This window comes from Spinacia oleracea, chromosome 3 (assembly GCF_020520425.1).
Source record: "Spinacia oleracea cultivar Varoflay chromosome 3, BTI_SOV_V1, whole genome shotgun sequence".
Classification (NCBI taxonomy): domain Eukaryota; kingdom Viridiplantae; phylum Streptophyta; class Magnoliopsida; order Caryophyllales; family Amaranthaceae; genus Spinacia; species Spinacia oleracea.
In genome coordinates, this window is record NC_079489.1 from 87,684,749 (window position 1) to 87,828,927 (window position 144,179).

At 38.4% G+C, this 144,179-nt stretch overlaps 4 protein-coding genes and 1 long non-coding RNA gene across 6 annotated transcripts; 3 read left to right on the forward strand and 2 right to left on the reverse strand.

Annotated features, from left to right (window-relative positions):
* Positions 1 to 6,219: 6,219 nt before the first annotated feature.
* On the forward strand, positions 6,220 to 7,050 carry LOC130469837 (uncharacterized). Its single transcript, XM_056839343.1, has 4 exons — positions 6,220 to 6,247; positions 6,460 to 6,521; positions 6,635 to 6,718; positions 6,760 to 7,050. Exons 1-4 carry the CDS (start codon positions 6,220 to 6,222, stop codon positions 7,048 to 7,050), a joined length of 465 nt encoding a protein of 154 aa, XP_056695321.1.
* A 10,582-nt stretch (positions 7,051 to 17,632) lies between these two features.
* Positions 17,633 to 72,215, reverse strand: LOC110777561 (uncharacterized). 2 transcript variants are annotated; one of them, XR_008929540.1, is made up of 6 exons: positions 71,925 to 72,215; positions 31,014 to 31,101; positions 30,405 to 30,498; positions 19,409 to 19,592; positions 18,162 to 18,254; positions 17,633 to 17,963 (listed from the first exon to the last, which is right to left on the reverse strand). It is a non-coding gene; the product is annotated as an uncharacterized lncRNA (long non-coding RNA). The 2 variants fall into 2 exon arrangements; XR_008929541.1 differs by lacking the exon at positions 71,925 to 72,215 and adding an exon at positions 31,486 to 31,552.
* Positions 72,216 to 81,603: 9,388 nt separating this feature from the next.
* On the forward strand, positions 81,604 to 83,286 carry LOC130469838 (U4/U6 small nuclear ribonucleoprotein PRP4-like protein). Its single transcript, XM_056839344.1, has 5 exons — positions 81,604 to 81,714; positions 81,811 to 81,924; positions 82,093 to 82,629; positions 82,714 to 82,911; positions 83,000 to 83,286. Exons 1-5 carry the CDS (start codon positions 81,604 to 81,606, stop codon positions 83,108 to 83,110), a joined length of 1,071 nt encoding a protein of 356 aa, XP_056695322.1. The 3' UTR covers positions 83,111 to 83,286.
* A 16,399-nt stretch (positions 83,287 to 99,685) lies between these two features.
* LOC110779771 (uncharacterized) lies at positions 99,686 to 104,569 on the reverse strand. The gene is made up of 8 exons (XM_056839345.1): positions 104,291 to 104,569; positions 102,488 to 102,607; positions 102,313 to 102,421; positions 101,886 to 101,938; positions 101,667 to 101,787; positions 101,188 to 101,537; positions 100,676 to 100,853; positions 99,686 to 100,100 (listed from the first exon to the last, which is right to left on the reverse strand). The coding sequence occupies exons 1-7, from the start codon at positions 104,567 to 104,569 to the stop codon at positions 100,725 to 100,727; spliced, it is 1,161 nt and encodes a 386-aa protein (XP_056695323.1). The 3' UTR covers positions 99,686 to 100,100; positions 100,676 to 100,724.
* Positions 104,570 to 133,883: 29,314 nt separating this feature from the next.
* Positions 133,884 to 136,952, forward strand: LOC110774810 (uncharacterized). Its single transcript, XM_056839346.1, has 5 exons — positions 133,884 to 135,008; positions 135,065 to 135,427; positions 135,504 to 135,905; positions 136,026 to 136,501; positions 136,646 to 136,952. Exons 1-5 carry the CDS (start codon positions 133,884 to 133,886, stop codon positions 136,950 to 136,952), a joined length of 2,673 nt encoding a protein of 890 aa, XP_056695324.1.
* The last annotated feature ends 7,227 nt before the right edge of the window (positions 136,953 to 144,179 follow it).

Sequence of the window (144,179 nt, forward strand, 5' to 3'; positions counted from 1 at the left end):
ATCTAGCTTCTCTAGGTGTCCTAGGTTTGCGTACTTTGAAAGCAACATCTTAATCCCAAAGTACACAACTAAAAATTCTTACTAAAGTGTTCCAAAACAAAGTAAGTTCGTGGAGCCATACAATTTCAATGCACACATACATGCTAAATCATGAATCATAATGCAATTAATAACATAAAGCAACATAAAACATGATTACACTTAAGGCATAGGCATACAATTAAAACTTAACACTTAGCATTTAATCACATGCACACTCATATTAAATGCATACTTAATGTAGATATACCCTTCTTAATCTAACCTTTCTCACTTAGGAATAAGAACAATTTTCAAAATTAATTAAATAAATAACTTCAAATATACGCGAAATTATTAAAATTAAAATCGAAAATTAAAAGTAATTAATCGAATAATTTAATTAATTAATCCGATTATTTTCCGAAAAAAATAAATAAATAAATAATTCGAAAAAAAATATATATATATATATATATATATATATTTTTTTTTTTTTGAAAATTCCGGAAAATCCGAATAATTTTTTTTTCTTTTTGAAATTAAATTCGACTTTGTTCGAATTTAATAAATCTGAAAAAATATTAAAATAAAATCGATAAATTTTCAAATAACATAAAATGATTGGTATTTGACTTTTTCGAAATATTGAGTACTCAAAATAGCATTTTGACTTTAGGAGGACAATTTTCAAAAATCCTAAAGTTCCGCAAATCGTAGTTTAAGGATTTACCACCTTACACTATTAGTTAATGCAAAGCAGCTCTTAAACTAAAGCTCTGCAAATACTACTTTATAGTATTACTTACTACAAAGAAGAACTGAAACTAAACTCTAGTATACCACTTTGTAACACCCTAATAATTCTTTGTTTTTTATAAAATATTTTCCAACTTAAAACAAAGGAATTACCAAGATATTACAGCCACCGTGATAACGGCTACGGCTATTTACCAGAATTACGCAGCGGAAATAAACTAACTTTCAAAATGTATTAAATAGTTAATGGTCATCTAACAAACTTGGAACCATTAAGGCCCAAAACCAAAGCATTAAATAGTTTAAAACTCATTAACTACAATTTAAGTAATAATAGTAGTCATGACTAGAAATAAAAATAGAGTTTATAAATACGGAAGATGAAATAGTCACTCGTCACTATTCCCATGAACTTCTCCCGCAAATTATCTCTATCAACTTGCTTATTGAAATCTACTCCCCAACAATGCAAGTGCAAAGATGGATCATCATAGGGTCATTAAGGCAAAGGCCATGACCGAAAGACATGAAGCACGAAGTCAGCAAAAGCTGAGTACGAACAAGCTAGAATAACATTCTATCCTAACATGCTTCACTCGAACAATAAAGATAATCCACATGCAAAAGCTATTAAAGTAAATAAACTAATCATGAAGACATACTCAAGACTTGACACGACTCTTAACTCATTGATTAATAAGAATTAGCTTCGAACGGGTAAAATATAATAACAAAAACCCACTGAGGGAAACAAAACCACTGAGGGAAACTTAGGGTGTTGGGAGCCCACCAAACACCAAATAATATAGAGTCGGGTCATACCGACGGAATTCCTGCGCGTTTAATAAGCGAATAACCAAAAGAATGAAACAATGTCTTGTATCATTCAAGGAGTATGAGTTTCTCTGACACAACTCCCCTCATTTTTCATACTCAAGGTATATACGTTCCAAGAGTTTTGAAGCTCATTCGGGTTGCACTTTACGTTATTTAGTATATTAAGTTCAAGACTCAACCCAAAGACATAACTCACAAGTAATTCAACAATTACACACATGAATACTTAAACAATGACTCTTCATTTTAATCGTTTATGACTTGTGATCAAACATAGGACTCAAGTGAATTTATTCCATAATTCCATCTCAAAACACTGTTGAGACGACCCATCATTGTTCTTCCTAACATGCGGGATGTGCCCTTAGCATGATTAGTCCTTAGTTCAATTCACACAAACTCTTTAAATGTATTCTACACTTGCGGTAGAATAAACGATGCACTGAGGCAATATAATAAACAATGCACCTAGGCAATAATTCAATAGGCTCATTGTATGCTAGACATCCCGTACAATAGCATAATCATAATAACTTGCATGCGCAACACTCATACATGCATATTAATTTGAACAACATGCTTGACATAATTCAACGATTATAAAAGTCCATAACATGATAGTTCAATAGAATCTATAAAGCATTAATTAATCCATAACATGCTCATTCACATAGATTCAATAACAATTCTCACATGCTTGTACACACATCAAACATGAATTCACAACACCTAAGTTCACATGATTCACAATCAATATACTTCATAAAGTCCTCATGGGATAGGTGGTCACCCTAGTCTTGTACGTACCTGGAATACCTAAGTATGGGGGCCATTGTGCGAATCACGACTCACTAGAAATCAACTCCTATAAACACAAAGGAGAAACTTAATTATTATTCATGTTTACTAAATTTCCAGTAACTATTTAAGAATCTAAAACCTTTGGTTTATTTAGAAATTAATCGTTATTCGTTAATTTAATAGTCTCAAATAGTCAACTCAAGTCCTAGCATAAAATCATTGACTTTTGACCTCAAAAATCATTAAAAATCAACATTTAAGCTTTATAATAAATCTGAAAATTTAAGTTGATTCCCATAATTTAAATCGTCATTAAATTATGTGAATCAATCGCTTGAACAATCGAAATTAAAATCCTACTAATAGGTCATTAATAAAATCATGTTTTGACCTTAAAAATCGACACTTTAATTAACCCTTAAATCTAAAAATCGTAATTCTTTTGAATTAAAATCAATCTCATCAATTCAAATACGAAATATTAAAACACGGTGTTCATAACCAATTTCATCAATTTAAATAATCCAAATAATTAAATAATCGCAATTAAATAATTAAAACAATTTAAAACTGAAATTTGAAAAGTTTAAAAGTATACGATTTGATTATCAACAACAACAACACACACACACACACATGAAAGTTGTGGTGCGTGTGTGTCCTTGGCGCAACGCATCAACACATGAGCACAACACGAGCACAACAGCCGCACGAGCAAGCAACAACGCAGGCGGGGGCTGCGCGCTGCGTGTGCGAGGCTTGTGGGCGCTGGGCGAGAGGGGCGACGAGGGAGTGCGGGCACAGGCAGCAGCAGCGAGCACAGCTTGTGCGCTGGGCTGCGGGCTGCGAGGGCGAGGCACGCGAAGGCGAGAGAGAGCGAGGGTGTGCACGTGAGGCGCGGGGCAGCACTCGGCTGGGCAGGCACACGAGCGAGGCACACTCGTGCCTTGGGGCCGAAGGAAAGGGCGGCAGAAAAAGAGAGGAGAAAGAGAGATAGAGAGAAATTTCTGAAAATTATGTGGGGATTTAATGAAGGGCAGGGGGTATTTATAGGTTCTCATCCTTTCATGGGTTAGGTTTTAGGGTTTAAGGTTAGGCTTTCTTACGGGCTTAATTAATATTAATTCCTTGCAAGCCTTATTGGGTTTGATCATGAAATTTGACTGGGCTTAGATTAAATTAAATTCGTTTTCAAAATATGATCCAACAATTCCCGGTTAAATAAATTCGTTGAATTTATTTAATAAAAATCCGGTTTTCGTAAATAATTAATAATTAAACTATTTAAAAATAAAATACATTTAATTCCTATTAAAAATGCACTTAAATTCATAAAAATCCTTATAAATATAATAAAAATATATTTATATTTTACGAAAAATACGAGGTATTACAACTTCAATGCTTTAGTTGTTCTTATTATATTATGAGAGATGGGTAATATAGGAAAGGGCATATAGGATAGAATTATATGTGCATTAGTAGCTAGTTAATTCGTTAATTCTAGCACAAGGAGATAATTATTATGTGCTTGTGTTAAATGTTTAAGTGTCGCATTTAAATGTGCGTAAGAGAGATGGTTTGATTTCACTGAACTTATTGTGTCATTGAATTTTGATTATTGTTTGGTTGGGAAATCGTTAGTAAGACCTTAAGATGTTTCTTTCAGGAATAAAATGTTTTTTCCAAGTACACCAACATAGGATCCCTTGAGAAGATCGACGAAGAGACCACACGTCTTTTCGTGAAGAAAGTTGTGTTTGGATGTGAGTATTTTGCTAAGATACAAAACCAACCCATCTTAATGAGAGAAGACACCATAAAATCCACTATTGTTCATTGCTTACCTAACAAAATTTCATACATAGAGCTCAAAGATAGGTTTAAAGACATGCATTTTGAGGATGGAACGCCAAATTTAGCCAAGTATGGGACTAGGGATGGTAGGTGGAGATACGACTCAGAGCTTATGACCACCATTATTGAGGCAGTAGAAAGTGGTTTCAAGGAGGGTAAAGACATAGGGAGTCATGCTTGGGACTCATTCATGGAAGAACCTATGAGAGTTGGTGTAAATAATGATCTAGAGGAAAATGATGTACCCATTGAGGATGAGAATGTAGAGGTTGAGGTAGAAAACCCTAACCCAGAGGCCCATGAGCCTACCATTGAGATCTCTAGTGATTCAGATGTGGAGCCTGGAGGTGATGGTGAGGTGGCAAGTGAGCCTCATCAAGATGAAGACATGAAAGAAGACTCAGACCCGGAGGAAGAATTCGACGAATATTGAAGATCTAGATTTCACTCCACAAGTTTCCAAGGAAAGAACAGATAGGCAAGATGCCTTAAACATTTGAAGTTGTAATAGTTAATTAGTTCTTTTATGTTTTAAAGAATAAGTAGAATATCTACAACAGTTTAAAGTTAAAGCAATAAGAGTTTAAGTTATTCTTTATTCTTTTCAAGGATGTAATAAACCTCTATAGAGTTAGCAATAAAAGTTAAAGCATTCATTTCCAATTTGAGAATTCCATAATTCGCCCAATAGTAGTTTATGTTTATATCATAGAACCTTTATTTTATTTTGAGGACAAGTGCGTTATTATGGTTTAGAAATTGTTATTAACACTCTTTTGGAGGAATAAAAGTTAGATTATTGATTATCCAAAGGATCAAGAGTTCATTTTGGGACGCGAAGGGGAATATTTTCTTCTTTTATTTTACCTTATTATTCGTGATGATTGAATTTTTATTTCATTGTTCCCCAATTGAATTCCTTTACGTGAATATCGTTCATGAATGATCGAGGAGATTACCTCGGAATAATTGTTGCACATTTGTAAATGATTGTTGCACATTCGTAAATGATTGTTTGATTTACGTGAATTATGTCTGTTGAGGTGATATTACGTGGTATAGGATACTATTAAGTGATGATTTAAAACTAAAGTAGATTATATTACTTTCAAGCCGCGCTCTAGGATGACCAACAATAATGACTTAGCTGCTGTTATTCGCCTCTTGGCGGAAAAGATGACCCTACCTTTTTAGAGAACTGGGTTGGAGAGTTTGAGAAATTGTTTGGGGCTGTGAACTGTGCTCAAAACATGAGAGTGGGTCAAGTTGTCATGTACTTGAAAGATGAAGTTGATTTATGGTGGAGAGAGAGTAGAGCTAGGCTTAGTGCTGCTAAGAGATTAAATTAGGATTCATTTGTTACTGCCTTAAGGGGAAAGTTTTACCCTACCTTTTATGAGAAAACAAAAAGCACAGTAATTCATAAACCGTAGGATGGGGAATACGACCATCGCTGAATATTATAGCAAATTATAGCCCTGTCGAGGTTTGCACCTAAGGTAGTAGCCATAGAGGAGCTAAAGGCTCAGAGGTTTGAGCAAGGGTTGACCGATGAGATCCAGCTGGGATTAGGTGGGGAAACCTTTACATCTTTAGATATTGTGTATGGGAGAGCTGCTCATATTTATGGCCTGCAGTGCAGAAGGGACAAAAAAAATGTTGTTGGGAAGAAAAAAAAGGAGTTTAATGCTGAAGAAAACCAAGGGAATTTTAAGAGGAATATGAATGAGAATAGGAATGGGAATAGAAATGAAAATTTTCAAGGAAGGAACAATAAGGGGCACAACAATAGGAACCAATCTGAGAGAGTGTATCACTGTTAGATGTGCAGTAACAACCATCCTGGTAGAAACTGCAAGGGAGAATTTGTGACCTGCAACTATTGTCAGAAAAGGGGGCATAGGGAGTATGAGTGCTTCACTAAGCAGAAAAAGGAACAAAATAACAATGGGAGTGGTAACCAAGGGAAGTCATGGTATAACCAATCCGGAAATCAGAGTTCGAAGCCTGTAGGGTCGCAAAACAGCCAGGGAAACCACAATAAGTCTTACAATGAGAACAACAACCATAATAAGGGTCCAGGTAAACTGTTCGTGATGACTAGAAATGAAGCTGAACATTCTGTAGATGTAGTTCATGGTACTTTTTCTATTAACTCCGTGCTACTTAAAACGTTGTTTGATTCAGGGGTAACTCATTCTTTTGTTCCGTCATCTGTTGTTAAGAGTCTGAATTTAGTAGATTTTGAGGTGATTGATTTACCTGTTAGTATACCTACTGGTGTAACCATAAGGTGTACCAAGTTGTTTAAGAACTTGCCTTTGAAGATAAAATATTGCATTTTCCTTCTAATTTTATAAAGTTTAATCTGAGGGACCTAGATGTAATTTCGGGGATGGACTGGCTAAGTTTGTACAAGGATAAGGTAGAATGTGAAATTCAGAAAGTAAGTTTAAGGAACCATATTGGAAGGTTGACCTCATATAGACGTTTCGAGAAATCCAAGAACCTTTAGTTATTTCTGTAATGCAAGTGAGGAAGTTAATGAAAAAGGAGTGTGCACTATTTTTCGGTTGTGTTCTAGATGTGAGTAAAGAAGTCAGAATAAAGATCGAGGATATTCCAATTGTAAATGAATTCATGGATGTGTTTCCTAGTAAGATTGCAGGTATGCCACATGCTAGAGCCGTTGAGTCCCCTATAGACTTAGTTCCTAGAACGACACCTATATCTAAAGCATCGCATAGAATGACATCTCCTGAAATAAAAGAATTGTAGGCATAGTTGCAAGAGTTGTTCGGTAAGGGTTATTTTAGTCCTAATGCATCACCGTGGGGAGAACATGTGTAGTATGTAAGAAGAAATATGGCAGTATGAGATTGTGTATCGATTTTAGTGCTAAACAATGTAACCAACAAGAACAAGTACCCTTTGCCTAGGATAGATGACCTATTTGATCAATTGAATGGGGCGAGTGTGTTCTCGAAAATTGATTTGTGTTCGAAGCAGAGGCGGAGACAGGGGGCGGGTAGGGGCGGCTGATGAGTGACATTTATGTCCCTCATAGGGTAGTAATTTAGGCATTATTTGATTCGTTTTTATTATGTTTTTAGCATTTTTAGCCTTTTTTCTACTTGATTTCTTATTTTAATTATTGATAGCTTAGTTTAGCGTTTTTAGCTATTTTTGTTAGTTCTTAGATCTTAATTTCGTAATTTATTTATTTTATAATTTTATAGTCTAATTATGTTAGTTTCCGTTATTATTTTTCTATATTATTTCTATTAAATTTTGTTTAGTTGTTATTATTATTATTATTATTATTATTATTATGGCGAACCCGATCCTGCTGAAAATGTGGGCAGCTGCCCGTGCCCCAATGTCTTGAGCCCTGGAGTACGCCTGGACCCGCTTCAGCAAAGAAACAGCCCCTTTCTCTAATTCCCCAAAAGAAGAGAAGGAAAAAGGGAAGAAACCGTAACCCAAAGCCCTACAACGTGCCCCATACTTATTCTGCTTCCGCTGCGCTGCAACCGCCACAACCCGACCCGGAACGAAGCCTGACAACCCAGATTGCGTCATAGGGGAAGACCCAGTCAAGTCAACACACACATCCAGACCACCATCCCATGAGTAAAGCAGTATATCTGCAGGACGAAGAGCTCCATCACTCTCACTAGCCAGCCCAACATCAACCTCCTTGCGAGCAGAAATCCCCGACCGATAGCAAATATCCAAAAGGGTATCACGAACAACATTATGACGATGTTTGATACCCACAATCCCAGCACAAGACACGGCATGATCCCCATAAATGTCCCCGTCGAAAACCCGAGAGCAAGCAGAACACGGCGTCGAATCAGAGAACAACGGAATACCCAACCGATAGCAAAGAACCGAACGATAAGTCTTACCGTTCATAGTCTGGCCTAACCCCGAGATGGGGACTGCCCGCAACCAAGCTGAGGAGTGATCCCCCTGCTGAGATTTCCATAGGGCAACAAAACGTGAAGATAAGGAGTAGGCGGATTCCGCATCAGCAATAACCTTCGTGAAATATATGTCTGCCAATTTCTTCATGAGTCTGGGGGCAGCGATCTCACTAGGGCTACGCATAAGGTCGGTCTCCACGGTCCTGTTGAAAAGACCAAGAGCATCATCAAAGGCCGGTCCCGGACCTTCAACACCTGAAAGCCGAAGAAGCGAATCCTGCAAACCAGAAGACTGCAAACGGGATGCAAGAAAAGCATAATGCCGAACATCACCAGCTGAATAAACACCCAATCCTCCATAAGAATAAGGCAAGGTGGCAAGGCGCCATTGCCAGTCACCGAACCCAGGTCCCGAAGCAACCACGATGCGCTCTAAAGAAGCCCGCAGAGCCACATCAAAAGATAATTGGGCCGCTTCGAAAAGATGAGGCGGACAAGTGCGCATAGCAAAGTAGAGTTTAGAAACTCCAGTACACGCACGAAGAAGCAACAACTCACACTGGGGATCATTAAGCTTGGCTACAGCATCCATCAACACAACAGTCTTCGACACACGCTGCGAAACAACCTCCTTACAAAAAGAAGAATCCGTACTGACTGGGCCACCAAGCAACTTAACACCAAGCTCAGGACGAGCAATATCCGCAGGAAAGACACCCTCTAGACGACAGCGCGGGTCCTCCGAAGGCCAGAAAACCTCCGTCTTCTCAACATTAACATGAAGACCTAAACGAGGCCCCTCCTCCAAAATCAACTCCAAGACCTGCCCAACCACCAAAGTGTCACCAACAATAGTGCCATCGTCCAAGTACCATGCCTGAAGAGATAGATCAAATGAGTCTCGAATTCGACACACCAATGGATGTAGAACCAGAGAAAAAAGCAAAGGGCCGAGAGGATCCCCTTGCTGCACACCCTGACAAGACCACAAGGTATGCTCCCCATAATACAGCCGCGCTGGAGAAGAGTAGCAGAATTCAACCCAACGCGAAAGAGCAGGACAATGGAGCCGAACCTCACGCAACAAAGCCGATCGATCAACTAAATTGAAAGCATTCTGAAAATCCACCAATAACATAGATAGGCCAACATCGGCCCCACGAGCCTCAACCAACCGATTGACAGCATGGAGAATGGCCTCACCACCTGCTGGAACCCCAACTCCAAACTGCAGACCTCCAAAGTAGTTTCCTAAACGCGGACCAATCAAAGCAGCCCCGACCTTAGAAACAAGGCGCCTCCAAATAGTACCCACCGCAATAGGCCGAATACCCCCACCAGGCTTAACCAATGGCGTAAGAGGAGCACTAGCAATGTATCCTCCAAGCTCAGCGGGACACTTCCCAGCAAGAAAGAGATTAACTACCTGAGTGATAGCATCCACCAACTCATCAGAAACAGCTACAGCAGCACCACCCAAGCAATCCAAAAGGTGCTGAGCACGCAAGCCATCTCTACCGCACGAAGTACCACGCGGAAAGCCCATAATCTGCTCCAAAACAACAGCGGAGGAAGCAGAAAGGTGATGATCAACAGGGATATCCGGTAAGGTAGGGACCGGAACGGAAGGGTGCTTTGCTTGTAAATCTGCAAGAGTAGCATCATCGTAAGGGGCAAGACCTGAGGAAGAAAGAACCCTAACGGCAGCAGTGTAGTGACCGTCAGAAATCTTTCTCTTGCATTGCTTAATATTACGCTCCGCCAAATCATGGTCATCGTCAACATCCAATAGAGAGGGAGACACGCTAGCCAATGTGTCTATGACAAGTTGCTCAGAACCGCCAGGCACACCCCAAGAACGAATAGCAGAGGTGATACACTCCTCCTGTTGCCGCCGCCTAACACCGGAGGAACACTCACGATTATTTCGAGGAGAAAAAGTCTTGAGGACACAAAGAGGTAACACGAGCAACTGAACCCAACAAGCGATGTCATCTGGTCTGCAAATCACCTTATCAAGCGCCCCTTTCAGAACTCGCGCAAAACCCAAACGACATTTGGGAGGGATGGATTTCACAGAACGCAACCGCTTAGACCATAAAGTGTCCAGAAGAGCAACATCAAAAGAAAAATATTGTTCTCGAGGCGCATCAGAAGTAGACAGCTCGGAAGCAGGAGCTTGAGGTTTTTGAATACCGTAGAGAGTAAAACGAATAATACCATCCCCAGAATTAGGTGGGTCCACAAAAACCGTACTAGAACCACTGCCATGCCGACACCTAATACGATGAGTATGCGTCTTGAAACAATCTCCACATAACCAAATTCCCATACGACGAAAGGTAACCTCAGCCGAAGTAAAAACCTGCAAATTGGTAGTAAGGGACTGACGGGTTACATCCCGCACATCAGAGCAACAATGACGATCCCGTAAGTGAGTGATCAGAGAACTCCTTACCAAACCACGCCCACCGCCATCCTGGCACCCGCTAAGACCCACAAAAGGGCAATGAAACTTCTCCACGGAAGCCTCCATATCAAAGCAACTCAACAGAAAGCCCAGAATTGCCAACACACCACAGCCAAAGCCACCAACACACCACACCCACCCTAAACACCAACACACCAACACACCACAACCACACTAAACACCACCGAAAGCCAGAAACACCACGCCACAAACAACGTCACAAACACTGCCAAAAACACTCACGAGCAACACAAAATGCCTCCTCCGTACACCAACAACTCCGACCACTCAAACTCCGAACACCGACCTTCGTACACTAACAAATTCCCACAACCAACAATACACACAACCAACAAACACCGCACACCAACTGAACGACGCTGATCGGACAGCCACTCGAACACAACAACGCACACCGGTGAAAGACAGCGACAAACCACTGACGAACACCACTGAACACCACTGAACACCACTGAACGGCGCACAACACCCACACAAACCCCTTGTCCACGTAACGGCCACTGACCTGATGAGAGCTCCGCCAGAAAAATGTAACCCACGTGGAACAGCCTGAAAACCCACGTCAAAATGCTCCCAAAACAGCCGCAATTCACGCCTGAAAACCGATCGAACCTCGCCTGAAAACCGAACACCGAATACAACCCTGAAACTGGACAAAACAAACGCCCAAAATACCGCTGAAACTGCACTGCTTGCCGACCAAAACAGCCCTGGAACCCGCCTGAAATGAACCCGACAACTGCAAGCCGCCTGAAAAACCCGAGACACCTGCAACCCGCCGCCGACCTGCCTGAGACCCTCCTTGACCCCGCCGGAGAGATGAACTTCCGTGCAAAAAGCCCTAATCCCTAATCGCCCATTATTGAGAGAAAAACGTATTATTATTATTATTATTATTATTATTATTATTATTATTATTATTATTATTATTTATTGTTATTAGGTTTTATTGTTTTATTTTTATTTATTTTTTATTTTCCGATTTCCACCCTTATCTTTCTCTTAATGTGTAGGTAATGCTCGGAGTATCAAGGTGCGAGTTTTAAAAGGCCGGTTTATAGTAATACTTGGTCAAGAAAGGGACGCCTTATCCTACACCGCACACTTTAAGCTACACCACACCAAGCAAATGCCATTTCCTCCCCTGCTCCAGCCTGCAACCACCTTCATATCCCAACTACTCTCTCATGCCACCTCACTCCTACACCAACAACTACACCAACACCGTCATCATCTCAGCCCACCACACTGCCACCATCCTCGCAACAACAACAACAACAACAACCGCAAGCAACAACAACAGCAAGCAACAACAACAATATCAAAAATCGCAGCCAAGAACAGAGCAAAAACAGAGTAAACAGGTTCGACCGAACCTGTAACGGAGTTCGACCGAACCAAAAATTTAGAGTTCCTGACAAGGCCGGGTCCGGCCTAACCTCCATTGAGTTCGCCCAAACCAGAACGAAGTCCGACCGAACCTTCATTGAGTCCGACCGAACATTTGAGCGCGAATTTGGGTACGGAATTAATGAAATTCGATGGCCACGATTCGATTTGAGATTGAAGGCTGCGATGATTGATGATGTTGAGCAACGTTCTTGAACCGTGTGATTGAATTGGATGACGATGATGGACGATGGATGATGGATGATTTGCGGTGATCGATGGCCGTTGATGAGGGATGATGATGAGGTGAGGAGCAGTGCATCAAAGACGAAAGGAAGAGGAGGGGAGCATAAACGGAAGAAGACAAAAGAGGAAGGAAAGAGGAGGAAGAAAAAGACGAAAAGAGTGAAGGAAGAAGGGGGCTGACCTTCCGTTTTTATTTTTGGTTTCCTTTGAATTTTGTTTTTTATTTATTTATTTTGGTTTAACTTTTTCTTCTTTCCTTTTTTTTTTATTTTTTTCTTTTCCATTTATTTTTCCTCCATTAATTTGTTTTTAAAAAGTAGTTTTAGATTTTCTTTTTCTTCTCTTTTTCTCTTCTCTTTTTTTATTATTTACTTTTCTTCTTTATTAGCCTAATATAAATAGAAAATTTCGTACCATTTTGACAATGAAAATAATTAGGTTTAGTTTTCTCTCATTTTTTTAGGGTTTTCATTAGTTTAGTTTAGAGTGAGGAAAATCAATGAAAAATTATTTGTTGTCTTGAAAAGATGGGAGAAAATATATGAATTGGTGAAAGAGCTAAAAGTTAGGCCCTGTTCTTTAGAGCTGAACTGAACTGAACTGAACTGAACTGAACAGAACTTAATAAATAATAAATAATAAATGATAAATGATAAATAATAAATGATAAATGATAAATGATAAATGATAAATGATAAATGATAAATAATAAATAATAAATAATAAATAATAAATAATAAATAATAAATAATAAATAATAAATAATAAATAATAAATAATAAAGAATAAAGAATAAAGAATAAATAATAAATAATAAATAATAAAGAATAAATAATAAAGAATAAATAATAAGTAATAAATAATAAATAATAAATAATAAATAATAAATAATAAATAATAAATAATAATAATAAATAATAAATAATAAATAATAAATAACAAATAATAAATAATAAATAATAAATAACAAATAATAAATAATAAATAATAAATAATAAATAATAAATAATAAATAATAAATAATAAATAATAAATAATAAATAATAATAATAAATAATAAATAATAAATAATAAATAATAAATAATAAATAATAAATAATAAATAATAAATAATAAATAATAAATAATAAATAATAATAATAATAAATAATAAATAATAATAATAGATAATAATAATAATAGATAATAATAATAGATAATAGATAATAGATAATAAATAATAAATAATAGATAATAGATAATAAATAATAGATAATAGATAATAAATAATAGATAATAGATAATAGATAATAAATAATAAATAATAGATAATAAATAATAAATAATAAATAATAAATAATAAATAATAAATAATAAATAATAAATAATAATAATAAATAATAAATAATAAATAATAAATAATAAATAATAAATATAAATAATAAATAATAAATAATAAATATAAATAATAAATAATAAATAATAAATAATAAATAATAAATAATAATAAATAATAAATAATAAATAATAAATAATAAATAATAAATAATAAATAATAAATAATAATAATAAATAATAATAATAAATAATAAATAATAATAATAAATAATAAATAATAAATAATAAATAATAAATAATAAATAATAAATAATAATATAAATAATAAATAATAAATAATAAATAATAAATAATAAATAATAAATAATAAATAATAAATAATAAATAATAAATAATAATAATAAATAATAAATAATAAATAATAAATAATAAATAATAAATAATAAATAATAAATAATAAATAATAAATAATAAATAATAAATAATAAATAATAAATAATAAATAATAAATAATAAATAATAAATAATAAATAATAAATAATACTACCTCCGTTTCAGAAAGTTCTTTACACTTTGGAAAATGTGTCCAAAGTATAAAAACTTTGACCGTAAATTCTCACCATTGTACACATCAAAACGTTACATGTAAGAGCTTGTTAGATTGACTTCGAAATGTATTTTCAGAATATCAAATTTTTATAACTTTTTCACATACGAAATTGGATATATTAGTAGTTAAATATTGCATTGGAGTCCGTGCAAATAGTAACTGTAAAGATCTTTTTGAAACGGAGGTAGTAAATAATAAATAATAAATAAAAAATAATAAATAATAAATAATAATAATAAATAATAAATAATAAATAATAAATAATAAATAATAATAATAAATAATAAATAATAAATAATAAATAATAAATAATAAATAATAAATAATAAATAATAAATAATAAATAATAATAAATAATAAATAATAAATAATAAATAATAAATAATAAATAATAAATAATAAATAATAAATAATAAATAATAAATAATAAATAATAAATAATAAATAATAAATAATAAATAATAAATAATAAATAATAATATAAATAATAAATAATAAATAATAAATAATAAATAATAATAATAATAATAAATAATAAATAATAAATAATAAATAATAAATAATAAATAATAAATAATAATAATAAATAATAAATAATAAATAATAAATAATAAATAATAAATAATAAATAATAAATAATAAATAATAATAATAAATAATAAATAATAAATAATAAATAATAAATAATAAATAATAAATAATAAATAATAAATAATAAATAATAAATAATAAATAATAAATAATAAATAATAAATAATAATAAATAATAAATAATAAATATAAATAATAAATAATAAAAATAAATAATAAATAATAAATAATAATAATAAATAATAAATAATAATAATAATAATAAATAATAAATAATAATAAATAATAAATAATAAATAATAAATAATAAATAATAAATAATAAATAATAAATAATAAATAATAAATAATAAATAATAAATAATAAATAATAATAATAATAATAAATAATAAATAATAAATAATAATAATAAATAATAAATAATAAATAATAAATAATAAATAATAAATAATAAATAATAAATAATAATAAATAATAAATAATAAATAATAAATAATAAATAATAAATAATAAATAATAAATAATAATAATAAATAATAAATAATAAATGATAAATGATAAATAATAAATAATAAATAATAAATAATAAATAATAAGTAATAAATAATAAAAAATAAGTAATAAATAATAAGTAATAAGTAATAAGTAACAAAAATAAATAATAAATAATAATAATAATTAATAATTAATAAATAATAGTTAATAAATAATAATTAATAAATAATAGTTAATAAATAATAATTAATAAATAATAAAAAATAATTAATAATAAAAAATGTTAACTAATAACTAATAAATAATTATTAATTAATAACTAAATAACTATATAATAAATAATAATAATAATAATCAGTAATGATTACTCAATAATTACAATAAAATATAAAAATAAATAATAATAATAATCATAATTCATATTTAATAATAATTCATATTTATTAACTAATAATTAAATAATTAATAAATAATAATCCGTAACTAATTAATAAATAATAATAAATTATATTAATTATTAATAAATAATAAATAATTAGTTATAAATAATAATAATAATAAGTAATATAGTAATATAAATATAAATATAAATATTAATATAAATAATAAATAATATAATAATATCAATATAAATAATAAGTAATACAATAATATAAATAATAATATAAGTAATAATAATAATAATAATAATAATAATAATATATAATTATTATTATTATTAAATTAAATTGAATTGAATTAAACTAAATTAAAATGAACTGAACTTAATGCTCCTGAACTGAACTGAACTGAACTGAACTGAATTGAATGCTCCTGAACTGAACTGAACTGAACTGAACTGAACTGCCAAATAAGTCCCGAAACTGAAATTAAGCCAAAAAGAACAGGGCCTTAAGCTCAAAAGTTATACATGCATGAAAGGTGTAATGAGGTTCGGTAAAAAGGAAAAGTTGAGAAGAAGGAGTTTCTATAGATCCTGCTAAGATTCAAGCTATGAGTGAGTGACCTACTCCAAAGAACGTATCTGATATCTGAAGTTTCCTAGGCCTAGCTGACTATTATAGGAGGTTTGCGAGAGACTTTTCGAAGATAGCAAGACCAATGACCAATATATCTAATGAAAAAGGAATCAAAATTTGAGTAAAGTGAGAAATGTGTGAAAACTTTCAAGATTTTAAAAGAGCGATTAACCTCCGCACCGTGTTGTGTCAGTTGAAACCTTATGAGACTAATTACCCTGCCCATGATCTAGAGCTAGCTGCTATTGTATTCTCTTTGAAGATTTGGAGAAATTACCTTATGGGGCAACTTGTAAGATCCTTAACGACCATAATAGTCTGAAATTTTGGCAAAAAGGTCCAATTGAATCTTGGGGACAATGTTGAAAATGAGTACTGCTTTCCACCCTGCAACTGATAGTCACATTGAGAGGACTAACCAAACAATGGTAGCTATGTTGAGAGCATGTGTTATTGACTTTAAGGGTAGTTGGGAAAACCATCTAGATGTGATTGAATTTTCGTGCAACAATAGTTATCATGTGAGCATTAAGATGGCACATTTTGAGGCATTGTTTGAAAAGAAGTGCAGAAGCCCCACTTGCTTGAATGATTTTAGCAAAAATATAGTATTCGGGGCAGTATTCGTTGAATGAAAAATACCCAAAGTTATTCCCTGAGATGAGTTACGAGGGCGTAACTCGTTTTCTTTAAGGGGGGTAGAATGCAATAGAAATTCGCGCTTTTTACCTATTTTTATGGTATTTTTATGCTTATTCACTACTACAAAAATAGCCTAAGAAACCGGGCAAAACAAGGCAAAGAAACCTCACTTTATACGGTGCCTAGGTAGTAGGTCTCTTAGCATAAGAGACTGGAGTTTTGGCCTGGTTTCTTTGATTTATCTAAGAAACCGATTTTGGCAGAAAACTGGTTTCTTAGATCATTTCCTGTGAATTTAAATACAAAGAAAAAGAGATCGAATTGAGGAAATATGCGGTTCCTTTGATTTTTTTTAAAGAGACTGTATTTTAAGATATACGGTTTCTTTGATGCTCCTCTATTATAAACGTGCAATCTAAGAAACCAGATTTATTAAATATCTGGCTTTTTTGATTTTTTTTTTTATTATTAATTTTTAAATGGCTGGTACAACCAATAAATTAGTGACACATAATATATTTTCAAATTACATGGTACCTATTAGATTCCATCCAATATCCAAATTGGTTCAATTTAATGGTAAAAATCCATTAACTCTATATTATATATATGCATAAAAATACTCCAAACCGACCAATGTACCTTCTTGTTCTCCAAACCAATAAATTAAATAAAACTAGTGTAATATATAACATTCTCCAAACTCCAATCACAAGCTTAAATCCAAAAGAATACTTCAAATGTATGAACTTGCTATGAGATTCGCAAAACATTTGTTAGAAAGTGTCAATATGCACTAGCTACAAAGATCATTCATGATCAACGTCCAAAATATCATTTTCTTCATCTTCACCAATCTATCATTGAAAACTTGTTTTTGCTTGAAAAATATGTAACCAAAGTATCCCGTGTCTCGTCAATCATCGCTTGAGAATAAGTGGCAGGAACTTGAGGAAATACTGCATACAAGACATAAAAACGATTAGAATAGGTATATGTTAAAGGATATAAAGCCGAATGGAAGTTGAAATTTGTTATGGTGTCTAGAACTGTTTTTTATTGGATTTGTTATCTGCCCTAATAAAAAATCTGCTTTAAAGTTGAAGCGGAATGGAGAAACAACCACCTTCACTATTAAACAAGACAACCCAACTCACCATGATCATAACGCTCTCATGGAAGAACCATTTGGAAGCAAAGACCCAAAATATATCATAAAAGAACGCACAACTGAGAAGAACTGTGCCAACCTGTCAGAATTAACAAGTTGCTGTGAATTAGCATAGATAACAGACCAAAAATAGTAGATTAATGGCATAAAAGAGAGATTAAGGGAGGAAGAAAGATGATTAGTGGAGAACAAGTAAGGAGATGACTTATTAACGCTAATCAAGTGACTAATCACCAATTACAGCCTTGCTAATCTTTCGAGAGGAATAGAATTCTCCCAAGCTACAAACTTCTGATTACTTTCCATAATACTCAACATACTCTCCCCCTCTAATAAGCTCTCTATATGTAGTATTTCTTCCGTAACTAACCCGCTAACTTATTCCCCAAGACAACTATAGTCCCGTACTAACTTATAAGGATACTTCCTAAAGAACCACTCTCCTTAATAATGATTTGTAGCAGAAGTATACAGTTATAAACAGCTAGCAGATGGCAAACAACAAGATTGTGACTCTTGTCTAACTTAAAGGTTCTTACAACAGTTTCAGTAAACTTCAACCTGTTCTTGCTCTCATTAAAATTTCAGCTGTAATCAAAGATGAGACGTATATGTACTTATTTATCCATTAGGCGTCTCACTAGTTGGAGGACTCAAAACCAGTAATAAGCTAACAAAGATCAACTGTTCCACAAAGCAAGAACCCGGAACAACAACCTGACTACATCAATTTAGTTTTGCGTCTCATTTTGTTTTTGCAGGGGAATTTTGATGTAGGGTTGGAAACATCAACGGATGGAATTTAACTGTCAATGGAAAGGACCATGCTTATTCACTGGTTTTTTAATATACAAAAAATGACCCTATTCGGCCATATTGGATTTCAGGATTTATACTCTTGTTTCTTGGTTGCATATTGGATTGCAAGTAACTCCGTTGTAGTATAAAGGTGGTTAAACTTCAATGTGTTGCAGCATTTAACTGTATTTGTTTCTAAGTAATTTTGCAGATATTACATATTTAAGCACATGGGGAATATTTTAAATACCAAGACCAATCTCGGGATCTATCAAATAAGTCTTCAAGACATTTCTCGACAATGGACTAAAGATCATACATGTGATGAGATTCACTAATTGACCAACAAATTCAGACAATGGCTGAATGCTCAGCATAAGAGAGACGCAAAATAAGACAAAAAACTTTAAAATTAAAGTATGAGAGATGAAGTACCTCAGTAGCATAGACCTGCCAGCACAAAACACTGCTAGACCAGCACCAGCAGCACCACCAGCAGCAGATGAATGAGATGAGTTGGTAGCAGGAACAGAGGAGAGTACAATAGGTAGAGGCTATGCAACTTATAGGGTAGTTTCTCTGGGATGACCTGCTAATTAGCTAGAGCTGGAATCTTAGTCTGAAAATAAATGAACATGGATTAAGGACTACGGAGTAGTAAAGTAATATGAAGTATAAAGAATATTACAAGAAAACTCCTGTGAGTCTGATAAGGTTTTCTAGCCATCACAGAATAAGATCCAAATTACAATGCTACAAAGACGTTGTACTGATCCTCGGACTCAAAAACAACAGAGAAAATGCAGACTTTACGGTAAACAATGTGCATTGGCCTGTAACATGTTCACTCTACTGGTAACTTCTAACACCAGAAGTAACGGCATGGATCTGTAATCTTTAAACTTGCTGCAAGAAACTTGTACACACGGGATAACACATTAAAAGCTGCACTATATGTAACCTGTATATTTACTTCAGTTTTCTAACCGCTTTGATATCCAGTCTAAATTCTAGACTAGGCTTTTAATGAAGACACCAGACATATGTGTTAGGTTATGATACATATGACAATTCATAAATCATGCGGAAAAACCATTTAGCCAGGAATACATATTATTTACACATAATCATATAGCATAGTTTAGATGCATACTCTTTGTTGCGTGCCTTCCCTAGCTGCGCCCGAACCGAACAAGAACAAGTCTTTAGGACTCCAAGTGTCGTCCCTCCGTAGATAGTCCACAGCACGTCCGGATCCGCCTTAAGATTGACCAACTAGAATCGCCCTTAAGGTACTAAAGATTTTCGGCACTTATAGTCAAGAAATGTGTCTGAATTTTCTCTCAAAAACTCACTTTGAATACTTGAATAATCTCTGAAAATATGTGACCCTAGGCACCTATTTATAGAGTTATGGAAAGGGTTTTGGAATCCTATTAGGATACTAATTTATTTAATTATAACCCTACTAGGACTCTAATTAAATAATCATTATCTAATAGTTTTAGGATTTAATCACACTTCTAATCCTGATTGCTTCAGGATTCCCGCACAAGCATTGCACGAGCAACGTACACCCGCGCAAGCCTTGCGGCCCACGCTAGGCGCACAGCGCTCGACCCACTGCTGTGCTCCCGCGCGCGCGCCCAAGGCCTTGGCTGGGCCTGGCCTTGCGCTGGGCCTGGTCGAGGCTTGGCGTGTGATGGTGCGCGTTGGCTCGCTGGGCGACGGCCTGGCTTCGTGCTGGGCCTTCGTCTAGCGGGCCTCGTCCGATGCTAATTCGTACGATACGCTTCCGATTAAATTCCCGATTCCGGAATTCATTTCCGATACGAACAATATTTAATATTTCCGATTCCGGAATCAATTTCCGTTTCGAACAAATATTTAATATTTCCGTTTCCGGAATTATTTTCCGATTCCGATAATATTTCCGATTCTGACAATATTTCCGTTTCCGGCAATATTTCCGATTCTGGCAATATTTCCATTTCCGATAATATTTTCCGATACGTACGATGTTTCCGTTTCCGGCAACATCTACGACTTGGATAATATTTATATTTCCGATACGATCCATATTTCCGTTTCCGGCAATATCATCGTTTCCGGAGTATTCATTTCTTGCCTGTGACGATCTCAGCTCCCACTGAAACCAAGATCCGTCGATTCCGAATATCCATAGATGGAGTATTTAATGCCATTAAATACTTGATCCGTTTACGTACTATTTGTGTGACCCTACGGGTTCAGTCAAGAGTAAGCTGTGGATTAATATCATTAATTCCACTTGAACTGAAGCGGCCTCTAGCTAGGCATTCAGCTCACTTGATCTCACTGAATTATCAACTTGTTAATTAATACTGAACCGCATTTATTAGACTTAACATAGAATGCATACTTGGACCAAGGGCATTATTTCCTTCAGTCTCCCACTTGTCCTTAGGGACAAGTGTGCATTTCCTAATTCCTTTGTCGCTCGATGCTTGCTCTTGATCATAAGGTAAGCGTTGTCATCCTTATTATGTCCAGAGGTGTTTCTCGGTTTCAGAGTTCAACTGATCAAATAAACAGATAATCATAGCCTATGATTCATCCGAGCACGGCCATGCATTTCACAGTTTCTAGCTCTCCGAGTGGCCTTGTACAACTTTTAAGCATCTCATCCCGATTTATGGGAGGACAATCCCAATCTTGCGATCTTGAGATTAGACTTCGTTTGATAGGTGATTACCTGAGCGTTGCCTTTATAGCCTCCTTTTACGGTGCGACGGTTGGTCAACGTCAAAGCAACCAGTTCTCAAACAAGTAATCTCAAATCACTCAGGTATTGAGGATTTAGTGTCTAATAATTTTAATGAAATTTACTTATGACAGATTTTCATCTCTTACAGTAAAGTTTCATAGGTCTTGTCCGATACTAGTCTTCCCAAAGTAAGTATCTATGCAAATGATTATGACATTGCCATGTCCACATAGTTCAAGAAACAGAACTACTAGTCATTTTGCATTCTAATCGTCTAACGTTTTCTATGCGTCCAATTTTATAGAAAACTCCGACCAGGGACCATTTTCAACCTTTGACATTCAAGTTCACTTGATAGACATTTCTTAGTCACAGGACTGGTCCTGACAGTCTATCTTGAATATATCGTCAAATTGAAGGGACTCATCATTTAATACTAAACCAAGATTAAATGGAATATGAAAATTCATTTCATATATGATAAATGTTCAACCCCAATGTTTTACCACCATGGGCCTCAAACCCATCTTCTAAAACAGTTCATGGAATTCAAAGCTATGCTTGATTTCCAGTGCTACAACGTGAGTGTTGCTTCTCACTTGTTGCATAGGTTTAGTTATCACGCTTTGCCAATCTTAACATCATTTTCATCGAATGTTCTTCGAGATATGATGATAAGAACTTTTGAGTGTGTTTATTTTGTGATCTATTCCTTCTAGCTACAAGAGTAGTTCTGCGCATTTTGCAATGAAGAACCATCAAGTCAGAAGACATATGATCTACCCAAGTTCGGTGAAGAACTCTTTAACATAAACAAACAACCCTGTTTTATTGCTTCTTAGGCAATGAGTACTTTTACTTCAACTGTTTAGGTTGCTAGTGATGCTTTGTTTGGATTTACTTATCCAAGCAGTTCACAGATATGTGGAAGACTTTCCAGTTGTATCTTAGAACATAGAAATTAATATTTAATTTCCCACGCAACAACTCATGGTCTCCAATCCATGTTGCCATTTCAAAACACGATGCTCTATAGCTCGTCCTTATCAATGGTTAACTCCAAAGGGATCTTGCTTGATCCTTTGCCAGTGTTTATGCATGTAGCATCAAAGTTTTAGCATATCTTTATTTCCTTGAATCAAGAACTATTCCTATGTACCTTTTCAAGTACCATAAGTATTCTTGATCTCAATCTAGTTGATCTTCACTTAGATCAATAGAGATTGGTATATGTTCGTCATGCCCAAAGTCATACGATACATTTTTGGCGATCCTCATATTATATCATACATGATAAATTCTTTTGCAGAATAATTACCAATTGAATTCTATTCATGTAACTTTAGCTTATCTAGTTTCAGTAGATACTAAATTCAGCTAAATTCTTTGACATATAATATAAGTTAAGAATCTAATTTAGACTCTTTGATGTTTAACTTAGTAAATGCTTATACATAGTTCAAACATCCTTTACTTAGATTTATTCACATGGGTCGAATATCTCCAATGGAGACTTTCGTGTTTGATTTAGTAAATGCCATTACTTAATCCAAAACAATATCATAAGATCTTTGTAAATAGATCTTAATACCCAGTATGTACTAAGTTCCGCCATGGTCCATCATTGATGAATAATCTCAAATCTAAGTCATTAGCATTTGAATGTTATTTCTCAATAGAGAGATATGTGTGTGATACACATAGGACCAATTAAGTTTTACGTACTCCCACTAAACTTCTTATATGTCTATAAGAATCCTGTATATTTTATGAAACTAAAATGCTTATTAGCTTCACTTAAAATACAGTTCCAATTCCCAATTGCTTGCTTAAATCTGTACTTAGATTTTATAAGCTAGCTTTCCTTTTCAAGCATTTATTTGGATCCACAAATTCTATGACATACCATGTACATATTATATTCCAACATTTGATTGAGGAATACGTTTTGTCATCCAATTGCCATATGTACCAATATGCAATCATTGCTTGAATTATAGACTTAAGCATTACGATTTTGCATGAGGTTTCAACACAATCCATGCCATGAATTTGCTTTTAACCTTTAGCAACTAATCTAGCTTTGTGTGTAAACACAATTCCATGTTTGATGGTTTTTATCCTTAAAACAAACTTGCAACCAATAGGTGTGAAACTATTCTTGCAAATCAACAAAATTTCAATTTTGTCATCAAAACACTGAGTATGTTTTATGGCCTTTAACCAATTAAACATATAGTCTATATATGGCCTCTAACCATTTTAGGGAATCTGGGTTTCGTCATAGCTTTCTTACAAGTCACTTCTTTTAGTTTGACTGCAAGTTGTAGGTTTCTTTACTATCTAATAGAAGAATTGCATAGTTTCAGTGACTTGAATTCTATGCCTACTTGGGTATAGAACATCAAACAATAGAATATCAACAGGCACTTTGAGAGTCCTTTGAATATTCTATTCTCCTTGAAGCACTTGTAAAGTCTTCTAAGAGATGTCTATTCTTAAAAAGCCACTTCTAAAGTCCTTAAAGAATACGTGTTCGGATTTTCTAAAGAACTTCGAAAAGCCTCCAGATTGTCCGTTTATGTTTGTTGTTCGCCTCGAAGACTTTCGAGGTCTATTTTCTCCCACTTGTCATTTTGGAAACGAATCTCCAAAAGGACATTATTTCGAGCAAACAAACATTATGTTCTCAAAAATTCGTGGTAGAAACAATACCCTTGTGTCTCATTTGAATAAATCACAATGAAACATATATCTATACTTGGGCCTTAGTTTGTCGAATGACAAACACTAAGCTCCCACTGAGTCTTGCAACTCTTCTAGATATATTTTATGAAAAGTTATTCTGAAATTACTTTTCAATAGCTTTGACGAATTTGGTTTAGTTTGGTGGTAGTTGAGCATTTTGTTTTAGAAATTATAGGAAAAGTCTTTATGATTCATCATTGATCGAATCAAGTACTAATTGACTTCGATCATTCCAACGTAGATATTCCATATCTTATGGAGCTAGATTGTGAAATTACAACACACAATCATTGATGATCATATTTGGTCTCAAGTAATCATCAACATGATCTAACCTAGATCTTTATGATTTCTTGCCAAGTGGATTTTATACTTCTGAATCTTGGAACTACCCAAACAGATTCAACTTATATCACATTTGAGTCAATAAACCTATATTCACTCAAATCCATGTGAAATAATAAAGTCATAAAATCTTTCTTTAGCTTTGAACTCTATCGTCTAGGCGTTCTAACAATAGTTCATATCTTTTGTTACTTTCAACAAGTAAGACTAGCTTGTCTTAAGTTGATCTAGAAATCAACCAACTTTCAAAAGTCCATTACAATAGAGCTTGTGAATGTTAACTTGTTGATATGGTCTAAGCAACAATGCCAAAGATTAGTGGAACTCAAATCAAGGGGTTGATTTGAACCTAGTAAAGTTTTTATTTAAAGAGTTGTTTGTTTTAATCAAGCATATTGACTCAAACCGTAAATGACCATTTCATTCAAATAAACAAACAAACATTGTTTTTGTTTTTCTTGAATGTGAGTCTTTCTGTGTTTGAAAACAGAAATTTAGGTATGTTGATTATGGAACAAAATAGCCATTAAGTTCCAGCCTTTGAAAGGACTTAAAACAAACTAGATTACCCTACAACTAATGTAGCATTGCCATGCTTCATTTCCCACTTGTAGGTCATTAGTGTATCCTAGCTTCTATTGTTTGAGTTATTACCGAAGTAAGAACCTCAAGCGGTATATGATACCAAGGAAGTTTGATTGCTAGGTTACTTCTCTTTAAACATAAACTTATAGGTAGAAACGGAATCGTAAATTCCTTTCATATGTTCCTTTGTTTTCCTATTTCTTGTACCCTTTCTCATAGTCTTAAGAATTGAATTCTTTAGTGTTTGACTTTTATACTTTGTTAGACATGTCCAATGTCACCAACAAGGTTCTTTCCATTTAATTTATGTTGAACATTCTGTTTCAACTAGATGATCTTACCAGAAGCTTCTAAAGTTCTTTAAGCATCGATCTATTCGAATGTCTAGGGACTAGACTCATTCGAGAATTAAATGGACAAAGATATTAGGTTGTTAACCATTGGTAAAGCTGAGCGTTTTAAGCTCAATGCTTTATAATCTCAAAACTACATTGTATTTTGAATTCACAAGCACCAATTGGTTTGCCATTCGATTTTGATATTCGAAAACAACCATAAAAGTCGCTAAAAGAAACGTACATTTTAAATTGCTCACTTTCTCATTTCCGTGAATCGTTCTTGGATTCACTACCAATCGAGGAAATTTACTGTTACCTTTCTAAAAGGATTTATTGCAGTGCAAGATATTTAATTATAAACAATAATTAAAACATACATTGAAGCATGCAAAGTCTAAACATTTATCATGAATAATAACTTGAAAATCAAAGCAATCATGCAATTTCAACAAGTTATTAGCATTTTATTCGAATTTATTGTTCCGGCAGGTGTGAATAAAATGATTCCAAGATCCTAAAATCATTGAAGAACTAAGCACAGTTTGTCGACTTAATCCTAAAACATCTTAGGTAAGCAAAAGCCTTTTGCTAATAGTCTAGAAACTATTCTTGGTTGATAGGTACGTCTAAGAACTTATTAGGTAAACCTATCGATTTTGCCACGACATAAAAGGACTCCTTACTTATATCGTTGAGTTTTACCAAAACTAACATGTACTCACAATTATTTGTGTACCTTGCCCCTTTAGGACCAATAAGTAACACCTCGCTGAGCGAAAACTATTACTAGATTGATGTAAAGGATATCCAAGCAAGTGTATATTTTGGCATGGCACCTTTTAACTCAATTTTTAAGTTTGGAACTTAAGGCTCTTACTATGTTGGTTAGATTTTAAGTGAACTAAAATCCTTAATCATGCAACATAATCAAGCCACAATCTCATGCATAATTAAGACATATTTAAAGCAATAAATAACTTAAAGCATGCATAAGATAAATGTGATCTAGTATGGCCCGACTTCATCTTGAAGCTTTAACTTCAAAGTCCGTCTTGAAAATCTCCGTGGGAGGCACTATTTTCTTCAAATAGGATAAGCTATAATTAAAACTAATTACAACTATTTGATGGTACGCAGACCATATTTGAATTGAAAAACAACTTTGGTACTTTTAGACCAATTACATTCAAATTAATGGTTCGCAGACCATATTTTCTATCCTATTTGGGCCATACTAGTCACTTCATAACCTGCAAAACAGTACATATACAATATATACCATTCATCCATTCATTATCATGAATGGCCCACATAGCTGGTTAGTATAACATATTATGCATCACGTAAACATTTGCAGCAATTAATCAAGGGCACCAATAATCTACCAATTATTCAGTCCTTATTAATTCTAATCAAGTTGTTTTAACCTTAAGGATTTGTAGACCTAATCAAGAGTTTATGACTAAAAGCGCTCCCACTTAAACCAATAAATTCATATGCTTTACTAATTTTAAACATAAAAATGTATTTCAAGTCTAACCGGAAACATACAAATTTAATTAAAATTTAAAGCTCATATAAATTTATAATTGAATCCAAAAGTTTAATTTAATTTCAGTCGTATTTAAATTAATTCATGATTTTAATTTTAGTAAAATAATTAGAATAAATAAAATTTATTATAATTACAATATTCAAAATTAAAATCCAAGAAAATAATTTAAATTATTAATTTTAAAATTAATTAAAATTACGTGAACTGAAAATTTCAAATTAAACATTCAAAACGATCTAATCGTAATGCAAACACCCTACGCATCGCACGCCCATGGGCCACATGCACACAGCCATCGCTGGCCATGTGCGCGCAGCCCATGCGCTCGTCGCATAGCTACTGCATCTTCCATCGCAAGCCATCGCACAAGTGGTGCTCACTGCGCGCGCGCCAGCGCTCGATGCACGCGAGCCATCGCTCGCTGTGCGCGCTCGCCAGCGCTCGCTGCGCGCGCTCCAGCGCTCGATGCACGCGAGCCATCGCTCGCTGTGCGCGAGCATTTGCTTGCTGCGCGCGATCAGCGCTGGGCGCAGCGCTCGTGGCACGCGAGCTTGCGCTCGCTGCGCGCGAGGCTGCGCGCGCTTGCGCGAGGCAGTGCGCGTTGTGGCGCAGCTCGCTTGCTGCCCACACGCGACTTCCATGCCTTGCCTTCGCCCATGCCCATTCATCCATAGCTCGTGGCCCACGACACAAGCCAGGGCTGCTGCCTTGTGCTCGTGCACCATGCCCCTGCTCATTGCATTCGTGCCGCACGGGCGACGAGCTCCCTTGCTCGTCGTCGCATGCCCGCACTATACAACACCCCTTAAGGGTAACACGAAGCGTCCATTGCTTTGTGCGTGCAAGTTATATGAACGAATCGCATAAAAATTTAAAATTTATATTTAAAATTAATGACAAATTAATAAATAATATTAATTTCATAATTTTAGGGCGAAAAATCGAAAATTTATTATTCAATTGATTTCCGATTATCATGGATTCAAGCCTAGGTCATAAAAATTTAAAATTTATCATAAATTTACAATTTTTATGGTGGTTTTTAATCATAGGTTTCTAATTAAATTATAATTAATTATGAAAATCAAATTAATTCTAAATTATTCTAATTTTCAACAAATTAATCATAATTACAAATTAGATTGCATAATTGACAAGGCTAGGCATTCAAACTTGTTAAACATATACAGTAGGTTAATAAAAAATTCAAGATTTATCAACAAGAATCGCAAATATTTAATTTAACATCTTAAATTTACGAAATTTTGCATTCGAAAAACTAAAACCTTCGAAAAGTCATAGTTAGGCTTCGAATTTGAGAATTCTGGGTTCGGCAGAAAAGTACTTTTTTTGTCAAAATTTTAGAATGCCTTTTACATGCGGAATTGACACAAAAATCACTCGATTTGGATGAGTAACGAAGAAACTGCCGAAAAACTGCGTACGTATAATTAAATAAACGCAATTTGCAATTAATTAACAATTACGAAAATTAATCACCCCTTTTAATTCTTGCAAATTCGTAATATTTAACCATGTTCATGCAATTTAGATTATGAAAATAATAAGAGGCTCGTGATACCACTGTAAGTTATGATACATATGACAATTCATAAATCATGCGGAAAAACCATTTAGCCAGGAATACATATTATTTACACATAATCATATAGCATAGTTTAGATGCATACTCTTTGTTGCGTGCCTTCCCTAGCTGCGCCCGAACCGAACAAGAACAAGTCTTTAGGACTCCAAGTGTCGTCCCTCCGTAGATAGTCCACAGCACGTCCGGATCCGCCTTAAGATTGACCAACTAGAATCGCCCTTAAGGTACTAAAGATTTTCGGCACTTATAGTCAAGAAATGTGTCTGAATTTTCTCTCAAAAACTCACTTTGAATACTTGAATAATCTCTGAAAATATGTGACCATAGGCACCTATTTATAGAGTTATGGAAAGGGTTTTGGAATCCTATTAGGATACTAATTTATTTAATTATAACCCTACTAGGACTCTAATTAAATAATCATTATCTAATAGTTTTAGGATTTAATCACACTTCGAATCCTGATTGCTTCAGGATTCCCGCACAAGCATTGCACGAGCACCGTACACCCGCGCAAGCCTTGCGGCCCACGCTAGGCGCATAGCGCTCGGCCCACTGCTGTGCTCCCGCGCGCGCGCCCAAGGCCTTGGCTGGGCCTGGCCTTGCGCTGGGCCTGGTCGAGGCTTGGCGTGTGATGGTGCGCGTTGGCTCGCTGGGCGACGGCCTGGCTTCGTGCTGGGCCTTCGTCTAGCGGGCCTCGTCCGATGCTAATTCGTACGACACGCTTCCGATTAAATTCCCGATTCCGGAATTCATTTCCGATACGAACAATATTTAATATTTTCGATTCCGGAATCAATTTCCGTTTCGAACAAATATTTAATATTTCCGTTTCCGGAATTATTTTCCGATTCCGATAATATTTCCGATTCTGACAATATTTCCGTTTCCGGCAATATTTCCGATTCTGGCAATATTTCCATTTCCGATAATATTTTCCGATACGTACCATGTTTCCGTTTCCGGCAACATCTACGACTTGGATAATATTTATATTTCCGATACGATCCATATTTCCGTTTCCGGCAATATCATCGTTTCCGGAGTATTCATTTCTTGCCTGTGACGATCTCAGCTCCCACTGAAACCAAGATCCGTCGATTCCGAATATCCATAGATGGAGTATTTAATGCCATTAAATACTTGATCCGTTTACGTACTATTTGTGTGACCCTACGGGTTCAGTCAAGAGTAAGCTGTGGATTAATATCATTAATTCCACTTGAACTGAAGCGGCCTCTAGCTAGGCATTCAGCTCACTTGATCTCACTGAATTATCAACTTGTTAATTAATACTGAACCGCATTTATTAGACTTAACATAGAATGCATACTTGGACCAAGGGCATTATTTCCTTCAATATGGTAGTAATCTGCATATTGGCTGAAGTCATCCATATAAACTCTCCACTTATATTTTCTGTCTAACAGTCATTTAAGGCATAAAAGAAACAAATAAGTGCCAGTAAAAAAAGACTAAGTGAATGTTGCTAAGCCACAGAAACATACCTTGAAAGTGCCACATTAATCTGCACCAGCTACTTTCGTTTCCTCAGTCCTTGAAAGTAATGACAAGTAACCACAAGGCACCTATCAGTAGATACTACAATAACAAACAAAAATTCATGTTATTCAAACAGCCTGACACACGAAGATCAATCATACACAGATTAAGATATGTCGCAAACCTGTAATAATATAAAACTAGTGAAAACATTGCCAGTTCAAGCTCAACCAAGATACACTTCACATGACATAAAGCAGACAAAACAACTTCAATAACTTGCTAATATAACTCTCATGAAACTGAGCGCAATTAAAGATCAATCATTCAGTGTCAAACAATTCAACGATTGAAGTATTTATAATCATTTAGTTCATAGGCACGTAGCAGCTCAGTCAATCATTATGTACATAAGAACAAATTAAAGAAACCGGACATCGATTTCATTCCTTTAAGAGGTACCAACTCCAAAAGAATCTTGCAGTAAAATGCAATTTAATTAGAAGAAGCAGAATAAAACTAAAGCTAATACACAAAACAACAAAGTAATCAATCCAAAAAATTTACCCAAATAAGAAGATTGATAAACAATGAGCCAGAATATAAGTGTAAACCTTTAAGGGGATCCTGCTCAAATAACACACACCCCTTGTATCCGCCTTTTGAGCTTCCTTCATCAAAATCTAGAACCAGATCAGACGCCTACATAAAATTAACCAAATTAATCCACATTTCCAAAAAATATAGAACTGCATTATATTCCATGGTATCAATACAAGTAGAAAATTACAATTTGTTTAGTACATAGCTTAAAGTTACAAGAAACAACGATAGACAAGAACTTAACTCAATAATAATCGAATCATATATGATATATGTATGCCAGTGTACAAAATTTCATCTCTCAGAGGCAATTCACCAAAGAAATTGAAGTAAAAAACCGGGTAAGATGTCGGCAATTTTTGGTTGTTATTTAACAAATTAGAATCTATAAAACTTAAAACTTCAAATTACTATCATTTACAAGCCTACAAGCCAAAGATTATATTTGTAGTTTAATCAAGAGCAAACAAAAACAATTCAAACCTTAAGATTGATACAGAGAACTCTGTACAATTCATATTTCAGGTATATGTTGAAACTAGGAAGAAAGAGATAATCCAGAACACAAAATGGGCAATGATTGAAGGGAAGATGGATACAAGTACCAACTTAAGTAATTACACAGATGAGAATACTGGTGTAGACACCTACTGTGAGGGGATCGAAAAAGCGCGAGGCTAATGCGTGACCTCGTCCCTCGTGGGTGTGACGATTCTTTTTATTCAATCAAGTGTAATTGGATTTCCTGTGAGTATACACCCAATTGACTAGTAATATAGGAGTCGCCATTCAGTTTTTAACGACAATGAGAAAAACTGACAAAACCCGGTTATCGTGACATAAAGGGAGTGCAATTATGTTTGACCACGACGGCCGTAGGTTCCCTTATGATCCCTGGTGTGGGGATCTCTCAACATACACCCGCAAGGTAGAGATTGAGGGTTCGGGGGACTGTAACTACCGAGAGGAGTACTTCGCTCGTCGATAACTCCAGAGGCAGGATATCCTTACTAGCTCAGCATAAATAATTGAAGGGACATGCGTTAACTATTAAACTAATCTGAGTTGATTTTAGCAATATGCAACATATAATACTAGATCGATCGCGATTATCTGATTTAGATTGCATTAAGGGACCTAGCATGATAATCCTGTTAGGTTATGATATATATGATATTACATAAATCATGCGGAAACAACCATTAACCCAGGAATACATATTTTACACATAATCATATAGCATAATTTAGATGCATACTCTTTGTTGCGTGCCTTCCCTAGCTGCGCCCGAACCGAACAAGAACAAGTCTTTAGGACTCCAAGTGTCGTCCCTCCGTAGATAGTCCACAGCACGTCCGGATCCGCCTTAAGATTGACCAACTAGAATCGCCCTTAAGGTACTAGAATTTTCGGCACTATTGAGCAAGGAATGTGGCTGAATTTTTCTCTCAAAACTCACTTTGAATACTTGAATTAATCTCTTAAAATATGTGACCCTAGGCACGTATTTATAGAGTTATGGAAAGGGAATTGTAATCCTAGTAGGACACGAATTAATTAAACTTAGAATCCTACAAGAACTCTATTTAATTAATTTATCTTTTTAGGAATAGGAATTTAATCATATACTAACTCTAATAGTTTTAGGAATCATGCATGAACACAAACTCACACACACACACGGCAGCCACAAGGGCCGCCTATGCGCGTGCGTGCGAGCAGCAGCCCACGCAGCGAGGCCCACGCAGCCGTGGCCTTGGCGCGCGCTGGGCCTGCCTTGCGGTAGGCCTGGGCGCTGCCTTGGCTGGGCTTGTGGCGCGCGTTTGGCTTGCTGGGCGATGGCCCGACTTCGTGCTGGGCCTTCGTCCGGCAGGCCTCGTCCGATGCTAATTCGTACGATACGCTTCCGATTAAATTCCCGGTTCCGGAATTCATTTCCGATACGAACAATATTTAATATTTCCGATTCCGGAATCAATTTCCGTTTCGAACAAATATTTAATATTTCCGTTTCCGGAATTATTTTCCGATTCCGATAATATTTCCGATTCTGAGAATATTTCCGTTTCCGGCAATATTTCCGATTCTGGCAATATTTCCATTTCCGATAATATTTTCCGATACGTACCATGTTTCCATTTCCGGCAACATCTACGACTTGGATAATATTTATATTTCCGATACGATCCATATTTCCGTTTCCGGCAATATCATCGTTTCCGGAGTATTCATTTCTTGCTTGTGAAGATCTCAGCTCCCACTGAAACCAAGATCCGTCGATTCCGAATATCCATAGATAGAGTATCTAATGCCATTAAATACTTGATCCGTTTACGTACTATTTGTGTGACCCTACGGGTTCAGTCAAGAGTAAGCTGTGGATTAATATCATTAATTCCACTTGAACTGAAGCGGCCTCTAGCTAGGCATTCAGCTCACTTGATCTCACTGAATTATTAACTTGTTAATTAATACTGAACCGCATTTATTAGACTTAACATAGAATGCATACTTGGACCAAGGGCATTATTTCCTTCAGTCTCCCACTTGTCCTTAGGGACAAGTGTGCATTTCCTAATTCCTTTGTCGCTCGATGCTTGCTCTTGAACATAAGGTAAGAGTTGTCATCCTTATTATGTCCAGAGGTGTTCCTCGGTTTCAGAGTTCAACTGATCAAATAAACAGATAATCATAGCCTATGATTCATCCGAGCACGACCATGCATTTCACAGTTTCTAGCTCTCCGAGTGGCCTTGTACAACTTTTAAGCATCTCATCCCGATTTATGGGAGGACAATCCCAATCTTGCGATCTTGAGATTAGACTTCGTTTGATAGGTGATTACCTGAGCGTTGCCTTTATAGCCTCCTTTTACGGTGCGACGGTTGGTCAACGTCAAAGCAACCAGTTCTCAAACAAGTAATCTCAAATCACTCAGGTATTGAGGATTTAGTGTCTAATAATTTAATGAAATTTACTTATGACAGACTTTCATCTCTTACAGTAAAGTTTCATAGGTCTTGTTCGATACTAGTCTTCCCAAAGTAAGTATCTATGCAAATGGTTATGACATTGCCATGTCCACATAGTTCAAGAAACAGAACTACTAGTCATCTTGCATTCTAATCGTCTAACGTTTTCTATGCGTCCAATTTTATAGAAAACTCCGACTAGGGACCATTTTCAACCTTTGACATTCAAGTTCACTTGATAGACATTTCTTAGTCACAGGACTAGTCCTGACAGTCTATCTTGAATATATCGTCAAATTGAAGGGACTCATCATTTAATAAACCACAAATTAAATGGAAAAATGAATTCTTTTCATTTATTGTGAATGATTAACCAATAATGTTTTACAAAGATTTAAACTCTAAAACTTTAAAACATTAAACAGAGACATCAAAGCCATTCTCCAATATGCTTGATTCCCATAGCTGCAGTGTGCGAGTTGTGCTTCGCCTGCGGCAGAGGTTTAGTTAATGGATCTGATATGTTGTCATCAGTTCCAATTTTGCTTATCTCGACTTCTTTTCTTTCAACGAACCCTCGTAGAAGGTGAAATCTACGAAGTACATGCTTGACTCTCTGGTGGTGTCTAGGCTCTTTTGCCTGTGCAATAGCTCCGTTATTGTCACAATACAGGGCTATTGGTCCTTTAATGGAGGGGACTACACCAAGTTCACCTATGAACTTCCTTAGCCATATAGCTTCCTTTGCTGCTTCATGTGCAGCAATGTACTCCGCTTCAGTTGTAGAATCCGCAATGGTGCTTTGCTTAGCACTTTTCCAGCTTACTGCTCCTCCGTTGAGGCAGAAGACAAACCCAGACTGTGATCTGAAATCATCTTTGTCGGTTTGGAAACTTGCGTCCGTATAGCCTTTAACAATTAATTCATCATCTCCACCATAGACCAGGAAGTCATCTTTGTGCCTTTTCAGGTACTTCAGAATGTTCTTGGCAGCAGTCCAATGCGCCTCTCCTGGGTCTGACTGGTATCTGCTCGTAGCACTCAGTGCGTACGCAACATCCGGGCGTGTACATATCATAGCATACATTATTGAACCAATCAATGATGCATATGGAATCCCATTCATTCGTCTACGCTCATCAAGTGTTTTTGGGCACTGAGTCTTGCTTAGAGTCATTCCATGAGACATGGGTAGGTAGCCTCGCTTGGAGTCTGCCATCTTGAACCTATCAAGCACCTTATTGATATAAGTGCTTTGACTAAGTCCAATCATCTTTTTAGATCTATCTCTGTAAATCTTGATGCCCAATATGTACTGTGCTTCTCCTAGATCCTTCATCGAAAAACATTTCCCAAGCCAAATCTTGACAGAGTTCAACATAGGAATGTCATTTCCGATAAGTAATATGTCATCGACATATAATACTAGGAAAGCAATTTTGCTCCCACTGACCTTCTTGTATACACAAGATTCGTCTGCGTTCTTGATGAAACCAAAGTCACTGACTGCTTCATCAAAACGTATATTCCAGCTCCTGGATGCCTGCTTCAATCCGTAGATTGATTTCTTTAGCTTGCATACCTTTTTAGCATTCTTTGGATCCTCAAAACCTTCAGGCTGTGTCATAAACACAGTTTCTGTTAAAACGCCGTTTAAGAAAGCAGTTTTGACATCCATCTGCCATATTTCGTAATCGTAATATGCAGCGATTGCTAACATTATCCGAATAGACTTTAGCATTGCAACTGGTGAAAAGGTTTCATCGTAATCCACACCGTGGACTTGCCTGTAACCTTTTGCTACCAATCTAGCTTTGAAAACTTCAAGTTTCCTATCCTTGTCCTTTTTCAGTTTGAAAACCCATTTGCTTCCAATGGCTTGGTAGCCATCTGGCAAATCGACCAAATCCCATAATTGGTTTTCAGACATGGAGTCTAATTCAGATTGCATGGCTTCTTGCCATTGCTTGGAGCTAGGGCTCGTCATAGCTTGTTTGTAAGTCGCAGGTTCATCACTTTCAAGTAATAGAACGTCATAGCTCTCGTTCGTCAAAATACCTAAGTACCTTTCCGGTTGAGATCTATATCTTTGCGATCTACGCGGGGTAACATTTCTAGATTGACCATGATTCTCACCAGATTCTTCTAAAGATCTCTGAGTTTCATCCTGAATGTCATCTTGAGCATTCTCTAGAGTTTGTTGTTCGACTCGAATTTCTTCGAGGTCTACTTTTCTCCCACTTGTCATTTTGGAAATGTGATCTTTCTCCAAAAAGACACCATCTCGAGCAACAAACACTTTGTTCTCAGATGTATTGTAGAAGTAATACCCCTTTGTTTCCTTTGGATAGCCCACAAGGATACATTTGTCAGATTTTGGATGAAGTTTGTCTGAAATTAATCGTTTGACGTATACTTCACATCCCCAAATCTTAAGAAAAGACACATTTGGAGGCTTTCCAAACCATAATTCGTATGGAGTCTTTTCGACAGCTTTAGACGGAGCTCTATTTATAGTGAGTGCAGCTGTATTTAGTGCATGTCCCCAAAATTCTAATGGAAGTTCGGCCTGACCCATCATTGACCTGACCATGTCTAGCAAGGTTCTGTTCCTCCGTTCCGACACACCGTTCCATTGTGGTGTTCCAGGAGGAGTCAATTCTGATAGAATTCCACATTCTTTCAGATGGTCATCAAATTCATAGCTCAGATATTCACCGCCTCTATCAGTCCGCAGTGCCTTAAGCTTCTTGCCTAATTGATTCTCTACTTCACTCTGAAATTCCTTGAATTTGTCAAAGGATTCAGACTTATGCTTCATTAGGTAGACATAACCATACCTACTGAAGTCATCAGTGAAAGTGATAAAGTAGCTGAAACCACCTCTAACATTTGTACTCATTGGTCCACATACATCCGTATGGATTAAACCCAATAGTTCATTTGCTCTTTCTCCAACTTTAGAGAAAGGTTGCTTTGTCATTTTGCCAAGTAAACATGATTCGCATTTACCATAATCCTCTAAGTCAAATGGTTCTAGAATTCCTTCCTTTTGAAGTCTTTCTAAGCGTTTCAAGTTTATATGGCCTAATCGACAATGCCACAGATAGGTGAGATCTGAATCATCCTTTTTGGCCTTTTTGGTATTTATGTTATATACTTGTTTGTCGTGATCTAATAAATAAAGTCCATTGACTAATCTAGCAGATCCATAAAACATCTCTTTAAAATAAAACGAACAACTATTGTCTTTTATTAAAAAGGAAAATCCCTTAGCATCTAAGCAAGAAACTGAAATGATGTTTTTAGTAAGACTTGGAACATGGAAACAATCTTCCAGTTCCAAAACTAGCCCGGAGGGCAACGACAAATAGTAAGTTCCTACAGCTAATGCAGCAATCCGTGCTCCATTTCCCACTCGTAGGTCGACTTCACCCTTGCTTAACTTTCTACTTCTTCTTAGTCCCTGTGGATTGGAACATAAGTGTGAGCCACAACCTGTATCTAATACCCAAGAAGTTGAATTAGCAAGTATGCAGTCTATAACGAAAATACCTGAAGATGGAACGACTGTTCCGTTCTTCTGATCTTCCTTTAGCTTTGGACATTCTCTTTTGTAATGGCCTATTCCATCACAATAAAGACAGCTTGATGTGGACTTGTCCTGCTTTGATTTAGCATTGCCCTTGGACTTTCCACCTTTCTTGAACGGTCTCCTTCTAGCCTTGAGTAAATCTTTGGCTTCACAGTCCAGTATTATTTCAGCCTTTCTGACAAGGTGAACAAATTCTGCAACTGTTTCTTCTCTTGGTTCACTTAGGTATAGTTGCTTGAAGCGACCAAACCCACTGTGTAGTGAATTGAGCAAGATAGAGACTTCCATCCTTTCGCTTATTGGTGTTCCTAGTAGACTTAGGCGATCAAAGTATGAACGCATAAGATCCACATGGAACCTTAGTGGGACGCCTACCCTCTGTTTTGTGCGAAGGAGCTGAACATGTGTTTCTTGGACTTCCATCCTATAACACCTGTTGGGAGAACTAACCTTTAGACCAGACATTGATTCAATTAACTCATGGACGTTCAGGTCCCTGTCCTCCGTGCTTCCACGACAGATATCCCTCAGATTCTTGATGAGCGTAAAAGGTTCATAAGCTACAAACCTTTTAGCCCAATCATCAGGGATATTGTTCAGCATGAGACTCATAACCTTTTTGAGATCCGCATCCCAGGCGTAAAATCTCTCAGGGGTCATGTCTCTGGCATAGTAGCTTGGCATGGGATGTGACAGTACATACTCAAGTCCATTGAGTTTGACTATTTCAACTAGCTTAGCTTCCCATTCAAGAAAATTTGCCAGGTTCAGCTTGACCATAAGCTCAGAACCCATGATGATGTTTTGATTGTTGTTTGCCATATTAAAACTACAATTGAAAAGAATAAACAAATAAATAACCATTCACAGTTTCTCTTAATAAACTTAAATTCTAGCATACATGCATAATTCAATGTTTATTAAGCATTTTATTCAAGTTATGTGTTCCGGCAGGTGTGAATAAAATGATTCCAAGATCCTAAAATCATTGAAGAATTAAGCACAGTTTGTCGACTTAATCCTAGAACATCTTAGGTAAGCAAAAGCCTTTTGCTAATAGTCTAGAAACTATTCTTGGTTGATAGGTACGTCTAAGAACTTATTAGGTAAACCTATCGATTTTGCCACGACATAAAAGGACTCCTTACTTATATCGTTGAGTTTCACCAAAACTAACATGTACTCACAATTATTTGTGTACCTTGCCCCTTTAGGACCAATAAGTAACACCTCGCTGAGCGAAAACTATTACTAGATTGATGTAAAGGATATCCAAGCAAGTGTATATTTTGGCATGGCACCTTTTAACTCAATTTTTAAGTTTGGAACTTAAGGCTCTTACTATGTTGGTTAGATTTTAAGTGAACTAAAATCCTTAATCATGCAACATAATCAAGCTTTTGATCTCATGCATTTTAAGACATATTTAAAAGCAATAAATAACTTAAAACATGCATAAGATAAATGTGATCTAGTATGGCCCGACTTCATCTTGAAGCTTTGACTTCAAAGTCCGTCTTGAAAATCTCCGTGGGAGGCACCATTTTCTTCAAATAGGATAAGCTATAACTAATTACAACTATTTGATGGTACGCAGACCATATTTGAATTGAAAAATAACTTTGGTACTTTAGACCAATTACATTCAAATTAATGGTACGCAGACCATATTTTCTATCCTATTTGGGCCATACTAGTCACTTCATAACCTGCAAAACAGTACATATACAATATATACCATTCACCCATTCATTATCATGAATGACCCACTTAGCTGGTTAGTAAAACACATTATGCATCACGTAAACATTTGCAGTAATTAATCAAGGGCACCAATAATCTACCAATTATTCAGTCCTTATTAATTCTAATCAAGTTGTTTTAACCTTAAGGATTTGTAGACCTAATCAAGAGTTTTATGACTAAAAGGGCTCCCACTTAAACCAATAAATTCATATGCTTTACTAATTTTAAACATAAAAATGTATTTCAAGTCTAACCGGAAACATACAAATTTAATTAAAATTTAAAGCTCATATAAATTTATAATTGAATCCAAAAAGTTTAATTTAATTTCAGTCGTATTTAAATTAATTCATGATTTTAATTTTAGTAAAATAATTAGAATAAATAAAATTTATTATAATTACAATATTCAAAATTAAAATCCAAGAAAATAATTTAAATTATTAATTTTAAAATTAATTAAAATTACGTGAACTGAAAATTTCAAATTAAACATTCAAAACGATCTAATCGTAACGCAAACACCCTACGCATTGCACGCCCATGGGCCGCACGCACACAGCCATTGCTGGCCATGTGCGCGCAGCCCATGCGCTCGTCGCATAGCTGCTGCTTCTACCCTTCGCAAGCCATCGCACGAGTTGGTTCTCGCTGCGCGCGCTCCATCCCTCGCTGTGCGCGCGAGCCATTGCTCGCTGTGCGCGCGAGGCATCGCTCGCTGTGCGCGCGAGCCATCGCTCGCTGTGCGCGAGCAATTCCGCGCGATCAACACTGGGCGCAGCGCTCGTGGCACGCGAGCTTGCGCTCGCTGCGCGCGAGGCTGCGCGCCCTTGCGCGAGGCAGTGCGCGTTGTGGCGCAGCTCGCTTGCTGCCCACACGCGACTGCCTTGGCTTGCCTTTCGCCCATGCCCATTTGTTCATAGCTCGTGGCCCACGACACAAGGCAGGGCTGCTGCCTTGTGCTCGTGCACCATGCCTTGCTCATTGCATTCGTGCCGCACGGGCGACGAGCTCCCTTGCTCGTCGTCGCATGCCCGCACTATACAACACCCCTTAAGGGTAACACGAAGCGTCCATTGCTTTGTGCGTGCAAGTTATATGAACGAATCGCATAAAAATTTAAAATTTATATTTAAAATTAATGACAAATTAATAAATAATATTAATTTCATAATTTTAGGGCGAACAATCGAAAATTTATTATCCAATTGATTTCCGATTATTATGGATTCAAGTCTAGGTCATAAAAATTTAAAATTTATCATAAATTTACAATTTTTATGGTGGTTTTTAATCATAGGTTTCTAATTAAATTATAATTAATTATGAAAATCAAATTAATTCTAAATTATTCTAATTTTCAACAAATTAATCATAATTACAAATTAGATTGCATAATTAACAAGGCTAGGCATTCAAACTTGTTAAACATATACAGTAGGTCAATCAAAAATTCAAGATTTATCAACAAGAATCGCAAATATTTAATTTAACATCTTAAATTTACGAAATTTTGCATTCGAAAAACTAAAACCTTCGAAAAGTCATAGTTAGGCTTCGAATTTGAGAATTCTGGGTTCGGCAGAAAAATAATATTTTTGTCAAAATTTTAGAATGCCTTTTACATGCGGAATTGACACAAAAATCACTCGATTTGGATGAGTAACGAAGAAACTGCCGAAAAACTGCGTACGTATAATTAAATAAACGCAATTTGCAATTAATTAACAATTACGAAAATTAATCACCCCTTTTAATTCTTGCAAATTTGTAATATTTAACCATGTTCATGCAATTTAGATTATGAAAATAATAAGGGGCTCTGATACCACTGTTAGGTTATGATATATATGATATTACATAAATCATGCGGAAACAACCATTAACACAGGAATACATATTATTTACACATAATCATATAGCATAATTTAGATGCATACTCTTTGTTGCGTGCCTTCCCTAGCTGCGCCCGAACCGAACAAGAACAAGTCTTTAGGACTCCAAGTGTCGTCCCTCCGTAGATAGTCCACAGCACGTCCGGATCCGCCTTAAGATTGACCAACTAGAATCGCCCTTAAGGTACTAGAATTTTCGGCACTATTGAGCAAGGAATGTGGCTGAATTTTTCTCTCAAAACTCACTTTGAATACTTGAATTAATCTCTTAAAATATGTGACCCTAGGCACGTATTTATAGAGTTATGGAAAGGGAATTGTAATCCTAGTAGGACACGAATTAATTAAACTTAGAATCCTACAAGAACTCTATTTAATTAATTTATCTTTTTAGGAATAGGAATTTAATCATATACTAACTCTAATAGTTTTAGGAATCATGCATGAACACAAACTCACACACACACACGGCAGCCACAAGGGCCGCCTATGCGCGTGCGTGCGAGCAGCAGCCCACGCAGCGAGGCCCACGCAGCCGTGGCCTTGGCGCGCGCTGGGCCTGCCTTGCGGTAGGCCTGGGCGCTGCCTTGGCTGGGCTTGTGGCGCGCGTTTGGCTTGCTGGGCGATGGCCCGACTTCGTGCTGGGCCTTCGTCCGGCAGGCCTCGTCCGATGCTAATTCGTACGATACGCTTCCGATTAAATTCCCGGTTCCGGAATTCATTTCCGATACGAACAATATTTAATATTTCCGATTCCGGAATCAATTTCCGTTTCGAACAAATATTTAATATTTCCGTTTCCGGAATTATTTTCCGATTCCGATAATATTTCCGATTCTGACAATATTTCCGTTTCCGGCAATATTTCCGATTCTAGCAATATTTCCATTTCCGATAATATTTTCCGATACGTACCATGTTTCCATTTCCGGCAACATCTACGACTTGGATAATATTTATATTTCCGATACGATCCATATTTCCGTTTCCGGCAATATCATCGTTTCCGGAGTATTCATTTCTTGCTTGTGACGATCTCAGCTCCCACTGAAACCAAGATCCGTCGATTCCGAATATCCATAGATAAAGTATCTAATGCTATTAAATACTTGATCCGTTTACGTACTATTTGTGTGACCCTACGGGTTCAGTCAAGAGTAAGCTGTGGATTAATATCATTAATTCCACTTGAACTGAAGCGGCCTCTAGCTAGGCATTCAGTTCACTTGATCTCACTGAATTATTAACTTGTTAATTAATACTGAACCGCATTTATTAGACTTAACATAGAATGCATACTTGGACCAAGGGCATTATTTCCTTCAAATCCAATTTCCCAAAAATATTATACTTGTTAGGCGTGATAGAACAATAAGATTAGGTTAGTTTAACAGTTCATAAAAAGGGCGAGGAAAGCAGTTAAATCATCGAAAAGGGACACATTACGACGCACCCTTGAGAGGTGCGTCACGGTTCTCAGAAAACTAACCACTTTGACTTTGCTATTTCTCCTTTTTATTTAACGAATCTCAATTATGGGACATGATACGTTCTGTTCGATTTATGGATCGATTGCGACAGAACGCGTGGACAATTTCGCAGCGAGAGGCTTAGGCTAAGGGTTGGAGTCAATACTCAGAATATAATTATGTGTTGTGTGTGTTTCTTTCACGTCGAATTTAGGGGTCTATTTATAGGGAAGAGTTTGTGGAAAGATAGAATTGCAGAGTTCTAATCCATAAAGAATTAGGAAAAAACACGTACCCAGGTATTTTCATCGCCCAGGCCTGGGCGCCGAAGATTTCGGCGCCCAGAGCCAGGCGTTGAAAATAGGGTCTTGGCTGTTTTCTTTAGTCAGATTCGGATTCCTGAAATCCGTAGAGTTTGAGATTTAATCGAGTCTTTTAGCGCGTATCAATTTTATGACGGAATGCGTCTGGGCCCGTTACGAACTCTAGGCTCGTTAGGATTTTAATCAATACGTAACTCTTATTTCCGAATCTTATTAGGAATAGGATTCTTGCAGTTTTCTATCTCATTTAGGATTTATGTTGGAGTGCAACACCTAATTCTGACAGGTTTCTATCTTTTATGACTTGCCACTTTTAGAAGCTACCCTTTACGGCAGTTACTATTTTTAGCAGGTTTCCATAAATAGCAGGCTTCGGGTGAAATGAAAAGGGGAATTGAGATTCGTTTATTTTATAGGAGATGTGTTGTCAAGTGGAGATTTATGCTTTCATCATCGAACCTTTCCCTTTCGGGAATGGGGACAAAAGTAGGTGTCTACAGTTAGCCCCCACTTTGACTGAGTCTTGGAGTAAGACGATGGTCAAAGTATTAGACGGGGTGCGTCACACAAGCCATGGTGTATGTGACCTGTTTTGCGAGGGTCTCACGAGCCCCCGAGTGATAACATTTGACTTAAGGGTCATCACTTGAAGTGTCGACATATCCCTCACGTGTCATTGGGATTTGTCAACTGATAGTATAGAAACTTCCTCACTTTGTCATTGGAAGGATCTAAAGATGCGTAGAAACTCCCTCACTTTGTCATTGGGAGTAGCTACAGATGTTTTCGAAATCAAAGCTATAAAGTGTAATTGGGCCTGGCCAAGCCCAATCACGAGGTAAAAAATGTTTTTAAAGATTCTCATTTTCAGGGCTAGCTAAACGAGAAAACCCCCTTATTTTTATAGGACGTAAAACGAAGGAAAATCCAGCACCCTGGTTTTTATAGGACGTAAAACGAAGGAAAATCCAGCACCCTTGTTTTTATAGGACGTAAAACGAAGGAAAATCCAGCAAAAGTTATCGCTGTAGCGACTAAGGCCCTGCGCGGTTTAATGGCGCAGACCCCGCCGGCTAAAGATGGCAAGCCTGTCCGCTAAGGGTGGACACCCCGTCCGATAGAAGTGGACGAATCTGTTTTTTGAATTTTGAAAATAAGGACCTACGCGGTTTGTGACGTAGACCCCGCCGGCTAAAGATGGCGAACCTTGTCCGCTAAGGGTGGACACCCCGTCCGATAGAAGTGGACGAATCTATTTTGAATTTTTTTTTGCTTTTTTGAAAATAAGGACCTACGTGGTTTGCGCCGTAGACCCCGCCGGCTGAAGATGGCGAGCCTATTTTAAATTTGAAGACTTTATTTTTGTCGAAAACTGAGGACCTGCGCGGCTAGTGACGCAGACCCCGCCCGCTGAGGGTGGGCAAGCCCTGTCCGCTGAGGGTGGACGTCCCTGAATTCGTTTTTTTCGATTTGGGAACTCGCGCGGTTTGTGACGCGATCTTGCCGACTGAAGATGGGCAAGTTCCTATTTCTTTGGTTCTTTGTGATTTCTTTTGAGAATGTCTTTTTATTCATTCTTGCAAGAGAGAATTCTTTCGAGGGATGCTCGAATTTAGTTGTAACCTGAACGTGGGCTGACAACGTGTTCAGACGGATCTTTGTCTTGCGACCGTCCGCTTTCGTGATTTTGAGCTAGTCTTTACGGCTCGACTTGGTCTTTGATCAGAGGACCGTGCACAAGTGTCAGTGACGTCCTTTCGATGAGGTCGAACCTGTTGTTGTACTTTTTTGAGATATCCAAACATGATATGGTGTGTGGCGCAGTCTGGGAATGTGATTTTGATCGCGCGCTCCTCGTTGGAGTCTATTTTTTTGCGAGCCCCCAAGCACTGGGGCTCGTCGGTTGTTTTTCGCATCTTGTAATCATGTTTGGGGTCATGGTCGTATGTGCGAGCGACCTTCTATAGTAGTGTGCTACTTTAGCGAAGCCGTGGAGTGCGACTTTAGTTTTCAGGCGACATCCGGTTTTAGCTTGGCTCGGATTAAACCTTTGACAGACAAACATTTTTTTTGGAAAACCAATGACTTGACGACACATATTTTTGGTGTTTCGAAGAATGACCATGATTTTTAACTTGTTTTTATTTTTTTTTTGAAAAGTGTACATAAGCATTTTCTGAGACGAGTCTAAGTTTCAACCAAGTTTTATTGTTATATTTTTTTCTTGCTTATTTGGGAGCTAAAGATTCTTTGGGCTTGATCCTGCTTACAATAGGGCCTCGTGTTTAGCAACACGGTCTTAAGTCCTTTCCTGTTCCGTGTTTTGTGAAATCTGGGCCTTGGGCTGCATTTTCAGCGCCCAAGGCCAGGCGTTAAACATTTCGGCGCCCAGCCGTGGGCGCTGAAAGTCTTTTTCTGGTAATATTTGACTTTCGGATTTCCTAACACGTTTCCGAATGGGATCAGGATGTCATTGGGTGCGTTCAGCTATATATAGGGGCTAGATACGTCCCTATTTTCTACTACTCTCAAATTCTTTCTTTTCTTTTTCTTGTGCTTTAATTATTCATTGTTTTTGCCATGTCGATCCCTACTTTCTCACTCCAACAGATTGTTAGGCGTTGGCTACGGGCCCTTACTCCCACAGAAAAAGCTTTGTTAAAAGAATACCACTTAGAGGCACTTTTAGGCTTACAACAAATTAATATTGATTATAACTTTCTGCATGTTGTCCTAAGCTTTTGGGACTCCGATCATCATGTTTTTGCCTTTCGGGGCAACGAAATATGTCCTTTTCCCGATGAATTTGCTGCGATCCTTGGTTATCCTACTAATGCTACTCCTGTTACTCCTGGCACTATTGAAGAGGGTAAAACAACCATAAGGGTTTTCCTGGGGCTAGATGATAACATGTTTGCTGAAATTGTTGTAGATGATAAGGTTAACTTGGAAAAACTTGTAAAACATCACTTTAGGCCTAGTAAGAATATGACCGAACAGAAATTGAATATTCGAGCCCTTGTATTTTGCTTGTTGAATCATTATTTGCTATCGAATAACAATGGTGAGTTCGGTGACATAAGGTTGACCCCCTTGATTAGCCAGATGGAAAGTTGCTATTCTATCATGCCGTTGGTTGTCGCCGAGACTTTGCTGAGTGCGGATGAGTTGAAGAAGGATGCCAAATTCGAACATTTTAAGGGAAGCCCCCTATTACTGCAGGTGATCGATTTTCTCCTTGCGCACGTATACGTCCCTTTTGCATATATTTTCTTTGCCTGGGGCCGAGTTTCAGCGCCCAGGGCTGGGCGCTGGAGTTTTCGGCGCCTGGTCCTGGGCGTTGAAACTGCGCCCCAGGGACCATTTTTTTCATTCTTTTGATTCGATCGTACCTGTTTTTGCAGATTTGGCTTGCTAAACGGCTTAGACTTTTGGAAGCTCCTGCCGATCCTAAACATTATCGCCATATAGCCTTGGGTAAGCGAAAATACTTGCACCAAGGCCAGGACGAGGCCGAATGGACCTCCTTTTTTACTTATGGCATTTGTTCTATTAAGTGGGTGGTACCATGGTGGGGTTTGACTACTATGACAGGGGGTTCTGATGTATCGGTTTATGTTTCTTTGTTGGGGCTATCTCGTCCCATTTATATTTTCCCTTACCGAGTCATGCGTCAATATGGTTTAAGGCAGACTATCCTCTTTTCTGATACGGTACCACCTAAGGTAGCGGCCTTTTCACAAACACGGGTCTTAGCGTGGGCTAAGTATTATGATGGTCTCCCGCGTTGGGCCGTAGCTACAAATGGCTTTGTGGGTCTTTCTGAAAACTACAAGTTATGGATGAGCTCCGATGACAAAGATGTGAGGATCGAGGCTCGTAATGGGGAGCCGGCTGAGCTTTTGATACCTCGTATTCGTGTTAAGTATGAGGGTCCTGATTCTGCCAAACCTCGTACCTATAGTGTTAAGACTGTGAAAGCTCATCCTGATCGAAAGCGAAAGGAAGTTCCTCCCCGTTCCAGTTTCAGGCCTAAAAAGATGCCTAACATGAAGGGGCCTGCTGTTGTTAAAAGAAATGCAAGCTCTCGCGGAGATCGTCGCCGGAACAATGTATGGGTTAGGAAGGCTCAGCCGCCTGTAGAAACAGTGGCTAGTCTAGTCGATGATAATAATCCTTCTCCCACCATTGCCTGTGCCCTTGAGGCTGAGCGGGCTATAACTGAGAATGTTTCTGAAGCCTTGGCATCTTTGGAAGTTAGTGTCCAGGAGCCGGTTCTTATGGAGATTGATATTGGGGCAGCGCAGAAGACTGTGGGGGTGGATCCTGCGAACATTGCTCTCTACAAGACTTTATTTGATGATCCGGAAGAACTAGAGTAGTGTAGTTCTTGCTAGGGTGTAGGTGCCCTTTATTTATTTCAGTTGTGTTTGTTTTTATTCCTAGCACTTTGTTTTCCTTCTTATTATTTCTCAATGAAGGCGTATTTTTATTTTTCATTTTCATTTATTTTTATTTCTCCTCTTTTTTATGTATTTTATATGTCTAACACTTTTTGCACAAAGAATATTTGTTTTTTTTATTGGATCGAATCCTTGGTGAGGATTGCCTACGTATCTTGTCAGAATCAGGTCGCGCGTAGTTCTAGCTTTAGAATAAGTTCTAGTATGCCGGATTTCGGTAGATATGCCCTGAGGTGGAAACATATTACTTGATCGGTCAAATGAGTGAAGTATTATCTTTATTTTCATCTGCCGTTCTCTTTTTTTTTTTTTTTTGCCATAGGTCGTGTAAAATTCGATTAATTTGTATAGCTATATTCTTGGTAAACCTATTTGGATACGTACTGTACCCCCCAAGTGTTCATTATTTTTCCGTTGTGTGCGGATAAAATGATGAGCACTTTCGAAAAGAAAACTTTTGGCAGGCAGAGAGTTTCAACGCCCAGGCTGGGGCGTCAGAAATTTCGGCGCCCAGCCCTGGGCGCTGAAAATGACTTGGGCGGTCAATTTTTGACGCTTTGCTTCACATGTTCTTGCGTTTATTTCTATTTCTTTTTTTTTTTGTGCCTTGATATTTTGCTCGTATTTAAAGTTAATTTTGAGGCTATTTTGGAGGCTTTTTTTACTGTTAGCGTGAAATGCATTTTTGTCCGGATTAATTTTTTTCTATTGGTGGCTCGAAACAGTTTTGAAAATGGAGTTAGGGTGCGGAAGTTATGAAGACCTTTGTGTAGGCTTTGGAGGTGGGTTGTTAGTGAAGGGTATGATGGAATCTATGTTTTATGAATCTTTTTTTTTGGTAACATTTGTATTGTTTTGGATTTTGATTTCCTTTGACTCTGGGTTGCACGGATTGACTCTTATGATGACACTGGTTTGGCTTTTTAGGTTTTGGGGATATGAATGGGATGGTGTGGTTTATTTTGTGGGTTTCGGGAATTGGTTCCCATGGCACTATTTCAAAACCGAGTGGGCTTTGTTTGTTGGGCCTGGAGTGGGCCGCCTCTTTATTTTTGTATTTTGCAAGTACATTTGGTGTTTATTTAGTGTTAGAATAAAATTTTTAGGAGAAATATTACGCCTTTATTGATTCGGAAAGTAAGGAAAACACACTGAAATAAAACTGACCCATATTCTAAGGGGCCTTAGGACCATCTAAAGTCTCTATTATTTTTCTTTATCAATCTAAAGAACTACTAGGCGCTTTTTACTAACGGTGCTCTATGTGGCTCAAGCCTGGGGTTTAGTCTCATGAAACTTCGGTCCTTCACCGGTACTCATCTTGAATTCCATTCCTTTTGCATTGACCCACTGATATGTCTTCACCCATCCGTTCTCGACCTCTTCTAGTGTTGATGCAGGAGAGATTAACCGGGTTGGATCGAAACCTTCATCTTGTAAAGCTAGGGTAGTCATCACAGTCTCGTTCTCCATAGGCCTCGATTCGTTAAACAATGTCAATAGAGCCTGGTTGTCCAATATTTCAGCTGTTTTAGTCTTGGTGAGGTGGGGTGCCTCATCCAAGGTGTGGCAGTCATGGAAAATTTCAAATCCGGGTTTTAGCAAGCCATCCTGAACGAAGGGTTCAGGGAAATCACAGCATGGGTGTTCTTCTCCTTCCCGAACGAACATCCCGTTAAGGGTCCTTTGATATGGGGGAAGGAGGGTGGTTTGTTTGGCTTTGTTAAGGCGTAGCCTAGATAGGTGGTCAGCCATATCTTCCTCCGTTGGCTCATAACCTAAGCCAAAGGGAGTAGATTTGTCGGGAAAAGGATGGAATGTGTATTCCTTCTTCCTTATGCCCAATGGGGTTCCTGGGAAATAACCTTGAGCTAACAACATTCTAGGGATGACTCGGGATGCATGCGGGTCTAGGAATGCTGGATCATAATCTTCGATGAACTGGATTGTTTCTTCCATTTGAAACCCATAAAGGTCGTCTGCAGTTTCGGCCGTTCCAACCATAGTACAACTGACGTCGAGAGGAGGGGCGCGGATTTCTAGTATTACCCCGTTATGGTTAAGTTTAACCATTTGGTGCAAGGTAGAAGCCACACTTCCTAAGTCATGGAGCCAAGGTCGCCCCAAGAGGAGGTTGAAAGTGGGCTTGATGTCGATTATTTGAAACTCCGTGGTACGTGCCACGGGCCCGGTTTGTATTGTGAGGTTGATTTTTCCTAACACGGGCCTTCGAGAGTTATCATAAGCTCGTACCCCTTGTGTGGAGGTTTGAAAGTCATCGTTTCCTAGCCCCAAGCAATGGGCGGTTCGCAATGGGCAGACATTAACCGCCGAACCATTATCTAAGAGTGCTAGGGGGATGTTTTGTCCTTTGCATCCAACCACTAGGTAAAGGGCTTTATTGTGAGCACCCCCCTCTTTGTGTAAGTCTTTATCAGTGAAAACTATGGCCTTTTCTCCGGCATCTCTCGTGACATAGCTAACCAATGAGTCAGGTGTGATATCTGTAGGTACTGAGATGAGGTCAAGTGAGCGAGTAAGCTTTTCGCGATGTTCCTTTGAAGTACACATAAGATCCCAGATGGTAATCTCGGCCTTGGTTCTTTTAAGTTGTTTCAGGAGAGGATTTTCAATGACTTTCGCGACGGTGGCGTGCCGTCCATTCTCAGGAGTTTGCCTACCCGGGATGTCGTCCATAGGAGGTGGGTGAATATCCGGTTGGTATATCCTTCCGGATCGGGTGAGGTTGTCGACCTCGGGCTCCTGAGGGGTGGTGTCAATGAGAGCATACCCGGGCCAAGTTTCAGTGAAGAGGTCCTGGCCCGAGACTTGAGATAGGTAAATATCTTCAGCATCATCATTCCACACACCGCACACTTCCCTCTCGATTCGATCCATAGGGACCACAACGAGTGGTGCACCTTGAGGTGTAATATACACCGTGGGGTCGAAATTCTCTGGTTGGTCGAGAGAGATGTGAGAAGAGCCGAGTGGGCTCTTGTTGTTGTTGGGTTTGCCAACGTTAGGGAAAGGTATCACTTCATCCTCTATCATGTCCTGGATCGCATGTTTTAGATTCCAGCAGTTTTCAGTGTCATGCCCATTTCCTTGATGGAATTTGCAGTAAGTACCTTCGACCCAATATTTGCTTTTGACAGGAGGGTCACGGGTGGGGCCTATAGGTCTCAACTTTCCTTGATTGGTTAGTCTTTCAAAGGCTTGTACCAAAGTCGACCCGAGTGGGGCAAACTTTCGGTCTCGGACCCATCTTCCAGGGTTTCTTCGGGTGGGAGTCTCTTCTACAGCATGGACTTCTTGGGCTTGGGATGTGTTACCCCGATTATAGGTGTTGGTCTTATATGTGGGTTTGCTCTGTATGGTTTTGGCGAGGTCGTCCTCGATCTTTATTCCCACATCATAAACTCTTTTGAAAGTGTCAAGTCCCAGGTACCTAAGGTGTTGTCTGTAAGCCGGGTCCAGGTTGTCAATAAATTTTTGGACCAATTCTGTTTCGGGAGGCCTATTGATTAGCTGGGCCGCCTGGTCCCTCCATCTAGCAAAGTAGGTTGTGAAACCCTCATTTTTCTTTTGGAAGAGAACTTCCAGCTCGCGCATGGTAACTTGGAAATCCATGTTCGACGAGTATTGCTTGATGAAGACATTGACAAAGTCTTCCCAAGTGGGGAAGAGCTTAGGGTCCTGGTGATAGTACCATTTGAGCGGCACAGGTTCCAAGGACAAAGGAAAGGCAGGTAAATACATGGACTTGTCCACGCCTTTCAAGTTCATGGTATTCACAAAGCTCAGTAGATGATCACGGGGGTTGTCCGTGGCCTTGAACTTTGGTAAGTCAGATGAACTGAACTTTTCTGGTAGTTTGCCAGGAAAAGGTTCAGGATCGAGGGAGAAGTATTTTCTTCCCATGGTTTGCTGTAGGACCATTTTTTCAATCCTCTTCTCGTTATCGAGGTCATTTTTGGCTTGCGCAGCCGCTAAAGCTTCATTTTCCATTTTCAGTTGGCCCATAAGCTGGGTCATTTGGACCATCTGGTCTCGCAAATCTTCGATGGACATGTTTGAAGGTGCGAATCGAGGTTGGGGAAGCGGAGATCCTTGAAATGAGGGACGACGGACGGAGCTTGGAGTCACTAAACCTGGTGTTGGCGATGTATCTTCGAGACGCACTAACCGTTGATTCCCTGATCAGCACCAAGTGGCAGGACCAGTCCTAGGCATAAGATAAGCTAAAGTTTAGGTTCCCAAAGTTTCAAACATTACTTAGTCTAGACTTCGACTCTCTAAATTGGTTTTTCATTCTTTCTTTTGTCGGTACACTTTTTGGTTTTTTTTTGGGTCATTCTTTGGATTTTCGAAACACTTGCCCGTGTGACATTCATAGTTGTTAGCATGTTCGGTTTTGGTGCCGAGCATTGCCGTCGTAGGAGGCCCAACAACGACACAAAGAGTTATTAATTTTTTCACGAGTCGCTTTTTGAAATCGAGTGCTTTTCTTACGCCCTCGTAGCAATTCTTTTTATGAACATTTTTTTTGCGCTACGTATTTTCCTTTCGCTCGGGCACCGAGGCTGCTGCGCCTGACCAGAAGGCCAAGCAGCAACTTCAGCGCCCAGCGTGGGGCGTGAGAATTTCTGGCGCCCAGCCAGGGGCGCTGAAAATGCGTCCCTGGCTGGTTCTCGTTTTCTGTCTTCTGTTTATGCGACTTCGATTTGCGTGCTTGCTTAATAACGTCCTTTACGCGTAACAGCGTTTGTGGGATTCGTTACAGGCCGTCCCGAGCGTCGCTTATTTTGTGGTGATCATTCGGCCTTGCGTAAAACGTGTTTCGGTATAACTCTTTGGCAAATTAGTCTATGAATGTTTGGGCAATTTTTAAGGTCGTTGGTTTTCTAGGATAGTTTGTCACACACAATCACATATTTCGCTACACATAACTACATTACAAACATGGATTTGAAAATTAAATATGCCACGTAGTTTATGATAGGATTCTATGGGTAGTTTATTTGCGCCTGGCTTGGTACCGCTTCTATCGTAGATCCAACACATGCCCCGGTCGAGGTAGTGTCTTCAACAGACGAATTTCGCTCAAGAGGCCAACCCGCAAGTGCAAGCCAAGGGGGCATGCAGGCGAGAGGGACCTAATGAGCGAGCGATTGGGTTCGGGATAGGTGTACTACCTGCACAAGTACCGAGTGGGCAACATGCGCGGCGTATGCACCCCCCTATTGGCGAAAAAGGTATCCTTAGTCCCAACTCCCGAGGGAGCCGAGATTCGTTATGCGGTTCTGTCCGTTCACATTAATATGCTGATTTTCAGGTCGTCCCAACTTGATTGGGAAATAAACGCGGGGTAGGATCGTTTCACCCTTCGGCTATTTTGATTACCTACGAGCACGAGTATTTCCTTCACTATCCCCAGTGGAGTCGCCACTGTGAGGGGGTCGAAAAAGCGCGAGGCTAATGCGTGACCTCGTCCCTCGTGGGTGTGACGATTCTTTTTATTCAATCAAGTGTAATTGGATTTCCTGTGAGTATACACCCAATTGACTAGTAATATAGGAGTTGCCATTCAGTTTTTAACGACAATGAGAAAAACTGACAAAACTCGGTTATCGTGACATAAAGGGAGTGCAATTATGTTTGACCACGACGGCCGTAGGTTCCCTTATGATCCCTGGTGTGGGGATCTCTCAACATACACCCGCAAGGTAGAGATTGAGGGTTCGGGGGACTGTAACTACCGAGAGGATTACTTCGCTCGTCGATAACTCCAGAGGCAGGATATCCTTACTAGCTCAACATAAATAATTGAAGGGACTTGCGTTAACTATTAAACTAATCTGAGTTGATTTTAGCAATATGCAACATATAATACTAGATCGATCGCGATTATCTGATTTAGATTGCATTAAGGGACCTAGCATGATAATCCAATTTCCCAAAAATATTATATTTGTTAGGCGTGATAGAACAATCAGATTAGGTTAGTTTAACAGTTCATAAAAAGGGCGAGGAAAGCAGTTAAATCATCGAAAAGGGACACATTACGACGCACCCTTGAGAGGTGCGTCACGGTTCTCAGAAAACTAACCACTTTGACTTTGCTATTTCTCCTTTTTATTTAACGAATCTCAATTATGGGACAGGATACGTTCTGTTCGATTTATGGATCGATTGTGACAGAACGCGTGAACAATTTCGCAGCGAGAGGCTTAGGCTAAGGGTTGGAGTCAATACTCCGAATATAATTATGTGTTGTGTGTGTTCCTTTCACGTCGAATTTAGGGGTCTATTTATAGGGAAGAGTTCGTGGAAAGATAGAATTGCAGAGTTCTAATCCACAAAGAATTAGGAAAAAACACGTACCCAGGTATTTTCAGCGCCCAGAGCCAGGCGTTGAAAATAGGGTCTGGGCTGTTTTCTTTAGTCAGATTCGGATTCCTGAAATCCGTAGAGTTTGAGATTTAATCGAGTCTTTTAGCGCGTATCAATTTTTTGACGGAATGCGTCTGGGCCCGTTACGAACTCTAGGCTCGTTAGGATTTTAAGCAATACGTAACTCTTATTTCCGAATCTTATTAGGAATAAGATTCTTGCAGTTTTCTATCTCATTTAGGATTTATGTTGGAGTGCAACACCTAATTCTGACATGTTTCTATCTTTTATGACTTGCCACTTTTAGAAGCTACCCTTTACGGCAGTTACTATTTTTAGCAGGTTTCCATAAATAGCAGGCTTCGGGTGAAATGAAAAGGGGAATTGAGATTCGTTTATTTTATAGGAGATGCGTTGTCAAGTGGAGATTTATGCTTTCATCATCGAACCTTTCCCTTTCGGGAATGGGGACAAAAGTAGGTGTCTACACCTACTTTTGTCCCCATTCCCGAAAGGGAAGGTTCGATGATGAGAACATAAATCTCCACTTGGCAATGCATCTTCTATAAAATAACGAATCTCAATCACCCTTTTCATTTCAACCAAAATCTGCTATTTATAGAAACCTGCTAAAAATAGTAACTGCCGTAACGGGTAGTTGCTGAAAGTGGCAAGTCATAAAAGATAGAAACTTGTCAGAATTAGGTGTTGCACTCCAACATAAATCCTAAAAGAGATAGAATTTGCAAGAGGAATCCTATTCCTAGTATAATTCGAAAATAAGAGTTACGTATTGATTAAAATCCTAACGAACCTAGAGTTTGTAACGGGCCCAGACGCATTCCGTCATAAAGTTAATACGCACTAAAAGACTCGGATAAGTCCGGATTCTAAGAGTCCAAATCTGACAAAGAACTCGGCCCAAACATCATTTTCAACGCCCAGCCCTGGGCGCTGAAATTGCCTGGATCCCATTTTCAACGCCCAGAGCTGGGCGCCGAAATTTTTAACGCCCAGCCCTGGGCGCTGAAATTACCTGGGTACGTGTTCTCTCCTAATTCTTTTTGGATTAGTGCTCTAAAATTCTATCTTTCCACGAACTCTTTTCTATAAATACAGCCCCAAATTCGACGTGAAAGGGACAACACACACAATTCATATTCTGAGTATTGACTCCAACCCCTAAGCCTAAGCCTCACGTTGCGAAATTGATCCCGCGTTCTGTCGCAATCGATCCAAAAATCGAACAGAACGTATCCTGTCCCTTGTAGCTGAAGAATTAAGCCCAGAAACTTGAGATTCGTTAAATAAAAGGAGAAATAGCAAAGCCAAAGTGGTTAGTTTTCTGAGAACCATGACGCACCTCTCAAGGGTGCGTCGTAATGTGTCCCTTTGCATGATTTAATCGCTTTCCTCGCCCTTTTATAAAACTGTTAAACTATTAAAGCTGATTGTTCTATCACGCCTAATAAAGATAATATCTTGGGAAATTGAACTATCATGCTATGTCCCTTAAATCAATCTAAACAAGATAATCACGATCTATCTAGCATTATGTGTTGCATATTGTTAAAATCAATTCAGATTAGTTTAATAGTTAACGCATGTCCCTTCAATTATTTATGCTGAGCTAGTAAGGATATCTTGCCTCTGGAGTTATCGAAGAGCGAGTTCTCCTATCGGTAGTTACAGTCCCCCGAACCCTCAATCTCTACCCTGCGGGTGTACGTTGAGCGATCCCCACACCAGGGATCACAAGGGAACCTATGGCCGTCGTGGTCAAACATAATTGCACTCCCTTTATGTCACGATAACTGTGTTTTGTCAGTTTTTCTCATTGTCGTTAAAAACTGAATGGCGACTCCTATATTACTAGTCAATTGGGTGTAAACTCACAGGAAATCCAATTACAGTTGATTTGACAAAAAGAAATGTCACGCCCACGAGGGACGAGGTCACGCATTAGCCTCATGCTTTTTCGACCCCCTCACAGTGGCGACTCCACTGGGGATAGTGAAGGAAATACTCGTGCTCGTAGGTAATCAAAATAGCCGAAGGGTGAAACGATCCTACCCCGCGTTTATTTCTCCATCAAGTTGGGACGACCTGAAAATCAGCATATTAATGTGAACGGACAGAACCGCATAACGAATCTTGGCTCCCTTGGATGTTTCCTCTCGGGAGTTGGGACTAAGGATACCCATCGCCAACCGGGGGGTGCATACGCTTTGAATGCTGTCCACTCGGCACTTTTCGCTAGTAGTACACCCGTCCTAAACCCAATCGCTCGCCCACTAGGTCCCTCTCATTGGTGCATGCCCCCTTGGCTTACATCGTGATTGGCCTCTTGGGCGAAATTCGTTTGTTGAAGGCACTACCTCGACCGGGGCATGTGTTGGATCTGCGATAGAAGCGGTACCAAGCCGGTGCAAATACTACCCATAGAAGCCTATCATAAACTACATGACATATTATTATTTTGCCTCATGATGTAATGTTAGTTATGTGTAGCGAATTATGTGATTGTGTGTGACAAATAATGCTAGAAAACCAACGACCTTAAAAGTTGCCCAAACATTCATAAACCAATTGGCCAAAGAGTTATACCAAAATACGTGTTCCGCAAACCCAAACGATCGCCACAAAAATAAGCGACGCTCAGGAGGGCCCGTAACGAATCCCACAACGCTGCACAACGCGTAAAGGACGTTATTAGGCAAGCACGCAAAATCAAGTCGCATATACAAAAAAATATACGCGTACGGAATACGAGTACCAGTCAGGGATGCATTTCCAGCGCCCCTGGCCGGCGCCAAATATTCTCACGCCCACCGCTGGGCGCTGAAGTTGCTGCCTGGCCTTTTGGTCAGGCACAGTAGCCTCGGTGCCCGCGCATAAAAAAAATACGTAGCAGTAAAAGAAAATTGGTGAAAATTGCTGCAAGGACTTATGAAAAGGCACTCAATTCTAAGAACGACTTATAAAATAAACAACTCTTTGTGTCGTCATTAGGCCTCCTATGACGACAATGTTCGGCACCAAAACCAAGCATGCTAATTAAATGACCTTGAATGTCACATGGGAAAAGTATTCAAAAAATAATGTTCAAATAGAGTCTTCAAGGAAAAATAATGTTCGAATAAAAAATAAATCCGAGTCTAGACTAGGCTATGTGAGGGGGTCGAAAAAGCGCGAGGCTAATGCGTGACCTTGTCCCTCGTGGGTGTGACGATTCTTTTTATTCAATCAAGTGTAATTGGATTTCCTGTGAGTATACACCCAATTGACTAGTAATATAGGAGTCGTCATTCAGTTTTTAACGACAATGAGAAAAACTGACAAAACCCGGTTATCGTGACATAAAGGGAGTGCAATTATGTTTGACCACGACGGCCGTAGGTTCCCTTGTGATCCCTGGTGTGGGGATCTCTCAATATACACCCGCAAGGTAGAGATTGAGGGTTCGGGGGACATGTTTGGCTGTTAACTTTGCATAGGAGACTTCCTCTACCCATTTAGTGAAGTAATCAATTGCAACTAAAACGTACTCGTGTCCCCCTACGCCTGTTGGTGTTACCTTGCCGATTATATCTATACCCCAGGTGGAAAAAGGCCATGGAGAAGTGAAGGTGTATAGTTGTGAGGGAGGTAAATGGTTAAGGTTACTGAAGATTTGGCATTTTGGGCAAGTTTTTACAAAGTGATGGCAATCGGTTTCCATAGTGGTCCAATAGTACCCTGAGCGGGATATTTTTCGGGATAGCATTTTTCCGTTCATATGGGGTCCGCACACGCCGTTATGGTATTCTTCCATTAGTCTTTGGGCTTGGTTTTTATGGACACAAAGTAACTTGATTTTATTCGGCGTGTATTTGTACAGTTCTCCCAGAATTATGCTATATTGTGAAGCGAGGAGGCGCAGGGCCTTTTGTGCTCGCGGGGAAGTGTTTGGGGGGAATTCCCCACTTGTTTTGTAACGAAGGATGTCCGTGTACCATGGTTCTTCCTCGGTGTTTTCAGGTTCGGAGTCTATGGCACAACAATAAGCCGGCTCTTTCCTTCGCTCGACCCGAAGGGTCATTCCGTCCCATTCATTCGGGATGTTGAGCATTGAAGCTAGCTTCGCTAGTGCATCCGCGAATTGGTTGTCGTCTCTTGGCAAGTACGTATACTCGATTTTTTCAAATTGCTCGACTATTTGGTCCAAGTGAGCTTGATATTTTTAGAGACTAGTGCTTCGGACCTTCCATCTTTTGGATATATGGTTGATTATTAGGGAAGAATCCCCGAAGACTTGTAGGTATTTGACTCCGAGGCTAACTGCGGCCTCTAGCCCGACTATGCAGGCCTCGTATTCGGCGGCATTGTTTGTGGCCTCGAAGTCAAGTTTGACGGAAATTGGTATATGGGCTCCTTCGGGACTAACTAGGAGAACTCCGACGCCGCATCCTTTTTGGTTGGACGTGCCATCGAAGTATAGTGTCCAATAGTCGTCTTGTATCATCAAAAGTTCCTCGTCGGGGAGGAGGTAAGCTTCCGGGGTTTCCTCATTCGTGGCATGTTCGGCCAGGAATTCGGCTACCGCTCTTCATTTGATTGTTTTTTCCGGCATGAATTTTAGGTCGAATTCTGAGAGCATGACTAGCCACCTGGACAGGCGACCACTCAGGGCGGGCTTTTCGAACACGTATTTTAAGGGATCTAGTTGTGACACTATATGAACAGTGTGGGCCAATAGGTAATGTCTGAGTTTTTTGGATGCCCAGACGATGGCGAGACAGGTTTTCTCAAGTTCTGTGTATCTCGTCTCGTACTGTATGAACTTCTTGCTCAAGTAGTAAATGGCTCGTTCGGATCCATGTACACACTGTGAGAGCATAGCTCCCGCTGCAGTATCCGTGACGGTTAGGTATAGGCGTAAAGGGATTCCAGGCAAAGGTGGGGAAAGGACGGGTGGCTTGCTTAGGTATTCTTTGATTTTATCGAAGGCAGTTTGACATTGTTCATCCCATTCGGCCTTTTCCTCTTTTCTTAATTTTTTGAATATTGGCTCACAAGTCATAGTAAGCTTGGAAATGAACCTACTAATGTATTGCAGCTTTCCTAGGAAGCCCCTTATCTGTTCTTCAGTTTTTGGTGGGGGCATTTCGGTAATGGCTTTGATCTTAGATGGGTCAATCTCGATTCCTCGCGTACTAACAACATATCCTAGCAATTTTCCCGAGGTTACCCCGAACACACATTTTTGTGGATTTAGTCTCATGTTATATTTCAAGATTCGAGTGAAGAATTTTTTAAGTGCCGGGAGGTGACCGCGCCGGTCTTTAGATTTGACGATCATGTCGTCCACGTAGACCTCGATTTCTTTATGTATCATGTCATGGAGTAACGTGGTGGCTGTTCTTTGATAGGTGGCCCCCGCGTTTTTCAAACCAAAAGGCATTACAGTGTAACAATATGTTCCCCAAGGGGTAATGAAAGTTGTTTTTTCCATGTCTTCTTCTGCCATTAGTATTTGGTTATATCCGGCGTACCCGTCCATAAAGGAGAGGAGCGCGTGTTCTGCGGTGTTGTCTACTAGTATGTCAATGTGAGGTAGGGGGAAGTCATCTTTAGGACTGGCTTTGTTGAGGTCTCGAAAGTCTACGCACATTCGCACTCGTCCATCTTTTTTAGCTACGGGGACAATATTGGCTACCCATTCTGGGTAGTTGGAGACTTTTATAAAGCCGGCGTCTAATTGTTTAGCGACTTCTTCTTTTATTTTCAAGGCTATCTCTGGTTTGAGCCGCCGTAGCTTTTGTTTTACTGGCGTCATTTTGGGATCTAGCGGAATTTTATGCTCAGCGATTTCTCGATCTATTCCCGACATGTCTTTGTAGGACCAAGCAAAGACACCCTCGAATTCCCGAAAAGTGGAGATTAGATCGGCCTTTTCAGTGGGAGTTAAGGTGAGGCCAATTTTAATATTTTTAGGATTTTCTTCTGTTCCAATATTTACCGATTCTGTGTCTTCAATTATAGGAGTTTTGAGTTCTTGTTCATTTACAGCTTTTATTAGTTCGGTATATTCCTCTTCTGGCTCTTTTCGTGCTCATTAGTGGCGAGACATTCTGCATTATTACTCTGATTTTTAAGCGGCACATACTCGAAAGTTTTGTTTATCTTATTAAAGTCATGAAGCATTACATCAAAAAGATCTTCCGGAGTGGAGATTTCCGGGTCTAAACTATTTTTGGGAGGGGTTACAATTTTGCTAGGTTCGGACTCGGAGTCAGACTCGGATTCAGACTCTAATTCTTCGTACATCGGACCCTCTCCCGCAGATATCTTGAACTTTATCCCACGAGCATTAGTCCATTTGAAAGTCTTGCGCCACCCTCGTTGGATTTGGTCATCTTTTGAGGGTGATGGAGCGATCAACTTAGTAGGATCGAACACTTCATCTTGGAGAGCTAGTGCCATAATTTCTGTTTCTTTCTTCGCTCTTTTCTTTTCTAACCCAAACAATAGCCCGAAAGCATGTGAGTTGGGGAGCGTTTTTGGCATAGCATGGTTCTTTGGGGCGAGTGGCCTTTGAGAACGTAAAGGATCGTGTCCCAGAGCATGCATCTCTTGGGTTTGTGCGACCTCTAGGTACAGATGTTCGGGATATGCTTCTTCCATCGTGTTTCTTGATGGCTATCACGGGCAAGTACTCAGGGGCCCTGCATTATTGTTGTGGAGTAGGAGACACATTAGTTTGTTTCGTGAGTCGGTTTTTTTTAGGCATTCTATGACTACCCTTAAGTCGGACTAGTATATTTGGACTGTTATATGTGCACTTTGAACTCTTTATGTTTTTGAAAATGTCTGCCCGTGTGACATTCATCATTATTTGCATGGTCGACTTTTAGTGTCGAGCATTGCCGTCGTAGGAGGCCTAACAACGACGCAAGGAGTTATTAATTTTTCGCGAGTCGCTTTTGAAATCGAGTGCTTTTCTTACGCCCTCGTAGCAATTCCTTTTTTATGGATATTTTTTGCTACGTATTTTCTTTTTTTGCTTGGGCACCGAGGCTGCTGCGCGTGACCAGAAAGCCAAGCAGCAGCTTCAGCGCCCAGCAGTGGGCGTGAGAAATTTTGGCGCCCAGCCAGGGGCGTTGAAAATGCGTCCCTGGCTGGTTCTCGTTTTCTGTTTTCTGTTTATGCGACTTCGATTTGCGTGCTTTCCTAATAACGTCCTTTACGCGTAATAGCGTTTGTGGGATTCGTTACAGGCCATCCCGAGCGTCGCTTATTTTGTGGCGATCATTCGCGTTTGCGGAACACGTGTTTCGGTATAACTCTTTGGCAAATTAGTCTATGAATGTTTGGGCAATTTTTAAGGTCATTGGTTTTCTAGGATAGTTTGTCACACACAATCACATATTTCGCTACACATAACTACATTACAAACATGGATTTGAAAATTAAATATGCCACGTAGTTTATGATAGGCTTCTATGGGTAGTATTTGCACCTGGCTTGGTACCGCTTCTATCGTAGATCCAACACATGCCCCGGTCGAGGTAGTGTCTTCAACAGACGAATTCGCGCAAGAGGCCAACCCGCAAGTACAAGCCAAGGGGGCATGCAGGCGAGAGGGACCTAATGAGCGAGCGATTGGGTTCGGGATAGGTGTACTACCTGCACAAGTACCGAGTGGGAAACATGCGCGGCGTATGCACCCCCCTATTGGCGAAAAAAAAGGTATCCTTAGTCCCAACTCCCGAGGGAGCCGAGATTCGTTATGATGTTCTGCCCGTTCACATTAATATGCTGATTTTCAGGTCGTCCCAACTTGATGGGGAAATAAACGCGGGGTAGGATCGTTTCACCCTTCGGCTATTTTGATTACCTACAAGCACGAGTATTTCCTTCACTATCCCCAGTGGAGTCGCCACTGTGAGGGGGTCGAAAAAGCGCGAGGCTAATGCGTGACCTGTACCTCGTGGGTGTGACGATTATTTTTATTCAATCAAGTGTAATTGGATTTCCTGTGAGCATACACCCAATTGACTAGTAATATAGGAGTCGCCATTCAGTTTTTAACGACAATGAGAAAAACTGACAAAACCCGATGATCGTGACATAAAGGGAGTGCAATTATGTTTGACCACGACGGCCGTAGGTTCCCTTGTGATCCCTAGTGTGGGGATCTCTCAATATACACCCGCAAGGTAGAGATTGAGGGTTCGGGGGACTGTAACTACCGAGAGGAGTAATTCGCTCGTCGATAACTCCAGAGGCAGGATATCCTTACTAGCTCAGCATAAATAATTGAAGGGACATGCGTTAACTATTAAACTAATCTGAGTTGATTTTAGCAATATGCAACATATAATACTAATTCGATCGTGATTATCTGATTTAAATAACATTAAGGGACCTAGCATGATAATCCGATTTCCCAAAAATATTATATTTATTAGGCGTGATAGAACAATCAAATTAGGTTAGTTTAACAGTTCATAAAAAGGGTGAGGAAAGCGGTTAAATCATCGAAAAGGGACACATTACGACGCACCCTTGAGAGGTGTGTCACGGTTCTCAGAAAACTAACCACTTTGACTTTGCTATTTCTCCTTTTTATTTAACGAATCTCGATTATGGGACAGGATACGTTCTGTTCGATTTATGGATCGATTGCGACAGAACGCGTGAACAGTTTCGCAGCGAGAGGCTTAGGCTAATGGGTTTAGAGTCAATACTCAGAATATGTTATGTGTTGTTGTATGTTCTTTCACGTCGAAACTAGGGGCCTATTTATAGGGAAGAGTTCGTGGAAAGATAGAATTGCAGAGTTCTAATCCACAAAGAATTAGGAAAAGAGACGTACCCAGGTATTTTCAGCGCCCAGGCCTGGGCGCTGAAGATTTCGGCACCCAGAGCCAGGCGTTGAAAATAGGGTCTGGGCAGTTTTTGTTTAGTCAGATTCGGATTCTAAAATCCGTAGAGTTTGAGATTGATTTGAGTCTTTTAGCGCGTATCAATTTCATGACGGAATGCGTCTGGGCCCGTTACGAACTCTAGGCTCGTTAGGATTTTGATTAATACGTAACTCTTGTTTCCGAATCCTATTAGGAATAGGATTCTCGCGGTTTTCTATCTCATTTAGGATTTATGTTGGAGTGCAACACCTAATTCTGACAGGTTTCTATCTTTTATGATTTGCCACTTTTAGACGCTACCTTTTACGGCAGTTACTATTTTTAGCAGGTTTCCATAAATAGCAGGTTTCGGGTGAAATGAAATAGGGAATCGAGATTCGTTTATTTTATAGGAGATGCGTTTTCAAGTGGAGTTTTTATGCTTTCATCATCGATTCCCTTGCGGGAACGGGGACAAAAGTAGGTGTCTACAGGCTATGCCAAAGTACAATCTAAATCCTAAGTCTTAGTTGTCTTATCCATAGAATCGGTCCTAATGCTTGGTGTCGTTCTGCAAGTTAAAAGGTTAAACCATATTGAGTCTCCCTTCCTAACATTTAAATCAATAAGCACCCATATGTAATTGTCATCCCTTGCTAAGAATCTACGGCCTCAATACTCTCTCTCACCAATAAAAAGAATATATTGTAGTATTTGCAAAATGGAAACAGTCACATTCTGAAAATCATTCCCCCATAGTCGCACGACCCCTAAAGTGAACCTAAGGTGTCAATACCATTAGCAAAAATTAATGTCCTCAAGGCTTATGATCACATTGGGTCACGACTATCATAGCCCTCTCGAGCCACTCGCTCCTTGAAATACTCCTAAGTACGGACTAAAAGATTTTCCATGAATGCAACATGACGAACCATGAAAATACCCAAATCGGCATGCCATAAGACTACCATCGGGGTAAAGCAATACACACTAAGAGGGAAGCCGCACTAATGATTCTAGTCTTGCAAAAATGAAAATTCGATCTCCACGACTAACTACCTTGCCAACATTAAGCAAAATGGCGCATGACAAATGAACACCCAAGGGTTAAAAAGTGTCAACCAACGAAAGTTATGGTCCAATTAGCCTAATTATGAGAGTTGCTTGGTCAAGTATTATAGGCTTACGCCATGTCATTATTTTGAGTCTAGGCCACCTCCTTGTATTCATACACGGGTCATAATCAGAAAGATTAATGAAAGTTCGAGTCTAAATCACAATTTCCAATTAAACCCCAGAAACCGGAGTCTGAAAAGAAACAAAAAAATTATTTTCGATGTAATTCTTTCGTTAAATTTCAATAAAGTAAAAACAACATTTTGAATCTACGCTATTTGCACATTTTAAGAAACGACTAAATACGCTTGCAAAGTAAGACAATTTAAAAGGTCCACCCTAGGCCTACTAAAATTTAAAGGTCCACCCTAGGCCTACTAAAATTAAAAGGTCCACTATAGGCCTACTAAACGAGACTCACTCAGTCTCGCCTCGTGACTCAAAGACCACAACCATCTACCTTTTAACCCAAATAAAAAGGGGGAGAAATCCCAAGCAAAAAAGAAGAAAAAAGAGAAAAAGAAAAGGGAGAGAGAAAAGAGCGAGTCATGAAATACTTATCCCGTACCTCCCAAAGTACGAAATCTACCCAAGTAAACGAAGGGAAAGAATTGAGTCAACCAATCCAAATCATGCCACAAAAACTACATGAAATTCTACGATGTCTACCCTTTCCAATCCTTATGTTCTTAGACGCCTTCGCTCTGGGGCCCCTGTTCAGCTCATTTAACCCATCCATGTTCTCATTGCCATAACCCAAGAAACCATTACCTCGACTCTTGTTCTTGAACTTGTTGTCAACTGCAAACCACGTACGGCCATTGACACGAGTGTCATACCCATTATTTCCAAACCCAAACCTGCTCTTACACCACCATTAGTATAATGACCATATAACTTGTTTGGATACATCCTTGAGCCGGCCCCATGCTACTCATTGGCCTTGGTTGATGTAAACTCATGACACTAGCACGAGGCAGCAAATTGTGAGTCCTAGCAGATGTAATCCTCATTCTTGACTATACCTATACAAATTATCCTATGTCATTCGACCCGTCTTTCAAGCCGTCTTGAGTCACGAATAAAAAAAACAAATGAAAAGTACGTTCTACGCTTAACGTAAAAAAATTAAATAATAATAAACAAAAATAATAAATAAAAAACTTTGCAAAGCGCACAAAAAAAAAAAAAAGAAGCCTTTAAAAAAAAAGGAAAAGAAACATTTAGCGCACAAAAAATATTCGCAAATATTTGGCACAAAACGAAAAGGAGCAGCGCAAAAAGGCAGCCCAGAACACGCTTTCAACGCCCAGACCTGGGCGCCGGAAATAATAGCGCCCAGCCTGGGCGCCGTTCTTGCTTTCAACTCCCAATTCCTAAAAGTGTTCGTATATTTTCCTATATACATGCGGAAGAATAACGAACACTTGGGGGGTAGAAGATCGTATAAAATACGCAGAAAAGCAAAATACGCGCGCTCCAAAATTTTCGTACACTTATTTCACCCTATTTCAAACATTACGTTTCCACTCGAACGTACTTGTTTAAAATCAGCATTCTACGAAACCATTTTCTAAGAACTACGCAAGACCTGATTCCAAATTAAATCTATTTAAGGCGGATACGTAGGCAATCCATGATTCGGTCCAACCAATTTGCAAAAATGTTAAAGCCTATAGAACAACAAGAATAAAAAATAGAGTCCCTTATTGAAATTTAATTACTTGCAATCCAAGTCGAAAGAAAAACTTAAGTCAAAGGAAGAATCCAAGTCATCAAGATGCCAAAATTAATGAGCACACATCAAAAAATAATAAGGGCACGTACCCTTGCCAGAAGGAGCACTCACACTCCTAGGCACTTAGCCAAGACTCAAAAGATCGCTTTGCCTCAATTGAATGGGGGCTAGCGCAAGCGTCCATGACCTCTAAAGTACTCGACTTGACCCTCCCTAAAGCGAACTAACTCACTTAAAGACCTTCTTTCACCACTAGACATAGTCGTTCGCTTAAAGACCTTCTTTCACCACTAGACACAGTCATGATCGTCAACAAGTAGTAAAGGCAGTAAGCTTGCAATAAAGAGGATTGTTCTACGGCATCGCCCCATCGTTCCTTCGAACTCAGGGCACCCGTTCATGGTAATTCGAATGCTTGCTAATCTCCTTTTAAAAAATCAGACATTGTCAATTGGACCTGGCACTTAACCAAGGCTCACCCTACTTAGACATATGACACGGGCATCTAAAATCGAAATCTGAAAGCATCATTAATGAGAAGACATAATAGAAATTGGGGGCTAAAAATTGAAATAAAAGAGCTAGGGAAAGAACTAAGTATACCTTGACCTTTTGTACAGACATACACCAAGTAAATTTAAGGGAATTTGAAAACGGTTTATATTCCTGCAATTCTGGAAAAGATGGCCCTAAAAGCCTAAAGCATGTGCCACACGGGCACAAGTAGTCTTGACGCCTGCACCCTGGCTTCCAACAAATCCTTAGACAACATTCCAAAAATCGTATTTTGATTCACTCATGTAATCTTGTACGAACCCTTCTATAAGTCAACTTACTTAGGACACCTCGGATTGTACACAGTAGGACTCGGATTTCAAATAATTTTCAAAGACTTCTTCGAACATAATAAAGTGTCGTTTGTTTAAGCTAAGTATGCGTTTATCTCGATGTTGTAAGTGAGTTACAAAGATTTCTAAATATGATTATGGGTAAAGAAAGCCACCTAGCTTTTGGTCAAGGCACACTTCAACATGTGACCACCTTGACCATGGCAATGTCGCACAATACGACATTTACAAGAGAAGTAGCAAATCACTACTCGAACGTATCTCGCACTAAACGAAGTCTGGTTCAAACTATTCATGATCCATGTCACCACAAATGCATAAAAACGTATGCCAAGCATTATAGCACCAAGCCAATCCCGTAGCTATAATTGGGGGCTTGAGAAAAACACTCTAAAAATGCTCGAAATGACGATTTTACCGCAAATTCTTGACGCTAATGCTATACATACGTCATAGGGGCACAATCCTAAGGTTTGATCATGTAAAACGAACCTTAGAATGTCTACAACCCCTCCCAAATTCTAAGCACTACTTAGAATATATAAAGTCACCCCACTAACAAGGGTAATTGGAAATCGCGAGTCACCAAAACTCGGATCAAACTACTGCACATAACGCTCGCCCTACAAGCACCCGTTACACAGTCTACGTCGTTCCAAAGCAAAAGAAAAAGAAAAATCAAGGAAAAAAAACTGTCAAATTCTGCCCAGAAATCATTTTCAACGCCCAGAGCTGGGCGCCGATATCTTTAACGCCCCAGCCTGGGCGTTGATTCTCTCGGCTTGCCAAATTTGCCCAGGTATAAAAAAAAAGAAAAAAACATCTATGAATCCTCGCATCGAACGAAGTAATAAGCCGTGCACACCCACGCAGAAGGTGCTACACTTGTTCGAGCACCTGAACGAGGCGTAATGAAACACTCCAACGCAAAAAATAATAATGATATCCCAACAACTGGAGGAATGTTCTAAGACACGCTGTTAGGCCACACAAGCCTAAGTCGCACCATACAGTTCAACCGTCCCACGGTACAAGTCTAAGAAAAAAGAGTAAGGCATATTGCACTAATGCGGGCACGACCAAGAGTAAGGGGCAAAGGCTACTTATCGCCCAAATTCAAAATACAAGCCACACGACTTCTACATTTAAAGGTACCAAAATATTACCTACCACGGAAGGGATAGCTCGCACCTACACGAGCGGAACCCCAAGGCATCTTTCTCGAAAGAACCTACAAAAATCGTACGCCAAAAGGAAGCATCCCAACATGCATACTTGGGGGCTCCAAGCTACGAAACGACCATAGCAAAATAAAAAAATCTCGAAGCAAATGTTTGAACGACCGAAAGGGCACGATGCTTGAGCCCACTTCATGAATGGGCCTGAACCCTATCAAGCTTCTAAACAAACTATTCAACAGTCAGTCATTGCTCAAAAAAAAAAGAAGAATGATTCAAGCGAACTGATTAATGGACCGCACGCAACAGCCATTCTATGAACGCTCGTTCGCATATACATTCTAAGTATCAAACATTCACGAACACGTTCAAAAGAAAAAAAATATACGTTCAAAATAACAACAAGAGCGATCAAAGTCTTACGCCTCAAGGTATGTTCCTCGGGCCATATAGACTCGCCCGACTATTGCAATAACTGTACGCCTTAAGAGCGACAAACACCATAGTCCACCAATCGGCTACGGCTTCTCGAGAAATCATCACGAGAGAGTCCTGCCTAGGACGCACTTTCAACGCCCAAGACCAGGCGCCAGATATTCCGACGCCCAGCCCTGGGCGCTGAAAATCAGCTCAACTCATTGCGATCTCCAAAATTCTACGTTCCAAAAAAAGGAAAAAAAACAAAAGAGAAGAGAATACGTAGAATTTCCAAGTGAAATAAACGAACGAACATGAGGCCAAACAACATTTTCAACGCCCCACCTGGGCGTGAATTATTTCTGACGCCCAGGCCTGGGCGCCGAAAATGAGCCCAGGCCCAAAAGAAACCATGACTTCTATAGGGCCCTGCCGTATCCATTCGACTCGAAAATTGCCAATTTCTTTACTGAATGTCGCACCTCACGGCTTTGTTAAGAGTAGCACACCACTACAAAGATCACTCGCACTTACGAGCACGATCCCGAACACAATCAAGGACATTACAAAATGCGTACCCCAAGGAACCTCTTTGACAAGAAATGACCGTCAAGCACGAATGCTTGGGGGCTCGAAAGAAAATATATATTTCAAAAGAGAGTATGCAAAGTTAAAACAATATTCCCAGACTACGCTGTACGAAGTCCCGTGTTTGGATAAACTCAAAAGATAAAACCGGATTACGACCTCAAGACAAAAGTCGCCGTTGATACTTATACATAGTCCCCTAATCAAGGACCCAGGTAGTGGCAAAATTGAGCCGAAAAGACTAGCTCAGAACCATGAAAGATGATGACCACGAGACAATGGTCCGTCTAAGCACGTTGTCAACCCACATTCAGGTTACAACTAAATCCGAGCATCCCTCGAAAGAATTCGCTCTTACAAGAATGAATAAAAGAAATTCTCAAAAGAAATCATGATGAACAATGGAAATAGGGACTTGCCCACCTCAATCGGGCAAGATCGCGTCACGAACCACGCGAGTTCCAAGTTGAAAAAACGAATTTAGGGACGTCCACCCTCAGCGGACAGGGCTCGCCCACCTTCAGCGGGCGGGGTCTGCGTCACTAGCCGGCAGGTCCTCCGTTTTCAAAAAAATCTTCAAAAACAAAAAAACAGGCTCGCCATCTTCAGCCGGCGGGGTCTACGTCACAAACCGCGTAGGTCCTTATTTTCAAAACATAAAAACAGGTTTGTCCACTTCTATCGGACAGGGTTGTCTACCCTTAGCGGACAGGCTCGCCATCTTCAGCCGGCGGGTCTACGTCACAAACCGCGTAGGTCCTTATTTTCAAAAAAAAAAAAAAACAAACAAACTTCAAAACAGATTCGTCCACTTCTATTGGACGGGGTGTCCACCCTTAGCGGACAGGCTCGCCATCTTTAGCCGGCGGGGTCTGCGCCACTAACCGCGCAGGTCCTTAGTCGCTGCAGCGATAACTTTTTTTAGTTTTCCCTTTTGCCAAAAATTGAAGGATTGGTTTTCCGTTTTTTCCAAAAAAGAGCGATGTGCTGGATTTTCCTTCGTTTTACGTCCCATAAAAACAAGGGGGTTTTCTCGTTTAGATAACCCTGAAAATGAGAATCTTTAAAAACATTTTTACATCATGATTGGGCTTGGCCTGGCCCAATTACACTTTATAGCTTTGATTTCGAAAACATCTGTAGCTACTTCCAATGACAAAGTGAGGGAGTTTCTACGCATCTTTAGATACTTCCAATGACAAAGTGAGGGAGTTTCTATACTATCCGTTGACAAATCCCAATGACACGTGAGGGATATGTCGACACTTCAAGTGATGACCCTTAGGTAAAATGTTATCACTCGGGGGCTCGTGAGACCCTCGCAAAACAAGTCACATACACTATGGCTTGTGTGACGCACTCCGTCCAGTACTTTGACCATCGTCTCATCCCGAGACTCAGTCAAAGTGGGGGCTAACTGTAGACACCTACTTTTGTCCCCATTCACGAAAGGGAAAGTTCGATGATGAGAACATAAATCTCCACTTGGCAACGCATCTCCTATAAAATAACGAATCTAAATCACCCTTTTCATTTCAACCAAAACCTGCTATTTATAGAAACCTGCTAAAATAGTAACTGCCATAACGGGTAGTTGCTGAAAGTGGCAAGTCATAAAAGATAGAAACCTGTCAGAATTAGGTGTTGCACTCCAACATAAATCCTAAAAGAGATAGAATTTGCAAGAGGAATCCTATTCCTAGTATAATTCGAAAATAAGAGTTACGTATTGATTAAAATCCTAACGAACCTAGAGTTTGTAACGGGCCCAGACGCATTCCGTCATAAAGTTAATACGCACTAAAAGATCCGGATAAGTCTCAAACACTCCGGATTCTAAGAGTCCAAATCAGACAAAGAACTCGGCCCAAACATCAATTACAACGCCCAGCCCTGGGCGCTGAAATTGCCTGGATCCCATTTTTAACGCCCAGAGCTGGGCGCCGAAATTTTTAACGCCCAACCCTGGGCGCTGAAATTACCTGGGTACGTGTTTTCTCCTAATTCTTCTTGGATTAGTGCTCTAAAATTCTATCTTTTCACGAACTCTTTTCTATAAATACAGCCCCAAATTCGACGTGAATGGGACAACACACACAATTCATATTCTGAGTATTGACTCCAACCCCTAAGCCTAAGCCTCACGTTGCGAAATTGATCCCGCGTTCTGTCGCAATCGATCCAAAAATCGAACAGAACGTATCCAGTCCCTTGTAGCTGAAGAATTAAGCCCGGAAACTTGAGATTCGTTAAATAAAAGGAGAAATAGCAAAGCAAAAGTGGTTAGTTTTCTGAGAACCATGACGCACCTCTCAAGGGTGCGTCGTAATGTGTCCCTTTGCATGATTTAATCGCTTTCCTCGCCCTTTTATAAATCTGTTAAACTATTAAATCTGATTGTTCTATCACGCCTAATAAAGATAATATCTTGGGAAATTGAACTATCATGCTAGGTCCCTTAAATCAATCTAAACAAGATAATCACGATCGATCTAGCATTATGTGTTGCAAATTGTTAAAATCAATTCAGATTAGTTTAATAGTTAACGCATGTCCCTTCAACTATTTATGCTGAGCTAGTAAGGATATCCTGCCTCTGGAGTTATCGAAGAGCGAGTACTCCTCTCGGTAGTTACAGTCCCCCGAACCCTCAATCTCTACCCTGCGGGTGTACGTTGAGCGATCCCCACACCAGGGATCACAAGGGAACCTATGGCCGTCGTGGTCAAACATAATTGCACTCCCTTTATGTCACGATAACCAGGTTTTGTCAGTTTTTCTCATTGTCGTTAAAAACTGAATGGCAACTCCTATATTACTAGTCAATTGGGTGTAAACTCACAGGAAATCCAATTACACTTGATTTGACAAAAAGAAACGTCACGCCCACGAGGGACGAGGTCACGCATTAGCCTCGTGCTTTTTCGACCCCCTCACAACTGGATGAACTGCTTCTGCTGAAATTAACCCAATCCATAACGATGCATTGCTTGTTGCACGCTTCAGCGTTAAAACGACATGATGGCCGGACCCTAAGCCAGAGACTCCGTCAAATCCAAGTGCGCTACCTGCTTCCTTTGATAATATATACGCATATGTTTAAATCACTCCAATAAACCAACAACAAGCATCTGAAATCAAAATCCTAAACTAAGAGTTCTAAACAATCGACAAAAAATAATCAAAATCACCAACTAACACAATTAAACCCTAGATTCATTAAAACAATATTAAAAAGTTGCAAAATTAAAAGAATATGGAAATCACGGTAAGGAGAGAGAAAATACCTCAGATCGAAACAAGCTAGGTACTCAAGGACGGTGGGGATGTAAACCGGATCTCCAACAACAACACTCCGGCATTTTTCCCAAACTTCAAAAACTGAGAAATTTTTCCGATCTAGGAGAAATTTGAAGGGTTTCCTCAACTCTTAAATTTACTGGTAAAATCAACGAAATTTGAAGATCGAATTCGAACAAATTAAGAAATGTAATTTAGGGTTTTGGTTTGCCCAAATGCGTGCTGGGTGTGGAGGGGAAGAGAGAGAGATTGAAGAGGGTATTCTGAGGTTAGAATATTTTGGGTTAATCAGGACATTCGGTTTTTCTTGTTCTTAATTTTTTTTAATTACCAAGGACACAACCTTAATTACATTAAAAAAACAAAAATGAAAATTTGAAATATATGAGTAAGAGACCGATTTTAAAAAATCTACGGTTTCTTTGATTTTTTTTAAATATAATATTATCTAGGAAACCATTTATTTCACGTACAAGGTTTCTTATATTTTTTCCTAAGAAACCGCACTTCTAAGGTAATTGGTTTCTTTATCTAAGAAACCTAATAAGTGACTTATACGGTGCCCTATCAATGGTCCCTTAGCCCATTTTTGTAGTAGTGATTTTAGCAAACTATACATGTTGATGCATAGTAAATAGATTCTCCGCATAAGAAAATGTGTTCATTGGTAACGCAAGCAACTTTAAGTTAGCAAAAGAGTGCACATGAGTGGCACAAGTACTTCTCTAGTAAGAACGAGTTAAGGACTTTTGAAAAATGTGTGAATTTCCGTGTCAAGTTTTGGGACGAAACTTCTTTTAAATGGGGTAGATTGTAATCCCCCGCAAATTTATAAATTTTATTTATATATGTTAACGTATATTTATTTATATTTAAATAGAATTTACAAATTTTAGAAATAAATATATAATTAACTATATTTATTTGGTTAATTACATTCTAAATATGGTAACGATTTATGCAATCAAAAATAATTTTAGAATTTTATGTTGAAAAGAATTCTAATTACTAAAAAAACTTTCGATTGAATTTGGAAAACAATCCTAACCGGTTTTGGATTCAAACAAACCCAATTCTAATTCTAGCCCAATGGGGTGAAGCCCAAAACAATAAAACACAACTCTCCCCTCCTCCCTTCTCCTTCACTTTCACGTGAAAACAGAAAAAAAAGAAACAAAACCCTCCTTCAAAGTTTCACGTAACTGATATTGCTCCTCTCCTTGTTTGTTATTGTTCAGCCGCCAGCCACCTATACCCTCGCCGGCGACCACCGTTGTCCGTCATCGCAGCTTGCGCCGCCGATAACTCCTCCCTCTTTTGCTTCTTGTTGCTTGCTTCTCCTGCATTTCTTACCCTTCTCCTCTTGGTTGTTTCTGTTTTCACGCAGCGAGACCACCGTGCTCGCCACCAGCACAACCGCCGCGAGTTCTTCTCCGTCGCCTGACCGCCGGCCTGCTCAGTAACTTCTCCTCCCTCCTTTTTCTTTTTCGTTCCCCTTTCTCGGTTGTTATTTCTTGCTCTCCTCCTCAATCGCTTTCCTGTTGTCGCACAACCACCGCACGACCCAGCCACGTCGCAACAACCACCGGAACCACCGCTCGTTGTCGCGCCTCCCTTGCCGCCGGCCAGCATCTCCTTAAACCTTTATTTGGTTAATTTCTTAAACCATAAGTTAATTAAATGTTTTAAATTATGTAATTTATGTGTTATTGAATTAAATGTTTAGTTTTTATTATTCAATTATGAATTTCAGATTTATATATTTTACATAATTGAATTATTAAATTTCAGATTACATGATTTGATTGAAACGAGAATTTGAATTATTTAAAGCATGAATTTTAAGTTTAATGGTTTTAAATCATGGTAGGATGATTATAAATTATTAAAGTTATGATTTTTATGATTTAAAGCACGTTGAATATATTTTGGAGTAGTTTTAAATCACCTTATATTGCTGGAAATTTGTAAAGGGCATATGTTTATTGAAGTTTATGATAATTGATGATCATTAGTATAGTAATCACTGTGCTAGGAGGTTTAGTAGCTAAGTGTTGACATTGGGGATTGTTCAAATTATTTTTAGGAAGGGTTTGTAGCACCTTAATGTTGCTGAAAATTCAATGTAAATTGATATGAATCCATATTGGTTGTTTTTAGGTGGAGAATTCTCCGTAGGCGACTTTTGAATTATTAAAGTGGCCTCTCAATTTGTTTACACAAGGTACGTACATACTTGTGTGCTTGTGGATGTGTGCTATTGTTGAAACCATGTTAGATGTATGTGTGGACTGGTTTATGTTGGAAATTTCATGATTCAATGTCGTTGGACGAATGCATTGAGCATAGAACTTTATTATGAGAATTATAACATGTTAGCATGGATGACTGATGCAAGCATGTCAGTTGAGAACTTTATATTATTTTATATATATTGGTTTAAATCGATTGATCGTTGTTCCCTTTTAGCATTTCACTACTTTATGAGGGCCGAGGACCTTGTTTAGTAAGTTGATACTTTACACCTATATAAAGGTGGTTAACCATTGTTAAAGGAAATGTTGAATTAATTGGAATGAGTTATTGATTGATAATTTTGTGATCGCTTACTTAATTCCAAGATAAAAACCATTGTGAATACTTGTTGATTACGTGATTTATGTGATTGATGAGTCATAACAATGTATTAAAAGGTAAATCATGTAAAGTGAAACTGAATAGCAATGGCTTTAGACTGTGCACGTCTGAAGTGACGGACAAACAGGAGTTGGGGTTCATGGTGGTAGCCCATGGCCTTTTTTGGGACCGGATTGTTCATCGTGTTCTATTTTTATTCAAAACTTCATCGATATCGCAGGTCACTAAGGTTACGGAGTCGCGCCCATACCTCGTCTTCCTTAGTGAAGAATTCTGGTTGGACAACTCGGTCCATTGACTATTTCAATTTAAATAATATTAATGTTATAAAAGTCTAGTACAGTCTAGTCTAGTCTAGTCAAGTGTGGTCTTCAAGTTAATATGGTTTGGTTGTCCTTACTTATGCTTTGCTGATTACGTGATTTGTTTGTGTGTGTTGATCATGTCTATGCCTTATTGATCCTGTAATGACCCATTTTGGTGAGCAGTCTCTAAGGATCAATAAGCATTGTCCATCTGCAGGTTTGAAGATGATGCATCATTGGGATCGGAATTAGAGATCTTGTATTTAGTTTTGATTTGCTAAATTGACTTGGGTTTGTTTAATTGGACTCTAAACTTTTTGAACTACCTACATTGACTTTATTTTCGTTGATTGTTTTTGGGATTAACTTTGTAGTTGATTATTTATAAACCTAAAGTTATTTTTATGTTTTCCGCTGCAAAATTCTGAATAAGCCGATACGTTTTCACACGGGAGATAATGCCTTGATAATTCTCTAGTTTTATATTAAAAGGTTATTTTAGAAAAGAGAGAATTGTCGGGGTGTTATATTCAAGGGCTCGAAATTAAGGTTACGATGAGGTTTTGGGTTAAGAAGTGAGCGTTCGGGCTTTGCATCTTGGCACAGATTGAGATTAGATAGAGACAAATCGACGGATGAATTTTAAGAATTGAAGGATTAATGGGTTGTTTCGTTGTCTTGCTATTGAATTTGTGTTTTTTTTTTTGTGATAAACAATTCATTGAGACTTTTAATTTGTAGAATGAAATTTGAAGTACTTCTAAACAGCAAAAGAATTAAAATTAAGAATTTAAAATTCTCGATATTCTTCAAACAGATTATTTGGAATTGAATCTATAGATTTTAATTCCCGTAATTTGAAATGAAATAATTAAAATGAAATCCATGTTCCTAAATACAACCTAAGGCGCTAGGAAGCACTGACACATCGTCTAACTCGCGTGTCCCGTGTCAAACATGTATTGGACACGCAAAAATATGTGTCCGACACGAGAAATTAAGTGCATGTCTTTTTTTGAAATATTTGGACACGGGGACACGGAACCGGATACGCGGTGGACACACTTGTCGTACATATATTGGACACATATTAGTCAAATTTCAAATTTTTTACTTTCTGTTTTCAATATTTTCAAAGCTCCAATTCATTTTTGTACGCCCACGCACAAAGTCATTCTCAAAGACTCAAACCCTCATACTCTATGTTATTGTGGTGCAAACCTGTCTTCTTGTTGCTTTCGTTGTCTTAATTGGCAAGCATATATTTGTACTTTAAATATATAAGGTCGATTTATGATATGTGCAGGTTCTAATCAATTGTGTTGCTTCATATTTGGTTTTTGTAATTGGGAAGTAAGATAAAATAATAATTAAGTGCTAATTATAATGTCATTAGTGAACAAATTTGACTAAGGAAGGAACATAAATTATTAGAAATATAGGTAGTAATTGACAACTTTTAACAAGATAAGTAGTAATTGACAAACTCTCTAAAAACGTAGGTAGTAATTAGCAAATTTTACGGCATATTATAATGGATTGAAATGGAGTCATCATTTCATCTATTTTACTGTTTAGTTTGAGCTTTTTTTAATAATACCTAGTACTTTTATTAAACTATAAACAAATTTATTATATTTATATATTATTTTATAGAATTTTAAAATTAAATTTGCATTTAAATATTTATTTAAATGTATTTTATTAATTAAAAATATTAAATATCCAAACTCAACAGGATTTCCATTCTGTATGATGATAATGGCACTAAACTGGTGGATCTTGAGCTAATTCAGTAAGAAATTTTGTCTTTATCTAAAAAGATTCTTGGCACTTTTGCCACCTCTCTTCCTTCTATTCATGTTCCTACTGTGAGAAATGGGCCTAAGATCAACATTGCTGCTAGACAAGAATTGGGTAGAGATATTACTGATGCAGAAATTGATGTTGCTATGCAAGGAATTGGTAATGATAAAGCTTCTGGTCCTGATGGTCTTAATGTAGTCTTTTTCAATAAAGCTTGGCCCATCATTAAACAGGATATATATAAGGCATTGAAGGAAGTGTTTACTACCAATCTATGCTTCCACATTATAATTGTACTTACATCACTCTTATTCCTAAAATTCCTAATCCCACCACAGTTAAAGATTACAGACCAATAGCTTGCTGCAATGTGGTGTACAAACTTGTCTCCGGAATCTTAACTGCAAGAATGCAAGGGATTATTGGTCAAGTTGTGAGTGAATGCCAATCTGGTTTCATTCCTGAGAGACAAATTTCTAATAATATTCTTCTTGCTATAGAGTTGATCAAAGGGTACACTAGGGCTCACCTTTCCCCTAGGTGTATGCTCAAAATTGACTTAAAAAAAGCATATGATTCAGTTGAGTGGTATTTCTTGTACAATGTCATGATTGAGCTGGGTTTTCCTCTAAAGTTTGTGCAGTGGGTGTTTACTTGTGTTTCTACTGTCTCTTACAGTATTCTGGTTAATGGTAAGCCTTGTATACTATTTAGAGAAAAAGAGGGGTTCAGACAAGGAGATCCAATGTCTCCTTTTCTCTTTGCTATTGGCATGGAGTACCTTTCTAGACACCTTCAGCAATTGCAACATCAGCCTGATTTCAATTTTCATCCAAAGTGTGAGAAGTTGGTTCTCACTCATATGATGTTTGCAGATGATCTGCTTATGTTCTGTAGAGCTGACTCAATCTCTATTGCTTTGCTGTTGTCTGCTTTCAAGAAGTTCTCTTTGGCTTTTGGTTTGGAAGCAAATATGGATAAGAGCAACATTTATGTTGGGGGTGTGTATGGGCAAGATAATGTAGCTATTCTTGATGCTGTCAGTATTCCTGAAGGGTCCTTTCCTTTCAGATATCTTGGTGTGCCTCTAACAACCAAGAAATTATTGTACAATCAGTGTAGACCTCTGATTGATAAGGTGTTGGCCAGAGCTAAAACTTGGACTATCAAGCATCTCTCCTATGTAGGAAGATTACAACTAGTTCAAACAATTCTTCTGAGTTTGCAATTTTTCTGGTGCCAAATTTTTATCCTGCCAAAAAAAGTCATCAAAGAAATTCAGGGGTTCTGTAGAGTCTTTCCGTGGACAGGCAACATTGATCCATCAAAGAAAGCACTTGTTGCTTGGCATACACTTTGTCTGCCCAAGGTTGCAGGTGGTCTCAATCTACAAGACATGTGTTTGTGGAATAAAGCTGCAGTTGCTAAGTTGCTATGGGCTATAACTTACAAGAAAGACAAGTTATGGTGTAAATGGGTGCACTCCAACTACATAAAGGGTAGATCCATTGGTGACACTCATTGGCCTGGTAGTATATCTTGGTCTTTGAGGAAGATTCTGAATTCTCAGGGTTTAGTGGATACCACTGGCGGGTGGACTGCAATGTGTAAGAATGGAGTTTTCTCAATTAAAGCTATGTATCAATTGCTATTGGGTCCCTGTGAGAAAGTAAGCTGGAGAAGGGTAATCTTTCATAATAAAGCTTCCCCTAAAAGTTTGTTCATCTCCTGGTTAGCTGTCTGGGGGAGATTACTGAAGGAAATAATGCCCTTGGTCCAAGTATGCATTTAATGGTAAGTCTAATAAATGCGGTTCAGCATTAATTATACAAGTTAATAATTCAGTGAGATCAAGTGAACTGTATGCCTAGCTATAGGCCGCTTCAGTTCAAGTGGATTAATGATATTAATCCACAACTTACTCTTGACTGAACCCGTAGGGTCACACAAATAGTACGTAAACGGATCAAGTATATAATAGCATTAAATACTCCATCTAAGGATATTCGGAATCGACGGATCTTGGTTTCAGTGGGAGCTGAGATCGTCAAAAGCAAAATAATGAATACTCCGGAACGATGATATTGCCGGAAACGGAAATATGCATCGTATCGGAAATATATAAATATTATCCAAGTCGTAGATGTTGCCGGAAACGGAAACATGGTACGTATCGGAAAATATTATCAGAAATAGAAATATTGCCGGAATCGGAAATATTGCCGGAAACAGAAATATTGTCAGAATCGGAAATATTATCGGAATCGGAAAATAATTCCGGAAACGGAAATATTAAATATTCGTTCGAAACGGAAATTAATTCCGGAATCGGAAATGTTAAATATTGTTCGTGTCGGAAATGAATTCCGGAATCGGAAAATTAATCGGAAGCGCGTCGTACGAATTAGCATCATACGAGCTTGCTAGACGAAGGCCCAGCGCGAAGCCAGTCCCACGTCCAGCAAGCTTAGCGCGCCTCACAGCAGCCCAAGGCCACGCCAGGCCCAGCTCAAGGCCAGGCCCAGCGCGCCAAAGGCTGCGAGCACAATGGCAGCACGCGTGGGCTTCGTAGCTGCTGCGGGCCTTGCGTATGCGCGGGCATGGCCTGCGCGCATGCGGGTCATGCTCGTGTGTGCTTGTGCTTGTGTACGAAACCTAAATCATGTAGGATTCGTTTAAGATTAAATTCCTAAATCTACTAGATAATTAATTAATAGAATTTTAATTAAATTCAGATTAGTTAATTCGTTTCCTAGTAGGATTCTAATACCCGTTTCCATACCCTATAAATATGTGATTATAGTTCACAATTTATAACGAATTTTCTAAGTATTCATAAGAATTTTAGGGACAAAATTCAGTCATTATTTTGTTACATAAAACCGAAAATACATAGTACCTTTGGGGCGATTCTAGTTAATTAAACCTAAGGCGGATCCGGACGTGGTGTGGACTTTCTACGGAGGGACGACACTTTGAGTCTTAAAGACTTGTTCTTGTTCGGTTCGGGCGCAGCAAGGGAGGGCACGCTACAAAGAGTATGCATCCTAAATTATGCTAATTGTTATGTGACAATTAATTTGGAATCCTGGCTTTTATGGTTTTTCCGCATGATTTATATTATCATATGTATCATAACCTAACAGTGGTATCACGAGCCTCTAATTAATTCCATAATAATTGGTTAACATGGTTAAATTTTATAAATTTGCAAGGAATTAAAAGGGGTGATTAATTTCGTAATTGTAATTAATTGCAAATTTGCGTTTATTTAATTATATGTACGCAGTTTTTCGGCAGTTTCTTCGTTACTCAACGAAATCGAGTGATTTTTGTGTCAATTCTGCATGTAAAAGGCATTCTAAAATTTTGACAAAAAAGCCTTTTTTCAGCCAAAGCTAGAATTCCCAAATTCGAAGCCTAACTATGACTTTTCAGAGGTTTTAGTTTTTCGAACGCAAAGTTTGTAATTTTAAGATGTTAAAATTAAATATTTGTGCTTCTTGTTGTTAAATCTTGAATTTTTTATTGACCTACTGTATATGTTTAACAAATTGCCTAAGCTTGTTAATTATACAAACTTAATTTGTAATTGTAATTAATTTGTTGAAATTCGAATAATTTAGAATTGATTTGATTTTCATAATTAATTGACGATTTAATTAGGTATCCATGATTAAAAACCACCATAAAAATTGTTAATTTATGATAAATTTTTAATTTTAATTAGTAGAAAAAACCCCTGTTGCAGCCCCCTTGTTGCAGCGTACATGTATTAATACGCTTCAACAACCAGTAGGTCAACGCGGGTCAAACCCTTTAAAGGGTTGTTGCAGCGTACAAATTAATTGCCCTCTGCAAAAGAGTTTTTTGCAGCGTACAAAGTAAAAGCCCCCTGCAATAACCCCTTTATTTTGCAGCATACGTGTAAAAGCCCCCTGCAATAACATGTTAGTAATTTTCTTCGGCTTCAAAGTTAATTCAGACCAAATATTTCATCTCAAACGCGCCCACTCCCTTCTTCTTCCCTCAGCGTTCCCTGCATCTCGCCCGTCGCTGGTGGTTCTCGCCAGTCACCGTCGCCTCTGGGTCTCTCCCGTTGCCGGTGGTACTCCAGCAAGGGTCTGTTTCCTCGCCTCCTCACCGGTGGTCCCTTTCTCAAAAAACCACCTTCCCTGCTCGAAAAACCACCAATGAAGTCCATCCTTGCTCGAAAAACGAAGCTACTTTCCTCGGCCGGTGGTTCCAAGTGATATTGTTGCTCGCGAACCCTCTTCTCCGTCAATCCTCGCCGCTGCAAGTAACTTTCTTCCCTTTCCCTCTTGATTTTCGTTTTCAGAATTAGGGTTTGTTCATTTATATTAATTTTTTTTTTGTGGCAAGTTGTTCATGGGGGAAGATTGAAGCTGCTATTTCCTGGTAGACCTGTATGTTGAAAATTCCAATTTTTATTTGGCGTTATCCATTTTTGAGAAGAATGGTACGCAACTGCAGCGAATGCTGCTTCTACCTGTTTTAGGTTGAGCATTTTGTCAAACTTTATTTAGCCTTTTTCCATTCTAGATTATCTATTGTTGTTGAGCCTTGAGCCTTCCCTTCGAAGTTAGCTTATAGCTCGATAATGTTTTATGTCCTAGCTTGAAATGTGGACTTGATTAGGTACTTAGGTGTTTAAGTAATACTGATTGTTAATGCCCGCAGGCTTCTTAGGAGAAAGGAATTTGTATTTTTTATTTTGAATTACAATGAAATTGCATACTGATGTTTGCTTATTCGACGGTCTAGCTGCTATAGATTTAACTTTTATTAACTGGAATCTATGGACTTGTGGGGGTTTGATTCTTGTATATTATTCTGACTTGCTAAAATCTCTATCAGGTATGAGTTTAAAACAAATCATGGAGAATGGATCACTTCAATGAAACCAAAGTTTGGGGATAATGTATCCGGACGTGTTCGTACAACAATCAAGTCAGTACCTCAGAATGTAAAAAAGTTCTGTATAAAGTCCTCATATGGGAAACCAGCTGTGAGATTTTGGTAGGTAAGTACATCTCATTCAACCAATTTTTTGTTTGTTTTGGCATTTCTTGATTACTGTTTTGTTGTATGATGAGCTTGGTAGCTGATTGGTGGTTTGTTTACTTCTTCATGTGCACACGATATGCAGTGTATTTCCTTTGTCTTTGTCTTTGTCTTTGTCTTTTTTGTTTTTGTTCTGGCCGGGGCCGGGGCGGGGGTGGGGGTGGATTGAGTGTTTTGAGTCCAGCAACACTAGATCCATCTTCTGATTATGTCTCCTGTTATTCTATTATGAGATTCGTGTATGTTGATTTGTCCAACTTGATTTATAAATTATGAGAGTTAGATTGACAATTGAGCTGACTAATCTGTTGTATCTGTCAAGATATGGAGAGCATGGTGCTTAACTGTGCATTCAATTAGCCATGATTGTGGGGCCATTGCCCTAAATTATGAGACTGGTTTGTCATTTTTGAAGGCGAGTACTAATGGTCTGTTTATTGCTTGTTTTGTTTCTTTAGCTCTGTTAGTGGGGTTGCCAAGATATGGAGTATATGTTGCATTTTCTCCTGTAAGTGACAATGTAGCAACTGCCTCAGCTGATCGTACTGCAAAGTTGTGGAACACAGATGGCACTTTATTGAGAACATTTGAAGGTCATTTAGACCGCCTAGCTCGTATTGCCTTCCATCCATCTGGGAAGTACTTGGGCACTACAAGTTTTGACAAAACTTGGCGTTTGTGGGATATCGAAAGTGGTGCTGAGTTGCTTCTTCAAGAAGGCCATAGCAGGAGTGTTTATGCCATATCTTTCCATCCGGATGGATCATTGTTAGCATCATGTGGACTGGATTCTCTTACACGTGTCTGGGATCTTCGAACAGGGAGAAGTATTCTTGCTTTGGAAGGCCACATCAAACCTGTAAATTTCTTCTCTAGTCATTAACATTTATTTTTGTGATGCTAACTCTGATTGTTGACTCAGGTTTTTTCTTTTTCCTCTCAGGTTTATGGAGTTGATTTCTCTCCTAATGGCTATCATTTGGCCACTGGTTCTGAGGATAACACTTGTCGGATTTGGGACTTGAGAAAGAAAAAGTCATTCTACATAATTCCTGCCCATTCAAAGCTTATTTCACAGGTCAAATTTGAGCCTCAGGAGGGATATTATTTGGTCACTGCTTCATATGATACAACTGTTAAGGTATGAGACTTGGCACTCAATTACTCTCAGTAGTCTGTTTTGTTAAGTTACAAGGAGTGTTTTGTATCATTTTGCCCTATTTCATCAGGTATGGTCATCTCGAGACTTCAAGCTTATCAGGACATTGTCAGGACATGAAGCAAGAGTTACACCCTTAGATGTCACAGGAGGTAAGATCTTTTCTCTTGGTAAACTGTAGTAAAAGTGATGCGTGCAAAATGGGAACTTATAGTAGCATCTCATTACAAGTTTATAACTGTCATCTTGGGATGGAATTATGGTAAAGTTTATGGAAGTTGCCACTCAAAAACTGAATTTGTTTAAATACGTTACATTCAACAACAGAGATAAAGTGAATGCAATTTGATATAAAATATTGTATGGGTAACCTATCTCTAAGATCTCACCTCTCTCACTAAGTCTCACTCCAGCGACAAATCTGAAATTTGAACTACCTAAACAACCAAAATCCGCCGGGAAAACAGTAAATCCGGCGTGTCAAGGGAATAGGTGGCATGGTTGGGTCGTTATAGGTCATATATTGAGCTAAAATGACATTTTCGCTCCCAACTTTGAACTAAAGAACCTAAGGACTCATTTGATTCTTATTACATGACTAATATGCATAGTTTTAAGTTTCTAAAACTCATTCGAACCTATTTATGCACATTTATGGCTCGTTGGGTCGTTATAGGTCATATATAGAGCTAAAATGACATTTTCGCTCCCAACTTTGAACTAAAGAACCTAAGGACTCATTTGATTCTTATTACATGACTAATATGTATAGTTTTAAGTTTCTAAAACTCATTCGAACCTATTTATGCACATTTATGGCTCGTTGGGTCGTTATAGGTCATATATAGAGCTAAAATGACATTTTCGCTCCCAACTTTGAACTAAAGAACCTAAGGACTCATTTGATTCTTGTTACATGACTAATATGCATAGTTTTAAGTTTCTAAATCTCATTCGAACCTATTTATGCACATTTAAGGTTCGTTGGGTTGTTATAGGTCATATATAGAGCTAAAATGACATATATAGAGTTAACTTATTACATGATTAATATGATTATTTTTATGTTTCCAAGATTCAATCCAATCTATTTATGCACGTTTGAGACTTGTTTGGCCATTATAGGTCATATTTAGGCTAAAATGACGTTTTCGTTCACAACTTTGAACTAACGAACCTAAGGACTCACTTCCAACTTATTACATGATTAATATGATTTTTTTAAGTTTCCAAGACTCAATCCAATCGATTTATGAACATTTGAGACTTGTTTGGTCGTTATAGGTCATGTTTAGGCTAAAATGAGGCATTTTAGCTCCCAAGCTCCCAACTTTGAACTAACGAACCTAAGAACTCATTTCGAACTTACTACATGATTCATATGATTAGTTTTAAATTTCCAAGACTCAATCCAATCTATTTATGCACATTTGAGACTTGTTTGGCCATTATAGGTCATATTTAGGCTAATATGACATTTTCGCTCCCAACTTTGAACTAACAAACCTAAAAAATAATTTCAAACTTATTACATGATTCATATGATTATTTTTAACTTTTCAAAAATCAATCCGATCTATTATGCACATTTGAGACTTGTTTGGTCGTTATAGGTCATATTTAGGCTAAAATGAGACATTTTCGCTCCTAATCTTGAACTAAAGAACCTAAAGACTCATTTTAAACCCTTTACATGATTAATATGCTTAGTTTGAAGTTTCCAAGACTTATTCCAATCTATTTATGCACATTTAAGGTTTGTTTGGTCGTTATTGGCCATATTTAGGCTAAAATGAGCATTTTCTCTCCCAAATTTGAAATAAAGAACCTAAGGACTCATTTTAAACCTTTTAAATGATTAATATACTTAGCTTTAAGTTTCCAAGACTCGTTCCAATCTATTTATGCACATTTAAGGTTCATTGGGTCGTTATAGGTCTTATTTAGGCTGGATTGACATTTTCGCTCCCAACTTTGAACTAAAGAACCTAATGACTCATTTTAAACTTTTTACATGTTTAATATGCATTGTTTTAACTTTCTAAGACTCATTCCAATCTATTTACGCACATTTAAGGCTCATTGGGTCGTTATAGGTTTTATTTAGGCTAAAATGACATTTTCGCTCCCAAATTTGAGCTACATAACCTAAGAATTCATTTTATACCTTTTACATGATTAATATGCTTAGCTTTAAGTTTCCAAGACTATTAGGACATTGTTATTAGTTGCTTGAATGTTAAAGTGTGATATTTAATTTGAATTTAATCTAATGCTTAGTTGAAATTTCTGTTTTTGTAAAGGTCTACACTCCGAGGAATGCGCCTATACTAGTGAGGAAATTGATGTGGTTCGTGAGCAACCGGCTAAGTGTTTTACCCGCAAGTATTTACTATTGGCTTGAGCGCGCTTGATCGAGGTGGTTTAGTTGTTATAGAACAATCGTTTACATTAAAATGTATGCGTACATTGAAATTGGAACGTATATTTGAATGTAGTACGTGCACTTTGGTTTTGGGATATATATATATGTATACAAAACACCAGTTATTATTTTTTATATTTGTTCTACAGGTTACGATATTTTATTTATTGTTGTTGACAGGTTCCTATATTTGGTGCAAGACACCCTAGGTATAGATAAATAAAACTAAAATTTTCCCGCCAAAAGCACAGCTTTGTTGCAGGGGGCATATACTTGTTCGCTGCAACAAGTGTGTAAAATTAGGCAAAAATCAAGACTTGTTGCAGCGTACAAAATGATGTACGCTGCAACAGACTGGTTTGTTGCAGCAAACAAAATGATGTACGCTGCAACAGACTGGTTTGTTGCAGCGTACAAATAAAAGCCCGCTGCAACAAACCAGTCTGTTGCAGCGTACATCATTTTGTACGCTGCAACAAGTCTTAATTTTTGCCTAATTTTACACACTTGTTGCAGCGTACATGCAAATGTACGCTGCAAAAAAGTACTTTTCGCAGCGTACATTGTACGCTGCAACAAGTCAATACTTGTTGCAGGCCCCCCAGTTGCAGCATACGATGTACGCTGCAACAGGGGTCTAAAAGCCCGCTGCAACAAGGGTTTTTTCTACTAGAATTTTAATTTAATTTTTAATTTTTAATTTTTATGACCTATATTTGAATCCATGATAATCGGAAATTAATTGATTAATAAATTTTTGATTTTTCGCCCTAAATTTATGAAATTAATATGTTTTATTAAATTGTCAATAAATTTGAATTAAAAAGTTTTAATTTTTATGAAATTCACTCATGATTGTTGCACGCACAAAGAAAAGGACGTTACGTGTTACCCTTAAGGGGTGTTGTATAGTGCGGGCATGCGACGACGAGCAAAGGAGCTCGTCGCCCATGCGGTACGAATGCAGCGAACAACAAGCCAGAGGCGCACGCGCGAGGCAATGGTGCTGGCCGTGTGTGACTCGATGGGCGATGGGCGATGGGCAAGGCGTAAGCCAGGCGAGCAGTCGCGTGTGGGCAGTAGGTGAGCTGAGCCACAGCGCGCGCTGCCGCGCCCAGCGAGCAGACCAGTAGCGTCCAAGCAAGGCGAGCTGCGCGCAGCGTGGCCTGGGCTGGCTGCGATGCGTGTGGACTTCTCGTGTGTTGTCGAGCATTCAGTAAATGGGGGGCTGCTGCCTCATGACTTGTTTTGGTGTTAACCTTTACATCAATCTTAGTAATAGTTTTCCGCCATAGCGAGGTGTTACTTATTGATCCTAAAGGGTAAGGTACACAAATAATTGTGAGTACATGTTAGTTTTGGTGAAACTCAACGATATAAGTAAGGAGTCCTTTTATGTCGTGGCAAACAGGATAGGTTTACCTAATAAGTTCTTAGACATGCCTATCAACCAAGAGTAGTTTCTAGACTATTAGCAAATGATTTGCTTACCTAAAATATTTTAGAATTGAGTCTAAATACATAATGTGCTTAATTCTTCAATGGGTTTTAGGATCTTGGAATCATTTTATTCACACCTGCCGGAACAATAAATTCGAATAAAATGCCAATGACTTGTTTAAATTGCATGATTGCTTTAATTTTCAAGTTATTACTCATGATAAATGTTTAGACTTTGCATGCTTCAATGTATGTTTTAATTATTGTTTATAATTAAATATCTTGCACTGCAGTAAATCCTTTTAGAAAGGTAACAGTAAATTTCCTCGATTGGTAGTGAATTAAAGAACGACTCACGAAAATGAGAGAAAATGAGCAATTCAAAATGTACGTTTCTTTTAGCGACTTTTATGGTTGTTTTCGAGTATCAAAGTCGAATGGCAAACCGATTGGTGCTTGTCAATTCAAAATACAATATAGTTTTGAGATCATAAAGCATTGAGTTTTAACGCTCAGCTTTACCAATGGTTAACAACCTAATATCTTTGTCCATTTAATTTTCGAATGAGTCTAGTCCCTAGACATTCGAATAGATCAAAGCTTAGAGAACTTTAGAAGCTTCTGGTAAGATCATCTAGTTGAAACAGAATATTCAACATAAATAAAATGGTAAGAACTTTGTTAGAGTGACATTGGACATGTCTAAACAAAGTATAAAAGTCAACACTAGAGAAGTCAATTCTTAAAACTATAAGAAAGTATAAGCCATAGGAAAACAAGGAACAACTGAAAGGAATTTACGATTTCGTTTCTACCTATAAGTTTATGTTTAAAGAGAAGTGACCTAGCAATCAAACTTCCTTGGTATCATATACCGCTTGAGGTTCTTACTTCGGTAATAACTCAAACAATGGAACCTAGGCTACACTAATGACCTACAAGTGGGAAATGAAGCATGGCAATGCTACATTAATTGCAGGGTCATCTAGTTTGTTTTAAGTCCTTTCAAGGCTGGAACTTAATGGCTATTTTGTTCCATAATCAGGCTAAATCGCACTCCTATCAAAGATAAACCTAACGTTCACCAACTAAAAATATAGCAAGGTTAATCAAACTCAAATCAAAATAGTCCGGCCGAACATAATTGACGAGCAATGATAATAAGCTATAGAAATTATAATCAATCAATCAATTAATCAAGTCAACATATAATCCCAATCATGCATTCATGGATCCCCTAAACCCTAGAAATTAAACTACTCACTCATGATGATAAATAACAACGCAATTAACATAATGGAAAACATGATTAAAGCGATAAAATAAATTAAAGTAAGAAACAATACCGAATTGAAGAACAATGAAATAATAAAGCTTGAATTTTTTACTTGGAATTGAAAACTAAGTATTTGAATAAATTAGAGAGAAACTCAAAATAAACTAAGTATTCAAAACTAGAATAAAATATGTCTCTTAAAAAAATGGGGCTTAGAATATATAGTTTGCCCAAAATAACACTTTAAAACGGAAATAAACTTCGCGAAAAATCTGTTGGAGGTCGGCGTCGCCCGATCGGGCGACACTTCGCCCGATCGGGCGAAGTGCTCGATAGTCGGCCCGATCGGGCCAAATTCCGCCCGATCGGGCGGTTTGCGAAAGGTTCACAGTTGCTCTCTGATGGCCGCCTGATCCGGACCGTGCGAAGTGCGCCCGATCGGGCGCGTATTGACAGCATTAATTTCTTCTTAATTCGCCCGATCTTTGCATTTCGCCCTCAGCTCAAAGGGCGATTTGCAATCTTCAATATCCTTCGCCCATATCACCGAGTCTAACTCCCGGGGCTCAATCATAAGCATCTAAGGCTCCCGAAAGTCGACGATAATGGTCCCGAACTTTCTCGGGCTCGTGCAGTGGCCTAAATCACCATGAAACGGGTGTAAAAAGACCAATTTCTCACTAATCAAACCTAAAACTCAAGGCACACTCAATAACACATATTAGTACTAAAAACGGCTCCTAAGAGCTCATTTGGCGCATAAAAGTACTAAGGGACGGGGATAAAACTCTAAATAAACACACATATCAAACTCCCCCAAGCTAGATCCTTGCTTGTCCCTAAGCAAGGAAATCATCGATGAATACAAGACCAACTTCACCCCCAACATTTTTCATAATGAAAAACATAATTCAAGGCAAAATCCAATGAGCATGCATCAATGTCAACCAATCAAATCCATCCAACTGCTAATCCACCTTAACAATCGTCACGCAAAGCGAACCACAAATGCAAAATGGAATTCAAGACTAGTCCTAACACACTCGTCACTCATTTATGTGGCGGATAAAAGGTGTACCCGTTCGCTCTCCTCCCAACATATAAGTGAACAATGCCCTCCCAAACTCACAACACTCGTGTGTCTAGAAAAACATACACTCAACCTAGTAGTCGACTCGAAATGCGTCATGTCATAACTTGCATTGATAAACAACTGTTTTCACATAAGTACGACTCTATGCACAAAGGTCGGAAGGTCTTCAAAGCTTGTAATGTTAGGCTTAGGTAAGGGTGCGGTAAATTTGGGTATAATGTGAGCTTTAAAGCCTTGTCTTTGGGGAGCATAAATCCTAAATACAACCATGATCAACCAATATAATAACCATAACTCTCCCACTCAACACATGACAAAACAACAAATAACCAACACCATACTTTCTTGCCTTTTTCACAATTATGACCAATCACTCATAAGGATATAAATTCGCAAAACTTGATTATGACCAATCACTCATAAGGCCCACTTGCACCGGAATACAGGGATCGTAAATTTGTTGTAATCAAGCTCCCATATTTCTTCGATAACACCATAATATGATTGTGTCGCATCAACCGGTCTTCTATCCTTGGCGCTTGCAAAGACCCTAGATGCTGCAACATGCTTCACTCCACTATTCTGCACCACACTCTTTTCATCTTGTCTTCTAGTGTAGAATGTGAACCCATTGATATCATACCCTTCATAAGACAGAACACATAGTCGAGGACCTCGAGCTAACCACTGGACCATTTCAGAAACATCTAGATTTTTTTTCATTTCCTCGGCTACTTCCTTCTTAAACCAATCAACAAATGTGCGATTATGTTCTTGCATCAACGCTCTTTCCTTCAACTTAGGATTCTTTTGTTGCAATTCTAGCAAATGCTTATCTATGTAAGGATTGACCTCGGTAAGATGCTGCAACACACAAAGATGTGCCTTATTCTTCCTTTCAGATGGAGGCGAGATCACATTTTTACCAATTACCCCATGCCCTTCAAGCCTCCCTGCATGACGAGATTTTGGAAGACCTATTTGCTCAAGCCTTGTTAAGAATTCAGCTACATATTGAGATATCTCTTCCTCAAGGACTCCCCGAATGATACTACCCTCCGGCCTTGCCCGATTCTTTGTTTTGTCCTTTAAATGCCCAAAAAATCTCTCAAAAGGATACATCCATCTTAAGAACACCGGACCACATAACTTGATTTCTCGAACTAAATGGACAATTAAGTGCACCATAATATCAAAGAAAGATGGTGGAAAGTACATTTCAAATCGACACAAAGTTTCAACAATATCATTGTGCAAAGAATCTAATTTCTCCGGATCAATCACTTTAGCACATATAGAATTGAAAAACACACAAAGTTTTGTTATAACATGTCTCACGTGTTTCGGCAATATCCCACGAAGTGCAATTGGCAAAAACACATTAATCATTACATGGCAATCATGAGACTTCATACTAACCAACCTAAGGTCCGAGAGAGATACTAGGCGCTTTACATTCGACGAATATCCCGAGGGAACCTTAATTCCATGTAAGCACTCACAAAACTGCTTCTTCTCCTTTCTTGACATTGTGTAACACGCTGGAGGCAGATAAGTCTTAGTACCACCCGCACCAGATTTTTCAACAGGCCACAAATCTGGTCGAATATTCCTCTTTTTCATATCTTTCCGCACATTCTCATTGTCCTTAGTCTTTCCAGGCATGTTTAGCAAAGTCCCAATGATAGCATCGCACACATTTTTCTCAATGTGCATTACATCGAGACAATGCCTAACCGACAAATCTCTCCAGTAGGGAAGATCCCATAATGGAGATACTTTCTTCCACAAAACACCCTTTTTAGACTTGGACTTGTAGCACTTGCCGTATTTGGTTTCAACATTTTTTATTCGTTCATAAACCTGTGATCCTGTCAAAGGCGTACGAGCTACTCTTTCCTCGGTGAACCCATTGAATTCTTTCTTCTTCTTACGATAAGGGTGATATCGACTGAGGTGCTTCCTGAAATCTGGGTAAACATTTTTCTTGAAATTATGCAACCATGTGGGCTTCATGTCCTCTTCACATATAGGGCATGCTTGTTCTCCTTTGGTTTTGTATCCAGACAAGTTTCCATATGCCGGAAAATCATTTATGGTACAAAAAACCATAGCTCGCAATGTAAAGCTTGAATTGGTGTGTGCATCGAACATTGAAACACCTTCATTCCACAATAATTTCAAATCATCTATGAGTGGAGCCAGGTACACATCTATGTCATTTCCAGGTTGCTTAGGCCCCGAGATGAGGAGTGATAACATGATATGCTTCCGCTTCATACACAGCCATGGAGGAAGATTATAAATTGCTAGAAGAACCGGCCATGTGCTATGTTGACTGCTTAGAGTTCCATATGGATTCACACCATCTGCACATAAAGCAAGCCTTAGATTTCTAACCTCCTTACCAAATTCAGGATATTTCTTATCAATATTTCTCCATTGAACAGAATCTGCAGGATGTCGAAGGAGTCCATCTTTCTTCCTCACTTCCGCATGCCACCTTAAGTTTTTTGCTTGTTTCTTCAATGAAAACATACGCTCAAACCTAGGTATGATTGGAAGATACCACAAAGACTTAGCAGGCGGGCCCCTCTTAGCTGAATTTGCCCCTTTGCGTTTGTAACGAGATGCGCCGCATGTTGGACACTCATCCAAATGTTCATGCTCTTTTCTGTAAAGGATACAATCATTTGGGCAAGCATCTATCTTGTCGACCTCTAAGCCTAAGGGACACATCAATTTCCTGGCATAATAGGTAGAGGTGGGGATATCATTCCCTTCCGGCAAAAATTCACCTACCCACTCCAATAAGGTGTCAAAGTGTTCATCTCTCCAACCACCTTTACATTTGAGGTTGTAAAGTATTGACACACATTCCAACTTGCTGAATTTTGTACAACCGGGATACAATGGAGTTTCAGCAGCCTTTGATACTTGTTCGAACATCTGAGGTCGTTCGTCCAAGTGATCTTTCAGCCCATCCATCATCTCATTTATTTCATCATCTTCTTCCTCATCATCATCCGTCTCATTATTCTCATAAATATCATCATCACTCTCATTACTCTGAACATCAAATTGATGGACACTAGAACTTGGACGATCAGGTATTGTTTCACCATGCCAAAACCAAACATGGTAATCTTGCTTAAACCCACGGCGAAATAAATGATCCTCAATTTCATCAATGTCACCTAACCGCTTGATATTGTTACAATCACGGCAGGGACAATAGATTTTTTCGGCTTTTGTACTCCGTTGGTGTGCTAAAGCACATCTAATGAACTCTGCGACCCCACTCAAGTATTCTGCCGTAGTATGGTCACCATACATCCAACGACGACTCATTACTAATAACAACAACAAAAGGTTCCACACATAAACACATATATTAAGAAGTCACAAAATCATTAAGAAGTTCCGCAAATCTTTGGTTACATCATTTAAGTTTATCAATGCTTCACTGAAGTGATATTAGAAGTCCAAAAACAGTCATAATAAGTAAAACGGAATGGATACTTAAGCATAGAATACTAATGTACACGTTTTATTATTACACTTACTATACTTATCCAAATTTTATTTATCGTAAAAATGATATGCACTTACTGTACTATTGATTTCAACTTTCAAAAGAGGAAAAGAGAAATTTTATGAAGATAATTAGATATATCAATACCTTATGCAATTGTTGAAATTCGAACAAGCACGATGATAGATTATGCTGGCAGTACGATCATCGCCCCTCTCTTCAACCATATGCGTATCTACCCATCTTCACAATTAACTGCAAATAAAAGAAATAATTGAAAAACAGCCAAAAAAATCAAAATAAAAACGAAAATCAAAACGAAAATCAAAACGAAAATCAAAACGAAAATCAAAACGAAAATCAAACGAAAATAGTTCGAGGGCCAAATTCAGATATTTCTCATAGAATGCATGTAACAGGAAATTAACTATCTACCACATCACCACATAGCAATCACATTATTCAAGTTATTGGCATTATCGCAGCATTCAAGTGCGGAACTAAGTGCTTACGTAACCTCGGGGAAGGAAGAAGGGTAATGCCAGAATAAAATCCTGTAACCTCGGGGAAGGAAGAAGGGAACTAAGGGCCTGATACTACTGATCTAAGTGATGTATTCAACACTTTGAGCATACTTGGAAATTAAAAAAATTAAAAAAAAAAAAGGTAATCCAAAAGCCTCTTGGAAATCAGCAAAATAACATCCAAACAACAGTCTGAAGGGGTGAGTAGCAGTCAGCAACAGCCTTAGCCCATTCCCCATTACTTGGAAACATAGTGGCTGTGTGCTTTTTAAAGAAATAGATCTATACTCGGAAACATAGCAATCCCCATTTACTTCGTTGAGTCGTTAAGTTTCAAAAACGAAAATCAAAACGAAAATCAAAACGAAAATCAAAAACGAAAATCAAAAACAATAATCAAAACGAAAATCAAAAAATAAAATTGAACCCTAATCTGAAAACGAAAATAAAAAACGAAAATAAAAATTGAACACACCATACCACCGGAACCACGACGCCGAGCAACCACCGGAACCACGACGCGACGGGGAGATGCTGAACCACGGAACCAAGACAGCGACGCAGGGCTGAACCACGGAACCACGGAACCAAGACAGCGAAGCAGGGTTGAACCACGACGCGACGGGGAGATGAGCAACCAACGGAACCAAGACAGCGACGCGAGCTGAGCAACTCTTGGGTTCGACGGCGACGCGAGCTGAGTTCGACGGCGACGCGAGCTGAGTTCGACGGCGACCTTGGATAAGCTTGGAGCTATAGCAGAGAAGGAACAGAGATATGATTGAGCGCGGTTTGTACGTACGTTGCAACTAGGAAAGTAAAAATTTTAATTTGAAACGCGGACTTGTTGCAGCGGGCATTAACATGTACGCTGCAATAACTAAGGTTTGTTGCTGCGGGCTTTTATTTTGTACGCTGCAACAAACGCATTTGTTGCGAACAACTAAAATGTACGCTGCGATAACCCTTTAAAGGGTTTGACCCGCGTTGACCGACTGGTTGTTGAAGCGTATTTATACTTGTACGCTGCAACAAGGGGGCTGCAACAGGGGTTTTTTCTACTAGTGTCCGAGAGTAATAGATTTTTCTCTTTCTTTTCTTTTTCAATCTCTCTTTTTTTCCTTTCTTTTAGAAACCTTCACATTTGTTTTATTCTTTCATCTCTTTCATTTTCAACTCATTTTTCAACAACAACCATGATAAGATGAACTCCTTTTTCAATACTCACTTTGTGCTCTAAATGTAGCACACTACAACTCCCTCACCTCACTACTATTAGCTCCCCCAAGCTAGGCTTGGGACTAGTAACCAATGGGGTTTTCACAGGCTTGTAATGTGGCTAGTCACCGAATAAAGGGCACAAGCAAAAACATGGGTAGAAGAGGAGGAAATGTATCTATATTCATCTAAAGGCTACCTAAACAGAAAAATGCCTTCTTCCTCCTCTATGTGCATGTATATGAGTCATAAAACATTACTAACAGTTGCAAATCAATACTCAAAATCAATGACACACCAGGAAGCTATCACAAATTCCTAAACAAATCAACTAGCCAAGCACCAAGTCCACAAATAGTTAGTCAGAGTTGACTCATGCTAAGGCATCAAAGTAATCGAATTTTAAATCATGGCTGACACATCTACATTGCTCATCATCAACTACCAAGAATCAAAACAATTTCCAATCAAGGGGCACAGGGAAGCATGATTTTGTATTCATCGGAACGTATTTTTGTATTTTTATTTTTTCAAAGCAATAAACTACTCTAGAAAGAAATAAACACACCAAAATAAGTAAATGCAAAAAATAATAAGAAAACATACCTAAAATGTACAAGTGAGTGAAACACCCCCCCAAGCTAAATCAGACAATGTCCTCATTGGCTCAAGGGGTATCGAACCATCTCGATCCTCATCAGCATCATTGATGGCCTTGACCATCATCACCATCATCACCATCATCACCACCTCGACCACCATAACCGCTAGTGCCCGCTCCATACCCACCGTAGTAGGTGGGTGTGAAAGTGCCCATGGAACCGGGAGCTCCATATCCCTCCGCGGGATAGGTAAACCAGGAAGGGTGCTGAGCATTAGGAGCAATGTTGCCCTGTCTGGCATAATGATCATAGATAGGGAACATGGCCCGCTGGTGATCACTCGTGAACTCATGAAAACCAATCTCAAGCCTCCCTAACCTCTCATGAACGGACCTCTGCTCCTCCTCTGGTGTCGGGCCACCATGTGGCCTCCCCTCATCCCCTCGACGCCCCCTCCTAAAGTAGGTGTGAGGCTCGGGCTGAAACTGGTGAGGCTTTGGATGTGGGTCAGGCTGGGGTTGCGGGTTAGGCTACTCTTGCTCAAATCCAGCATATAAATAGTGAGCCTGGCCGGGTCTGAAACTGGTGCGGCCCTGAGGGTCAGGCAAGGTGAAAAGCATTTTCCCCTCGAACATCCAATACATGGCACCCGGCCTAAACAACCCATGTTCACCCTGTAAGCGGCAAAGCCCAGCAAAATAGGCCAAGTCTAATAGGTTGCTACCCAAAACCGGAGTCTGGTTAGCCTCAACAAAATTAACTGTGGCCATGGCAATGTGGGTGATGAACCCACCAATGGTGATACGGGTGGTGTGCGTGGTAGTGGCTATAGAATAAAGTTGGGAGGCCATATGATGTGCTAAGTTCATGGTATACCTCTCTTCCCCCTCTAAAACATAGCCAGCCAAAATCTCCACCTCAATACTCCTAACATTTTGGGTCTCCTCTCTACCAAAAATTGCGAACCCCAGGAACCTGTAGAAAACAATAGGGACAGGGTGTTGTATCTTGGAAGCATGCAAGTGTTGCATACTATCGGGATTATCATTACCAGTCAGCTTTCCCCACATGGTACAGTTATTATGGGCACTACCAGGCTTCCTACTAGGGGCAGTGGACAAACCAAAAATTCCACCAAAATCAGCAATACTCAAGCTAACATTACGGTTCATCAAGCGAAAATGTACCGACGACACAGTCCTATAACCATCTCTACGCAATTGCAAAGAACTCAGAAATTCCAAAGTCAATCATCTAAATATAAGACACAACATGCTATACATATTTTTCATCCCGACACCATAAAAAACTCGTTTTACATCTTGTTCAATACCCATATCATGAAGAGATTTTTGACATATAAAACGAGTAGGGATTACCTCCCTCTTTTTGAGGTGGATGAACCGATCACGTTGCCACTCCATAGCGAAAATAACATCCGGAAAGTCCCGGTCGGCTTCGAACTGGGGCGGCGGCGGTGGTGGTGTCGGCTCACGAGGTCGGCTAGTCGAAGCCTCATGTTGGTTCCTTCCTTGCATGGTGCAATTCCTCTTTGGACGACTAGACATGGTTAAAAATAAGAATTTTTGGTGGTTTTTGGGTTTTTGGTGAAATTTGGGGATTTGGTGGAGAGTGGAGGAAATTGAAATTGGTTGGGTATAGGTTGTAGAGGGTGATGAGAGGAAGATTTTGATGTAAAGTTTGTTGAATTTGGTGGAGATTTGAGGGAGTTTATGAAGGTTGGAAGTTATGAGAGGTTGGGGTTTAATGGAGGAAGAGAGAGAAAGGAAGGTTGAAGATGAAGAAAGTTAGGGAAAATGAAGAAGGCCCGTGAAGTTATGTGCGCTGATTCGCGCTTCGCCCGATCGGGCGATTTTTCAACCTTTTCTTTCTATCTGTGCGCCCGATCGGGCGCACCTCGCATGTTACGGATTGGGCGAAATGCAAACCTATTTTTCTTCGACTTTTCCAGCCCAGAATCCTTCCCCTGACCTTGGAACGACGTCATCATCAACCGCCCGATCAGGCGGAATGTCGCCCGATCGGGCGATTTACTCGCCATTGGAGTCGATCGGGCAACCATCGCCCGTTCGGGCGATTTTCAACCTTTTCTCTCAAATCGACACGCGCCCGATCGGGCGCACCTCGCTCGATCCGTACCGGGCGATATGCAAGTTACTCCGTTTTAGCTTTAATTCCGCTTTTTCGAACTTGGAGCCTTAGACCTGCACAGCATTAAACGCCCAAACCGTAAAATACCTTCTTCTCACCTCTCCAATACCAAAGACTACACTGGAACACACACTTAACAAGAATTATACTAAAACACACAAACGAAAACGAAAAATACACTACGAAAAGCAATAAATGGATAGTGAAGTACTCATCCCCCGATTAGATTGATGCAATGTCCCCATTACACAATCTCAGTTTATGCGCAGACAACGAAAAGAAGGGGATGAGAGCCACGACAGCTCATCGAATGGGGGCACCAAAGATGGTGTCATCTGGTGTCAAATCAATTGCCTTGGATGAGCTATGTGGCGTGGGAAGTGATAGATCACGACCCCGATCATGAATACGGTGCCCACCGTTTACAGAAATTTCGGCCTTTTGGGTCGCAGCATTATCAAATCGTGCTTCCTTTCGAACCCATGCCAAAGAGTAGATATTCCGGTCACCTCCACCTGCAAAACAATTCGAAACACGTGCTTTCTCCGAAGGATTATTAGAGTTAGTATGAGTCAATTCATTATTGAAATAATCATTAGAAACATTGACTCCAAAACATGACTCCTCTACCATAGGGCTCTTAGCAACATGGGTTAAATTGAAAGTAACCTTGTCATCCCCCACTTTTAAGGTCAGCTTGCCATTCTTGACATCTATGATTGCCCCCGCAGTGTGTAGGAAAGGTCGACCTAAAATAATAGGAATCTGCCTGTCCTCTTCCATGTCCAAAACAACAAAGTCAACAGGAATAAAAAATTTACCTACTCTAACAGGCACATCTTCTAGAAGACCTGGGGGGTATTTCACATATCTATCAGCCATTTGCAGAGTTATATTGGTAACCTTTAAATCACCCATGTTCAATTTAGTGCAGGCAGATAGGGGCATGACACTAACACTGGCACCTAAATCACATAAGGCTTTGTCAATAAAAAGATTTCCAATGTTACACGGGATAGAGAAACTCCCAGGTTCCTTCAACTTGGGTGGAGACTTATTTTGTAGTAAGGCACTGCACTCTTTAGTAAATGCAACAGTCTCCACCTCACTAAATGCTCTCTTCCTAGTCAAGATGTCTTTCATGTATTTAGCATATGCAGGTACTTGAGTAATTAATTCAGTGAAAGGGACGGTTACCTGCAGATTCTTTACCACTTCTAAGAACTTACCAAACTGCTTGTCTAGCTTGTTCTTAAGCTGACGGCGAGGGAAGGGAAGTTTGATAGGTGGCACTTGTGTTTCAATCTTCTTCTCGACCCTTTGGTTAGTCTCCTTCTCCTTGACCACCTTCTCACTTTCTTCTGGCACAGCACCACTGACAGACACTTCAACCTCTTCTTCAATAGTCATAGGTGGTCCATCATACTCATATCCACTCCGCAAGGTGACAGCATTTACAGACTCTCTGGGCACGGGCACGGGCTGTGAAGGGAGTTAACCTTGGGGTCTTTCTGCAAGAGTAGTAGCCATTTGTGCCAACTGTTTATCCATGATCTTGTTATGAGCAGTGAGAGCATCAATTTTGGCATCCTTTTCGCTCAGAGATCTCTGCAATTCCAACATCATATTCCTCATCTCTACAAGCATGGGGTCAGACTGTGTGGGTTGAGGTTGTGAAGGGAAACAGGTGGTCCACTAGACTGCGGGCTGTAGGTACTCCGCGGTTGGTATGACTGTTGTGGTGGTGGTTGGTAATGTTGTTGTGGCGGTGGAGGGTGTTGGATCTGATGGGGGTTCTGGACATTAGTACTCCTATATGATAGTAGGGGGTTGTTTTTATACCCCTCATTGTAAGAGTTAGAGTACGGATTGTTCTGCTTGTAGGACCGGAATGCATTGCATTCACTAGTGGAAAAAGGCTCATTTGCATCGCACATTTAAGTGCATTTGCGTCGCACATTGTACATTAAGAAAATGTGCGACGCAAATGACTTTTCAGGCACCATGTTGAAAAGTCATTTGCCTCGCACATTAGCTTAATGTGCGACACAAATGACTTTTCAGGCGCCAAAAAAATAAGTCATTTGCCTCGCACATTAGCTTAATGTGCGACGCAAATGACTTTTCGGGCGCCAAAAAAAAAAGTCATTTACCTCGCACAATAGCTTAATGTGCGACACAAATGACTTTTCAGGCGCCAAAAAAATAAGTCATTTGCCTCGCACATTAGCTTAATGTGCGACGCAAATGACTTTTCGGGCGCCAAAAAAAAAGTCATTTACCTCGCACAATAGCTTAATGTGCGACGCAAATAACTATTTAAGCGCCAAAAAAGTAAGTCATTTGCGTCGCAAATTAAGGTAATGTGCGACGCAAATGACTTTGGATATTCTAAAAAAATTGAGCTGCTGATTTTATTTAATCCTGGATTAAATAAAATCAGCAACTTTCAATAATACCAAAACACAAAATCCACACATAGTGATATTCAATTTAAACAAAATTCCAGAATGAACAAAGTTACAGAAATTACCAAGAGAACAACAATTGGCATGGGTACTAGGTAATGTAATACTTCAAATAGAACATCTGAACAATAATGACTCGACGATGCGATACCACAAACTACTAAGTACTAACCAGTATTCCAGTCACAATAAAATAGAATTTCAACTTATAAACAATCTGAATTTTCTAAAAATATGCATTAGGTTGTTAACACGAGCCTTAACTGAAGTCAATGGGTCCAACGCATGTTGGGTACCAATGTTGAGTGTATTCTCATTACTCGAGAAGCTGTGGCTCAATTTTGCACCAACAGTTGTGTTGGTCAGTAGACTCACAATATAATAGTATGAAGCATTCAAGATGTCCAGTTTGTCGTTCCTGCAGTACCCAAAAGTAAACAAAATCACAAGTGTATCAGAAAAGTATATCCAGTATCCAGCTTTCAAATGATACACTCAACAACAGCCAAAGGTGAAAGATTAGAACATTATTAAGTAGTTTTCGACAAGCAGAATCCAAATTTATTTCTAGGATACACGCATATTGAGATAATATGAATTACCAATATGAAAATTGTTAAATCATAATAGGAGTGATTCTCTTTCTTTAATTTCTGAACAGCAATTAAATGTTGCACATGGATATACCAAAGTGATAATCTGCTGATTAGTATAACAAAAGCTACTTACACATTCACAGATGCAATGAGATCATCATTAGTAACAAACTGTACCAGAATTCACAGCATATCTCTGAGACATACCCTTTATCCTAAGATATATTACACAAATAATAGGGTAATAATTAATTACCAGAAAAAAAAGGAATACAAAATTAACTTATACTTCCAGTTTTCCAGACGCAATAAAGTTTGTATATCTTCAAGTATATTACTATTACACAGCAGTTTCCGATAAAATGTAGATAAAATGTATTGTTCTGAACATACATACCAGAGCAGTGCGGTCTTCCATGCCTCTCTCATTGGATTGGACTTGCGTTTCAGCAAGAGTTGTAGCAACGACTCATGTCATAGTTTTGACTGTAGGTTCCAGACTTATCAAGATCCTCTTCAATTTCATTCCAACCCTTTCTAAGGATCCTCTCTAGTGTCCCACCCTCCACATACACCTGCAGAACAAAACAAAGAAATTAATATCAATCAGGGACCTACAAGATTATTAACTTATTGACCTACAAAATTAGACGTCTGACTTTTTCGGAAAGCATACAGAGAAGAGCGCGAAAATAGTGACAAATAAAGCGTCGGTGCGTAAATAACAATGTTTTTTAAATATATGGACTAGGCTCCACCATTTTACTTCACTTGTATAGTTTATACCGCCATAAAAGTTTAAAAGACAAAGCTACCCTATCTCCTTGCAAAATTTTCACCTAAACATTAATAAATCACATTTTATCTATGAGGAAAACAAATATGGAGGAAGTTTATGTGCATACATACCCTGTTAGGTTGACCAGGGGTATCGGGCTTGGACCAGGCTAGTATCCATGGAAGAGGACGAGGTGATGCATCTTGCTCGAGTCCATAAATCACGGCTCCCTTAGAGCCCTTGTGCGCAAACACGGCTCCGTCGCCTCCATTAATGAACTCTGGAAGCCTCGCCATGAAACTCCCTATCCAGTTGTGCTCTTTGTACTTCCTCATTCTTTGACCGAAACTTCTTCTTATAGCGCCGACGACCATTGCAGTAATCTGACGAGCATTGTTGATGTCGTTGTTTTTCAGCAAGTACTTCTTCGCCTCATTCAGCATCTCTTCCACCACTGCCTTCTCTTTCTCACCCAATTGCGCTGATGACGCCATTGCAGCAAAAATTTGATCAATGTTAGCATGTAAGTAATGATCTTTTCATCTCTGGAAGCAAGGAATATATTAGTAGGATTAATAAAAAAAAAGTTCCTTCAGTTCAACGCCCAAACCTATAAATCGGAAACTGCTACTTAGCACAAAGTCTGTGATGTTGTTCTTATCAGTATGGATATCAGTCACTACTATCCTTGTCCCTTTTAGACTGCATACATCACTGTTCTTGCACCTTACCTGCCAAACACAGCCATTCAGCAACCTCAGTCAATCTAGTACGCACTTGTGCGTAGTAGCATCCATGATTAATGAAAACGAAACAACAAATTAAGCACCTGAAAACAAGCACCACATCCTTCGCCGTTCTTGTAAATAGAAGGAAGAGCAGCTGCAACATGTCCACCATGGAAGCAGAGCTACAGGACCAATGTGGCTCATTCTCTTGGTTTATTCTTTTTATTGCTCCGTGAGAGATGCGGTAGGCAGAGAGCAACAACAGGTTATTAGCGATTCTTCAAAAGTTTCTTGCAAATCTCAACAACTATCATTTCCTGTTTAATCACAGAAATAATTCAAAACATAACTTCAAAGATTCCTTCTCTTAAAGTCTAGATTAAGCTTCTATTATTGATCAGAAATGCAATACATAGAACATTAAATACCAGATTATACGGACTTCACACAATTTATAAAAATGCCAGTGCATTTACATTTGAAAAATGAAATTCATTACTAAGAACAACCACAATAATTCAAACTAACAGGAGTAACAGTAATGTCTACGAGTTGTTCGGGGACCCAAACATGTGTTCAAGTCAACACTACTTTCAAAGCCTTCACAACACACATAATTACCGCATGCAATTTCATTCTGAAAACCAAAGAGAGAATATAAACATCACTGACATAAATTAATTAGGAAAACACTATGCCTCACCATGACTTGATACCTCGTGTTTGAGTGATAGAAGCCCTTGAAAAAGAGAACAATGCGAGTGAAGTACTGCATAATTGCATTCAAAAAACTCGTGTTCCCAGCTTTTTGTTGACCCGCACCCTGGAACAAGCAAAGGAAACAAAGGATGAGTAGTCTATCATTGTATCTCCATAAAAAAAAACACAGTACTACACTGTATGTAATTCAATTACAAACCCACTAACTAAAAGATTATAAAAGAATCATTTTGGTGTGGTCTTGTTCCCGAATTATTAGAACTTGGAAGTAGTAATTACAAAGTTAAGTAGTTACATGATTTATGTGACTCAATGTTCATTTTCCAGTAACATGGTCCACTTGCTCTTATTACCATTTCTTCTTTTGTCTTGATCAAGAGAAATATTGTTCACTAATAATACGAAATATTATTAGTCCCTGGTTTGAATGCTTATTACCAGTCAAGTTTGAATGCTTTTTAGTCCCAAAGCAATTGAATGCAACACTCAGTAATCAATCGAAAATCATTATTCAGTGGGTAAATGAAATACACAAAGTGAAATCCAAGAAAATAATATTACCTCCTGAATACGAGCTTTCTCCTCATCTGTGAGTGGAGATGTTTTCATCTTCCTTACACTCGGAAATACGCCAAGCCATTCAAAAAAACCAAAAATAAAACAAACAAAAAAAAACATCAGTCTTTTTCAAATAAATAGAATATGAGGGTAAAATTTAAAGTTTAGAGTAGAACATGTATGAATAAACACATATGCGAACAACCAAATTGAAGGAAAATTCGCAAACTCTAAGTAAATTGAAACAAATTGGCATGAATCATACTATGCTGGAGGAAACTAAATTAAGAGTCTGAGAAGAAGAAGAAATATCCGCACCTGAATGAAATTACAAGGTGAAATCGGTGATGTCTGTGCAATTCACCACTGCCGCGGCCGACAAAATCAGTAACGTCCATAACTTGTTAACCGCCGATCTCCACGACCAAGAAAATTAAATCAATTATTTTTAGGGTTTTTGATTGTTGTTGATTGGCGATGTTGGAGAAAAAAGGGGGTTTTGCTTACCTCGTATGGTGAGAGGAGATTTTGAAAGATAAGATTGATACTGAGTTTTTAGAAGGGGAGATGGAGAGGTGTTAGGAGCTCCAACAATGGAGATCCGAAAAGAAGAGGATAAGAGAGAAAGAGAAGGGAGGCATAAAGTGTCGTGAAGGGTTTTGGAACCCCAGCGAGAAAAGGGAGAAATAAATAAATAAAAAAAAGGACCGTGCGTCGCATAATTATACTTCTGCGACGCAAATTAGAAGTAAATTGCGTCGCTGGTCAATTAATGACCGACGCAGAGGACTAAAATGACTCGTATGAGGTAATTTGCGTCATATGTTAGTAAATCACCGACGCGAATGATATTTTTAAATCCAAATTAGTACTTTTGCGTCGCACATTATAAAGAGCGAGGCAATTATACCGAGGCAAATGAGCATTTTTGTACTAGTGATTGTTCGATAGAGCTCCTGCATTCCTGTGCATAATGACCTTGCATCCTACAACTATTACAGACATTAGCAGATTGGGCACTCATTGCAGCAACACTAGCATGTTGGGTGGATTGGGAAGATGCGATCTGTATATTATCCAGCTTATGATGTAGGGCAGTTAGCTGAGCAGTAACCTGTTCAATAGAATTCATCTCATGCTTAACACCCCGGTCGGCAAAACCTCTAGGATTCCCATATTGTTCACTATGGATGGTCATCTCCTCAATCACCTCTAAAGCTCTAGGCACCTCCAGTTGCATAAATCTCCCACTAGCAGCAGAATCTAGAATGATTCTAGACTCGTTACCCAGACCGTTGTAAAATTGTTGGATCAAGAACCAGTCATCAATACCATGGTGTGGGCACTCTCTCTGCAGATCCTTGAACCTTTCCCAGACTTCAAACAAACTCTCGTCTGCTCGTTGGGTAATGGAAATTATCTCTCCCCTTAGACGAGTCGTCTTCTCAGGTGGGAAGTATTTCACATAGAAAGCAAGAGCCAAAGAATCCCAGTCGGTGATTTTCATAGCTGCGCCGTTCAGACTATTAATCCATAGCTTTGTCTTCCCACTCAATGAAAATGGAAAGAGTATCTCCATAGTCTGCTCTGGTGTTAAATTCTTCTGCTTAATGGTAGCACAATACTGAAGACTGAATATGGAGATTAGGATCTTCACCCTTTTCCCCACCGAACTGATGTCTCTCAATCATATTTATCAGCTGGGGTTCAATCTTGAAATTCTCGACCGCAATAGAAGGCATGATCACCTTGGGAAGCACAGACAGACTTGGCTTAGTATAGTCTGTAAGCCTTGGCACAGGTGGGGGTGGTGGTGGTGGTGCTTGGTCACCCATCTCTGAATCTGTATGGAATAGATTGCTAATCAGATAATCGGATTCAGAGTCAGAATAGTCTCTCAACTGTTCAACGAATCTACGTCGTCTACGGAAGGTCCGTTCAGGTTCAGGATCGAACGAAGTCAGATCGCTGGTGTGGAGAGTCCTGGGCATAAACAAGCAAAAACTAGAAAACAGTCGTGAGATCCGATCTCAAGGAACGAGAGTCCGTTGAGAAGTAACAAACAATAATCTAACAATTAATAACAGAAAATAAAACCGTTTCCCCGGCAACGACCCCAAACTTTGACAGGCTAAATCGCACTCCTATCAAAGATAAACCTAACGTTCACCAACTAAAAATATAGCAAGGGAAGCAGGGATCGTATCCACAGGGAAATAGTGTTATTTCTACTATTAAAAGACTAATCTAGACTACTGGTAACAAGAGTTGGATTAGTTTGTGGATTAAACTAAAGCAAATAATCAAATCGGAAAATAACAATATTAAGGGAATCTAGGGCAGCGGTTCACCATAAATGCAGACCAGGATTGGATAACGGACAATAACAATCAATTGACAATCATAACTAGGAAAACTTGCATCTCTCGAATCTTATGAATTCCTTAGGATAAAACAACTAGCAGGCTCTCGCGATGTACTAGAAATAATTCCTATCTAATAGCCACAGACCAAAAACATCAGATTTATACCTCTCGGCGCATAATCTAAGGTTAATTAAACTCAAATCAAAATAGTCCGGCCGAACAGAATTGACGAGCAATGATAATAAGCTATAGAAATCATAATCAATCAATCAATTAATCAAGTCCACATATAATCCCAATCATGCATTCATGGATCCCCTAAACCCTAGAAATTAAACTACTCACTCATGATGATAAATAACAACGCAATTAACATAATGGAAAACATGATTAAAGCGATAAAATAAATTAAAGTAAGAAACAATACCGAATTGAAGAACAATGAAATAATAAAGCTTGAATTTTTTACTTGGAATTAAAAACTAAGTATTTGAATAAATTAGAGAGAAACTCAAAATAAACTAAGTATTCAAAACTAGAATAAAATATGTCTCTTAAAATAATGGGACTTAGAATATATAGTTTGCCCAAAATAACACTTAAAAACGGAAATAAACTTCGCGAAAAATCTGCTGGAGGTTGGCGTCGCCCGATCGGGCGACACTTCAGTGATCGATAGTCCGCCCGATCGGGCCAAATTCCGCCCGATCGGGCGGTTTGCGAAAGGTTCACAGTTGCTCTCTGATGGCCGCCCGATCCGGACCGTGCGAAGTGCGCCTGATCGGGCGCGCATTGACAGCATTAATTTCTTCTTAATTCGCCCGATCTTTGCATTTCGCCCTCAGCTCAAAGGGCGATTTGCAATCTTCAATATCCTTCGCCCATATCACCGAGTCTAACTCACGGGGCTCAATCATAAGCATCTTAGGCTCCCGAAAGTCGACGATAATGGTCCCGAACTTCCTCGGGCTCGTGCAGTGGCCTAAATCACCATGAAACGGGTGTAAAAAGACCAATTTCTCACTAATCAAACCTGAAACTCAAGGCACACTAAATAACACATATTAGTACTAAAAACGGCTCCTAAGAGCTCATTTGACGCATAAAAGTACTAAGGGACGGGGGTAAAACTCTATATAAAACACACATATCAATACCTAAATTTCTGCTTCAAACACAGAAAGACTCACATTCAAGAAAAACAAAAACCATGTTTGTTTGTTTATTTGAATGAAATGGTCATTTACGGGTTGAGTCAATATGCTTGATTAAAACAAACAAACTCTTTAACAATAAGAACTTTACTAGGTTCAAATCAATCTCTTGATTTGAGTTCCACAAACCTTTAGCATTGTTGCTTAGACCATATCAACAAGTTAACGTTCAAAAGCTCTATTTTTATGGACTTTTGAAAGTTGGTTGATTTCTAGATCAATTCAAGACAAGCTAGTCTTATTTGTTGAAAGTAACAAAGGATATGAACTATTGTTAGAACGCCTAGACAATAGAGTTCAAAGCTAAAGAAAGATTTTATGACTTTATTATTTCACATGGACTTGAGTGAATATAGGTTTATTTACTCAAATGTGATATAAGTTTGAATCTGTTTGGCTAGTTCAAAGATTCAGAAGTATATAACCCACTTGGCATGAAATCATAAAGATCTAGGTTAGATCATTTTGATGATTACTTAAGTCAAGAATGATCATCAATGATCGTGTGTTGTAATTTCACGATCTAGCTCCATAATATATGGCATATCTAAATTAGAATGATCGAAGTCAATAAGTTCTTGATTCGATCAATGATGAATCATAAAGACTTTTCCTATAATTTCTAAAACAAAATGCTCAACCACCACCAAACTAAACCAAATTCGTCAAAGCTATTGAAAAGTAATTTCAGAATATCTTTTCAATAATATATATCTAAAGAGTTGCTAAACTCAGTGGGAACTTAGTGCTTGTTATTCAACAAACTAAGGCCCAAGAGTAGATATATATGTTTCATTGTGATTTATTCAAATGAGACACAAGGGTATTGTTTCTACCATGAATTTTTGAGAACATAATGTTTGTTTGCTCGAGATAATGTCCTTTTGGAGATTCGTTTCCAAAATGACAAGTGGGAGAAAATAGACCTCGAAAGTATTCGAGGCGAACAACAAACATAAACGGACATTCCTGAGGCTTTTCGAAGTTCTTTAGAAAATCCGAATACGTATTCTTTAAGGACTTTAGAAGTGGCTTTAAAGAATAGACATCTCTTAGAAGAATTTACAAGTGCTTCAAGGAGAACAGAATATTCAAAGGACTCTCAAAGTGCCTGTTGATATTCTATTGTTTGATGTTCTATACCCAAGTAGGCATAGAGTTCAAATCACTGAAACTATGAGATTCTTGTTAGGCTATGATACATATGACAATTCATAAATCATGCGGAAAAACCATAAAGCCAGGAAAGCATATTATTTACACATAATCATTTAGCATAGTTTAGATGCATACTTTTTGTTGCGTGCCTTCCCTAGCTGCGCCCGAACCGAACAAGAACAAGTCTTTAGGACTCCAAGTGTCGTCCCTCCGTAGATAGTCCACAGCACGTCCGGATCCGCCTTAAGCTTGACCAACTAGGATCGCCCTTAAGGTACTTAGAATTTTCGGCACTTATAGGCAATTGTGTGACTGAATTTTTGCTCTCAAAAATCACTTTGAATACTTGAATACTCGATGTAAATATGTGACCCTAGGCACCTATTTATAGAGTTATGGAAAAGGATTTGGAATTCTATTAGGATACTAATTTATTTCATTATAATCCTACTAGGACTCTAATTAAATAAACTAAATCTTTTAGGATTAGATTTAATCATATGACAAATCCCGGTAGCCTTAGGATTCGAGTAACACACTTCGAGTGATACGCTAGCACCGCACGCAGGCCTTGCGGCCCACGCACAGTGCCAGCCCACTCGTCGCAGCCCCGCGCGCGCGCCAAGGCCATTGCTGGGCCTGGCCTTGCGCTGGACCGGGCGTGGCTTGGCAGCGTGTTTTTGGGCGCTTGGGCTTGCTGGCGTAGGCCTGGCTTCGTGTTGGGCCTTCGTCTAGCAAGTCTCGTCCGATGCTAATTCGTACGACGCGCTTCCGATTAAATTCCCGATTCCGGAATTTATTTCCGATACGAACAATATTTAATATTTCCGTTTCCGGAATTAATTTCCGTTTCGAACAAATATTTAATATTTCCGTTTCCGGAATTATTTTCCGATTCCGATAATATTTCCGATTCTGACAATATTTCCGTTTCCGGCAATATTTCCGATTCCAGCAATATTTCCATTTCCGATAATATTTTCCGATACGTACCATGTTTCCGTTTCCGGCAACATCTACGACTTGGATAATATTTATATTTCCGATACGATCCATATTTCCGTTTCAGGCAATATCATCGTTTCCGGAGCATTCATTTCTTGCCTGTGACGATCTCAGCTCCCACTGAAACCAAGATCCGTCGATTCAGAATATCCATAGATGGAGTATTTAATGCCATTAAATACTTGATCCGTTTACGTACTATTTGTGTGACCCTACGGGTTCAGTCAAGAATAAGTTGTGGATTAATATCATTAATTCCACTTGAACTGAAGCGGCCTCTAGCTAGGCATTCAGCTCACTTGATCTAACTGAATTATTAACTTGTTAATTAATACTGAACCTCATTTATTAGACTTAACATTGAATGCATACTTGGACCAAGGGCATTATTTCCTTCAGTCTCCCACTTGTCCTTAGGGACAAGTGTGCATTTCCTAATTCCTTTGTCGCTCGATGCTTGCTCTTGAACATAAGGTAAGAGTTGTCATCCTTATTATGTCCAGAGGTGTTCCTCGGTTTCAGAGTTCAACTGATCAAATAAACAGATAATCATAGCCTATTATTCATCCGAGCACGGCCATGCATTTCACAGTTTCTAGCTCTCCGAGTGGCCTTGTACAACTTTTAAGCATCTCATCCCGATTTATGGGAGGACAATCCCAATCTTGCGATCTTGAGATTAGACTTCGTTTGATAGGTGATTACCTGAGCGTTGCCTTTATAGCCTCCTTTTACGGTGCGACGGTTGGTCAACGTCAAAGAAACCAGTTCTCAAACAAGTAATCTCAAATCACTCAGGTATTGAGGATTTGGTGTCTAATAATTTTAATGAAATTTACTTATGACAGATTTTCATCTCTTACAGTAAAGTTTCATAGGTCTTGTCCGATACTAGTCTTCTCAAAGTAAGTATCTATGCAAATGATTATGACATTGCCATGTCTACATAGTTCAAGAAACAGAACTACTAGTCATCTTGCATTCTAATCGTCTAACGTTTTCTATGCGTCCAATTTTATAGAAAACTCCGACTAGGGGCCATTTTCTGTTAGGATATGATACATATGACAATTCATAAATCATGCGGAAAAACCATTTAGCCAAGAATACATATTATTTACACATAATCATATAGCATAGTTTAGATGCATACTCTTTGTTGCGTGCCTTCCCTAGCTACGCCCGAACCGAACAAGAACAAGTCTTTAGGACTCCAAGTGTCGTCCCTCCGTAGATAGTCCATAGCACGTCCGGATCCGCCTTAAGATTGACCAACTAGAATCGCCCTTAAGGTACTAAAAATTTCGGCACTTTTGAGCAAGGAATGTGTCTGAATTTTTCTCTCAAAAACTCACTTTGAATACTTGAAAAACTTGTTATAAATTGTGAACCCAGGCCACGTATTTATAGGGGTATGGAAAGAGAATTAGGATACGAATTAATTAAATTAGAATCATAATAAACTCTTATTTAATTAATTTATCAAATAGAATTAGGAATTTAATCATTAAACGAATCCTGTACGTTTTAGGTTTCGTATGTGAACACAAACACCCACGCACGCACAGCAGCCCACGAGGGGCGCTATGCGCGCGCGCGCACAGCCCGAGCATCGCAGCCCACGACTTCCGCAGCCTTGGGCGCGCGCTGGGCCTGCCTTGCGGTGGGCCTGGCGTAGCTTTGGGCTGGCGTGTTGTGGCGCGCGTTTCCCTTGCTGGACGTGGGCCTGGCTTCGTGCTGGGCCTTCGTCTAGCAAGCTCGTCCGATGCTAATTCGTACGACGCGCTTCCGATTAATTTTCCGATTCCGGAATTCATTTCCGATACGAACAATATTTAACATTTCCGATTCCGGAATTAATTTCTGTTTCGAACAAATATTTAATATTTCTGTTTCCGGAATTATTTTCCGATTTCGATAATATTTTCGATTCAGACAATATTTCCGTTTCCGGCAATGTTTCCGATTCCGGCAATATTTCCATTTCCGATAATATTTTCCGATACGTACCATGTTTCCGTTTCCGGTAACATCTACGACTTGGATAATATTTATATTTCCGATACGATCCATATTTCCATTTCCGGCAATATCATCGTTTTCGGAGTATTCATTTCTTGCCTGTGACGATCTCAGCTCCCACTGAAACCAAGATCCGTCGATTCCGAATATCCATAGATGGAGTATTTAATGCCATTAAATACTTGATCCGTTTACGTACTATTTGTGTGACCCTACGGGTTCAGTCAAGAGTAAGCTGTGGATTAATATCATTAATTCCACTTGAACTGAAGCGGCCTCTAGCTAGGCATTCAGCTCACTTGATCTAACTGAATTATTAACTTGTTAATTAATACTGAACCGCATTTATTAGACTTAACATTGAATGCATACTTGGACCAAGGGCATTATTTCCTTCAGTCTCCCACTTGTCCTTAGGGACAAGTGTGCATTTCCTAATTCCTTTGTCGCTCGATGCTTGCTCTTGAACATAAGGTAAGAGTTGTCATCCTTATTATGTCCAGAGGTGTTCCTCGGTTTCAGAGTTCAACTGATCAAATAAACAGATAATCATAGCCTATGATTCATCCGAGCACGGCCATGCATTTCACAGTTTCTAGCTCTCCGAGTGGCCTTGTACAACTTTTAAGCATCTCATCCCGATTTATGGGAGGACAATCCCAATCTTGCGATCTTGAGATTAGACTTCGTTTGATAGGTGATTACCTGAGCGTTGCCTTTATAGCCTCCTTTTACGGTGCGACGGTTGGTCAACGTCAAAGTAACCAGTTCTCAAACAAGTAATCTCAAATCACTCAGGTATTGAGGATTTAGTGTCTAATAATTTTAATGAAATTTACTTATGACAGATTTTCATCTCTTACAGTAAAGTTTCATAGGTCTTGTCCGATACTAGTCTTCCCAAAGTAAGTATCTATGCAAATGATTATGACATTGCCATGTCCACATAGTTCAAGAAACAGAACTACTAGTCATCTTGCATTCTAATCGTCTAACGTTTTCTATGCGTCCAAATTTATAGAAAACTCCGACTAGGGACCATTTTCAACCTTTGACATTCAAGTTCACTTGATAGACATTTCTTAGTCACAGGACTGGTCCTGACAGTCTATCTTGAATATATCGTCAAATTTAAGGGACTCATCATTTAATAAACCACAAATTAAATGGAAAAATGAATTCTCTTCATTTATTGTGAATGATTAACCAATAATGTTTTACAAAGATTTAAACTCTAAAACTTTAAAACATTAAACAGAGACATCAAAGCCATTCTCCAATATGCTTGATTCCCATAGCTGCAGTGTGCGAGTTGTGCTTCGCCTGCTGCAGAGGTTTAGTCAATGGATCTGATATGTTGTCATCAGTTCCAATTTTGCTTATCTCGACTTCTTTTCTTTCAACGAACTCTCGTAGAAGGTGAAATCTACGAAGTACATGCTTGACTCTCTGGTGGTGTCTAGGCTCCTTTGCCTGTGCAATAGCTCCGTTATTATCACAATACAGGGTTATTGGTCCTTTAATGGAGGGGACTACACCAAGTTCACCTATGAACTTCCTTAGCCATATAGCTTCCTTTGCTGCTTCATGTGCAGCAATGTACTCCGCTTCAGTTGTAGAATCCGCAATGGTGCTTGGCTTAGCACTTTTCCAGCTTACTGCTCCTCCGTTGAGGCAGAAAACAAACCCAGACTGTGATCTGAAATTATCTTTGTCGGTTTGGAAACTTGCGTCCGTATAGCCTTTAACAATTAATTCATCATCTCCACCATAGACCAGGAAGTCATCTTTGTGCCTTTTCAGGTACTTCAGAATATTCTTGGCAGCAGTCCAATGCGCCTCTCCTGGGTCTGACTGGTATCTGCTCGTAGCACTGAGTGCATACGCAACATCCGGGCGTGTACATATCATAGCATACATTATTGAACCAATCAATGATGCATATGGAATCCCATTCATTCGTCTACGCTCATCAAGTGTTTTTGGGCACTGAGTCTTGCTTGGAGTCATTCCATGAGACATGGGTAGGTAGCCTCGCTTGGAGTCCGCCATCTTGAACCTATCAAGCACCTTATTGATATAAGTGCTTTGACTAAGTCCAATCATCCTTTTAGATCTATCTCTGTAAATCTTGATGCCCAATATGTACTGTGCTTCTCCTAGATCTTTCATCGAAAAACATTTCCCAAGCCAAATCTTGACAGAGTTCAACATAGGAATGTCATTTCCGATAAGTAATATGTCGTCGACATATAATACTAGGAAAGCAATTTTGCTCCCACTGACCTTCTTGTATACACAAGATTCGTCTGCGTTCTTGATGAAACCAAAGTCACTGACTGCTTCATCAAAACGTATATTCCAGCTCCTGGATGCCTGCTTCAATCCGTAGATTGACTTCTTTAGCTTGCATACCTTTTTAGCATTCTTTGGATCCTCAAAACCTTCAGGCTGTGTCATAAACACAGTTTCTGTTAAAACGCCGTTTAAGAAAGCAGTTTTGACATCCATCTGCCATATTTCGTAATCGTAATATGCAGCGATTGCTAACATTATCCGAATAGACTTTAGCATTGCAACTGGTGAAAAGGTTTTCATCGTAATCCACACCGTGGACTTGCCTGTAACCTTTTGCAACCAATCTAGCTTTGAAAACTTCAAGTTTCCCATCCTTGTCCTTTTTCAGTTTGAAAACCCATTTGCTTCCAATGGCTTGGTAGCCATCTGGCAAATCGACCAAATCCCATACTTGGTTTTCAAACATGGAGTTTAATTCAGATTGCATGGCTTCTTGCCATTGCTTGGAGCTATGGCTCGTCATAGCTTGTTTGTAAGTCGCAGGTTCATCACTTTCAAGTAATAGAACGTCATAGCTCTCGTTCGTCAAAATACCTAAGTACCTTTCCGGTTGAGATCTATATCTTTGCGATCTACGCGGGGTAACATTTCTAGATTGACCATGATTCTCACCAGATTCTTCTAAAGATCTCTGAGTTTCATCCTGAATGTCATCTTGAGCATTCTCTAGAGTTTGTTGTTCGACTCGAATTTCTTCGAGGTCTACTTTTCTCCCACTTGTCATTTTGGAAATGTGATCTTTCTCCAAAAAGACACCATCTCGAGCAACAAACACCTTGTTCTCAGATGTATTGTAGAAGTAATACCCCTTTGTTTCCTTTGGATAGCCCACAAGGATACATTTGTCAGATTTTGGATGAAGTTTATCTGAAATTAATCGTTTGACGTATACTTCACATCCCCAAATCTTAAGAAAAGACACATTTGGAGGCTTTCCAAACCATAATTCATATGGAGTCTTTTCGACAGCTTTAGACGGAGCTCTATTTATAGTGAGTGCAGCTGTATTTAGTGCATGTCCCCAAAATTCTAATGGAAGTTTGGCCTGACCCATCAATGTCCTGACCATGTCTAGCAAGGTTCTGTTCCTCCGTTCTGACACACCGTTCCATTGTGGTGTTCCAGGAGGAGTCAATTCTGATAGAATTCCACATTCTTTCAGATGGTCATCAAATTCATAGCTCAGATATTCACCGCCTCTATCAGACCGCAGTGCCTTAATCTTCTTGCCTAATTGATTCTCTACTTCACTCTGAAATTCCTTGAATTTGTCAAAGGATTCAGACTTATGCTTCATTAGGTAGACATAACCATATCTACTGAATTCATCAGTGAAAGTGATAAAGTAGCTGAAACCACCTCTAGCATTTGTACTCATTGGTCCACATACATCTGTATGGATTAAACCCAATAGTTCATTTGCTCTTTCTCCAACTTTAGAGAAAGGTTGCTTTGTCATTTTGCCAAGTAAACATGATTCGCATTTACCATAATCCTCTAAGTCAAATGGTTCTAGAATTCCTTCCTTTTGAAGTCTTTTTAAGCGTTTCAAGTTTATATGGCCTAATCGACAATGCCACAGATAGGTGAGATCTGAATCATCCTTTTTGGCCTTTTTGGTATTTATGTTATATACTTGTTTGTCGTGATCTAATAAATAAAGTCCATTGACTAATCTAGCAGATCCATAAAACATCTCTTTAAAATAAAACGAACAACTATTGTCTTTTATTAAAAAAGAAAATCCCTTAGCATCTAAGCAAGAAACTGAAATGATGTTTTTAGTAAGACTTGGAACATGGAAACATTCTTCCAGTTCCAAAACTAGCCCGGAGGGCAACGACAAATAGTAAGTTCCTACAGCTAATGCAGCAATCCGTGCTCCATTTCACACTCGTAGGTCGACTTCACCCTTGCTTAACTTTCTACTTCTTCTTAGTCCCTGTGGATTGGAACATAAGTGTGAGCCACAACCTGTATCTAATACCCAAGAAGTTGAATTAGCAAGTATACAGTCTATAACGAAAATACCTGAAGATGGAACGACTGTTCCGTTCTTCTGATCTTCCTTTAGCTTCAAGCAATCTCTCTTCCAATGCCCCTTCTTCTTGCAGTAGAAGCATTCGGATTCAGAAGTGGGTTGACTGACCTTCCTCTTTACAGATTTGGCGCCAGTTTGCTTAGTTGGGCTGGCCTTGTTGCCACCTTTCTTAGCATTCCTCTTCTTTCCAGATTTCTTGAACTTGCCCCCACGCACCATAAGCACATCCTGCTTATCACTTTTGAGCGTCTTTTCAGCGGTCTTCAGCATACCGTGAAGCTCAGTGAGCGTTTTGTCCAGACTATTCATACTGTAGTTCAGTTTGAACTGATCATACCCGTTATGAAGAGAATGGAGGATGGTGTCTATAGCCATTTCCTGAGAAAATTGCTGATCCAGCCGACTCATATTCTCAATGAGTCCAATCATTTTGAGAACATGTGGACTTACGGGCTCGCCTTTCTTAAGCTTGGTCTCAAGAATTGGCCTATGAGTCTCGAATCTTTCGACTCGAGCCAGATCTTGGAACATGTTCTTCAACTCACTGATGATTGTGAAAGCATGAGTTGATGAACGTTTTCTGCAGACCCGCACTCATGGTGGCGAGCATTAGACATTTCACATCCTTGTTGGCATCAATCCAACGATTGAGGGCTGCCTGAGTGACCCCGTCGCCTGCGGCTTCGGACATCGCCTCTTCTAGGACATACTCCTTTTCTTCCTGCATAAGAACTATTTGCAAGTTCCTTTGCCAGTCAAGGAAGTTTTTCCCGTTCAACTTCTCCTTTTCGAGAATTGATCGAATGTTGAATGAATTGTTGTTTGCCATATTAAAAACTACAATTGAAAAGAATAAACAAATAAATAACCATTCACAGTTTCTCTTAATAAACTTAAATTCTAGCATACATGCATAATTCAATGTTTATTAAGCATTTTATTCAAGTTATGTGTTCCGGCAGGTGTGAATAAAATGATTCCAAGATCCTAAAATCATTGAAGAACTAAGCACAGTTTGTCGACTTAATCCTAAAACATCTTAGGTAAGCAAAAGCCTTTGGCTAATAGTCTAGAAACTATTCTTGGTTGATAGGTACGTCTAAGAACTTATTAGGTAAACCTATCGATTTTGCCACGACATAAAAGGACTCCTTACTTATATCGTTGAGTTTCACCAAAACTAACATGTACTCACAATTATTTGTGTACCTTGCCCCTTTAGGACCAATAAGTAACACCTCGCTGAGCGAAAACTATTACTAGATTGATGTAAAGGATATCCAAGCAAGTGTATATTTTGGCATGGCACCTTTTAACTCAATTTTTAAGTTTGGAACTTAAGGCTCTTACTATGTTGGTTAGATTTGAAGTGAACTAAAATCCTTAATCATGCAACATAATCAAGCTTTTGATCTCATGCATTTTAAGACATATTTAAAAGCAATAAATAACTTAAAACATGCATAAGATAAATATGATCTAGTATGGCCCGACTTCATCTTGAAGCTTTAACTTCAAAGTCCGTCTTGAAAATCTCCGTGGGAGGCACCATTTTCTTCAAATAGGATAAGCTATAATTAAAACTAATTACAACTATTTGATGGTACGCAGACCATATTTGAATTGAAAAACAACTTTGGTACTTTAGACCAATTACATTCAAATTAATGGTACGCAGACCATATTTTCTATCCTATTTGGGCCATACTAGTCACTTCATAACCTGCAAAACAGTACATATACAATATATACCATTCACCCATTCATTATCATGAATGGCCCACATAGCTGGTTAGTAAAACACATTATGCATCACGTAAACATTTGCAGCAATTAATCAAGGGCACCAATAATCTACCAATTATTCAGTCCTTATTAATTCTAATCAAGTTGTTTTAACCTTAAGGATTTGTAGACCTAATCAAGAGTTTATGACTAAAAGGGCTCCCACTCAAACCAATAAATTCATATGCTTTACTAATTTTAAACATAAAAATGTATTTCTAGTCTAACCGGAAACATACAAATTTAATTAAAATTTAAAGCTCATATAAATTTATAATTGAATCCAAAAAGTTTAATTTAATTTCAGTCGTATTTAAATTAATTCATGATTTTAATTTTAGTAAAATAATTAGAATAAATAAAATTTATTATAATTACAATATTCAAAATTAAAATCCAAGAAAATAATTTAAATTATTAATTTTAAAATTAATTAAAATTACGTAAACTGAAAATTTCAAATTAAACATTCAAAACGATCTAATCGCAACGCAAACACCCTACGCATTGCACGCCCATGGGCCACACGCACACAGCCATCCCTGGCCATGTGCGCGCAGCCCATGCGCTGCGTCGCATAGCTGCTGCTTCTACCCTTCGCAAGCAATCGCGTGAGTTGGTGCTCGCTGCGCGCGCGCCAGCGCTCGATGCACGCGAGCCATCGCTCGCTGTGCGCGCTCGCCAGCGCTCGATGTGCGCGCTCGCCAGCGCTCGCTGTGCGCGCTCGCCAGCGCTCGCTTGATACGAGCCAGCGCTCGCTGCGCGCGGCATCGACGCTGGGAGCAGATTCGTGGCACGCGAGCTTGCGCTCGCTGCGCGCGAGGCTGCGCGCGCTTGCGCGAGGCAGTGCGCGTTGTGGCGCAGCTCGCTTGCTGCCCACACGCGACTGCCATGCCTTGCCTTCGCCCATGCCCATTCGTCCATTGCTCGTAGCCCACGACACAAGGCAGGGCTGCTGCCTTGTGCTCGTGCACCATGCCCTTGCTCATTGCATTCGTGCCGCACGGGCGACGAGCTCCCTTGCTCGTCGTCGCATGCCCGCACTATACAACACCCCTTAAGGTTAACACGTAGCGTCCATTGCTTTGTGCGTGCAAGTTATATGAACGAATCGCATAAAATTTAAAAAATTTATATTTAAAATTAATGACAAATTAATAAATTAATATTAATTTCATAATTTTAGGGCGAAAAATCGAAAATTTATTATTCAATTGATTTCCGATTAACATGGATTCAAGTCTAGTTCATAAAAATTCAAAATTTATCATAAATTTACAATTTTTATGGTGGTTTTTAATCATAGGTATCTAATTAAATTATAATTAATTATGAAAATCAAATTAATTCTAAATTATTCTAATTTTCAACAAATTAATCATAATTACAAATTAGATTGCATAATTAACAAGGCTAGGCATTCAAACTTGTTAAACATATACAGTAGGTCAATCAAAAATTCAAGATTTATCAACAAGAATCGCAAATATTTAATTTAACATCTTAAATTTACGAAATTTTGCATTCGAAAAACTAAAACCTTCGAAAAGTCATAGTTAGGCTTCGAATTTGAGAATTCTGGGTTCGGCAGAAAAATACTGTTTTTGTCAAAATTTTAGAATGCCTTTTACATGCGGAATTGACACAAAAATCACTCGATTTGGATGAGTAACGAAGAAACTGCCGAAAAACTGCGTACGTATAATTAAATAAACGCAATTTGCAATTAATTAACAATTACGAAAATTAATCACCCCTTTTAATTCTTGCAAATTTGTAATATTTAACCATGTTCATGCAATTTAGATTATGAAAATAATAAGAGGCTCGTGATACCACTGTTAGGATATGATACATATGACAATTCATAAATCGTGCGGAAAAACCATTTAGCCAGGAATACATATTATTTACACATAATCATATAGCATAGTTTAGATGCATACTCTTTGTTGCGTGCCTTCCTTAGCTGCGCCCGAACCGAACAAGAACAAGTCTTTAGGACTCCAAGTGTCGTCCCTCCGTAGATAGTCCACAGCACGTCCAGATCCGCCTTAAGATTGACCAACTAGAATCGCCCTTAAGGTACTAAAAATTTCGGCACTTTTGAGCAAGGAATGTGTCTGAATTTTTCTCTCAAAAACTCACTTTGAATACTTGAAAAACTTGTTATAAATTGTGAACCCAGGCCACATATTTATAGGGGTATGGAAAGAGAATTGGAATCGAATTAGGATACGAATTAATTAAATTAGAATCATAATAAACTCTTATTTAATTAATTTATCAAATAGAATTAGGAATTTAATCATTAAACGAATCCTGTACGTTTTAGGTTTCGTATGTGAACACAAACACCCACGCACGCACAGCAGCCGACGAGGGACGCTATGCGCGCGCGCGCACAGCCCGAGCATCGCAGCCCACGACTGCCGCAGCCTTGGGCGCGCGCTGGGCCTGCCTTGCGGTGGGCCTGGCGCAGCTTTGGGCTGGCGTGTTGTGGCGCGCGTTTCCCTTGCTGGACGTGGGCCTGGCTTCGTGCTGGGCCTTCGTCTAGCAAGCTCGTCCGATGCTAATTCGTACGACGCGCTTCCGATTAATTTTCCGATTCCGGAATTCATTTCCGATACGAACAATATTTAACATTTCCGATTCCGGAATTAATTTCCGTTTCGAACAAATATTTAATATTTCTGTTTCCGGAATTATTTTCCGATTCCGATAATATTTCCGATTCAGACAATATTTCCGTTTCCGGCAATATTTCCGATTCCGGCAATATTTCCATTTCCGATAATATTTTCCGATACGTACCATGTTTCCGTTTCCGGTAACATCTACGACTTGGATAATATTTATATTTCCGATACGATCCATATTTCCGTTTCCGGCAATATCATCGTTTCCGGAGTATTCATTTCTTGCCTGTGACGATCTCAGCTCCCACTGAAACCAAGATCCGTCGATTCCGAATATCCATAGATGGAGTATTTAATGCCATTAAATACTTGATCCGTTTACGTACTATTTGTGTGACCCTACGGGTTCAGTCAAGAGTAAGCTGTGGATTAATATCATTAATTCCACTTGAACTGAAGCGGCCTCTAGCTAGGCATTCAGCTCACTTGATCTCACTGAATTATTAACTTGTTAATTAATACTGAACCGCATTTATTAGACTTAACATTGAATGCGTACTTGGACCAAGGGTATTATTTCCTTCATTTTCAACCTTTGACATTCAAGTTCACTTGATAGACATTTCTTAGTCACAGGACTGGTCCTGACAGTCTATCTTGAATATATCGTCAAATTGAAGGGACTCATCATTTAATAAACCACAAATTAAATGGAAAAATGAATTCTTTTCATTTATTGTGAATGATTAACCAATAATGTTTTACAAAGATTTAAACTCTAAAACTTTAAAACATTAAACAGGGATATCAAAGCCATTCTCCAATATGCTTGATTCCCATAGTTGCAGTGTGCGAGTTGTGCTTCGCCTGCGGCAGAGGTTTAGTCAATGGATCTGATATGTTGTCATCAGTTCCAATCTTGTTTATCTCGACTTCTTTTCTTTCAACGAACTCTCGTAGAAGGTGAAATCTACGAAGTACATGCTTGACTCTCTGGTGGTGTCTAGGCTCCTTTGCCTGTGCAATAGCTCCGTTATTATCACAATACAGGGCTATTGGTCCTTTAATGGAGGGGACTACACCAAGTCCACCTATGAACTTCCTTAGCCATATAGCTTCCTTTGCTGCTTCATGTGCATTAATGTACTCCGCTTCAGTTGTAGAATCCGCAATGGTGCTTTGCTTAGCACTTTTCCAGCTTACTGCTCCTCCGTTGAGGCAGAAAACAAACCCAGACTGTGATCTGAAATCATCTTTGTCGGTTTGGAAACTTGCGTCCGTATAGCCTTTAACAATTAATTCATCATCTCCACCATAGACCAGGAAGTCATCTTTGTGCCTTTTCAGGTACTTCAGAATATTCTTGGCAGCAGTCCAATGCGCCTCTCCTGGGTCTGACTGGTATCTGCTCGTAGCACTGAGTGCATACGCAACATCCGGGCGTGTACATATCATAGCATACATTATTGAACCAATCAATGATGCATATGGAATCCCATTCATTCGTCTACGCTCATCAAGTGTTTTTGGGCACTGAGTCTTGCTTAGAGTTATTCCATGAGACATGGGTAGGTAGCCTCGCTTGGAGTCCGCCATCTTGAACCTATCAAGCACCTTATTGATATAAGTGCTTTGACTAAGTCCAATCATCTTTTTAGATCTATCTCTGTAAATCTTGATGCCCAATATGTATTGTGCTTCTCCTAGATCTTTCATCGAAAAACATTTCCCAAGCCAAATCTTGACAGAGTTCAACATAGGAATGTCATTTCCGATAAGTAATATGTCGTCGACATATAATACTAGGAAAGCAATTTTGCTCCCACTGACCTTCTTGTATACACAAGATTTGTCTGCGTTCTTGATGAAACCAAAGTCACTGACTGCTTCATCAAAACGTATATTCCAGCTCCTGGATGCCTGCTTCAATCCGTAGATTGACTTCTTTAGCTTGCATACCTTTTTAGCATTCTTTGGATCCTCAAAACCTTCAGGCTGTGTCATAAACACAGTTTCTGTTAAAACACTGTTTAAGAAAGCAGTTTTGACATCCATCTGCCATATTTCGTAATCGTAATATGCAGCGATTGCTAACATTATCCGAATAGACTTTAGCATTGCAACTGGTGAAAAGATTTCATTGTAATCCACACCGTGGACTTGCCTGTAACCTTTTGCAACCAATCTAGCTTTGAAAACTTCAAGTTTCCCATCCTTGTCCTATTTCAGTTTGAAAACCCATTTGCTTCCAATGGCTTGGTAGCCATCTGGCAAATCGACCAAATCCCATACTTGGTTTTCAGACATGGAGTCTAATTCAGATTGCATGGCTTCTTGCTATTGCTTGGAGCTATGGCTCGTCATAGCTTGTTTGTAAGTCGCAGGTTCATCACTTTCAAGTAATAGAACGTCATAGCTCTCGTTCGTCAAAATACCTAAGTACCTTTCCGGTTGAGATCTATATCTTTGCGATCTACGCGGGGTAACATTTCTAGATTGACCATGATTCTCACCAGATTCTTCTAAAGATCTCTGAGTTTCATCCTAAATGTCATCTTGAGCATTCTCTAGAGTTTGTTGTTCGACTCGAATTTCTTCGAGTTCTACTTTTCTCCCACTTGTCATTTTGGAAATGTGATCTTTCTCCAAAAAGACACCATCTCGAGCAACAAACACCTTGTTCTCAGATGTATTGTAGAAGTAATACCCCTTTGTTTCCTTTGGATAGCCCACAAGGATACATTTGTCAGATTTTGGATGAAGTTTGTCTGAAATTAATCGTTTGACGTATACTTCACATCCCCAAATCTTAAGAAAAGACACATTTGGAGGGTTTCCAAACCATAATTCATATGGAGTCTTTTTGACAGCTTTAGACGGAGCTCTATTTATAGTGAGTGCAGCTGTATTTAGTGCATGTCCCCAAAATTCTAATGGAAGTTTGGCCTGACCCATCACTAACCTGACCATGTCTAGCAAGGTTCTGTTCCTCCGTTCCGACACACCGTTCCATTGTGGTGTTCCAGGAGGAGTCAATTCTGATAGAATTCCACATTCTTTCAGATGGTCATCAAATTCATAGCTCAGATATTCACCGCCTCTATCAGATCGCAGTGCCTTAATCTTCTTGCCTAATTGATTCTCTACTTCACTCTGAAATTCCTTGAATTTGTCAAAGGATTCAGACTTATGCTTCATTAGGTAGACATAACCATATCTACTGAAGTCATCAGTGAAAGTGATAAAGTAGCTAAAACCACCTCTAGCATTTGTACTCATTGGTCCACATACATCTGTATGGATTAAACCCAATAGTTCATTTGCTCTTTCTCCAACTTTAGAGAAAGGTTGCTTTGTCATTTTGCCAAGTAAACATGATTCGCATTTACCATAATCCTCTAAGTCAAATGGTTCTAGAATTCCTTCCTTTTGAAGTCTTTCTAAGCGTTTCAAGTTTATATGGCCTAATCGACAATGCCACAGATAGGTGAGATCTGAATCATTCTTTTTGGCCTTTTTGGTATTTATGTTATATACTTGTTTGTCGTGATCTAATAAATAAAGTCCATTGACTAATCTAGCAGATCCATAAAACATCTCTTTAAAATAAAACGAACAACTATTGTCTTTTATTAAAAAGGAAAATCCCTTAGCAAGAAACTGAAATGATGTTTTTAGTAAGACTTGGAACATGGAAACACTCTTCCAGTTCCAAAACTAGCCCGGAGGGCAACGACAAATAATAAGTTCCTACTGCTAATGCAGCAATCCGTGCTCCATTTCCCACTAGTAGGTCGACTTCACCCTTGCTTAACTTTCTACTTCTTCTTAGTCCCTGTGGATTGGAACATAAGTGTGAGCCACAACCTGTATCTAATACCCAAGAAGTTGAATTAGCAAGTATACAGTCTATAAGGAAAATACCTGAAGATGGAACGACTGTTCCGTTCTTCTGATCTTCCTTTAGCTTTGGACATTCTCTTTTGTAATGGCCTATTCCATCACAATAAAGACAGCTTGATGTGGACTTGTCCTGCTTTGATTTAGCATCGCCCTTGGACTTTCCACTTTTCTTGAACGGTCTCCTTCTAGCCTTGAGTAAATCTTTGGCTTCAAAGTCCAGTATTATTTCAGCCTTTCTGACAAGGTGAACAAATTCTGCAACTGTTTCTTCTCTTGGTTCACTTAGGTATAGTTGCTTGAAGCGACCAAACCCACTGTGTAGTGAATTGAGCAAGATAGAGACTGCCATCCTTTCGCTTATTGGTGTTCCTAGTAGACTTAGGCGATCAAAGTATGAACGCATAAGATCCACATGGAACCTCAGTGGGACGCCTACCCTCTGTTTAGTGCGAAGGAGCTGAACATGTGTTTCTTGGACTTCCATCCTATAACACCTGTTGGGAGAACTAACCTTTAGACCAGACATTGATTCAATCAACTCATGGACGTTCAGGTCCCTGTCCTCCGTGCTTCCACGACAGATATCCCTCAGATTCTTGATGAGCGTAAAAGGTTCATAGGCTACAAACCTTCTAGCCCAATCATCAGGGATATTGTTCAGCATGAGACTCATAACCTTTTTGAGATCCGCATCCCAGGCGTAAAATCTCTCAGGGGTCATGTCTCTGGCATAGTAGCTTGGCATGGGATTGGTCAGTACATACTCAAGTCCATTGAGTCTGACTATTTCAACTAGCTTAGCTTCCCATTCAAGAAAATTTGCTAGGTTCAGCTTGACCATAAGCTCAGAAACCCATGATGATGTTTTGATTGTTGTTTGCCATATTTAAAACTACAATTGAAAAGAATAAAAAAATAAATAACCATTCACAGTTTCTCTTAATAAACTTAAATTCTAGCATACATGCATAATTCAATGTTCATTAAGCATTTTATTCAAGTTATGTGTTCCGGCAGGTGAGAATAAAATGATTCCAAGATCCTAAAATCATTGAAGAACTAAGCACAGTTTGTCGACTTAATCCTAAAACATCTTAGGTAAGCAAAAGCCTTTTGCTAATAGTCTAGAAACTATTCTTGGTTGATAGGTACGTCTAAGAACTTATTAGGTAAACCTATCGATTTTGCCACGACATAAAAGGACTCCTTACTTATATCGTTGAGTTTCACCAAGATTAACATGTACTCACAATTATTTGTGTACCTTGCCCCTTTAGGACCAATAAGTAACACCTCGCTGAGCGAAAACTATTACTAGATTGATGTAAAGGATATCCAAGCAAGTGTATATTTTGGCATGGCACCTTTTAACTCAATTTTTAAGTTTGGAACTTAAGGCTCTTACTATGTTGGTTAGATTTTAAGTGAACAAAAATCCGTAATCATGCAACATAATCAAGCTTTTGATCTCATGCATTTTAAGACATATTTAAAAGCAATAAATAACTTAAAACATGCGTAAGATAAATGTGATATAGTATGGCCCGACTTCATCTTGAAGCTTTAACTTCAAAGTCCGTCTTGAAAATCTCCGTGGGAGGCACCATTTTCTTCAAATAGGATAAGTTATAATTAAAACTAATTACAACTATTTGATGGTACGCAGACCATATTTGAATTGAAAAACAACTTTGGTACTTTAGACCAATTACATTCAAATTAATGGTACGCAGACCATATTTTCTATCCTATTTGGGCCATACTAGTCACTTCATAACCTGCAAAACAGTACATATACAATATATACCATTCACCCATTCATTATCATGAATGGCCCACATAGCTGGTTAGTAAAACACATTATGCATCACATAAACATTTGCAGCAATTAATCAAGGGCACCAATAATCTACAAATTATTCAGTCCTTATTAATTCTAATCAAGTTGTTTTAACCTTAAGGATTTGTAGACCTAATCAAGAGTTTATGACTAAAAAGGGCTCCCACTTAAACCAGTAAATTCATATGCTTTACTAATTTTAAACATAAAAATGTATTGAATTTAAAGCTCATATAAATTTAATTAAAATTTAAAGCTCATATAAAATTTAATTAAAATAACCGGAAACATACAAATTTAATTAAAATTTAAAGCTCATATAAATTTATAATTGAATCCACAAAGTTTAATTTAATTTCAGTCGTATTTAAATTAATTCATGATTTTAATTTTATTAAAATAATTAGAATAAATAAATTTTATTATAATTACAATATTCAAAATTAAAATCCAAGAAAATAATTTGAATTATTAATTTTAAAATTAATTAAAATTACGTAAACTGAAAATTTCAAATTAAAATTTCAAAACGATCTAATCGCAACGCAACAATCCCACGCAACGCACGCCCATGGGCCACACGCACACAGCCATCGCTGGCCATGTGCGCGCAGCCCATGCGCTGCCTCGCATCGCTGCTGCTCACCATCGCAAGGCATCACGCGAGCTGGTGCTCGCTGCGCGCCCCAGCGCTCGACGCACGAGCATGCTGCCGCAGCCCATCGCTGGGCGCAGCGCTCGTCGCACGTCGCAACACGCACCCGCACGCCATCGCTGGGCGCAGCGCTCGTCGCACGCACAACAAGCACTCGCACGCCATCGCTGGGCGCAGCGCTCGTCGCACGCACAATAGCGCTCGCTGCGCGCGAGCGATCGATGCTTGGCGCAGCACTCGTGGCACGCGAGCTTACGCTCGCTGCGCGCGAGGCTCCGCACGCTTGCGCGAGGCAGTGCGCGCTGTGGCGCAGCTCGCTTGCTGCCCACACGCGACTGCTCATGCCTTGCTCTCGCCCTCGCCCATTCGCCTATTGCACACAGCCCACGACACAAGGCAGGGCTGCTGCCTTGTGCTCGTGCACCATGGCCTTGCTCATTGCATTCGTACCGCATGGGCGACAAGCTCCCTTGCTCGTCGTCACATGCCCGCACTATACAACACCCCTTAAGGGTGACACGTAGCGTCCATTGCTTTGTGCGTGCAAGTTATATGAGCGAATCGCATAAAAATTTAAAATTTATATTCAAAATTAATGAAAAATTAATAAATAATATTAATTTCATAATTTTAGGGCGAAAAATCGAAAATTTATTATTCAATTGATTTCCGATTAATATGGATTCAAGTCTAGGTCATAAAAATTTAAAATTTAACATAAATTTACAATTTTTATGGTGGTTTTTAATCATAGGTATCTAATTAAATTATAACTAATTATGAAAATCAAATTAATTCTAAATTATTCCAATTTTCAACAAATTAATCATAATTACAAATTAGATTGCATAATTAACAAGGCTAGGCATTCAAACTTGTTAAACATATACAGTAGGTCAATCAAAAATCCAAGATTTATCAACAAGAATCGCAAATATTTAATTTAACATCTTAAATTTACGAAATTTTGCATTCGAAAAACTAAAACCTCCGAAAAGTCATAGTTAGGCTTCGAATTTGAGAATTCTGGGTTCGGCCGAAAATTAATATTTTTGTCAAAATTTTAGAATGCCTTTTACATGCGGAATTGACACAAAAATCACTCGATTTGGATGAGTAACGAAGAAACTGCCGAAAAACTGCGTACGTATAATTAAATAAACGCAATTTGCAATTAATTAACAATTACGAAAATTAATCACCCCTTTTAATTCTTGCAAATTTGTAATATTTAACCATGTTCATGCAATTTAGATTATGAAAATAATAAGAGGCTCGTGATACCACTGTTAGGCTATGATACATATGACAATTCATAAATCATGCGGAAAAACCATAAAGCCAGGAAAGCATATTATTTACACATAATCATTTAGCATAGTTTAGATGCATACTCTTTGTTGCGTGCCTTCCCTAGCTGCGCCCGAACCGAACAAGAACAAGTCTTTAGGACTCCAAGTGTCGTCCCTCCGTAGATAGTCTACAGCACGTCCGGATCCGACTTAAGCTTGACCAACTAGGATCGCCCTTAAGGTACTTAGAATTTTCGGCACTTATAGGCAATTGTGTGACTGAATTTTTGCTCTCAAAAATCACTTTGAATACTTGAATACTCGATGTAAATATGTGACCCTAGGCACCTATTTATAGAGTTATGGAAAAGGATTTGGAATTCTATTAGGATACTAATTTATTTAATTATAATCCTACTAGGACTCTAATTAAATAAACTAAATCCCGGTAGCCTTAGGATTCGAGTAACACACTTCGGGTGATACGCTAGCACCGCACGCAGGCCTTGCGGCCCACGCACAGCGCCAGCCCACTCGTCGCAGCCCCGCGCGCGCGCCAAGGCCATTGCTGGGCCTGGCCTTGCGCTGGACCGGGCGTGGCTTGGCAGCGTGTTTTTGGGCGCTTGGGCTTGCTGAGCGTAGGCCTGGCTTCGTGCTGGGCCTTCGTCTAGCAAGTCTCGTCCGATGCTAATTCGTACGACGCGCTTCCGATTAAATTCCCGATTCCGGAATTTATTTTCGATACGAACAATATTTAATATTTCCGTTTCCGGAATTAATTTCCGTTTCGAACAAATATTTAATATTTCCGTTTCCGGAATTATTTTCCGATTCCGATAATATTTCCGATTCTGACAATATTTCCGTTTCCGGCAATATTTCCGATTCCGGCAATATTTCCATTTCCGATAATATTTTCCGATACGTACCATGTTTCCGTTTCCGGCAACATCTACGACTTGGATAATATTTATATTTCCGATACGATCCATATTTCCGTTTCAGGCAATATCATCGTTTCCGGAGCATTCATTTCTTGCCTGTGACGATCTCAGCTCCCACTGAAACCAAGATCCGTCGATTCCGAATATCCATAGATGGAGTATTTAATGCCATTAAATACTTGATCCGTTTACGTACTATTTGTGTGACCCTACGGGTTCAGTCAAGAGTAAGTTGTGGATTAATATCATTAATTCCACTTGAACTGAAGCGGCCTCTAGCTAGGCATTCAGCTCACTTGATCTCACTGAATTATTAACTTGTTAATTAATACTGAACCGCATTTATTAGACTTAACATTGAATGAATACTTGGACCAAGGGAATCATTTCCTTCAATTCTTCTATTAGATAGTGAAGAAACATGGAGTTCAGGTCACTGACGCTATGAGATTCTTCTATTAGATAGTGAAGAAATCTACAACTTACAGTCAAACTATTATCATGTAGATTAATGAGTTTGTGAACTTGTAAGAAAGCTATGACGAAACCTAGATTCTCTAAAATGGTTAGAGGCCATATATAGACTTAAATGTTTTAGATGGTTAAAGGCCATAAAACAAAATTGAAATTTTGTTGATTTGCAAGAATAGTTTCACACCTATTGGTTGCAAGTTTGTTTTAAGGATAAAAACCATCAAACATGAAATTGTGTCTTCACACACAAAGCTAGATTGGTTGCTAAAGGTTACAAGCAAATCCACGGCGTGGATTATGTTAAAGCCTCATGCAAAATCGTAATGCTCAAGTCTATAAATCAAGCAATAATTACATATTGGTACATATGGCAATTGGATGAAAAAACATCTTCCTCAATCAAATGTTGGGAGAAACTATGTACATGGCATGTCATAGGATTTGTGGATCCAAATAATGCTTGAAATGAATGCTAGCTTATGAAATCTAAGTATGGATTTAAGCAAGAAATTGGGAATTGGAACTGTATTTTAATGAAGCTAATAAGTATTTTAGTTTCATAAAAAGTACATAATTATTATAGATATATAAGAAGTTTAGTGGGAGTACGTAAAACTTAATTGGTCCTATGTGTATCACACACATATCTCTCTATTGTGAAATGACATTCAAAAACTAATGACTTAGATTTGAAATTATTCATCAATGATGGACCTGAAGGAAATAATGCCCTTGGTCCAAGTATGCATTCAATGATAAGTCTAATAAATGCGGTTCAGTATTAATTAACAAGTTAATAATTCAGTGAGATCAAGTGAGCTGAATGCCTAGCTAGAGGCCGCTTCAGTTCAAGTGGAATTAATGATATTAATCCACAGCTTACTCTTGACTGAACCCGTAGGGTCACACAAATAGTACGTAAACGGATCAAGTATTTAATGGCATTAGATACTCCATCTATGGATATTCGGAATCGACGGATCTTGGTTTCAGTGGGAGCTGAGATCGTCACAGGCAAGAAATGAATACTCCGGAAACGATGATATTGCCGGAAACGGAAATATGGATCGTATCGGAAATATAAATATTATCCAAGTCGTAGATGTTACCGGAAACGGAAACATGGTACGTATCGGAAAATATTATCGGAAATGGAAATATTGCCGGAATCGGAAATATTGCCGGAAACGGAAATATTGTCTGAATCGGAAATATTATCGGAATCGGAAAATAATTTCGGAAACGGAAATATTAAATATTTGTTCGAAACGGAAATTAATTCCGGAATCGGAAATGTTAAATATTGTTCGTATCGGAAATGAATTCCGGAATCGGAAAATTAATCGGAAGCGCGTCGTACGAATTAGCATCAGACGAGCTTGCTAGACGAAGGCCCAGCACGAAGCCAGGCCCACGTCCAGCAAGGGAAACGCGCGCCACAACACGCCAGCCCAAGGCTGCGCCAGGCCCACCGCAAGGCAGGCCCAGCGCGCGCCCAAGGCTGCGGCAGTCGTGGGATGCGATGCTCGGGCTGTGCGCTCGCGCGCATAGCGCCCCTCGTGGGCTGCTGTGCGTGCGTGGGTGTTTGTGTTCACATACGAAACCTAAAACGTACAGGATTCGTTTAATGATTAAATTCCTAATTCTATTTGATAAATTAATTAAATAAGAGTTTTATTATGATTCTAATTTAATTAATTCGTATCCTAATTCGATTCCAATTCTCTTTCCATACCCCTATAAATATGTGGCCTGGGTTCACAATTTATAACAAGTTTTTCAAGTATTCAAAGTGAGTTTTTGAGAGAAAAATTCAGACACATTCCTTGCTCAAAAGTGCCAAAATTTTTAGTACCTTAAGGGCGATTCTAGTTGGTCAATCTTAAGGCGGATCCGGATGTGCTGTGGACTATCTACGGAGGGACGACACTTGGAGTCCTAAAGACTTGTTCTTGTTCGGTTCGGGCGCAGCTAGGGAAGGCACGCAACAAAGAGTATGCATCTAAACTATGCTATATGATTATGTGTAAATAATATGTATTCCTGGCTAAATGGTTTTTCCGCATGATTTATGAATTGTCATATGTATCATAACTTAACAGGACCAAGGCGAAACTTAGTACATACTGGGTATTGAGATCTATTTACAAAGATCTTATGGCATTGTTTTAGATTAAGTAATGGCATTTACTAAATCAAACACGAAAGACTCCATTGGAGATATTCGACCCATATGAATAAATCTAAGTAAAGAATGTTTGAACTATGTATAAACATTTACTAAGTTAAACATCAAAGACTCTAAGTGAGATTCTTAACCTATATTATATATTAAAGAATTTAGTTGGATTCTGTATCTACTGAAACTGAATGAGCTAGAATTACATGAATAGAATTCAATTGGGAATTTTTTCCGCAAAAGAATTTATCATGTATAATATAATATGAGGATCGCCAAAAACGTATCGTATGGCTTTAGGTATGACGAACATATACCAATCTCTATTGATCTAAGTAAAGATCAAAAAAATTGAGATCAAGAAAAACTTATAGTACTTGAAAAGGTACATAGGAATAGTTCTTGACTCAACCTTACCCATGATGAACTAAAATAAGTGGTGCCCCAAAAATTTGATATAATTGACGGGTTAGTGTGAGCTTATCCAGTTGTGCACTCTTCGAATAGGAATCCATTTTCGGAAAGATCCTGGCTTTCGTGCTTTGGGAAATAAAGATATGCTAAATATTGATGCTACACGCATAAACACTGGCAAAGGATCAAGCAAGACCCTTTGGAGTTAACCATTGGCAAGGACGAGCTGTAGAGCATCGTGTTTTGAAATGGCAACATAGATTGGAGACCATGAGTTGTTGCGTGGGAAATTAAAATATTAATTTCTATGTTCTGAGATACAGATGGAAAGTCTTCCACATATCTATAGACTGCTTGGATAAGTAAATCCAAACAAAGCATCACTAGCAACCTATACAGTTGAAGTAAAAGTACTTATTGCCTAAGAATCAATAAAACATGGTTGTTTATGTTAAAGAGTTCTTCACTGAACTTGGGTAGATCATATGTATCCTGACTTGATGGATCTTCATTGCAAAATGCGTAGAACCACTATTGTAGCAAGAAAGACTAGATCACAAAATAAACATACTCAAAAGATCTTATCATCCTGTCTCGAAGAACATTCGATGAAAAGGATATTAAGATTGGCAAAGCATGATAACTAAACCTATGCAACAAAGTGAGAAACAACACTCACATTGTGGCACCGGAAATCAAGCATAGCTTTGAATTCCATTAATTGTTTTAAAGATGGGTTTGAGGCCCATGGTTTTAAAACATTGGGGTTGAACATTTATCATATATGAAATGTATTTTCATATTCCATTTAATCTTGGTTTAGTATTAAATGATGAGTCCCTTTAAATTGACGATATATTCAAGATAGACTGTCAGGACCAGTCCTGTGACTAAGAAATGTCTATCAAGCAACTTGAATGTCAAAAGTTGAAAATGGTCCCTGGTCGGAGTTTTCTATAAAGATGGACGCATAGAAAACGTTAGACGACTAGAATGCAAGATGACTAGTAGTTCTGTTTCTTGAACTATGTGTGTTAGGTTATGATACATATGACAAAAAATAAATCATGCCGAAAACCTTAATGCCAGGAAACATATTATTTACACATAATCATATAGCATAATTTAGATGCATACACTTTGTAGCGTTCCTTCCCTAGCTGCGCCCGAACCGAACAAGAACAAGTCTTTAGGACTCCAAGTGTCATCCCTCCGTAGATAGTCCACAGCACGTCCAGATCCGCCTTAAGCTTGACCAACTAGAATCGCCCTTAAGGTTACTAGCAATTTTCGGCTAAAATGGTTGCAAGTGTTTGGCTGATTTTTGCTTCAAAATCTTACCTTTGAATACTTCAATCTTGTGTATAAATTTGTGACCCTAGGCACCTATTTATAGAGTTATGGAAAAGGACTTATAATCCTATTAGAATACTAATTTAGTTTAATTAGAATCCTGCTATGACTCTATTAAATAAACTTTATCTATTAGGATTAGGATATCATCGTTTCCGGAGTATTTATTTCTTGCTTTTGACGATCTCAGCTCCCACTGAAACTAAGATCCGTCGATTCCGAATATCCATAGATGGAGTATTTAATGCCATTAAATACTTGATCTGTTTACGTACTATTTGTGTGACCCTACGGGTTCAGCCAAGAGTAAGCTGTGGATTAATATCATTAATTCCTCTTGAACTGAAGCGGCCTCTAGCTAGGCATTCAGCTCACTTGATCTCACTGAATTATTAACTTGTTAATTAATACTGAACCGCATTTATTAGACTTAACATTAAATGCATACTGGGACCAAGGGCATTATTTCCTTCAGTCTCCCACTTGTCCTGTGCATTTCCTAATTCCTTTGTCGCTCGATGCTTGCTCTTGAACGTAAGGTAAGAGTTGTCACCCTTATTATGTCCAGAGGTGTTTCTCGGTTTCAGAGTTCAACTAATCAAATAAAACAGATAATCATAACCTATGATTCATCTGAGTACGACCATGCATTTTACAGTTTCTAGCTCTCCGAGTGGCCTTGTACAACTTTCAGCATCTCATCCCGATTTATGGGAGGACAATCCCAATCTTGCTATCTTGAGATTAGACTTCGTTTGATAGGTGATTACCTGAGCGTTGCCTTTATAGTCTCCTTTTACGGTGCGACGGTTAACGTCAAAGTAAGCAGTTCTCAAACAAGTAATCTCAAATCACTCAGGTATTGAGGATTAGTGTCTAATAATTTTAATGAAATTTACTTATGACAGATTTTCATCTCTTACAGTAAAGTTTCATAGGTCTGTCCGATACTAGTCTTCCCAAAGTAAGTATCTATGCAAATGATTATGACATTGCCATAGTCTTCCCTAACCTAGGTAAGCTTTATCAAAAGGTGTTTACAAATTGGTGTTTTACTAGTAATGCTAGCTATCATACTGGGGGAGAATTGTTGTTGCTTGGAAATCTGGTTGTTTTACAGTGAATATTATTGCTGCATCAAGTCAGTTTTTGCACTGTCATATCACACCTCTTAGTGGTATGCCTAGTTTTCATTGTACTTTCATTTATGCCTTCAATGATCATGGTATGAGACAAGAATTATGGAGGGATTTGGGTCTGCTTAACACTCAGGGGCCTTGGATTCTTTGTGGGGATTTCAATTGTGTTATGGCTGTGGATGAAAGAATAGGTTGTCCTGTTAGGCATGCAGAGATAGTTGATATTAACAATTGTATGCATCTGTGTGGAATGGAGGATGTTAAGTGTGTAGGAAATTTGTACACCTGGAACAATAAACAGCAAGGGCATGATAGGGTTTTCTCAAAGCTTGATAGAGTTTTAGCTAATCAATCATGGAAGGGGTGTTATCCAACAGCAGAGGTGTGTTTTATGCCTGAAGGCCAGTTTGATCACTCACCTGGTCTATTGACTGTATATCCTAGAATCGGTGGGGGTAGGAAACCTTTTAAGTATTTTACAATGTGGAAGAGTTCTCCTGTTTTCAATGATACAATTCAGGCAGCTTGGAAGACTCAAGTAAGTGGGAGCAACATTTTCATGTTGGTTAGTAAACTGAAGTCAGTTAAGATTGCTCTAAAAGATCTTAACAAAAGTGGGTTTTCTGATGTACAAGCTGCTGATTTGAATGCTTATCATGATATGGTAGCTGCTCAAGAGCTCATGCATGCAAACCCTACTGATCAATGTCTTGTTAACAAGGAGTTAGAAGCTATCCAGGAGTATAAGATCAAACATAAGGTTTATTTGGATTTTTTGAGTCAGAAGGCTAAGCTGGCATGGATTAAGGCTGGTGATGAGAACACAGCCCTGTTTCATCAAAGTATTAAAAGTAGAAATATTCAAAATCAGGTGTATAGTATACATGATAAGGAGGGGAGATGGAGAGACAAGCCTGGTGAGGTTTCAGAGGCATTTATTGAGTACTACAAGCTCCTGCTGGGTAGTGTGCAAGAATCTAGAACTCCAGTGATCAAGCAGGTTGTTCAAATTGGTCCAGTATGTCAGGAAAATCACAAAGCAATTCTTACTGCACCTTATACTGTTGATGAGGTGAAGGAAGCTCTTTTTTCTATTCCAGGTGTAAGGCACCAGGACCTGATGGGTTTGGTTCTTACTTTTACAAGGACACTTGGCACATTGTTGGTAAGGAGACTATTGATGCTGTTTTGGATGTTTTACATCATGGTAAACTGTTAAAGGAAGTGAACCACACAGTTGTAACTTTAATTCCTAAGACTAAGTGTCCGAGGAGTGTAGGAGATTTCAGGCCAATTTCTTGCTGCAATACATTGTATAAGTGTATTACTAAAGTCCTGTGTGGTAGTTTGAGACAAGTGCTTCCTGATCTTATTTTGGAGAATCAAGGTGGTTTTGTTCATGGTAGATATATTGTTCACAATATAATGGTAGTGCAGGACCTAGTGAGGCATTATGGTAGGAAAGGAGTGAAACCTAGTTGTCTAATGAAGATAGATTTGCAGAAAGCCTATGATACTGTGGATTGGCAGTTTCTGAGAGAAATGATGGAATACTTGGAGTTTCCAGTGCAGTTTGTTAATCTAGTAATGGAATGTGTCACTACACCTATGTTTTCTTTGATGATCAATGGCTCAATGCATGGTTTTTTTCAAATCCCAGAGAGGTTTGAGGCAGGGTGATCCCATCTCCCCTCTTCTTTTTGTTATCTGCATGGAGTATTTGTCAAGGATTTTGCAGAAGATGAGTGCCTTGTCACAGTTTCAGTTCCATCCTAGATGTAAAGAGGTTAGGCTCACTCACCTATGCTTTGCTGATGATTTGATTTTGTGTTGCAAAGGTGAATATCCTTCAATTTATCTGCTCTTGCAAGCTTTTAAGTTGTTTTCTAACTCTTCTGGTTTGAAAGCCAATCATCAGAAATCATCCATATATTGTCATGGAATGTCTGATGGTGATGTTCAGAGGGTGGTGGATGCTTCTGGTTTTGTTAGAAGCACCTTACCATTTAAATATTTGGGAGTTCCCATCTGTTCCAAAAAGATTTCTGCAGCTCAGTGTGGGGTCTTGGTGGATAAGATGACTGCTAGGATCAAAATATGGAGTTCTAGGAACCTTTGCTACACAGCTAGAATGTAGTTAGTTAATTCTGTTTTGCTTAGCTTGCATATGTACTGGACTCAGATATATGTGCTCCCAAAGGGTGTTCTTCAAGATATTGTGAAGATTTGCAGGGCTTTCCTTTGGAGTGGCCATGCTTACAGTAGTAAACCAAGCAGCATTGCCTGGGAAAGAATTTGTTGTGACAAGCAGAGTGGTGGATTGGGTTTTAGAGATGTCCTGTTATGGAATATTGCTAGTATAGGCAAATATGTTTGGGCTCTGGCCACTAAACAGGACAATGTCTGGATTAAGTGGGTTACCTCATTTTACTTAAAGGATGGGGAATGGTGGGATTATCAGCCTAACAATACAGCTAGCTGGTATTGGAAACAGGTATGCAGTACTAAAGAGAAGCTAAAACTGGTGTTTACTGAAGCAGAATTTGGTGCAATGTCTAAATATTCTGTGAAGCAAGTCTATAACAAGCTGGCAGGCAATAGACCTAAGGTCCATTGGGACAGATTGGTGTGGAATAGGCTTAATACCCCAAAGCACAGGTTTATTTCTTGGCTAGCAATCCAATCCAGGTTGCAAACTACGGCTAAAATGGCTAAAATTGGTATCAGCAGCTCTACAAGTTGTTTAATTTGAGGACAGAAGGATGAGGATCATCATCATCTGTTCTTTGATTGTTCCTACAGCAAGCAATGTTTGGTTGCAATGAAGGCATGGTTGGGAATCAACACTACTGCTATTGATTTACATCAGTTATATAGAAGCATCAAGCATGGAAGACACTCTAAATTCAGGAAGCAGGTATACTATGCAGCAATTGTGGCATTGGTGTACTTAATCTGGAGATGCAGGAACACTAGTCTATGGGATCAGTTGGTTCCTGCTGTTAAAGTTATAGTTGGTACTTTGAAGCAAACTGTGAAGAGTAGAATTCAAGCAATCTTGCCTAAATATGTAAACAGGAAAGATAATAGTTGGTTTGTGAGCTTATAAGCTTTGTATTCCTAGTTGCTTGTTGTTTTGCTAACTTCTTGTTGAAATGGTCCAACCTAGTTGGTTTGTTTCTCTTGAAGTTAGTTTAGGTTGTAATTGTTTGAGCCTTAATATTATTCTCACTTGCTTAGCAAAAAAAAAAAAACAAGTAATCTCAAATCACTCAGGTATTTAGGATTAGTGTCTAATAATTTTAATAAAATTTACTTATGACAGATTTTCATCTCTTACAGTAAAGTTTCATAGGTCTGTCCGATACTAGTCTTCCCAAAGTAAGTATCTATGCAAATGATTATGACATTGCCATGTCCATATAGTTCAAGAAACAGAACTACTAGTCATCTTGCATTCTAGTCGTCTGACATTTTCTATGCGTCCATCTTTATAGAAAACTCCGACCAGGGACCATTTTCAACTTTTGACATTCAAGTTCACTTGATAGACATTTCTTAGTCATAGGACTGGTCCTGACAGTCTATCTTGAATATTTCGTCAAATTGAAGGGACTCATCATTTAATACTAAACCAAGATTAAATGGAATATGAAAATACATTTCATATATGATAAATGTTCAACCCCAATGTTTTACAACCATGGGCCTCAAACCCATCTTTAAAACAATTAATGGAATTCAAAACTATGCTTGATTTCCAGTGCGACAATGTGAGTGTTGTTTCTCACTGGTTGCATAGCTTTAGTTATCATGCTTTGCCAATCTTAATATCCTTTTCATGGAATATTCTTCGAGATATGATGATAAGATCCATTTGAGTTTGTTTATTATGTGATCTAGTCTTTCTTACTTCGATAGTGGTTCTACGCATTTTGCAATGAAGAACCATCAAGTCAGCAGACATGTGATCCACCCAAGTTCAGTGAAGAACTCTTTAACTTAAACAACCTTGTTTCCTTGCTTCTTAGGCAATAATTACTTTTACTTCAACTGTATAGGTTGCTAGTGATGCTTTGTTTGGATTTACTTATCCAAGAAGTTCACGGATATGTGGAAGACTTTCCATCTATATCTTAGAACATATAAATTAATATTTAATTTCCCACGTAACAACTCATGGTCTCCAATTCATGTTGCCATTTCAAAACACGATGCTCTATAGCTCATCCTTGCCAATGGTTAACTCCAAAGGAATCTTGCTTGATCCTTTGCCAGTGTTTATGCGTGTAGCATCAATATTTAGCATATCTTTATTTCCTTGAGTCAAGAACTGTTCCTATGTACCTTTTCAAGTACCATAAGTTTTTCTTGATCTCAATCTAGTTGATCTTCACTTAGATAAATAGAGATTGGTATATGTTCGTCATGCCTAAAGTCATACGATACGTTTTTGGCGATCCTCATATTATATCATACATGATAAATTCTTTTGCAGAATAATTCCCAATTGAATTCTATTCATGTAACTTTAGCTTATCTAGTTTCAGTAGATACTAAATCCAGCTAAATTCTTTGACATATAATACAGGTTTAAGAATCTCACTTTGACTCGATGTTTAACTTAGTAAATGCTTATACATAGTTCAAACATCCTTTACTTAGATTTATTCATATGGGTCGAATGTCTCCAATGGAGTCTTTTGATTTAGTAAATGCCATTACTTAATCCAAAAAAATATTATAATATCTTTGTAAATAGATCTTAATACCCAATATGTACTAAGTTTCGCCTTGGTCCATCATTGATGAATAATTTCAAACCTAAGTCATTAGCATTTGAATGTTATTTCATAATAGAGAGATATGTGTGTGATACACATAGGACCAATTAAGTTTTATGTACTCCCACTAAACTTCTTATATATCTATAAGAATTATGTACATAATATGAAACTAAAACACTTATTAGCTTCAATAAGATACATTTACAATTCCCAATTGCTTGCTTAAATCTGTACTTAGATTTCATAAGCTAGCTTTCCTTTTCAAGCATTTATTTGGATCCACAAATCCTATGACATACCATGTACATAGTTATTCCAACATTTGATTGAGGAATAAGTTTTGTCATCCAATTGCCATAAGTTTTGTTCACATATGCAATTATTGCTTGATTTATAGATTTGAGCATTACGATTATGCATGAGGCTTCAACACAATCAACGTCGTGAATTTGCTTGTAACCTTTAGCAACTAATCTAGCTTTGTATGTGAACACAATTCCATGTTTGATGGTTTTTATCCTTTAAACCAATTTGCAACCAATAGGTGTTTAATCTATTCTTGTAAATCAACAAATTTTCAATTTTTTCATCAAAACATTGGTTATGTTTTATGGCCTTTAACCATTTAAAACATTTGAGTCTATATATGGCCTCTAACCATTTTAGGGAATCTAGGTTTCGTCATAGCTTTCTTACAAGTCACAAACTCATTAATCTATATGACAATATTTTGACTGCAAGTTGTAGGTTTCTTCACTATCTAATAGAAGAATCGCATAGCTTTAGTGACCTGAACTCCTTTCTTCACTATCTAATAGAAGAATCTCATAGTTTCAGTGACTTGAACTCTATGCCTACTTGGGTATAGAACATCAAACAATAGAATATCAATAGCCACTTGAAAGTCCTTTGAATATTCTGTTCTCCTTGAAGCACTTGTAAAGTCTTCTAAGAGATGTCTATTTTTTAAAGCCACTTCTAAAGTCCTTAAAGAATACATGTTCGTATTTTCTAAAGAACTTCGAAAAGCCTTTGGAATGTCCGTTTATGTTTGTTGTTCCCCTCGAAGACTTTCGAGGTCTATTTTCTCCCACTTGTCATTTTGGAAACGAATCTCCAAAAGGACATTATTTCGAGCAAACAAACATTATGTTCTCAAAAAAATTAGTGGTAGAAACAATACCCTTGTGTCTCATTTGAATAAATCACAATGAAACATACATCTATACTTGGGCCTTAGTTTGTTGAATAACAATCACTAAGCTACCACTAAGTTTAGCAACTCTTTAGATATATAATTTTTTGAAAAGATATTCTGAAATTACTTTTCAATAGCTTTGACGAATTTGGTTTAGTTTGGTGGTAGTTGAGCATTTTGTTTTAGAAATTATAGGAAAAGTCTTTATGATTCATCATTGATCGAATCAAGTACTAATTGACTTCGATCATTCCAACTTAGATATTCCATATCTTATGGAGCTTGATTGTGAATTTACTACACATAATCATTGATGATCATTCTTGACTTAAGTAATCATCAACATGATCTAACCTAGATCTTTATGATTTCTTGCCAAGTGGGATTTATACTTCTGAATCTTTGAACTAGCCAAACACATTCAAACTTATATCACTTTGAGTAAATAAACCAATATTCACTCAAATCTAGGTGAAATAATAAAGTCATAAAATCTCTTTCTTTAGCTTTGAACTCTATCGTCTAGGCGTTCTAACAATAGTTCATATCTTTTGTTACTTTCAACAAGTAAGACTAGCTTGTCTTGAATTGATCTAGAAATCAATCAACTTTCAAAAGTCCATCAAAATAGAGCTTATGAATGTTAACTTGTTGATATGGTCTAAGCAACAATGCCAAAGATTAGTGGAACTCAAATCAAGGGGTTGATTTGAACTTAGTAAAGTTTTTATTGTTAAAGAGTTGTTTGTTTTAATCAAGCATATTGACTCAACCCGTAAATGACCATTTCATTCAAATAAAAAAAACAAACATTGTTTTTGTTTTTCTGAATGTGAGTCTTTCTGTGTTTGAAAACAGAAATTTAGGTATGCTGATTATGGAACAAAATAGCCATTAAGTTCCAGCCTTAAAAGGACTTAAAACAAACTAGATGACCCTACAACTAATGTAGCATTGCCATGCTTCATTTTCTCACTTGTAGGTCAATAGTGTATCCTAGCTTCCATTGTTTGAGTTATTACCGAAGTAAGAACCTCAAGCGGTATATGATACCAAGGAAGTTTGATTGCTAGGTCACTTCTCTTTAAACATAAACTTATAGGTAGAAACGAAATCGTAAAATTTCTTTCATTTGTTCCTTATTTTCCTATTTGTTGTACCCTTTCTAATAGCCTTAAGAATTGAATTCTCTAGTGTTAACTTTTATACTTTGTTTAGACATGTCCAATGTCACTCCAACAAAGTTCTTACCATTTATGTTGAATATTTTGTTTCAACTAGATGATCTTACCAGAAGCTTCTAAAGTTCTCTAAGCATCGATCTATTTGAATGTCTATGGACTAGACTCATTCGAGAATTAAATGGAAAAAAGATTTTAGGTTGTTAACCATTGGTAAAGCTGAGCGTTTAAACTCAATGCTTTATGATCTCAAAACTACATTGTATTTTGAATTCACAAGCACCAATCGGTTCGCCATTCGACTTTGATACTCGAAAACAACCATAAAAGTCGCTAAAAGAAACATACATTTTAAATTGCTCATTTTCTCTCATTTCTGTGAATCGTTCTTGGATTCACTACCAATCGAGGAAATTTACTGTTACCTTTCTAAAAGGATTTACTGCAATGCAAGATATTTAATTATAAACAATAATTAAAACATACATTGAAGCATGCAAAATCTAAACATTTATCATGAGTAATAACTTGAAAATTAAATCAATCATGCAATTTAAACAAGTCATTGGCATTTTATTCAAATTTATTGTTCCGGCAGGTGTGAATAAAATGATTCCAATACCCTAAAATCATTGAAGAATTTAAGCACATTATGTATTTTTACTCAATTCTAAAATATTTTAGGTAAGCAAAATCCTTTTGCTAATAGTCTAGAAACTACTCTTGGTTGATAGGTACGTCTAAGAACTTATTAGGTAAACCTATCAATTTTGCCACGACATAAAAGGACTCCTTACTTATATCGTTGAGTTTCACCAAACTAACATGTACTCACAATTATTTGTGTACCTTACCCCTTTAGGATCAATAAGTAACACCTCGCTGAGCGTAAAACTATTACTAGATTGATGTAAAGGTTATCCAAGTAAGTGTTATTTTGGCATGGCACCTTTTAACTCAATTTTTAAGTTTGGAACTTAAGGCTCTTACTATGTTGGTTAGATTTTAAGTGAACTAAAATCCTTAATCATGCAACATAATCAAGCCATAATCTCATGCATAATTAAGACATATTTAAAGCAATAAATAACTTAAAGCATGCATAAGATAAATGTGATCTAGTATGGCCCGACTTCATCTTGAAGCTTCAACTTCAAAGTCCGTCTTGAAAATGGATTGGAAACTCCGTCATGAATTTCACCAAGGGAGGCGCCATTTTCTTCAAATAGGATAAGCTATAATTAAACTAATTACAACTATTTGATGGTACGCAGACCATATTTGAATTGAAAAAACAAACTTTGGTGCATTAGACCAATTACATTCAAATTAATGGTACGCATACCATATTTTCTATCCTATTTGGGCCATACTAGTCACTTCATAACCTGCAAAACAGTACATATACAATATATACCATTCACCCATTCATTATCATGAATGGCCCACATAGCTGGTTAGTAAAACACATTGTTATGCATCACATAAATATTTGCAGCAATTAATCAAGGGCACCAATAATCTACCAATTATTCAGTCCTTATTAATTCTAATCAAGTTGTTTTAACCTTAAAGGATTTGTAGACCTAATCAAGAGTTTATGACTACAAATGCTCCCACTTAAACCAGTAACTTTATATGCTTTACTAATTTTAAACATAAAAATGTATTTCTAGTCTAACCGGAAACATACAAGTTTAATTAAAATTTAAAGCTCATATAAAATTATAATCGAATCCAATTAATTTATTTTCAGTTGAATTAAACGAACTTAAATTAATTCAAGGTTTAATTTTAGTAAAATAATTAGTATAAATTAAAATTTTATAATAATTATAATATTCAAAATTAAAATCCGAGAAAACAATTTAAATTATTAATTTTAAAGTTAATTAAAATTACTTCCGAACTGAAAATTCAAAATTAAAAACAAACGAACCAATCGGGTCAAGACAAGGCCGTAGGCTTGCGCCCATGCCTCGTCAAGTCCAACAAGCAACAAACCTTTGTCACTCAATTGATCGTACCGCAAAGCCCAAGCAACAACGCACCAATGCAGCAGGCCTAGTGAGCAACGCTTGCGCGCAGCCCACTCGCCTATCGCAACGGCGCGCTGCTGGGCAACGCTTGCTGGACAGGTCATCCAACGCTGCCCGCGTGCACGTTGTGTTGCGCTTGTCGCTGCCTTGGATGCGCCCTTGGCGTACTTGCTGGGCGAGGCAACGCACGTTGTGGCGCAGCATCCATCGAAAATTTATTAATCAATTAATTTCATAATTTTAGGGCGAAAAATCGAAAATTTATTAATCAATTAATTTCCGATTAACATGGATTCAAATCTAGGTCATAAAAATTTAAAATTTATCACAAATTAACAATTTTGATGGCGGTTTTTAATCATGGATACCTAATTAAATCATCAATTAATTATGAAAATCAAATCAATTCTAAATTATTCGAATTTCAACAAATTAATCATAATTACAAATTAGGTTGTATAATTAACAAGTCTAGGCATTCAAAATTGTTAAACATATACAGTAGGTCAATAAATTCAAGATTTATCAACAAGAATCGCAAATATTCAATTTAACAACTTAAATTTACAAACTTTTGCGTTCGAAAAACTAAAACCTCCGAAAAGTCATAGTTAGGCTTCGAATTTGGGAATTCTGGGTTTGGCCGAAAAAAAAAAAAAAATTGTCAAAATTTTAGAATGCCTTTTACATGCGGGATTGACACAAAAATCACTCGATTTGGTTGAGTAACGAAGAAACTGCAGAAAAACTGCGTACATATAATTAAATAAACGCAATTTGCAATTAATTAACAATTACAAAAATTAATCACCCTTTTTAATTCTTTGCAAATTTGTAAAATTTAACCATGTCATGCAATTTAGATTATGTAAATAATAAGAGGCTCGTGATACGACTGTTAGGTTATGATACATATGACAAAACATAAATCATGCGGAAAACCTTACTGCCAGGAAACATATTATTTACACATAATCATATAGCATAATTTAGATGCATACACTTTGTAGCGTGCCTTCCCTAGCTGCGCCCGAACCGAACAAGAACAAGTCTTTAGGACTCCAAGTGTCATCCATCCGTGGATAGTCCACAGCACGTCCGGATCCGCCTTAAGCTTGACCAACTAGAATC

What these genes read in the sequence shown, in the direction of transcription:
- LOC110774810 (XM_056839346.1), top strand. Translation starts at nt 133,884, where the DNA reads ATGCCTAGTTTTCATTGTACTTTCATTTATGCCTTCAATGATCATGGT. An exon ending in GGACACTTGGCACATTGTTG is followed by an intron (nt 135,009 to 135,064) that starts GTAAGGAGACTA and finishes AAACTGTTAAAG; the next exon opens with GAAGTGAACCACACAGTTGT. An exon ending in TTTCTGCAGCTCAGTGTGGG is followed by an intron (nt 135,906 to 136,025) that starts GTCTTGGTGGAT and finishes TACTGGACTCAG; the next exon opens with ATATATGTGCTCCCAAAGGG.
- LOC130469838 (XM_056839344.1), top strand. Translation starts at nt 81,604, where the DNA reads ATGAAACCAAAGTTTGGGGATAATGTATCCGGACGTGTTCGTACAACA. An exon ending in TGGCCGGGGCCGGGGCGGGG is followed by an intron (nt 81,925 to 82,092) that starts GTGGGGGTGGAT and finishes GTATCTGTCAAG; the next exon opens with ATATGGAGAGCATGGTGCTT. An exon ending in CATATGATACAACTGTTAAG is followed by an intron (nt 82,912 to 82,999) that starts GTATGAGACTTG and finishes CTATTTCATCAG; the next exon opens with GTATGGTCATCTCGAGACTT.
- LOC130469837 (XM_056839343.1), top strand. Translation starts at nt 6,220, where the DNA reads ATGGGAGTGGTAACCAAGGGAAGTCATG. An exon ending in TGAATTTAGTAGATTTTGAG is followed by an intron (nt 6,522 to 6,634) that starts GTGATTGATTTA and finishes AATTTTATAAAG; the next exon opens with TTTAATCTGAGGGACCTAGA. An exon ending in TAGAATGTGAAATTCAGAAA is followed by an intron (nt 6,719 to 6,759) that starts GTAAGTTTAAGG and finishes GACCTCATATAG; the next exon opens with ACGTTTCGAGAAATCCAAGA.
- LOC110779771 (XM_056839345.1), bottom strand. Translation starts at nt 104,569, where the DNA reads ATGAAAATCACCGACTGGGATTCTTTGGCTCTTGCTTTCTATGTGAAA. An exon ending in GGAGATTTATGCAACTGGAG is followed by an intron (nt 102,608 to 104,290) that starts GTGCCTAGAGCT and finishes TGCTTGTTCCAG; the next exon opens with GGTGCGGGTCAACAAAAAGC. An exon ending in GATGTGGTGCTTGTTTTCAG is followed by an intron (nt 101,788 to 101,885) that starts GTGCTTAATTTG and finishes TGTGTTTGGCAG; the next exon opens with GTAAGGTGCAAGAACAGTGA.